This window comes from Podarcis melisellensis, assembly GCF_964234715.1.
Source record: "Podarcis melisellensis genome assembly, chromosome: Z".
Classification (NCBI taxonomy): domain Eukaryota; kingdom Metazoa; phylum Chordata; class Lepidosauria; order Squamata; family Lacertidae; genus Podarcis; species Podarcis melisellensis.
Window position 1 is genome coordinate 4,410,200 of NC_138547.1, and position 144,179 is coordinate 4,554,378.

The window sequence follows — 144,179 nt, forward strand, 5'->3', positions numbered from 1 at the left end:
TTCAATAAACATTTTCCAATCTTCTTTAAACAAATGTTCTTCTTGTTCTATAAGTTAGAGCTGCAAGCTGTGCATATTCCATCAGTTTAAGTTGCCATTCTTCTTTGGTTGGGACCTCACTTGTTTTCCATTTTGGGGCTAACAAAACAGGGGCCGCCGTAGTGGCATAGATAAATAACCTTTTTTTGACAACCGGGAATTTCCATCTCTGTTGCCTGACACACTCTAACACACATGCAACCTAGCAACAGGAAAAAAAAACCACACACTAAGATACATGTAAGGTGTGTGTATCTCTTTTTCTGGAAATTAAGCACTTTATTGCTACAGGACTAGAGAACAGAAGGGAAGCATATTCCTGTCTCTGTTACCAGCAAAGCAAGGTTGCACCCAGGGCCAGCCTTAGCATTAGGTAGAGCGAGAATGTAAGAAGAGTCCGTTGATGAAATGCAAATAAATGTATGCCCCACTATCCAAATTCTCTTTATACAAAAAAATCACTTAGCCAATCACAAATAATTAGTACCCAAACCTCACTATACACACTGCAGTTTCAGATATCCAAACAGCCAGACCGGCCTGTAGTAGTGTAACCATACAAGGCACTGTTTGTGTGGCAACACCTAGAAGGCAATAGGTTCCCCATTCCTGATCTAAGTCTTGGGAGTGGACATTTAACAGATTATTGTGCCCAGCCCCAGCCTTCAACAGTTCACCACTGCCTTTAAAACATTGCTGTGTTTTTATGTAACTTAATGAAGAATTTGTGCTAGAATTTGCTTGTTCTCTTGACTTGTTCCATCCCCATCTCCTATTCTTTTTTCAGCTGCAAAACATCCCTTGCTTGCTGGGGCTCATGGGAGTCGTACTTCAGCAACAACTGGTGGGCAGTGGCGTAGCGTGGGTTGTCAGCACCCGGGGCAAGGCAAGTAATTTGCGCCCCCTAACCCGTGGATTTGCGCCCCCTAACCCTAACCCCCAGATGTTGCGCCCGGTGCGGCCACCCCCCCCTACACCCCCCACGCTAGGCCACTGCTGGTGGGACAAGGGTTTTCCACACATGCAAAAGGAAGATGGAGAGTGATAAAACAAAATCAGCTTGCCCCCTGGCCTAAGAGTTAGGGCATCTAAAGATGAGCTGTTTACCGAGCATTCATCCTGATTTGCTTGCACAAAGCTTAAAAGGAGGTTATATGTTCTCCACTCTTCATTATTGCATATTTGCAGGGAGATTATACAATAATGAGCATTCTGCCTGATTTGCTTGCATCGGGTTATTCTATATAACTGTCAATTATTAGTTACAGATAGGTAGCCGTGTTGGTCTGCCATAGTCAAAACAAAAAAAATTCCTTCCAGTAGCACCTTAAAGACCAACTAAGTCAGTTCTTGGTATGAGCTTTCGTGTGCACGCACACTTCTTCAGATGATGTATGGTATCTGAAGAAGTGTGCATGCACACGAAAGCTCATACCAAGAACTAACTTAGTTGGTCTTTAAGGTGCTACTGGAAGGAATTTTTTTGTTTTGTCAATTATTAATTCATCCTACATTTTTCAGAGCATCCCCCCATCACTTTTTTAACCATAAAAGATTGTGGATTTGTTGTGCCAAAGTGAGAGACCGCCTTGATCCACTTTTCTTCTGCAGTACATACTAAAGTTCTGGTATGTGATTGAATCTCTCCCGCAAAATACTGACAGTCTGGAGCTTACCTTTAAGTATCTTTTGTAGTATTCATTTCCCTCACTGGAAAAAAAGGAATAATGTTTTCCAAGTTCTTAGTACAGTATGATACAAAGGTTAAACATCTCTCTTGTGATTATTACACTTTACTTCCTCTTTGGACTCCTGCTACACGTTTACAGCAACAGGCAGGGAATGCTAAAAGTTTTCTAGCATTATAAATCCTGCTGTTCTCACATATATTTATTTCTACAGCTTTCATCAGAAACATTTCCCCCCCAAGTGTTGGCTTTGTAATTACAGTAATTGGAAAACATGACTGATGTTAAAAATAAACAGGCTTGGGAAAATGCCTGGAGAATTGCTCAACATACTGCAATTTAACAAAGTTGAATTCCCATGGATGTGCATTTTCCCTGATAAAAGGCAGGCAAATAGAATGGGGATTAAAGAGCCTCACTGGGAATGTTTATTAGTGTGAAACCTCTTTCTGCTGGCTGACGCTCTGAATGAATCTGTGATAAATTAGCATTTTTAAAAGGGGTTTGGGGTAAGCATTACTTAATGTTTTTGTAGTGTTGCTTAGCCACCCTCCATTATTTTTGAGAAGGAGCATATTCATTAACTATGGAAAATGAGTTTCAAGTTTTGTGGATTGGGCTCAGATTTCCTTGCAAAGGTACACATGTCAGTCATAGCAATTAACATCCTCCAGTGATGGATGTTGGTGTCTATACATTAAAGCAGGTTGGATGCCCAAAGGTCACATTTCCTTCAGGGCAACCCTATGATGGCCAAGTACCCATGGTGGTGAGGGCCACAGACAAAAGTGGGAGGAGCAATGAATGTAAAAAATGTCCTTTCTAGTGTGGGCTAGTTTCTGCACATATGCTCTGGCCACCGTCCAGATAAGCAAGAGGCATTATCAGTGTTCAAAGGCACACTTCAGCCAGGAAAAACACTTTTGGGGTATGAAGTAGGACAAGTGAGGGTTTGACCTGGAAAGAGTTCTGGAAAGGCCTCTGGAGAGGTCTGGAGGCCACATTTTATGCCCACTCCTGCATTTAGAAAAAAGACCCTTCAAGGTATAAGGCTTTAGGTGTAGTAGTATTTGGGACATTGGAACGTGTGCCTGTTGGGTAAACAATGGAAAGCAATAACAAGACATGGACCAGCCTTATATTTAACAACTTGCCCAGTAGCCATAGGTGACCAGAAATTCCATGTAGGTGAGTGAGAAGGCGGGTGCAGGAGGGACATTGGAGCTGTGGGCAGAGTATGTGGGTGCTGTTGTAGCCATGACTGGGGAAGTGTCTTCCAATGGGCATATAGCTTCCTATACTCTAAGAGAGCAAGTGTTGAAACAGAGGAGAGAGATGCAAAGAGTGATCTATGAGTGATTGCAGCGGTATTTGTTAAGTTGTGGGTGAACATATCAGACGACACAGCGATTCTTCAAATAGCTCTTGTTTATTCTCAGGCCAGAACAGAACTGAACTGAAGGGTTGAGCCAACCTGCTTATATAGAGCTCAACTACAAAGCAACAGTAACAACATTCTGTAACTATCCAATCACTGAACATCACTTTCAATTCCCTATTTGCATATGCGGACTGAGTGAAAACTATCTACAGTATCCCCCTACTGGCCCAGGGTGAGAACTTCAGGACATAACAGTATTTACCCTCATTAATTTGTGGTGGAAGGAGGCAGCCCCACACAATTTTGTGGCACTGTCTCTTTGCTCTGCTCTTTTAGTCGTGGCAGCTATTTTGTATTATGCCATGTCTCCCTACTGCCATTTTGGGACTGGTGCCCATGGAACTTTCGCAACATTGAACCCACTAGCTCAAATGGGTCGATGAACGTGGCCAGTGCTTTTTTCCTTAAAAAAAAATATGTTTATGTTTATTTTCCTACTCATACTGAAATACCGCCCCTCAATTAGGCCAAACTTAGATTCACAAAATGTTTAGGGGTATGCATACCCCTGTGTGTCCCCCCAGAAAAAAAGCACTGAACATGGCCCACAGAATATATCAAGAGTAACATCTGAGTCAACATTCATAGGACTGCCCAGTCATTTCAAGAATCATTTAGGTTAAGATCAAATTTCAAGAACTGGGGAGATGGGCTACTGTCCTAACAAAAAGGAAAGATAAGAACCATTGTGAAATTCTCTTATTTATTTCCAGGACGTATTAATATGGGAAATGAATGCTAATCTCCCACCAAAGCAGTGGCTACTCACTGAAAATGAACACATCTGTGTATGCATCCTGTCAATGTTGCAAGGAACTATTTTTTTGTGTTATTGTGACCAGCAGGTGGTGGAAGGAGCAAGCACATTCTAGGGAGTGAGCCTACCCTGGTCTGCAGTACTGTACTAGTCATAGCGCTAACCTTTGTGTTGGATCTGTAGGATCTGTAATTACTAGCCAGAAATGTTAGGAGACGGAGGCTAGAGAAGATGAAATGGGCTTTAAAATGAAACTAAAAGTAGCATAGAAGGGCTTTCTCTTGAAAAATTAAAGTGATTTTTTTCTAAGGGAAACCTGGGGGATTTTACCCTACTGAAATATTAATTACAGCTTAAACCTTAAAAAAGGAGATACAGTTCATATTATTTGCTTAATTCAGCCATTTATATACTGCTTAACACTGCAGTTTCTAAGTGGTGTACAATAAGGATACAAAAGGTAAAATCCGTTTTAAATGAACCATAAAAAACTGAGACGACCCATTTTTATTTTAAATGGATATTAATGCTGTGGGTTTTATCTACTGCATTTTAAACATATTTTACTGCTTTATCATTTTAATATATCTTAGTGTGGTATTCTGATTTTTAAATTCTTGTTTAAGCCACCATGTTCCCAAAAAGGGTAGGTTTGGATTTTTTTAAATGTGTAAATAAATAAACCTACCTTAGGTATCTCTTTCTAAAAAGTGTTAGCGGAGGCAAAATTTTTGTTTTAAATTGAAATTGAAAGAAAATTAAAGGCTGAAGAAGAAATCCAAATAAAAAGAGAGACAGTTGTGGAGTGATGGTGGACTTTTAAAAAAGTTCCTGAATGATAATTTAAAATTTTAAACTGAAAATCTAAGAAAATACCAAGATAAGGGTTTTAAAATCCAAAAAATAAATAAAAATACCATACTTGGTGACCAGAAAAGCCAGTATTAAATTAAACGTCTATGCAACAATGTGAGTTGGGAATAAATATTTGTTTACACTTCAAGCTAAGTTGTTTTGAATGTAAAGATATCTTGCAAAATATTAGGTAGGTATGAAGTCTGTTTTAAGTAGGGTGAAAAAATAAAGAGAAAACAGGGAGGCTTTCTCCATAAAAAGGCAACTAGAAAAGTGAATGTAGTTGACATCCATCTGTCTCAAGAAACAGCATGTGCTTCCAGCTTCTAGGAACTACAGGTGAGAGCTGAGCACTGAAGGAGCACATGTCCCCCACCATATTTAATTAACAATGAATAATGAAGATAATGTAATATTTTATATAATAAAACATTTGTATGTAGTTTTGCCTAATATATTGCAAGAATGAATTTTCTGATGTTGCCTTTTATATGCATTTTAATCCATAAAAAAGGTAAAGGGACCCCTGACCATTAGGTCCAGTCGTGGCCGACTCTGGGGTTGCGGCGCTCATCTCGCTTTATTGGCCGAGGGAGCCGGCGTACAGCTTCCGGGTCATGTGGCCAGCATGACTAAGCCGCTTCTGGTTAACCAGAGCAGCGCACGGAAACACTGTTTACTTTCCTGCTGGAGTGGTACCTATTTATCTACTTGCACATTGACGTGCTTTTGAACTGCTAGGTTGGCAGGAGCAGGGACCGAGCAACGGGAGCTCACCCCGTCGCGGGGATTCGAACCGCTGACCTTCTGATCGGCAAGTCCTAGGCTCTGTGGTTTAACCCACAGCGCCACCCGTGTCAGGAAAGCCATCCTTCATGCAGTTTCGGCTGAGGACACAATTGGTTGAGACTAGATATTGGGGAGAAATGCCAGTCTTCACATATGAAAAAAAGGCACTGGTGGCTGGCACTTCTGGTCTCCAGGATGGGGTTGAAGTTCCTACCGTGGTCTTGCCTACTTGCTTCCAATGCAACTGCTACATGTTGAGTCTCTTCCTATCCCTGATGGTCAGAAAAACCATTCGGTCCCTTTTTCCTAAGCTAAAGGACTAGAAGGGGAGTTTTTCTCTTGGGTGCTGATTTTTGTGAAAATGTTTGTTCAGTGATCGATCATGCATCAGTGAGCTCTCTGCATCCCTAGGTACATGCACTACCCTTTGCAGCTGGCTGCTGTTGGGAAACTGCTCCCCTCTTGTAGCTGCAGATGTCCTGTTTATTGTTCATGCATGAGGATTTGTGCTCAAGATGGTGCCTGCAAATGTTTTGGAATGGACATACTGCTTTCCACTGCCCCCCATCACTGCATGTCCCACAACTTCTTGCTGAATTAGTCATAAGGTGGAATGAGGTGTGGAGGGTCCACAGTATAAATTCACCACTAATGCGCTGTTATTACATAAATGACACAATGCAGAATACACCAACAAAAAAGCCAAGTAATTTGGAGGGGCCCAGAATGTCATGAATTGTATTTCAAAAATATACTTTGCCCCACTGTCCCTAAAGCCTTTATATTCAGTTGCTCCAAGCGATTTTCTCCCTTCCAGGGAAGTTGGCCTGCCTATGTCATGCGCCATATTGGTGACCCTTTTCTCCCTGATCTGGAATGTAAGAAAGGGCCACCTACTGTATTTTTTGCTCTATAGGATGCACTTTTCCCCCTGCAAAAATTAAGGGGAAATGTGTGTGCGTCCTATGGAGCGAATGCAGACTCCTTGGCTTCAGCGATAGCAATGCGAAGCCTCCGAAGCGCAGAGGGAGCGCTCCTTCCGTGCTCCGGAGGCTTCGGGTTCCTTTTGCTGAAGCCAGGAGAGCAAGACTCTTCTGGCTTCAGCAGAGAGAGCGCTGTGCAGTGCCCATTCAGCGAAGCGGGAGGAGAAATGGAAGGGGCTCTGTTTCTCCTGCCGCTTCACTGAAGGGGCGCTGAACAGAGAGGGGGAGATTTTTTTCTTCTTGTTCTCCCCCTCTAAAACATGGTCCCATGGTTGGGTGCGTCCTATCGAGCGAAAAATACGGTAGTTTAAAGTATGTGATGGGTGGCTGGGTGAGTGGTTGCCCTCATCGGTTGAGGTTTAAGTGCTGTAGAAAGCTCTGCAAAACTGTGAAGTAATATATGCATATATGTATCCCCACTGGGGACACGGGTGGCACTGTGGTCTAAACCACAGAGCCTAGGGTTTACCAATCGGATGGTTGGCTGTTCTAATCCCCGCGATGGGGTGAGCTCCCGTTGCTTGGTCCCTGCTCCTGCCCACCTAGCAGTTTGAAAGCACGTCAAAGTGCAAATAGATAAATAGGTACCGCTCCGGCGGGAGGGTAAACGGCATTGCCATGCGCTGCTCTGGTTCGCCAGAAGCACATTAGCCACATGACCCGGAAGCTGTCTGCGGACAAACGCCGGTTCCCTCGGCTTATAGAATTAGATGAGCGCACAACCCCAGAGTCGTCCGCGACTGGACCTAATGGTCAGGGGTACCTTTACCTTTACCTATCCCCACTAGGAGGATTATTCTATGACAGTGACTGACTCTAAGCTTGTATTTTCTTAGCTTAAGTTGATAACAAACTATGTGCAACTCTTCAATTCTCTTGTATTTTTCATTAGTGAAATATACTCGGAGTCGTGTGTGAATTTCATGCTCTTTATTCAGATCATGGTAGCAATGAACGAAACTTTCACCAAAACGTCTATGGGCCCCACGTGATCTGGGCGGCTCCTGTAGGCCACTCAGGTTGTGGATTCACCTCCTCCAGAAGCCTGATTGGCTGCTCCTGCAGGCCAATCAGGTTGCTGATTCACTTCATCCAGGAGCCTGATTGGCTGCCTCTGCAGGCCAATGAGGTCGCTGATTCACTTCCAGCTGGAGCTGGATTGGGTGGTTCCTGCAGACCAATCAGACTGCTGCATTCTGGATCCTATTGATCTAGGATTCAGCTCAGTACAGTACATAACAATTAGCTTGTGGGACTTGCCATGAAATGTTGCAGTGCAGTGAGCTTACCAACCATGCCCTTTCCTAAGCTACTCCATTCCATTTCCCTACCCCCTGATTTTTCATTATTCAGCATTCTGTGGCCATTGAGCCTCTGTGGGCTGTTTCAAGCTGCCCTCCCTCTTGGGTATGAATACTGCTGCTTTATTTGCATAATAATCCACAGCTAGATAATTGAGTTTGCTGTCAATATACACAGGATGCAACTGAAAGGCCACATTAATTTATTGTATTAATTTATTATTCCCCTACCTGGGAATGAGTTCTATTTGATGTAGTAGGTTCTGAGTTCTGTGCTCTTACAAAATTGTCCATTTTACTCTGCTTGCTCTTCTGCTGTGGGCTCACTTGTGGAAAAGAGGCCGGTTGCTTCTTTTTCCTAGACATTTTCCCAGAGATAGAGCCGCTACTAATTTCTGCTGTAAATCAGGAAGCCTGGCGTTCTCCCACGATAGGGTGTTTAATCTCCACTCCTGCTGATAAGTAGTTGGTAGGTTTAGTTGAGCTGCAGCTAATTAAGGCTTTCTCCGAGACTTTCCAGGACTTTCTCTAAGACTTTTAACTCAAGCCCTTAACTCAAGCTTTGTGAATATAATAGCTGCCAAATGACATAGATAAAATACTGAGGCTGATAAAAGTAATAAAAGACTGATAAAAATAATATAAACCGCATTAACTGATGCGGAGCTCAAGTCGACGCTACCACTAACGACGCCGTATTTAGCAACAGTGTTTTCTGGGGAGTAACCATTAGGAACATATTACTCTGGTTTCACTCAACCCGTGTTGGCTCTCCATTAATTTCCAGACTCAATTCAAGGTGCCAATCATAAAACCCTAAATGGTTTGGGACCAGGGTATTTGCCAGGTGGCCTGTTCCCAAACAATGCTGGATTACCCAACAGGCAAACTAAGTATGTACTTAGGAGGGGTACCAATAGCTGTGGAAACAAGAGCCCAGAAATGGCTGGCGCCCAGTGCAACTCATAGGGTGCAGGTTAGGGTGGAGGCCAACAGTAGGTGGAGCCAGAGCCAGTGATGGGCAGAGCCAACTAATTCTAGCTTTGTCCTCCTCCTCCTCCCTGCTGAGCTGTACAAGGGCTGTACAAGGGCTGTACAGAGCCAGTGTGGTGTAGTGGTTCAGAGCGGTAGACTCCTAATCTGGGGAACCGGGTTCGCGTCTCCACTCCTCCACATGCAGCTGCTGGGTGACCTTGGGCCAGTCACACTTCTCTGAAGTCTCTCAGCCCCACTCACCTCACAGAGTGTTTGTTGTGGGGGAGGAAGGGAAAGGAGAATGTTAGCCGCTTTGAGACTCCTTAAAGGGAATGAAAGGCGGGATATCAAATCCAAACTCTTCTTCTTCTTCAATACTGAGACTAAGGAGGAGGCAGAAACTGATAGACAGTGCCACACTGGCAGGCAGGTGAGGACAGGCCTGAGGGGCAGACTGAAGTTAGCTGGGCTCTGCCCCTTTGTCCGAATGGATCAGCCTCCTCTGTAATAGCAAGGGCAAAACAAAAAAGCGTATTTTAGGCAATACAAACTTTGCGTCCACCTGGAGCAGCATGACACATCTGATGCCAGGGTCTTGCTATGTCCTCCTCACTCTGAACTCCTAGACCAGTCACCTTGCAGTCACAGCACCTGTACCAGCTGTGAAGTGTGTGGTCATGTGTCTGCATGTGTCAAGGGATGTGTATTTGTACCTTGTGGTGTGTTTATGAGAACTCTCTTGTCCCCCCCCCCCCCAGATTGAAGCAATAAACTCAGCACCTAATCTTTCCTCGCATGTAAGAGTCACAGTAAATTGGGGCAGCCAGTGTGGTGACCTACAAATGTGTTGAAATTCCAATTCCCATCAGCTGCGGCTAGCAAGGTCAACGTTCAGAATTTATGGGAGTCCAAAGCATATGGAGGTTTCCAATACCTGCTGGTAAAAGACTTCAATTTTGCCACGCTCTTGGCTTGATCAGATTTTCTCTATGATGTTTCACTATACAAAATATAACTGAAAACAATATAGTATGATGGCACAAACCCAGCCAGTTGTAAAATCTTTGCTCAGACTCACAGCACGTAGCTGTACCACTGCAGCTCTAGGCCTCTCCGTATGTCAGACTGCATATTTTATTTAGCAATATTGCTTACAGTTAAATAAGGTCCTCAAATTTAGCTAAGGTCTTTTGTTATTTATTCTACTTTGAAGGAACAGCTTTCAAAAATAAGACAATGGATGGATAGCACCACCATCAGGTCAGAAATGGAATTGGACAGAAATAGGACAAATAGTCTCACCAGATGAGACCACAGTGGTACCTCGAGTTACAGATGCTTCAGGTTACAGACTCTGTTAAGCCAGAAATAGTACCTTGGGTTAAGAACTTTGCTTCAGAATGAGAACAGAAATCGTGCTCTGGTGGCGCGGTGGGGCAGTGGGAGGCCCCATTAGCTAAAGTTGTGCTTCAGGTTAAGAATGGACCTCCAGAACGAATTAAGTTCTTAACCCGAGGTACCACTGTACTTTATTTGTCCATCCACCCCAAATTTTTCTACTACTGTACTTGTGTCTGGCAGCTACTTTCAGTGGCTAGCGTGGGGGGTGCAGGGGGGGCCGGCCGCACCGGGCGCAACATCTGGGGGTTAGGGTTAGGGGGCGCAAATCCACAGGTTAGGGGGCGCAAATTACTAGCCTTGCCCCGGGTGCTGACAACCCATGCTACGCCACTGGCTGCTTTTCCAGGTCTGAGGCAAACAAATGCCTTTCCTGTCATCTACTAAGTGGTGCTACCAGGGTGTTGCTGAATTCCAGTTACCATTATCCTTGAACATTGGCCAAGCTGGCTGGGGACGATGGGAGTCCCAGAACACCTGGAGGTCCTGACATGCCCCATCCCTGTTATATATGCAAAGGAAGTACTCTGCCACTGAGGTGTATATAGTCTGTCAAATGTGTCTGCTCCCTTCTTGGAGGTGACTGGCACTCCATTTACCTGGAAGGATGGAAGTCAGGCAACCCAAACAATAGGTGGAACCCATGACAGGCAGAGCCATTCTCTGTAGTTCCTGAGGCTGAATTGGTCAACAATTCGATCTGGACCTAAATACCCAGGTGAAATTGGGTTATATACTGATTGAGACAGCTGTCAACACTTTCTACCTAGCTTCTTCCTGTTGGGTTACCAGCTTCATGTAACCAGCATTCTTGAGTGGAATTAATGCATGAAGGGGTTAATGCAATGGATTAAGCCATCCTGTCAGGTTTAGCCCATGTTGCTCACCCTTACCTTGGGGGGAAATGGGCAAGCAAACCTTTTGTTATACTCAGCCTGCATGTGAATTCAGTGTGTGAGGAGGATTGAGCTAATTCCTTCAGCTCAGCAACATGGCTTTAAACAGCCTCTTTTGCTTCAGACAATAATGGAGTCTGTAACTAGCATTTTCCTACACCAGTTGTTAAGGAACTTGTACCATCTTGTAACTAAAGCAGCATTTTATTGTCTCTGCAAGTTTTTCTTACTGGTATGGAAAAGCTCATGAATTTTAAAGTTCTTTAAAGTTCTGCATGCAAAATGTTTACATAACTTACCAAATATGTGGTCTATTTGTGTCCTAGGGAGTAGGATTCGTGGGAAAGTTTACATTTTAAAGATTTAACATTACCACACTTTTCTTTGCTACCATTTTTTTTTTGCCATGTTATATCTCTGCTGGGGCTCTCACCAGAGTACTTGTCCTAAACTTGAGTCTTAGCTTCCAGGATTTCCAACACTTATTGCTAGCCATGAATAAAATTTGGAGTACTTTTCCTGTGAGAAAAAGCTAAAGCAGCCTTTTCTAATCTGATGACTCCCATATGTTTTTGAATAAAACTCCCATCAGCCTCAGGCAACAATGGCTAGGGATGATAGCTGCAGCCAAATGTTTGGTCTAACTGGTGTTACAATACTTTTGTTTTTCTAAACTAAAAAGCTCCAATCAGGCAAGGCAGTAGGAGTTACAAACTGTCAACACAGAATGCTCTTTCAAACAAAGGTGCTAGCCCACCTCTGACCGGGCTGCAGTAATTATTTTTATTGTTAATTATTGTTAGTTACTATGTTATGTGTTTTTATATGTAAACTGCCCTGGGATCCTTGGATTAAGGATGGTATAGAAAGTCAATAAATAAATAAATACGGTGGTACCTCAGTTTGCGAACTTCTCCGTTAACGAACATTTCGGTTTTTGAACGCTGTAAATTCGGAAGCAAATACTTCGGTTTTCGAACACTTTTCGGAAGTCGAACACGCCATGCAGCTTCTGCTGAGTGCAAGATCCTGAATGTTATCTGTCACCTATTGAGTTTTCAGTTTTCGAACGTTTCAGAACTTGAATGGTCTTCCGGAACGGTCTATGTTCAAAAACCGAGGTACCACTGTAAAAGAAACCTGACCAGCTTCTGTGACAGTTGATGACAAAAGCCTAACCTGGTCCAATGCATAACCATCAAAGCTATTTTATTTTACAGCTGCATGTACACACACATAGCTAACTATTCCAGTTGTGTTGCTATGCATGTCTAAGGAAGTAGCCAAAGAGCGAGCATTTTAAATGTAATGGCAGACATGGGGAGTATTGCTACGGCTAAGAGAAAATACTGCTCATTATGTACTCTGTTCTTCCCTCCACTCCTAGGGACAGATTTCTCAAAAGAGTTCTTCAGAAAATTTCCTTCTTGAAGAGTAGGGAGAAAGAATTGTTATTTATTTATTTATATATAGATAGGAAAAAACTCATTATTTATAGGATTTCTTTGCTTGCCTCAGAAGCTCAATGGAATAGACAAAATTTTACTGTACAGCATGGGGGTCAGTGTGCTGTGGACAGCTTATGCTGAAATATACCTCAAATCTGCATTTTTATGACAGCCAATTACTTTTGAAAATGAATTTGACTGACTCCTTGACAATTAAAATGTTTGATGTTTTCTTTTGTTGCCATTATATGACGAAGCTAATGCCTACCTAAAATTCATGAAAATGGTCTTTCTTAACACAATAAACGAAAACAAAAAAGTTTCTCTTTTATATAAAATCTATTTTCCCAATTTTGAAAGTCCAATGTTAAATTACGCATTTGTCACATATGCTCTATGCAGGCCACATCTAGAAACGGTGCACACATTTTAAAAAACAAAAAGCAAGAGCAGAAATAATCCAGAATAGGTTTTCAGCCAAAAAAAAAAAGAAAAGGCAGGCACTGAATCAGTTTGCAGACACTGTCAAATACAAAGAAATACCCTGCTCGTTCTCTTGATCAAGTCTGTGCCTGGAAGGCTTCACTTCATTGCATGATGCCATCTTGTCCATTTTATTTCACTGAATGATGCCATTTTGTCCGTTTTATTTCATTGATGCCATCTTGTCCATTTTATTTCATTGAATGATGCCATCTTGTCCGTTTTGGGCTGCTCTGCTGGGGCCTGAGGCCACCTAAGGAGCAGGAGCATTGCTCTGTAGAAACCGGCGGAAGTCCTTAATCATGGGGCGAAGGATCTGCACAAGAGCATTCAGAGCAGCCTGCATCCCTTCCATGGCCTGGGCTTGGCGCTCCTGTGCACATGCCTGTACTTCCTGAGAGCGGCGGATCATCTGCAGGAGGTCATTTTGCTGCTCGATGTTCTGGGCCATCTCTTTCATGTGGAGATTGGTCACTCGCTGCTCCTGCAGGAGCTTGGCTGAGTTCAGGGCAATGCGGCTCTTCAGTTCCTGAGGCTTCACAGAGACTTCTGCTTGTTGAGCCATCATCTCTAAGGGGGCCTCGGCAGTGACTGTGGTCGGAGCTTCTGTTGTGCAGTACTCCACAACACCATCCTCCAAACTATGGTATGTTGTCTCAGCTGGAACTAAGAAGAAGAGGAAGGAAATTTTATTTAAGCTACAATATTTATACGTTTAGATGATATTTTAATCTTTTTTCTATATAGAAAGTTACATTTGTTACTCAACAATTATATTCCAATTCAACAAAACTAGTGACTTTCCACTCAACAGAACCAAAGTTTATAACCCAAACTACATATACAGTGGTACCTCTGGTTACGCACTTAATTCGTTCCGGAGGTCCGTTCTTAACCTGAAACTGTTCTTAACATGAAGCACCACTTTAGCTAATGGGGCCTCCTGCTGCTGTCGCGCCGCCGCCACACAATTTTTGTTCTCATCCTGAAGTAAAGTTCTTAAATTTCTGTTCTCATCCTGAAGTAAAGTTCTTAACCCGAGGTACTATTTCTGGGTTAGTGGAGTCTGTAACCTGAAGTGTATGTAACCCGAGGTACCACTGTAATTGCGTTTTAAGGTTCCACCATCTAATTTCATCTCTCTCCAACATGTTTCTTAATATATTCTGCTGTTTTTTTACACTTCAAACTTCGCTGTGGTCTTCACATAGCAGTTTACATAGTAAAAACTGGAACAATTAAAGCATCCTAAAAAAAATCATGAAGTTTTCACAAGGATTTTATCTGCACTCTTTTGGAGGGATTGGAACAGAGAAGAACAAGGCAAGAGGGAAAGAAAACACAAAAGAACCAGTAACAATAGCACAAAAACAAAATGGTTTTGACAAGGCACTGTTGGTGATAACACAAAACAGCCTGGCAATGGTAAGAAAAACCATAATCTTGACTCAAACCACAAATGAGAAGATTGAGGGTTATAATCCAAAGTTAGTTCTACTTACAGTTGCAAACAAAATTATTCAGCCCCCATTGCAAAGCAGGCTTATCAAAACTTTCAGCAGTTTGCAATGAGAAAATCAAATGAAAGCAATTGAATTAGCTCAACCCAATGGATGCTTCAAGTGGAGGCTTATTATCCATTACAGTATTTTCATTATTAACCATCAAATTTCTATACTTCCCTTCATTTGAGGATCACAGGTCAGCGTACAATCTAAGAAATCGAATAACTTTATTTCACTCAATGTTTAAGTTAAGCATTGTGTATAACATGGGAAAGGAGGAAACAAGACACTCACTCTGAGTAAGGGTGACTGTTGTGGCTGCAGCAGTAATAGGTATCTCTGATCCATCTGAAGTGCAATCTCCAGCAGGCAGGCTAATAATGGTGGCTTCCCCCAGCAAGTTACAGATGCGCTGCTGCATGGGAGTTAGAATAACTGGAGCAGCTGTGACTCCTAATGGATCTTCAGCATCTTGGCCCTCAACACCTCCATCCTGGCCATCACCACCTCCTTCCATTGCAGCCCGGACCTGTGCCACCTTGCGCCGCACCTCCGTCTTGAGATCAGACCATTTTTTCTTGACTTCAGGCAGCTCCCGGCGGCAGGTAGCAACAGCATTAACACGGCGTAGTATGTTGTGCCAAGCAGCAGCCTTAGCAGCCAGTGGTACACCAGCATTGAAGTGGTTGATCAGTAGGTGCTTGCTCCGCTCAAGCTCCTCCACGATTATCTCCACTTCTCGCTCCGAGAAGTTCATTTTCCGCTTTTTAGCCGGCGGAGCCGGAGGGGATGCCATTGCCATGGAATGTTCAAGTCCCAAAGCAAACTGGGTGCTGTGGGCCTTGGTGAAGTCCAGAGACAAAACAGGATATCAGGATGTCTGGGAAAGGTTGAAATGCAGCTGCCAAGGACACAGATCTGGCTGCAGTAAACAACTAAACTCTAGAAAAAGTTGAGAAACAAGGTTATTCCTTGTGACCAAAGTGGTTAGTGTAATATAAACCTCTATAACCAGTTTACATGAAAGCAATAAAAAACATTGAATAAAATTTCCTAAAACCTTGATGTAATGAGATCAAAACAAAACACAACTCTTTAATGCGAATAAAACTTAGTACACACACACACACACACACAACCAGTCAAATGTACCAAGACAGCTGGGGTAACCCTGGAAATTACTGAGAAGCACTTAAAGGTCATTGATCATCTCTCCACAATTTTCTTGAGGGAGGGCATTCTAGAGGGTGGGTGCTGTCACCAAGTAGGTGTCCTTTTGCATTGTTACCAAATACAATCCAGCAGAGGACACCCAGCAGGGTCTCCCTGAAGGACTAAAGTTTGGCTTTTTCTGTTCCAGGAGGCAGCATTATCTTCAAGAGATGCACTTATAAATTATCAGTATGTTCAAAGCCATAAATTGCAAAGACTGGGCAGGAATATGTTACTACATCTTGGTCAATGGAAAGCAGTTGATTATTAGATTTATATGGCAACTTTTTGAAGATCAAAATGGTTTTTCTGGGTAGAGGGGTTTCTGGTCTAAAATACAGAAAGCAAGTGGGAACAATATGCATTATTGGTTTTGAAGAGCCGTGTCCTGTATGCATGATGATGGGGTAGTGGATTTACTATTTAAAAATGGCAGGAGGCAGATGAAAGGGATATGTGTGACTGTGTTACTAAGACTGTGATTTTATGCACACATATATGAGACTAACTTCTGAGTACGTAAGATTGGGATGGTGCAGTCCTGAAATTAAGGCTGCAGTTCAGTTCTAGACTCACCCTGCAGTAAGCCTCACTGAAATAAATAGGGCTTACCTCTGAGTAGACATGAATGGTATTGTACCATTTAAAAAATCAGTAATTTTTAGGGTCAGTGGTGCTAATCAAGATAATTACAAAAAAGGAGTTTCCTATCACAAGAGAAGTGAAAACTGAAATTTCATTACATCACACAGTATAATTTCAGTAAAAAAACCCTGAAATATAATGCATGCACGTAACTCACAACTTGCAAGTATTTAACTTACGCGTATTCGGCTGTACACACTTGGCAATCCCCCCCCCAGCTGTACACACTTGACAATTATTTTTTAAAAGGGTGGGAGTCCAGTAAAAGAACATTTGGCAATCCTACCTGCCATTGCACCCAATGTGTTTTGGCTATACACTATTTTGGCTTTACGTGCTATCCCTCTGGATTGTAACCTCCAGCATAAGCAGAGACCTGCCTGTATTCGTTTAATTTATGGGAGCAGAAGAGGAAGGGGGGGAAACAAATAACAGTTTCTGAGAAAGGAAAAAAAATCAAATCCAGAGGCTGTATCCAACTACGCCTTGCCTGTGCCCATTGATTTCAATGGGGCTACTCCACGCATGACCTATACTGGGCACCCAAGAGAGTATACTGGGCAGGAGGAACGAAAACATACTGCTTTAAAATGTGTGTGATTTCTTGAGGGAAGAAGAAAAAGAACTAGTTTTAAATTTAAGAGGGAGAAGAAGAAAAGGATGACTATGGGGGTGGGGGAGAGAAAAAGGAAGAGGGTAAATTAAACATGATTTCTTTGGAAGTTTGTGGTTTCCGAGGAGAGGGAGTGAGGAAGAATGATATGAAACTTCCAACCTTCAAGATATGTGCGGGCGGGTGTGAGCCACACTGCGATCTTTGGGTGAAGGGTTTAATAAATAATTTAACAAATAAATAATAATTTAATATTTCTAATGGAGAATGAGGGGGGGGGGAGAATCCCTTGATGGATGGCAATATGTCAGGGATGCTTTAGTCGAGATTCCTGTATCGCAGCGGGCTGGACTAGATGACCCCTGGGATCCCTCCCAACTCTACGATGCTATGATTCCGTGGACGGGAGTTTGCTGAGGTAAACCCAGCACAGGATAAAGGAGAAGATGGGCGTGAGGGGAAGGTTGAGGGAGGCGGCGGCAAAGAGCGCCAGAGGGCGCTGAGGGGAACCCAGGAAAGGCCCAACGCCTAGAAGGAGGGTGGGGACCCTGGATAACTGCCCCGCCGGCCTCAGGCGAGGCTGGAGCCCTAAGTGCCCTCAGGGGAGCCCCTTCCTCGCTCCCCATTTATATTTCCCAAAATAATAAATACTTTTTAAAAAAAACACACAAAAATAATAATACGCAAATTGCGTACCCCAACTACCGGTCGAATCCCACACCAAAGAGGGCCTCTAGTCTGCGGCAGTGGCGTAATGGCTTCCAGAATCAGCGTCTCTTGTCTCTCCACTTTTATTGGACTGTCCTCCTGCCTTTCACGACCCGGTGTCCACCCCCACCCGCAACGCTTCGCTACTATTGGCTCGCTTTGGATTTGCGCCAAAGACCGCTATCCCTCGTCTAGCTGTTTGCCCCGCCTTATTAGACGTAGGGCACCACTTACTGGTTGCGTATTGGGTAACAGTCATGTCCATCATATGCAAATTACACTTCTCCACACCGCTCCGCCACAGTCTTGCCTATCATATCTGAAGTTCCGCCTCCTGCCTTTTCTTTGCCTCGACGCCTACTAGCTGTCCGTATGCAGTTACATTGGCCAATAGGCCATCCCCCTCCTTACCCAAATCTCTTTGTCCAATCGCTGCACGCCATCTTGCCAATCCTTCATTTTCATTGGCTGAGAGGCTTTCGTGCCGTCCTGCCCTTCTCATCAGAAAGCGCACGAAATGTGTATATGTAGTACTTTACCGGTACTCGTGCCTGTCAAGAAAGCCAGCGAAACACAGGGTTGGGTGGGTGGAAAGAGGCGGATGGGGGGGGAAAGGACGCCCGAGTCACGTGTCGCCCGGCGACCTGTCTTTTTGCGTCCCCGCCTTCTTTGGCTTCAAAGGACCTTCCATGCCCCCTTTTGATTGGTTAATAGCGGGCGTCGCGAGCACCTTCCCTTCCCACCCCCTTTTTTTTTGCCGGCGGTTCGGGTGACGACACACTGATCTGACCAACCAGGTGACTCGGTTCCGTTACGTTGACGCAATCAGCCAATCAGCGAGCGGCGCGCGCAGGCCGGGTGGGTAAAAGAGAAAGAGGCCGGCTCCTTTGAAGCAGGCGCGGCGCCATTTCCCGGCGAGCCGCCGCAAGGGTGGGGGGGTGCGCGTGCGTGGCGGCTGAGGTAACTGGGCATGCCGGCTAGCGCGCGGCGCTCGCTGGCTTCCCCGGTGGTGAGCGGCGTCCTCTGCCAGTGCGGCGCCGCCGCCGCCACGGCGACCCCTTTGAGCGCGGCGGTGGCGGGGGGCCCCGCCATACCCGCCCTTGATGGAAGCGGCGGCTCGTCCCCTCCTGCTTCTTTCGCTTCGCCCCCGGAGCAGGAGCGGCGCCTGCGGAGCCTCTTCCTCCAGCTGGACGTGAACCGCGACGGCGCGCTCTGTGTCCACGACTTGTTAATCGGCCTGCAGCGCCTCGGGCTTCAGCGCTCCGAGAGGGATGTGTGGGTAAGCCCTTCCGCAGTTCCTCCGCCAGACCTGCTTCTTTCACCCACCGCTGAGTAGCACCTCTTCTCGAAGGGCCCGTGCCCCTCTTCTTCCCGCCCCTTGTTCTCGTGTTACGATGCAGCTTCTGTCGATGCTAAGTCATTTGGAGGGAAAGGCTAATTTGTTGCAAACCTTAATTTAAAATAATAATAATATTAATAATTTATTATTTGTACCCCGCCCATCTGGCTGGGTTTCCCCAGCCATTCTGGGCTGCTTCCACAAAGACCAAAAATACACTAAGATGTCACACATTAATAATAATAATAATAATTTTTTATTTATACCCGGCCCTCCCCAGCCAAGGCCGGGCTCAGAGCGGCTTACAAGCAATAATAAAAACAAGATGAATGATTACAACTTAAAAACAAAAATAAAATACAACATTAAAATAATGGAACATTAAAATATTAAAATGTAGCCTCATCGCAGGAGGAGAAGGAAAAGAAAGGGGGAAAAAAAAGAGAGGGAGGGAATCAAATTGGCTCTAAGCCAAAGGCCAGGCGGAACAACTCTGTCTTACAGGCCCTGCGGAAAGAAATCAGATCCTGCAGGACCCTGGTCTCATGAGGCAGAGCGTTCCACCAGGCCGGAGCCAGAGTTGAAAAGGCCCTGGCTCTGGTTGAAGCCAATCTAACTTCCTTAGGGCCTGGGACCACTAGGGTGTTGTTATTTATGGACCTTGAGGCTCTCCGTGGGGCATTAAAATACGGGACCGCCTCTCCTGGTATGCCTCTCGGAGTACCTTAAGGTCCACAAATGACAACACTTTGGAGGTCCCAGGTCGCAAGATGGTTAGATTGGTCTCAACTAGGGCCAGGGGCTTTTCAGTACTGGCCCCGACTTGGTGGAACACTCTCTCCCAAGAGACCAGGGCCCTGTGGGACTTGACATCTTTCCGCAGGGCCTGCAAGACAGAGCTGTTCCGCCTGGCCTTTGGCCAAGGCACAGTCTGACCCTTATGTTTCCCTCCCCTTATGGCTTTGATCTATGGGCTACTTTTAAAATGAGGCTACATTTGAAATTGCATTTTAACCTGTATTTTAAATTGGTTCCCCCCCATTATGTTTTTACTGTAATTTAACTGGTGTTAGCCGCCTTGATCTCAGTTGGCTTCTAGTACGTTTCCTAAACGGCCTCGACCCAATACAGTGGAACCTCATGTTACGGATGGGATCTGTTCCGGAGGCCCATCTGTAACACAGAACTGACACAAACCAAAGTGCCGTGTCTCCACGTGGCACGATTTAGTGCTGCTGCACATGTGTGATTTAGCATTTCTGCACATGCGCGAGTGGCTAAACCCGGAAGTAACCCGTTCCGGTACTTCCGTGTTGCCGCGGGATGCAACATGAAAACACGTATCCTGGAGCGGACACAACATGAGGTATGACTGTATACCTGAAGGAGCATCTCCACCCCCATTGTTCAGCCCAGATACTGAGGTCCTGCTCCGAAGGCCTTCTGGCAGTTCCCTAACAGCAAGTAGTTCCTTTACAGCGAGAAGCGAGGTTACAGGGAACCAGGCAGAGGGCCTTCTTGGTGGTGGCACCCGCCCTGTGGAATGGCCTCCCATCAGATAGATATCAAGGAAATAAGCAACCATCTGACTGAAATTGCAGTTTTTAATTAGTCTTTATCATGTTACGGTACAAGTGATACAAGAACAGTAAGATGAGCCTGCTGGATGAGACCAGAATCTAGTTCAGCATCTTGTTCTCACATTGACTGATGTGCTTGTAGGAAGCCTGCAAGATGTGCAAACAGCTCTCTGCCCACCTGCAATCCCCAGCAGCTGGCAACTGGTCCCAGCAACCACTGATAGTCTTGTACTCCATGAATTTGTCCAATCCTCTTTAAAAGCTGTTCAAATTGGCTGAGAGATGTATAAAACAAACACCGTTATACCAAGCTATATACAAGTACATAGCTTTATCTACTTGTTCTAGGTGTTAATTTATAATAACCTGATTCCCAGAGCAGCATGCGTATCATATCATTAGTGTAGAATCATAGTGGCATGGTTAGAGTTGAGTTATAATGCCTTCAGCTTTTAACTGAGTTAGTATTAAGAACGCTTGAAATATGCATATGAAGCCAGTGTTCACTGCTTTTTCTTCCCTTCATCCAGGTAGCTGCACATTTCTGAAGGTTGCTGTATTTATAATTCATAATTTGTAAATCTATCAGTTGCAGCTGATAGTGGATGGACTGCTGCCTGCCACTTCATATACAGATGCTCAATTTTAGTTGATAATATATGGTAGGACAATGATGTTTTCCTAGTACAGTATATCTTTAATGAAGCTATAGTAACTTTCTCAACTTTTTAAGTTGGCGGAATTCATTCTTTTGCAGCAGAATACAGCAGATGGAGACAATATTCCAACATCATGTAGTGGTGGTGGTAGGAACCTATGGCAGTGATGTGTAGAAGCATTATTAAGCATTTCCTTGTTTTCACTTCTGAAATGGTGGGAGGGGCTATGACTTTTTTGTTTTTGTTTTGTTTTTACTGGGGTGACTAAACCCTGGGTAACCAATACAATCATGCTATTATCATATTATGGTCATTGGTCATAGCAGTCATTTCTATAGTCAATTGCTTCCCTACAACATTTCATAGAAGATTGTTTACTTGTAGTGAGCAAATACTGTTTCAAGTTGCTGAAGGTTCTTCTTTGCCTGCTGAACCCAACATACCATACATTTACCCTCCTATAGCCTGTCCTGAGCTGGCTTCCAAAGCAGGCACATTCATAAACTTAATACAGCATGTGTGCGTTGTGAAATTTAACAGTTATGCTTACTCCCAGCACAGAAGAGAATTTGTGCTCTGGCATTTTACATCCATGTGCATGTATTTGCCATACATTCTTGTCTCATTCAAATTTCTAGGATTCTGGGAGAATCATTACCTGTGTGCATGATTTAACTTTTCTTTTCTCCTAAGCCACCTCAATTTACACTCCAACTTCAATCACAGCTTTGTAGTACACCCCTATGAACAGGTTAATGCTACAAACTGACATAAGAATGCTAGGAGCCATGTGGCTCTATGGACCTCGGTTGTGGGTGCTAAAACAAAATGTCTAGGCGCCCTTCTTTTTGTTCTCCTTAACTTCCTGTATTTAGTGTGTAACTAAAAACTGGCATGTTCTCATATGCAAAATAAGGGCGGGGCGGGCAGTGGAAATCTGGTTCCTTGGCTAAATTGTTAGTTTGTGCTCCAGCTAGTCTTGACCACTGCAACATGCTTTTTCCTGGCCATTCTTTGTCACATCTCTGCTGTCAACATCCTCCCCAGAATTCTGCTACCACCAAAATAATATCTCTTCAACACCTACTTGCTCTGCATCCTACATATTCAATATGAATTTATATGTAAAGCTCTGCATTTAGTCCCATCCTATTTTTCTTAGTTCTCACTTCCCAACTGACACAGAACCCAAGTACATGTATTTGCATTTGTGTATAATTCACTATTGCTTATTTTTTAAAATATAGATTGTAAGCACCTCAGGGCAGGGGACTGTATATTTGGTTTAGTTAGTTACTCTGTAAAGTGCCATGTACACTAATGGTGCTATATATCAAAATAATCGTACATCCCATTGGATGGCTGCAAGCTTTTCATGATTATCAATCATATGTATGTTTGGGCTAATACTATCTAAAATGGAAGCAGTCTGTTTCTCTTTCTGACAACACATATCTGAATTTACCGTATTTTTCGCACCATAGGGCGCACCGGACCATAGGGCGCACCCAGTTTTTTGGGGGGGAAATAAAGGGGAAAAAATTATTTTCCCCCCAGACGCGGGGCTGGGGCGGGGGAAGCTCGAGCTTCCCCCGACCCCAGCCCCCAAACAGGCAGCTCTCTGCAAGCCGTGGGAGCACTCCCGCTGCTTGCGGAGAGGTCCGCGAAGCCTGGACGCGCTGAGCTCAGCGCGCGCAGGCTTCAACATGCAGGCAAGTCTCCGCAAGCAGCGGGAGCGCGCCCGCTGTTTGCGGAGAGGTCCGCGAAGCCTGGGCGCGCTGAGCTCAGCGCGCCCAGGCTTCGGCATGCAGCGGGAGCGGTCCCGCTACTTGCGGAAAGGTCCGCGAAGCCTGGGCGCGCTGAGCTCAGCGCGCACAGGCTTCGGCATGCTGGCAACTCTCCGCAAGCAGCGGGAGCGCTCCCGTTGTTTGCGGAGAGGTCCGCGAAGCCTGGGCGCGCTGAGCTCAGCACGCGCAGGCTTCGGCATGCTGGCAACTCTCCGCAAGCAGCGGGAGCCCAACGCTGGGCTCCCGTTGCTTGCGGAGAGGTGTGCGAAGCCTGGAGAGTGTGAGGGGTCGGTGCGCACCGACCCCTCTCACTCTCCAGGCTTCAGCGAAAGCCTGCATGCGCACCATAGGACGCACACACGTTTCCCCTTCATTTTTGGAGGGGAAAAAGTGCGTCCTATGGTGCGAAAAATACGGTAGCAATGATGACTTACAGGTGAGGATGTTTCTCAGGCAGACTTGATGCAGCAAGTTACAGTTGTCACCATTTATGGCAGGTCTGAGAAACCTTCATCGCTTCAGATGCTGCTGGAGCTGATGGGAGCTGTAGTTCAGCAAGCATGGTCAGTGGTCTGGGATAATAGGAGCTGCGGTTCTGCAACACCTGAAGGGCCAAAGGTTCTCCACTGGGGGATAATTGCATGTGCAGCCTTCTTCCTACTCCATCATTTTTAGTTCCAGAAACTATTCTTTATGGAAGTATAGACTACTAGAGCATCACAAAGATTGATGCTGACTAGCTCCTTGGGAGCCTCTCCATGGAAAACGTGTTCACTTTTAGATCCATTATTTTTGTGGAGGCACAAGAGGGCAGTTAGTATCCTCGTTTCATATTTTTAAAGACAGGCATTCCAATCTCATGAGCCTTGTGGAAAAATAAGTGTCCGCATTGCTACTTAGAGCAATTTCAGCCATTCCAAGACAAAGAAACATTCTGTGCTTTACAGAAGATGGCATGGTTGGGAAAGCTGCACTTCGGAGTCATGGGGAAGCAACGTGGTGCTGTTCTGGAGGAGTTGCCAATAGAGATACCTGCAAGAGGCATGAGGTGCTGAGATAATCAGTGTTAGAAACTGAAATATAAAAGCTAGGAGCCAAATGGCTCCTGGAACCTGGAAAAAAACAGAATGGCTAGTTGCCATTCCCTTCCCACCCCATGTAGCAGCACTTTCTATTTTTATTTTTTATTTTTGAAATGCATGAACTTTCACACAAATCAGTGACAAATTGTTAATATCACATTTTAAATAGAAATTCTTAACTGGACACCACAAACATAAATGAGGCTCAGCCTCAGCAGTAGTGTATGGTGTGAGTGAGTGTAACAATTTCTACATAGAAATAGATTCTACTGAAGTCAAAAGGGCTTACACCCAGGCATATGCAAAAGGAGAGTCCCAATTCCAAAGTAACTTTTTTTTTTTTTTTGGTGGGACTTGTCTAAGCAGCTGGGCCTTCAAAGTCATGTTAGTCATGTTATAATTATATGAAAGGTTCTGGGTACCTGGGATGCCATATTTACTGTGGCAATTTATTATTATTAAAATTTGTATATTGCACTATGAAAAGGCAGCCAAATAAAAACAAGTGGAAATGAATCAATCAAGTAAAAATGAAAAGGTAGCCAAATAAAAACACTCCAAAAATCTTCACAAAACCAGGTATAATAACTAATGGACAGGGAGCCCAAGGCAAGAAAGATGGTAAGTAAGGTAGGAGAGGGGGAATTGAGGCATGAAAGGGTAAAAATGAGAAATTAAACCTCAGGAGGAATTTCACAGGGCTTAAGATGAATATAATGTTATGGAATTCAGATTGTAATACAATAAAATGCAATATATAAGAAACAAAAGAAGCAATTAGGGCACAATCTAGGGAAAAAGGTTGTTTTCAATCCTGATCTGAATCTGCCTGTTACTCAGAAGTAAATCACAACCAAGTTCAATGGGGCTTTTCTCCTTCCCCTCCCCTTTTTAAACCCATGTGTGATGTGCTTTTAATTTGAAATATACTTGCCAGTTATGATGGTTTAAATAGTGCATGTTAAAGTGTTATCTACCTCAGACTCTCACAGTGATGGCTTAAAATCAAAACAAATTTTGGAGTGGGTTCATTGAAGGACACTTAAGTCCTAGGTTTGCAAACTGGACACTCAAGGTAGTGTCTCTGCCATCAGTTGTATAGGGCTTTAATATGTATTAGTGCCAAAATGATAAAGTTATATGAAGGAAAGTGGCTTGTCTGCAGAGTGGAAGGAAAGGATGATCTTTTTCTGCCTCCCTACTTCCAGCCACTCTATGAAAAATGAAGAAGAGATCCTCTTAAGAATATTAGGGGGTCAGGCAGGGGAAACATGACTTTGTTTTTTGCAGTCTTCAGATGAGGACTAGGCCATGTGAAAAATGAACATAATATTTTTAGTTGGGTTCATTCATTTTCAGCTTCGTATTCTTGTTATTAAAAAGAGCACCTAGACATTCCATTGTTGCACCCATAACCTAGGTTTAAAGTGCCATTCATCTCCTAGGTTTCATATTTCAGTTTCTAACACTGGACGTTCCTTTTAATTTCCAGAATTTGAGAATCTCTTAAAACATTGAAGTATTAATGTAAGCACCACCCTCCCCTCCCTTGATGGGTGCCTTCTCTTTTAAGGGGCGTTTTCTTGTGCAAATACAGTCAATGGGACTCTAATATTAGGAGATTCATCAGAATAAAACAAGCAGATGTCAGATTTCTAAAGTGGGCTTACATATGCTAAGTCTTAAAATACTAAAATATTTCTCCTAAACAATGGGGGTTGGGGGAAGGAAGCAGGTTCCCAACCTCTCCAAAGCAGCTTTCCAGGGCCTCATTTGTCAAAACAACAAAGCAACCTCCCCACTCTTCCTTGATTCTCTCCCCTTCCTCTCCCAAAGCAAGGCTCATTTTACTTAAAAATACACCCATACAGCGCCTCTTCTCTTCTGAAATAAGGTGGGAAGGAAGCCACCCCTCTTCTGTCTAGGAACCGAAAGTGAGGTGCCTCCTTAACAGTGGAGCAAACAGAGAGGCAGAGGAAGAGATGGGTGTGGGTGGTCTGAACTGGAAATCTGAACCTGGTTGCTAGATGGTGCTCTGGAGCCGCAAAAAAAAAGGACTGGTGATGGGTTAATTTCGAACTGAGTAAGATAGCAACTGCACTCCTGAAAAATTATTGGATGATATGGCCAGCCAGTTTTTGTTAAGGACACAAGGTCAAGGAGCTATTATGATGGCACAAACCAGTCAAGAAGAAGCAACAGATGTGAGGCTTCTAGAGCTTTTTGTGGGGGAGGGAAAGGAGGACTGCTTTGCCACACTGGTGGGTGCTGTTACGGTAAAATCTGGGTGTGAGGCTGCTCTGCCACCCAGCTCGTCGGACTAAGTCTGCGGGTACCTGCGGAGGAAAATGAGCTCAGCCGGAGACAGGAACAAGCTGCAGAAGATCCAAGTTTATTGCGCAACAGGTTCAAGGCGAGATTGAACAGCGAGAAAGGGGTGACATGAACTTTTGAAACTTCCCTCCATGCCCCAGAATACAGTGCAAAACACATCCCAGTTACATCATGAATACATTAAGAAGAGGTTGGGTTACACAGATTACATCATGAATACATTAAGAAGAGGTTGGGTTACACAGGATTAACAGGGAGGGGGGAATATGCAGAGCTGGAGATATGCGCAGATAAGCACATCCTGAGTACTGGTGATGAGAAGACAATGGTCCATGTACTGGCATTGCCTGGAGGAAAGGCTTGGCAGAGTGATTTGACAGGATTAGGGTCTTGACACCTTGCTTGAGGGATTATGGAGGACAGGGGAGGTGTCATGGAGTCCTAGAGAAATTGAGCAAATTGGCACGTTGATTTTCTATGAATTTTATAGATTTTAGTCCCTTTTGACATTGACAATTCGAAATAAATGGATATATTGTAGCGAAGAAGAAGGTGAAGACGACATGCCCCCCCTTCCGTATCAGTGCGAAGGGTTTGAGTGAATACTTCATCCTGCAAGGGTATGCCAGCTAGTGGAACAGTTTCTGGTCGATAGATAGGGAGCAGGGAGTACTCGATTGAAGCCACTGAGTAAAAGTGCCATAGGAGCATAGAGCCATTATGATTAAATGAAATTTGTTCACGAGAACTACTGGATAGAAAGGGGGTTTTTTTGGGGGGGGGTTATCCTATACTGCTTAGAATATACTTAATTTTAAACGGTTGGACATTTTCCTGCCCCACATCATTCAGGAAGGATAAATGAAAAATTGTTTGATTGATATGAGATGTCAATGCTAGATTAAAAGAAAACATATTCCGACATAGGTAGCTTGCTTGTTTTTTAATTACTTTGACTGACACCTATCCTTTTTCAACTCAAATTAACAATAAATCTGAAATTGCATGTTGGAATAGCTAGACGTAGGAAGGGGTTAATTTCCTTCATGAATATAAATTGCCCCATGGGTGAGGTAATCTGCAAGGCACAATGAGCCTGTTGCTGGGGTAATGGCTGAGCCATGACCATGTGATTAATGTATGTCAGCTAGTTCCGTGTGTTGTGTCTTGGTTATTTGGTGCAACGGTAATTTCATTGTATACCGTATTTTTCGCTCTATAAGACGCACCAGACCACAAGACGCACCTAGTTTTTGGAGGAGGAAAACAAGAAAAAAAATATTCTGAATCTCAGAAGCCAGAACAGCAAGAGGGATCACTGCACAGTGAAAGCAGCAATCCCTCCTGCTGTTCTGGCTTCTGGGATAGCTGCGCAGCCTGCATTCGCTCCATAAGACGCGCACACATTTCCCCTTACTTTTTAGGAGGGAAAAAGTGAGTCTTATAGAGGAAAAAATACGGTATATCTCTCTGAAAATCCTGCTACAAGCTGGAACTCATTATTCTGTGTACAGTGGACGCTCGGGTTGCGAACGTGATCCGTGCGGTAGGCACGTTCGCAACCTGCAGCACTGCACATGCACAGGTCACGATTCGGCGCTTATGCTCATGCGCAAAGCACAATTTAGTGGTTCTGCGCTAGTGCCAAAACCCAGAAGTATCCCATTCCAGTACTGGGTAATGTAACTTTCGGGTTGCGAATGCGGCAAACCTGGAAGTGGGTTTGCCGCATGTGCAGAAGCGCCCTTGCGCGCCTCACACATGCACAGAAGCGCTCTACAGCGCCGCACACATGTGCAGAACAGGCACCTCCGGTTATGAAGATTTCGGGATATGGCTGGGCCTCTGGAATGGATCCCGTTTGTAACTGGATGTAGCACTGTACTGCTTTTAAGTTTTCTTTCACAGTGATCAAACAGTGATGCATGTAGTGTGGGAGAGGTTCAAAGGTAGCCTCAATACATGGAAATGCTCTTACATTTCTGCTATCTGTAAGCATGATGTGTGTCATAAACATTGTGACTGTACACTAAATTTGTACCAGTTCTTCTCACTTTCACCCTTTTATTGGTATGACCTCCCTTCATCTGTCCTTGTTCAGAATCCTCATCTCTACTTTCATCTCTTTTCTCACAGACTGTGGCAACTCCTCTCTCACTTGTCTTCTCATGTATCGACTGTCTAGATTCCTGCTTGTGACCTCTACTACTTGACATCTTCACATGTTCCAAGAGCCACTCATTTGCACCACAAGCTGCAGTGTCTGGTGTTTGTTTGGAGTTCCTGTTCAAAACTTTGCAACTGTGTTCAGAACTGTCTTCAGTTGATTACAAGTTATCTCTTATAACTATCACTCTCGGACAGATTAACTGCATATATTCAGCCTTCATTCTTAAATTTATGGATAAATGTTTCTCTTCTCACTGGGTCTTACTGTGACATTTGAGATGCCATATAACAGACTACTGTACTACATAAATGGGTTGAATTGGGTAGGTGGGTGTGACCCACATCCATGGAAAAAATAATGAACTGCCTGGGATTATTATGAGAGAGTTGGATACCTTTCCAGCTGATATTTTTGACCTGGATCATATCAGTAGAAATAGCCTCAGTTGTCCATATATTTTGTCTAGTTGTGGTAGTTAGATGTTATTTGTGATCACCAAGCCTGCCTCTTCCCCCAAATCCTTTGTCACCTGCACCTCCAGCAATACCACATGCAACTTGTAAAATTGTAAGTGATGGTCTGGAAATTTGTACTGTGAGAAAAATATCACTATATTCTGTTACTTATGTCAGTGACTTTAATGGGAAATCTCACCTAAATGTGATATGGCTGTTTTAATAGTCTTGTATAATTTTGACACTACTTATTCAACCTGATATTGCATGTCAGGCTTAATTTCCTGTTGAGCAGGAAGCAGAGACTGTAATCAGTATGGAACATAGGACTGCTTTTCTATTACCTGAACATATTCTCCAGAGTTCTTCTCTGATTAGCCTAGCTCTCAGATATTGTCAACCTGTGTCTGCTCTGCACGGCTTCATACTGCAGATCGAGGTTTGAGTACCCAAGGTAGTGTTAAATAACTTGGGAGTGGTCCTCAGTGTTATTTAATGGTGTTATTTATAGGAGGCATCACTTAAGTTGATGAATAGAAATGTAGTTAGGAAATGTAAGTGACCTGAAGTTCCACTGCAATATGCAAATCACCTTCTTGTGAACTGAGACCGGAAGCTCTTCTGCAGAATCACATGGCAGCTTATCTGCAGCCAGCAGCAGATCCTCTCCTTGGCACTTGAACTTGACACCCGATGAGTCATTGCAGAGTCACCTAGGGAGACAGGGCTGCTTTGGCTGCTGTTTCTCATATTGAATTACTTGAGAACAAATTGGAATTACCTAGTCAGCAGCCATTCTTTATCCTTTGCCGCTTGTTTTCTATGCTTCTAGCTTCTTCAGTTAAGACTGCTATCTTTTGAAAGTATGTTAAGGTTTTTTCATGACTCTGTACATTTAAACATTAAAATATTTTTTACAAAAAACTCCTGCCTGAATAATGTTACAGGAATTCTAAGGTCTCAAATATAGAATAAATGTTGATAATTGCACAAGGTAAGCACACATACATAAGTATAAAAACCACATGTCTAAAATAGTATAGGAGAGCAATCCAAAAGCCATCTTGGCTCTCCTGAAGACTCTAAATATTTCCCCTGCCTCCTGAATCCCCCTTGCCTGAGAACAGATAGCAATCAGGGGAACAGATAGCAATCAGGGGAAGTTCATGAAGGGATTCCTCTTCTATGAACCTCCTTTGTATCAATTGTCATATGCTCTGCATTGAGGGATGTCTGACTGGCATCCTGATTGTCTTATCAAATGCTATTGTTTTGTGTAAACTGTGTCTGAAACTATGTAAAACTTGCTAAATCCTCAGGAATATCACACCTTGGCCTTCCTGAGCCACAGTAATCCCACTTTATGTGGTATAATTTCTAACTGTTTGTAGAGGGGATGTCCCGCTTTTCTACACCAAAATGCAAATCCTTAAAAGAGATTTTCTTCTTGGTTCTGGGCCTCTCTTTCCTCCTTGTTAGGAGGGGAGGGAACTCTGTTGCAACAGAAAAATCTTGCTTTCACTGCATCCTGCCCCCATCCATTCATCTCTGACCGATCATGGACTTAGGGGGCTCAGTCCCTTGGGGAGTTGGGCAGCAAAAGCCAATCACCCCTATTTCCCCTATATCGATATCAACAGTGCTCCAAGCAATTCTGAAAACATGATAGTAGTGTGGGCCTTGGCAAGGAGTATAATCTCTGCCCTAGGCAGACAAGATGGATAGAAGAAAGGCCTGAGATTTGGAAGGCGTGTCTAGCGTTACAGTAAATGCTTCTTCCTGGAACTGTCAGTTGAAAAGGCTATGTAAGGCATTCAGTGAGTTTGTAGGCAGTGACTCCTTCAGTTTGGGGATGTTTCCAGCTTTGATACCCTGGCCCTCTAATAGCAAATCCTATGCATCTTTCATTAGAAGTAGGTCTCACTGAGTTGAGAAAATAGAGTTTGGTAGCTGGGCGGCACCCTCTCATGCTGGTCTCCCACCCATCCTTTATTTATCTCTCATGTCACTCCCCTGTATCACGTTGCTGTGGAAAGGGGAGCATCTGCCAAATGGATGATGAAGTGACTCCCTTGCCTTGGCATGACCCTCTACATAGGAGAAGTGTGTAGTGGGAGAGCTGAACACAGGGTTGTGTTTAGGTAATGGCTGTGTGCTCTCTTGTTCCATTCAAGTGGGAACACCATGGTAACTTCACCTGGAGGAATTAATTTTGCTAGGAGGTTGATTTAGATCAGTTTTTCCTCAAACTTGGGAAACAAGTCCTGTAATTGGACTACAACTCTCATCATCCCTAGCTAGCATGACCAGTGGTCAGGGACGATCAGAGTTATATTCCCACAACAGCTGGGGACACAAGATTGAGAAACATTGCTTTAGATAAAGGGTTGTTGAAATTGAAGTTTGGTATGCCTTCCTGGTATGCTTTTGAATTATGGTGCTCGAGGAGACTCTTGAGAGTCCCATGGACTGCAAGAAGATCAAACCTATCCATTCTGAAGGAAATCAGCCCTGAGTGCTCACTGGAAGGACAGATCCTGAAGCTGAGGCTCCAATACTTTGCCCACCTCATGAGAAAAGAAGACTCCCTGGAAAAGACCCTGATGCTGGGAAAGATGGAGGGCACAAGGAGAAGGGGATGACAGAGGACGAGATGGTGGGACAGTGTTCTCAAAGCTACCAGCATGAATTTGACCAAACTGCAGGAGGCAGTGGAAGACAGGAGTGCCTGGAGTGCTCTGGTCCAGGGGGTCACGAAGAGTCAGACATGACTAAACGACTAAACAACAAATGCCTTCCTGAATTCTTTGGGAAGCTGTACTAGTGAAAATTGCTTGATAACACTCTTGTTATCAAGTTGTTACCCCTTAAACAACCCCTGTTGCTAAGACATACAAAAATATAATGGGGCTTACTGTGTGGATGGTCTTAATGGTTTGGGAAACACTTGCTATTTCACCACGTGTCTGTACAGGAGTCAGGGTTTGTCTCCTTCTGAACTACCAGCACTTTCCTGTCCTTGAAAGGTAATGTATCTCTTCCCTAAAAATGGAATTTCCCCCTATGATGCTGAGGTGTATAATGTAACAAGCTATCATTCAAGCTAACAATATTCTTAGGATATCTGTGGCCTAAATTGCTGGCCAGCTTTTGTTAGCTGCACAAAAGTAATATTCTGTAAACCACCCTGAGACTCCCGGGTATAGGGCGGTATATAAATTCAGTAAATCGTCATCATCATCATCTACACTGCCACACATAGCTTCAAATATTTGAGCAAAGTCCTCTGTTTAATTCTGTGCTTTGGCTATATGATACAAATCTGGATATGACAAATCACTTCTTTCCTTGTAGACTTGTCTTTCATACAGTCCAGAGTACAGCTGTTTGACATTCACAGTGGGGTGAGCTGTGTAGTTCCTAGGCAAGGTAAGGTACCCCTGCCCGTACGGGCCAGCCTTGCCAGACTCTAGGGTTGTGCGCTCATCTCACTCTAGAGGCCGGGAGCCAGCGCTGTCCACAGACACTTCCGGGTCACATGGCCAGCGTGACAAGCTGCATCTGGCGAGCCAGTACAGCACACGGAACGCCGTTTACCTTCCCGCTGGTAAGCGGTCCCTATTTATCTACTTGCACCCGGGGGTGTTTTCGAACTGCTAGGTTGGCAGGCGCTGGGACCGAATGACGGGAGCTCACCCTGTCGCGGGGATTCGAACCGCCGACCATGGGATCGGCAAGTCCTAGGCGCTGAGGTTTTACCCACACCGCCACCCGCGTCCCTGTGTAGTCCCTACTGCTACTTAAATATATTTGGAGTTTTGCATTGCTCAATTTCAAAGGCTCAGTGCAAGTAAGTATGATGGGATTTAGTATGGAGCATCTTGCAGGCTTGCATGAGAAAACAAAATGAAGGGTTGTATCCATTCAAGAGTAGATGCATTAAAATGAATGAACATGACTAACTTGCTTCTATTGATTTTGGTGAGATTGCTCTCACCAAAGTTCGTTGAGTAAAACCTAGATATCACTCTAATATTTTTGTAAATAAGTGAACTTAGCAAGAAAAATAAATAGAAAGCTATAGCACCCCTCTCAGCAGGATTGTACACACTTTTTCATGCAAATAACTATACTGTCATGCAAATATTACTTTAACCCCATCCTTCTCCAAATAGCTCAAGGTGGCCAACATAGTTGCCACTCCCATTTTTATCCTTGCAACAATCCTGTGTAGTAGGTTAGGCTGAGAGGGACTTACCCAAAGTTACCCAGTAAGCTTGTGACTCAGCTGGAATTTGATTTTTGTACTACCTGGTCCAAGCTCTAATCCGTACATCACACTAGTTCTAGGTGTTCTGCAGCTATAGCTCTAAGAAAAAAGTAACTTCTCCACACATTATTTACATACTCTGCAAAAGTGCAGCAACTCTTAACCAAATCCTAAATGAAAAGCTGTGTTAGCAATTCTCGACTCCAAGGAACAAAACTGTTAAAATAGAGCCAGCTCCAGACTTTCAACTTGAAATATGTGAAATGTGTGGCAAGCATAATGAGGGCGGCATTGCCCAATTTAGATGTCGAAACAATGCAAAGAGGTCATGTTAGGCTTCTGTAATTAGGCATAGAAACTCTCAATCATGACTCAGTCTGGTTTCTGCTTCCCTAGTGCCAGGCTGGACATTATAGGAGGAAGTCCATGTTTTGCTTTGTTTTAAACATCACATATAAAATGGGGATATGATTTGTAGAGCAAAAAAGGCTCATTCATGGGTGAGGAGTATAGAATGCTTTTCTCCGCACCCTTAGCTCAGTTCCCTGCTGTCTTCGTCCTGAGCACTGTTTTTCCTTTTTTTTTTTTTTTTGCACTGTTCCACTTTTATTTTATTTTTATTTTTTTAAAAGATTTTTATTAAAGTTTCAAAAATTATATAAAAACAAAACAAAACAATAATACAAACAGATAAAAATGAAAAACAAGTATAATTTCAATCCCTTATTTTCTTATAACTTACTTCCCCGACTTCCTCATACCTCCCCTCTCTGTATTCCAATTTCTAATTTATTAATTCAGCAAATCCTTTCCCTTAATTTTCATTTAATTTTTCGCCTTTCTTTTCTTTTTACTTATCCATTACAGCTGGAAACCACGTAATTTCTAAACCAACGTCTTTCTAACATTCATTAATTTTGAAATATTTCTTAAGATAGTCCTTAAATTTCTTCCAGTCTTCTTCCGCTGTCTCTCTCCCCTGGTCTCGGATTCTGCCAGTCATTTCTGCCAGTCCCATGTAGTCTATCACCTTCATCTGCCATTCTTCCAAGGTGGGTAGATCTTGTGTCTTCCAATACTTTGCGATGAGTATTCTTGCTGAGCACTGTTTTTCCTAGCCAGGATCTGGTACTAGAAGTGAGTTTAACTGTAGAAAGATCATTTGTGGGATCAGATGGCAGAAAGTGAACTATGGGCAGAAGAAGCATTGAGCATCTCCTTTAGGTACCCATGTTGTTGCTACATAAATTTGTCTTTACATTGAATTCAGTGGCACCTCTGGTTGCGAACCGGATCTGTTCCGGAGCCCCGTTCGCAACCTGAAAGGAACGCAACCCGCGTCTGCGCATGCACGGGTCACGATTCGCTGCTTCTGCGCATGCGTGTGATGTCATTTTGCATGTCTGCGTGAGCGGCGAAACCCGGAAGTAACCCTTTCCAGTACTTCCGGGTCACCGCAAGACGCAACCTGAAAACGCGCAACCTGAAGCAAACGTAACATGAGGTATGACTGTATCTAGTTTGGCCCTTATCCCCTTGACAAATATTATCTATCTTTCTGGGGGTTTTTTTAATCGTTAGACTAAGGTAAGATATTGGGCATAAACATTGGGTGTAATCTGTCACAGTGTATTAATTAAACAGGTGGCAAAGTTGATATAATACGCCTTATGGGAGTTTCTAGCTTTTTGTTACATGAGGTCACCTTAGTTCCTACAAAGGCCCCTAAAGAACAATGATTTAGCTGACGTAGAATGTAGGCATGGTTTGAAAAGGACATGGAATTCCTTACTCTGTTTCCAAGATTCTTGTCTGGGTCATGACTCAGATGCTGGAACATCTTTTGAATGTGTTTTCTTGAGCTCTGCCTTTCCCTGTTTATAATGCTGCCCCCCTCAATTGTTAGCCAGGTCAAGCAACCTCATCTTTGAGGTTATAGTCAGCACTCTATGCAGAATTGTCTGCCTGTATGCAATAGACTGTCCAGTCACACGCTTCCCTGATTGGCTCAAGATTGCTGGTTTGAATAATGAACATGCTAGTGTTAGAAACGGTGATTGGCTGAGCACTGCTGCAGTGAGAATGCAGGCTGGATGCTCAGGGCTTCTGTTCCTTTGATGTGTATTGGATGAGCTGGAAGCACAGGTTAAATCGCTACAGCTGTCTAGAGTGAAAGGATCTGTTATCCAAGCTTTCTAAGAGCAGTGCCTTTGCATTCTTTTGTTCAGGCTTTCTGTAATGTCTAGCATCTTTGCTTCATGCTAGGAGACATGTGCTTTTCTCTTTCATTGTCTATTAGAGTAAACTGCTTGTGACGCCAGACACGACAGCAGTACAGCAATTTTGAAGGCAGGAAGCGGCTGCAACCCTTCTGGCGTTGCTGTATTTGAAGCACTGCCTCGATGCGGTTCCCTTAAGAGGATACTTGGTAGTGCATTCACTTTTTTAAATCACTGTCTGCAGTGACTTCTTTACCAGGGCTCTAGTTGAAGGATAAGTGATGCTGCAGTCCCTCTGGCAGGTTTTTTCTTGCCTTTTTTCGAGGGCTGCATGTCAAGGCCCTGCTGAAGGAAAGGAGAATGAGGCAAAGGAATCTCCAGCTCCCCGCCCTGGGGACCAGGGACCAAAGATGCTGGGGAAACCGCTCAACAAAGAGACCAATCCCACTGAAAGGAGACCAACTATTCTATTGGTAGTTGGACCCGCAGAGCATTTCACACAGGTATTGTTGCTTTTATTCACCAGCATCCTTCCCTGTGGGAATGGCTTTCACTAGCCTAGGCAGGTGTGTGTGAATGCGATGTGGCTGTAAAAGATAAAGGATGTGGGATGCTAAGACTTGGTTGCGCGGTTGGAGGAAAAGAGAAATAGTGAATACCAGTAGTTTCCCTCTTGAAATGTTTGTTTATGGAAGCGGCTTGATGGCAAAGCTATTATTAGGGACAAAGGTTGCATTAGCGCTGAAAGATTATATTACATAGGTGAATAATCTATATTATGGAGTGGCAGAAGTTATTTTGATAGAAACTGGGATGTTAAATTTGGTGCGTAATTTATTTTACTGTGCTTGTTTGTTTAAAACTAAACTGCTTAATATTTAAAATCTCCAGGCAGTGTTCAAACACATTTATGGTTGTGTTTTACAAAATAAATGGGATTTGAAGCTTCTGGCATTGTTGTATCTTTAGAGACACTCGTTACAATAATTGTGGAACAAATTACGAAGCTTTGAGAGGGCATGATACTGGCACTTTAGTTGAATTGTGTTTGGCTACAAAAACCTGATATTGTATTCAAGTTAAGAGTTGACTTCATTGTAGACTTTCAAATGTTCATCTGTACTGTAGAATGTTATTTGGCGAGAGAGGGTGTGTGTGTGTGATAATGTGAACCTTTTATTTCTTGATATGGGAACCTGCCTTTTAAAGGTGAGGGGTGCTAAATGTATTACACAAAAGCTGGAGGACCACATATAACTTTCCTCTATAGTCAATGCAATTTTAAAATTGTCACTTGCAGGGGGATAGAACTGAAGCAATCATATTTTTTAAAAAGCACCTTTAAAATTAATGTGAAATGATCTAAGCCCACAGCCAGTAATTTATTGCTTAGATTTGTTAGTTTACATGATAGGATAATTTATATATCAGCAGACTTATTGTGTTGAAAACTCTGGTTCAGGATCCAGCAAGGGCAGAAATTAGCAGTGTTGCTGGTCTCTAAACTTGGATGCTCCCTTGAAAAAATGCAAATTGAAAAAAATGTAAATTCTTTACATCCAGAGTTTATCATTCTGAAAGCTATTCCTGGCATCTTTTCTATTGAAATTATCTTTTCCTGTAGGGTAGAGCCTTCATTAATTTTTCAAGCAAACAAGCTGTTCCAGATTATTCTTTCTCCAACTATCATTAAGCACACTAGATCTTTGTTATGGGCTGGGGAAACAATTTTTGTGAGTGGCGCAAATGCTCTTGGTTACTATTGGACCTTCTTGAAGGTCGTTCTTTGACAATGTCAGGCTTGGAAAGTCACATTTTTGGCTGGAAAACAAAGTGCCTGCTTCCATATGAAATTCTGGAGGCTTTAGAAAGCAGGAGGATATTGCAAGCAGAGCCTCTTCTGTTGCAACACTCAGATTTCAGAATGCCCTCCTTAGCCAGCTCCATCAGCCTTCCTTGTTAAGTTTTAGGCACCAAGTAATAAAACCAGTTTGCACAAACTTTAGTATTTGTACTCTCTCCCCGCAACCCACTGTACATTACTGTTAAATTTCTTGTATAGTTTTAGTGTAGTAACTTTATTATTGGACATTCGATTTTATGAAAAGGCATAACATAAGTAAAAAAACATACACATAGTGTGTTAGAGAACATACGTGACAATAAACATGCTTTCTTTTATTCCACTTTCTGGATAAAATGAAATGAATGCTGCTAGTGTAATGTTAGACTGGAAAAAAGTCCCGCCTGTTGCTCTTGTTCCCCTGGATACGTTAGATGTTCCTTAGCTATGTTGGCGTCTCAGCTTGCAGTTAGAGAGGAACTGTGCGCTCTCTACAAGAAAACTTAACTAGGGAGGAGGGGGTTGAGAAAGGAGTCAAGCAAAGAAGCCATCGGTTAAAGGCTTCAAAGATTCGGGGACTACAGTGGTACCTCGGGTTACAAACACTTTGGGTTATAGACTCCGCTAACCCGGAAGTAGCACCTCAGGTTAAGAACTTTACCCCAGGATAAGAACAGAAATCGCGCACTGGCAGCAGCAGGAGGTCCCATTAGCTAAAGTGGTACCTCAGATTAAGAACGGACCTCCGGGACGAATTAAGTTCGTAACCAGAGGTACCACTTTATATTCTTGGCTTCCATTGCTCTTTCAGAGACAACATAAAAACACTACCCTCAAATAAGAGATATAGTAACATTTATTTGCTATAAAACTGTACATGGTTCACATCACCAAGTATGTTTAACATTTTGGGACCTTGATACCTGAAGGCGTACCTCTTCACACATCGTAGCTTCCCTTGCTTTGAAATCATTACAGGGGTACCTCAGGTAAAGTACTTAATTCGTTCTGGAGGTCTGTTCTTAACCTGAAACTATTCTTAACCTGAAGCACCACTTTAGCTAATGGGGCCTCCCGCTGCCACTTCAGCCTGAAGCAGAGTTCTTAACCCGAGGTACTATTTCTGGGTTAGCGGAGTCTGTAACCTGAAGCGTCTGTAACCTGAAGCGCATGCAACTCAAGGTACCACTCAATTGAGACTTCCTCAATACCATGATGGCAGGTGCCAGGCACATTTTGCACCTGGTTATCCACTTGCAACCAAGTGAAGATGCTTGGGTACCAGGATAGTGCCTGACATCTCCACCATCTGCTTGCCTGAGGACAGTGTTTGAAACTCAGATACATAGGTTAGGTGCCAAATAGCTCCTTAAACCATGGTTACATTGGATCTTGTTTTTACACACTAATACTGCATCCTGTAGAATTCTACCAGTTATATTTTATCTGCATAATCAGAATGAATTTCAGGAACCAAAATGCTTTTTCTGTGCAGCCTGAGCAGGAGCAGTAAAAAACATTACAGTTAATTGTTGTAGCTTGTCTTCACTTACCCCATCCCACTGCCCTGCTCACAACTGTGAAGAATATTCTCACGTTATGAATGGTCTGTGTCACCATTAAGAAAAAGAGGTAGGAATAGGCCAATATATATGTGGAATGTCCCTGGATCAAGTGACTTTTCTTTTCTCAGAGTTCTTAAGCTAGCTGAAGGTCGTCATCCGAACTAGCCAGAGTTTTAATTGATAACCAATCACAGTCAATGCATCATTTGAAAACAAGACTTTAGAGGTGTCTTGTCCAAAAATGGCAACTAGACATTCCATGTAGTTGACTGTAACCTTGGTTTAAGGAGCCATTTGGCACTTTGCTTATATATCTGATTTTCTAACATCGCTTCTGAATGCCATTGCCAAATTAGGTAGGGGAAGGTGTTTATGAGTGAAAGGGCCTTTTCAGCTCTGGCCCTTTAGTTATTAGTACTGTGTTGTGATTTAGCATTTTAGCTGTGTGGTTTTTAAAATTGCTTCCTCTTATAGCTTAGTGCTGCAGTATTTTACTTCCCTACTTTGTTTTAGCTTTGACTAAATTACAGTTGTGTTTCTATAGCATTATAATTGGTATTTTATATAATTGTGATTTTTTTAAGTTTGTCACTGTTACCTTGTACACCACCCGAAGAACTATTGTTATTAGTGGTTTGTAAGCAGAATGAAATAATAGGTATCTTACATTAGGAGTGAGGAAAACTGTACATAAAATTATAGAGTTGGAAGGGACCCAAAGGGTCATCTAGTCCAGCCCCTGCAATGCAGGAATCTCAGCTGAAGCATCCATGGCAGATGGCCATCCAATCTCTGCTTAAAAACCTCCAAGGAAGGAGAGTCCACCACCACCCGAGGGTGTCTGATCCACTGCCAAATAGCTCTTACTGTCATAAAAATCCTAGGCAGTATTATCTTGATTCCTCCTTCTTTTATAGCCCTGTTCATGTGTTACTTGCAGGTAGGACTTGGCCCCACTCCCACCACTGTCTGATAACAGCTTTTGCTCAGTCACTGACATTTTCCTTGCAGTCCTGTGGCAGAGATTTTAGTCACAAACTTTGTGATAGGAAACCTCCACTTGGTCGCAAGGGGGCGATCCTGAGTCACAAGAAGCAACTAGTGACTGGCTAATTTTGAACACTGAACCCAGGGGGTCCGTAGCATCATTCACATAACAAAAAACCCCATAAGAGATATCAAACTTTTCAAAAGTAGGAGATCCATGGCTTAAATTTGAAAAAAAAAGAGGTCCACAGTACTTAACTAATTGGATACCACTGCTTTAGAGCATGCTTTCCCAACCTGAGGTCCTCCATGTTGGCTGGGGATGATGGTAGTGATAGTTGTAGTAAAAATATATATAAGAGGGCATTTGGTTGGGCAAGGATTATTTGATGACCCAAGTACAAATAAACATTATGTAGTTAAATAAGGCCAGTTTCAAAGTCCAGCAAGGGATGGCTTTGTTTATCCTTACTGTTGGGCAAGTTTTGTGACAAAGATGACCTGTGGAATAGACTGTTCTTTCCTATGGGTGAAATTGTGATGAGCACATGATACATTGGCACATAATATATTGGCACAAAACCATCATGTCCAAATCCCCACCATTGTGCTGGCAGTTAAAAAAGGTCAGTTTTGGAGTCGAGTTGTTCCTTTCTCATGAAAATTTTTCTCTTTGTCAACCAATTTGAAGCTTTGATTTATGCAACTTTTTTGACTGAGGTGTCAAATAATGTATTTCTTTTTGTACTGTTTGTTCCTACAGTCCCTGATGTGGCAACTGTACCCTGTAACAGCGGTCAGGGGTGGGAGAGGTCTGCTTGACCCAGCATTGAATCCAGACAAGAGGCACAAGTGGCTTCGGCCAAAATTATTTAGGGGTTGGATCAGTTCCCTTGTAGAAACATGGGAAACTGTCTTATACTGTCAAACCATTGGTCGATCTACGTCAGTATTGTCTACACAGATTGGCAGCAGCTCTCCAATGTTTTGGACAGATGGCATTCACAGCTTTATCCTGGAGATTTCAGAGATTTAACTTGGGGCCCATCTGCATGCAAAGCAGATGCTCTACCACTGAGTTAGAGCCCAACATATGAAGCTGACTTACTCTGAGCCCAGGCCATTGGTTTTGTTGCTGAGTGTTGTGTGCACTGACAGGCAGCTGCTCTCCAGGATTTCTGACAGGGTGCTTTCCCAGCCCTACCCAGAGAAGCTAAGGATTGGTCTTGGGACCTAATGCGTACCAAGCAGGTTCTCTCTACCACTGGGCTTTCACCTATGTAGAAAGCATACAACATTTGGGGCTTTTTAGTTTAGAAAGAAGATGAGTAAGGACAATGAGAGAAGTGTATAGAATTCTGCATGCACACGGTTCAAAATTAGCCAGGTGGGTCCAACTGCAACCACATAGAGATCTGTGGATGCCAGGTAGACAACTAACATCTCCATCTGGCTGCCCCTCCAGCTTTCTTAAGTGGGTAAGCAGAAGAGCTTACAGTGGTGCCTCGCAAGACGAAATTAATTCGTTCCGCAAGTCTTTTCGTCTTGCGAGTTTTTCGTCATGCGAAGCACAGTTTCCCATAGGAATGCATTAAAAATCAATTAATGCGTTCCTATGGAAACTGCCTTCAGACCAGGTCCGGGGACAGTCTGTCCCCCGACCTCTTCTGAAGGCCGGCGGGGGGCGAAAGTCTTTGCTCCCCCCCCCGCCTGCCTTCAAAAGCCGTCCGGGATAGCAGGAAGCGCTTCCCTGCTATCCCGGACCGCTTTTAAAATGCTGGCGGTGGGGAGCAAAGCCTTTCGGCCCCCGCCGGCCTTCCTGGACCTCTTCTGAAGGCCGGAGGGGGGGGAAAGGCTTTGCTCCCCACCGCCAGCATTTAAAAGAGGTCCCCGGAGATTTCCCTATGGGCTTTCTTCTTGCGAAGCAAGCCCATAGGGAAAATCGTCTAGCGAAGCGACGCAAAAACCGAAAAACCCTTTCGTCTTGCGGGTTTTTCGTCTTGCGAGGCATTCGTCTTGCGGGGCACCACTGTACTTATTGCATTTATATCCTACCCTTTTCTCCAAAGAGTACATGATTCACCCCAGTCCTAAGTTAATCCCTAAAACAACCCTGTGAGGTAGGCTAAGAGGTTATAACTGGCCCATGGTCACCCAGTGAGCTTCATGATGGAGTGAAGGCTTAACCCAGATCTTCTAGGTCCTAGTCTGACACTCTCTAACTACTACACCACATAGGCTTCCTACAGTACTTCTGCTATGGGGCAGCTACATAAATTATGTAGGTATGTAAATATGGGGAAAGCAAAATGTCATACTGAATCCTTATGTTACCTCACTACAAAGTTTCTGACTGTGAGCCTGATAATCACACAAAGATGCATCTGAAATGGCCACACAAACATTTTCTGGGGTCTATTTTGTGAGCAGAATCCTAAATTGGCATCTTTATTCTCTGTAGGATTTCAGTCTCTGTGGCATAGCAAGTAGGAATGGCCAGTGCTCTCTGAATGTTGCCTTGCTCAGCCAGTCCAGCCCAACATGACCAGTGGAGGCCACCATATTTGCTGGCATGGAATTGCAACATTCCATTCCAGGGATGCCAAATGTTGATGGTCAGAATCAGGCTATTTTGGAGAAGGGAGGTATTGTAAAATGAAACAGGGATATAATTTAGTGGGACTGAGTCAAGAGTGGTACTGGCACCTGATGTGAGAAGAGCAGCTTGCGATAACTACGTGTGTCAATCCTGGTGCTGGTTGAGTGTTCATATGAGGGAACATCACCATGGGGGTGACGGTACAAAATGAAAGCATTTATAAATACAAAAACTCAAATCAGTGGAAAATATTTACAAAGTGAACAGCATACCAGTCATACAATTACCAGGGGTAATTGGAACTGCCATAGTTGCAGATTTCTCAAAAACAACAGAATCTAAGGCCTTTACAGCCCCAAGTCGAAACTGTCTATTGCACAAGATGTCTGAACCTTTTCAGATTTGGCACTCATTTTTTATTTTTTTACCATCTATTTGTGTGAAGCCATTGCTGGTGTGACTTGCTGTAGGTTGGGCTGTGACCTAGTTCGGGAGTTTTAACCCATCACTGCATAGTTTGATCTGTCACATTACTGGTACAGCCCATTAGTGCCACAGGAACAGTGAAAACGTTTTCCACGTTCCAACTATGGTTACCAGTTTCCAAGTAGAGGTAGATTACTTTGTAAAAAAAAATGTACGAAACTGTCATAAGCAACGTGCATGAGCTTCAGTTTGAACTAAAAAGTGACGTCTCTGGTCCCTGGGGTGCTGGGCTCATACCCAAGCTTTAGATTTCTAGCTACCACAACTGAAATATTTGTCTTGAGTTTAGCTCTGTTCACCTAGTTGGCAGACGTAACACCAGAAAGTGGCAGCACTTTGAGTTCACTTGGGTGAGAGCACTTAGACGTTGGTTGGCAGAAGTGAGGTGAAGTTCGGGTTGCTTTTCCCCCCTCTTGCGCAGCCTGCTGCTGATCTCTAAGAGGATCTGGCATTTTGAGACAAGATCCTGTTTGCTATGGAGAATAGACGTCAGAGGTGGAGGGGGGAGAGAAGGTTAATCCATGTTAGGTAACAGACATGAAAGGGCACAACTGTTGGAATGATAACTTAAAAGGGCTATGAACGGACAAATTGGTTGGAAATGCTTTTCCTGTTTTTCATCTATAATTAAACTGCTTACCAGTTGAACATACAAGTTGTGGAGACATAATTAAACTTTATTTTGTCAGAATTTATTACAGTGTAGTTTCCCCACAATGTAATGTTCCACCTTTATGGTATAATTTGCGTTCATGAAATAATTCTGCCAGACACATGGCAACTTTTGTTTAATTCTGCCTCTGAGGCTCTGTTCAGTTTAGTAGTACAGTTTTGTTACATCCTGCTTTCAGCCTTAAAAATGGGTTTAAGCAGAGGTTTGATGTCCATCTGTCATGGATGCTTTAGTTGAGATTCTTTCATTGCAAAGGGCTGGACTAGATGACCCTGAGGATCCCTTCTAACTAAACTTTATGTAACAAAAGTAGGATCCATTTCCCCCCAAGAAAAAGTCTTGGTTCCAGCTTGTGGTATGTTTGGAGAGAGATACGCCATCTACCTGACTTTGGACATAAAGGTAAAGCTAAAGGTACCCCTGACCATTAGGTCCAGTCATGTCCGACTCTGGGGTTGTGGCGCTCATCTCGCTTTATTGGCCAAGGGAGCCGGCGTACAGCTTCCGGGTGATGTGGCCAGCATGACTAAGCCACTAATGGCGAACCAGAGCAGCGCACGTAAAAGCCGTTTACCTTCCCGCCGGAGTGGTACCTATTTATCTACTTGCACTTTGACGTGCTTTTGAACTGCTAGGTTGGCAGGAGCAGGGACCGAGCAACAGGAGCTCACCCCTTTGTGGGGATTCGAACCCTGACCTTCTGATCGGCAAGTCCTAGGCTCTGTGGTTTAACCCACAGCATCACCGGCGTCCCTAACTTTGGACATAGGGCTAAGCCAAATCATGGCTTGGTTCTCAGCTGTGTGGTGGGGTGGGGGAGCAAAACAGGCACGATTTCAGTCCTGTGCACAAGCACACTGCACATGCATCTTTAAACCACAGTTCAGCTTAACTGTGCTTCAAAGTGACATGTAAACCAGGCCACTAATTCAAACTGCTTGTCTGTCAATCTCAGTATTATGTACATGCTGACATGCAGCAGCTTTCAAAGATCTCGGGCAGAAGAGTTTATTCCCTGGCACCTGAGTTGGCCTTTAGCTAGAGATGCCAAGGGTTGGACCTGGCACTTCTGCACGCAGCACATGGGCTATACTGCTCAGCTACTGTCCCATCCCACAGTCTTGTAAGGCCGCTCAAGGATCAGAGTTCAGCAATTGTAATTCCATAGCTAGCAGCTGGTTCCTGTCTGTGAATGCTATCTCCTTGCTCCCCCCACAGTTCAAAGTGAATGGCTGCAAAATGGGAAATTAACCATGTTCAGTACTATTTTTCTAGAAAAAGAGGAACTTACCTCTTTCTGTCTCATTCTCTTAGAATGGGAATAGCACCGACTGAGTTCCTGCTGGAAAAAAGTCCTGACTGTCAGTGAATTGAGCCTGACGCTAGAACTATGGTATGCAAACGTGTGTGTGTAATGTTAATTTGTGGGTGTAACATCCTAATTTTTCTGTGGTATTCACAACAGTGTGAGTAACAAATCACACCTCTTTTGCCTGATCCCCCTATTGAATATTAAATCAGAATATTGTTTATAAAATGAATTTTTTTGGTAGAACACTGGCCACTCCAAGGTACCCAGTGCTGCCTGAAGTATACTTCAATGCAAACATGTATAGCAGTTGAATGAGTTGCTCATTCTCACTTAGTGGTTCTTTTCCCTTCCTCTTTAAAAAGCTGAAACACACAGGCCACTTGTTTCATACAGCCATCACAGAAGGTGGCATAGCATATCCTGTTGAGCTCACCTTTCACACCTTACCACAGCAGAGAGGAGCTGGGGCTGGTACACAAGCCGGGTGCTGGGTTGTTTTTTTAGTGGTTTTCAGGGAAGCTTTTAATGTGTGACATTTTAATGTATTTTTAATCTTTGTTGGAAGCAGCCCAGAGTGGCTGGGGAAACCCAGCCAGATGGGCGGGGTACAAATAATAAATTATTATATAGTGGTGGCATCTGCTTATGTGGAACTCCTTCCCGCAGGAAACCCATCAGGCTTCATCCTTAGTGGGGTTCAGGTGGCAGTGTAAGGACATGGTTATTTCAGAGGGCATTGCCTGATGGCTTTGTTGTATTTTTATGTTGCTGCTGGTAGTGTCCCAAAGTGTTTTGTGTTTTGTCTTAAATCAGGATCAGATTTGCTTCAGTGAGGAATCATTGGGTCTCTTCTTCCTCCCTCCCTTTAAAACAATGTCCCCTATTAGCCTTTCCCATACAAATTGATGTTCAGATAACAGTTTGGGTTTCCTGAGTGTCTTTTGCATAGGGCTTTCACTCTTTTTCATACCAGTAAAGTAGAACTGTCACATAGCGCTGTCTAGAGCAGCACTGAAGCCTAGAAGAGGCTGCAGAGGGTTAATCTAGCCTGCCGGGGAAAGTGACGTTAGGGGAAAGCAGGGGTTGAGCAATCTGGAGCTGCCTCACACGCACTTGTCAGGAATCCAGGGTGGCTGGGAAGGGCTTGAGAGACACAAGCTTCCCTTTTAAGCAGAAGGGCAGGGCTCGGGCAGCCAATCACAGCACAGCAAGGACAGCTCATAGGCATGTGTCATGAGTCTTGCCGGCATTTCCTCTCAAGCACGAGAAACGAGAAAGGAGCGGAATTGGGTGGTTTACAAGAGAGCCTGAGCACAGCTGGGGGAAATGCTTTGCCTGTGCCTCTATGTGCCGACTTTCGGCGAGTCCCAGGCAGAGTTTGAGTACTTTGAATCGAAGGGGCTTCCTGAGAATCTGAAGCCCATCTTCAGACTGAGCCTTTTGATCCCTTCCCAGGAGTTCTCCACCTATCGTCAATGGAAGCAGGTATGAAAGAATGCATGTGAGCTGAATTGTTCTAATCTGTTCAGTATGACCTCCTCTATGCCTTCAAGGAGTTGAGGGTGGCACACAGAGTTGCCTTCCACTCCTTTTATCTGGACAACAGGCTGGCGAGGTAAAATTGGTTGGGAACTGGGTCAATGCCTCAAGTTTAGTCTGTGAACTTCAAGGATCAAGTGGGTATCTCCCTAGTTTAAGCCCAGTTCTGTTCTGGAGGCAGGTTCTAGCTTGGGATAGTTATTAGCTGCTGCTCTATAGCAGCTTTCAGCGTAAAGAGTCTTGGTGAGTCATCTTCCCTGCCCTTCCTCCACAAGTTCTCATTTTCCTTGCAATGTAAATACAGTATGGAAGATTGTGTGGAGATGTAATAGGTTTCCAAAACCCACCTGGTGCATTTCCAACATTCAGCCCTCATGCTGCCTTCTGCTTCATACTACCTATTTTCCACAGCAATTTTGGCCTGATCCTTGACTCTTCTGAAGGATGGAACTGGCTGTGCCTTTTGTTGCTACAACTGAGCTACATGCAAATAAAGAGGGTGGAGAGGGATGTACCAGGGACATTTAAGGTGAAGAGGAGGCATATCCGGGGCTGGGTGGCATTGTTGGTGGCAGGAAGAAGGCAGCATCAGTTAATCTCTTCATTTCCCACCTAACTTTCCTAACACAGGAAGTTTAGTTCAGACAGCCAATGTTCTGTTCAGAGTATGCCCATTGAAATTAATGGACATGGCTAACTTAAATTCATTCATTTCAATTGGTCTACTTTGACTAGAAATTAGTGGGATGCAACCCAGGGTTCATGTGAAAGTTCAGGAGACCATAAGTTTTTAAAAGCAAGCCTGCACAACTTGTAATCCAATACAGCCCAGCAGTGTCTGAATGAAGTATCTGAACAAGAGTTTGGCATAAATGGAGCTGTTAAGCACCTGTCAGGCAACAATGCACATCTGGTGGGCTGTTTTGAATTTGGTGGATCATGTGTTGTGCTGGTCTGGCTTAAAACATAAGTACATAAGGGGTGTCATATTTGTTTCCATAGGGAAGATGGGAAGCTCACACAGAGTCAGAGCAGTGGTTCATCTAGCTCAATGTTACTGATGCTGTTGTCAGCGGAGGAGACAGGGTATCTTTCCCAGCTCTAGCTAGAGTTGCCTGGGCAGCATATTGGGTAAAGTGTTTGATTAGGACCTGGGAGAAACTTCACGTAATCACAAAGCTCGCTGGGTGACCCTCGGCCAGCCCAACCTACCTCGCAGGGTTTGGTGTTTTTTTGGTAACATCTTTATTGAAAGTTCAAAAGCCACATAACTATATGTGCATCAAACATGGTGAGGTGCAAACAAAAAGAGAAAAAGAAAAAGAGAAACAGAACCTGTGCAGAAGGGAAAACAAAGGGGGGAGTGGGGGAAAACCCCAAACTGTATATTCAAACTCAGTGATATTTGGAATCCATTCTTACAAATAAGTTAAGATCTGATGAAGTACAGTAACAACCTTGTAAAATATACCTTGCAGGGTTACTGGGAGGATAAAATGGGGAGGGGGCGAACCATGTACTCCACCCTGAGCTCCTTGGAGGGAAGGGATAAAAATGCAATAATAAAAAAAATGAAATTGAACCTGGGGCCTTCTGTATGAAAACCAGGTGTGTTACCGCTGAGCTGCAGCCCTTTCCCTCTGGCAGTGTTACCAGTCATGGCTACATGCAGTAGTTGCTGCTATAAAGATAGTAAGTAATAGAAGGGTTCATGTGCACATGCAGAGAGGATTTTGTGGGTGATAAGTTGCCTACTTGATTATGAATCTTCCTCATTACATCATTGCAGTCCCAACAGGCTTCTGGTAAATTAGCCAGTTAGCTGGTTTTCATGAGGAATTTGGGTTTCTTCAGACCTCTCTTCCCTCCCCTCCCCAGTTATTTCCTTCATTCTCTTTCTAGTGTTTGAAAGCCAGCATCTTGCACCTCCCCAAACTGAGACAAACATATTATCAGATGTGCTTAAGATTTTTGTTAATGAGTTAATTACTCATTAATTTGCTTGTAAGCAAAGGCAAGCTCTTACCACTTATTCAACAGCCATGGTTGAAGGAGAGTGTATGATGGTATCAGGGCAATAAGATTGGCCATGCAACATCCAATATGACCCTTCCTTTCACATTGTTCTGTTGGACCTTCACACTAGCAGTGTGTCACAATGTCATGGCTATCAAGGCACTGATGAATGCTGACTAGGCTAGAATCCAACAGCCTTGCAATTTGTAGCACCATGCATTCAAATGTGGTTACCAGAAGTCTTTTGCTGACATGGAGACACTGGATGGGGTTGAGGACAATGACTGAGGGGATACATGGAAGCAGACTGATTTTTTAAATGTAAATATCAGAAATGTACCAACACCACACTGTTTAGTACAGTAACCTTAAAACCTGCATCAATTGGGGCCTTAGCAGTCTTGCTTTCTCTGTGCAAGAAGATTAATGTGCAGACTCAGTGCACATGTAGGAAAGAATTTCAGCACTGACCGTGATGTGAGCCCAGACTTACAATTTTAGAAATCGTTTGCATCACAGAGATGCGAGTTCAGTGGGGGCAGATTACTTGGCAGAAGCATTTGGGAGTGCTCATTGGCAGACATTTCCCCCTTTTGCCTTGTATCCGCTGCAGTATCCTTTACAGAAAGGGGTGCATTTTTGGCTTCTCCAGGACCAGCTTACAGGGACAGCAATGCTTCATTGCCTCTCCCAAAGGATCATGTGGTATTGGGAAACCCTGAATTGGCTCGTTAGCAGTTATCTGATGACATGCCAGAGATTGCCTTCTATCTTTAGCTTACAAATTATGACCCCTTCTATCTCTCTTCTTTTACAACTGTCACATGTCTGTCTGCAGATTAGATCCACCTTGGAAGTCTCAAAGGTCACCGCAGATGGTGACCGGCTGTCCTTATTAAGTTTAGGTTAGGAGGGGTATTAAATTATATGAAGGCCTAAGTTTAGTAATAAGGGGGACAGGGAAGGGGAGGAAGGAGCATTTCAAATTATGTCTAGCGTAATTCTCAGGGGAGTCGTTTCTTATACAATATGAAACGTTTATTACTTTAATACGGAACATATTTATCAGCAGCCTAATTATTAAAAATGCAGTATGCTAACTCATTCCTCTATTTTTTAAATAATTTTTCATGGTCTTGCAAGTGGTGCTAGGTATTGACAGGTTCTGTTTCTTGGCACTCTAGCCTAGTAGACTGGTGTTTAATGCAGGCATCAGCGACTCATAGCCTTGTGCTGTGTGGAGATCAGCAGGCAGCCCAGTTAGAGCCATTGTGAGGAGCCAGCTGGTCTTTGCTGGGTGCTTTTCGGCATATAATTATCTCACTTAACAAATTTCCTGCTCTCTATGCAAAACAGGTGATAGCAAAGCAGGTATTGACCCAGCCATTTAGTTGCTGTGTCTGGTTTGCTTACCTGCCTATATGGGCAAGGCTCAAGGTGCTGTTTCCTGCTAAAAGGAATGTTAAGGATGAAGTTTCCTTATTTATTAACAACATGACTTTGCCATCTCTTAATCTCTTCTGTAAATATACACTTTGCTTCTAAAATCCAGTTTCCCCCAGTATCTTGCACAAGTGCATAACTGCAGGGTGACCAAATCAGTTCATGCTTGCCTCAGAGCTGCTTTTTGACATTTCTTTTCAGCTTGTGTGTGTATTTGGTGGTCAGTCATTATTTCTAGTAGCTGGTGTGGTTTAACTTCCTTGCTTCCCTGTTCAGAGGCAAAGTATGATGACATCTCTGTGCCCAGTGCCTAGCAAGGAGCTTTTACAGAAGAACTAGCTCTCTCTCTCTCTCTCTCTCTCTCTCTCTCTCTCTCTCTCTCTCTCTCTCTCTCTCTCTCTTCTCACTTCTCTCAAGCCCATGACATTGATCTTGCATCTTAAGACAAGGTGTAGCCTAGCAGTGTTTGGGGAAAACACACACACTGTCTCTCAAAAAACCAGCACAACTGGTATCAAACATATTTGGTTAAATTTAAGAGCTCCTGGCAGTGGGGAGTGGACTGCTGTGCTCCAGTTCTGCTTTTAGGGTTTCCATAGGCATGTAGTGGGCCACTGTGAGAACAGGATGCATATGTGCCATTGGCCTGATGCAGTAGGGCTGTGGATTCTTAGTTTTTACAGTATGTGTGAGGCTGTTCAAAAACAGGTGTGCTATGTATTCTCCTAGCTCCTGTTCCCTAGCCACAGCTATATAAATAGGCTACAAAATGAAGTCTAAGCAGAGATCATTTTGTGCAGGTGTTCCGTTCCCAGCCCCCGTCTGCGTCGATTGGGCATGTATAAGTGCACCCTGCCCTGCTATGTCCCTTGTTCTGCCCTCTTCTGTGTCCAAAAGGATCCACAGGTCTACAATTGTGTGTCCATTGGGCGTGCCTAAAATGGTCACCGCCTGTAATGTTATTTTTATGTCTTTTCATACAGAAAATTGTTAAAGCTGGAGATAAGGACCTAGATGGGCAGCTGGACTTTGAGGAGTTCGTTCACTATCTTCAAGACCATGAAAAGAAACTGAGACTGGTTTTCAAGAGCTTAGACAAAAAGAATGATGGTATGCATATTTTGGTTTATTTATTGGGAGCGAAGGGATTCTGTTGCAGGTTGTCTGGCAGCTTTGTTTTGTTCATAAAGCTTAGAGCTTACTTGTCATCTTTACAGGCTGCATTGACGCCCAGGAGATCGTGCAGTCCCTTCGGGATCTGGGAGTCAAGATCTCTGAACAGCAGGCTGAGAGAATTCTCAAGAGGTAAGTGTTGCAGGTGGCTCTAGTGTTTTCACTCTGGCAACCATGGTGTAAGGTGTTAGCTTTGTCTCCCTTCTCTTCCTTTATATCTCCCCCCTTATAAAACCTCTGAAGCAACTCTGCAGCATTTCGTCCATAGCAAAGCATGCTAGAGCAGCAAATGGTGCTAGAATAGCAATCACAGGTGAAGATACACTGACATCTTTTGCTGGAGCAGTAGGGACAGATGGAGGCCAGAATGCATAAGAGCATGTGACATCAAAAGTAAGCAGAATGCTGATTCATGAGAGAGCAGCTTTCCGTCTTGGAAAGGATTCTTCATACTTGCCAGGAATTGATTTACGGTGCTCACATTCCGTCCTGTAAGATAGGCAAGTAGCATGTAGGCCAAGCGGGAACTTGCTTAATAGCTGCTAAGCAAGAGGAATGAATGATTTTGCCAGCATTCTGGAATTGCTGTCCTTGTAGTATATAATGCTTTTCTGCAGATTAGATAATCTTAAATTAAGGTATAAATTGAGGTATATGTTCCAGTGCTCGCTGCTTTAATACGTGCATGCAACTTAACATACTGAAATGCTTTCAGCTGCATGCATGTTGCACTAACTTTTAACATTTGTCCCTTTCTTGCTCTTTGTATTCTCCCCTCTGCTTCCTTGTCTGTCAGAATAAGAACGGGACACTTCTGGGGTCCTGTCACCTAGTAAGTACCAAAGTGTATATTCTTATCTGGCTCCTTTTCCTTTTTGTACTAGTTTTTCTTCCCACCCGCAATTAAGTTGGTAATGTGTAGCAGATTTTTAGTGAGCCTGGTGGTGATGGAGGGTGCGTCCACAGGCAGACACCAGTATATCTCATAAAAACATAAAAAAATCAGTATCAATATCAGCAAATTACACAGCTAATCAATACAAAGCACTCCTAAAACAGCAGAAAAATATGCAGAATAAGGGGTAACTATTAAAAGCACAGCACATATTTTTGTTTCCAGAAGGTAACTGCAAGCAAGCCAATAGGGCTAAGGTTGAATTGATGCTTAAGAGTATGTTAAAACCAGCACTTCTATTTCTCATGCTTGGGAATCCTTTCTCGATTAGTAAGACATTAATTGGTAAGGACGGAAAAACACTCAAGTTCACAACTTCTTCCTCCTGCTGCCCCAAGGTAGAATCTACTGACTCATTTGTCTTCCGTAGATGAAGCCACACTGTACAGACCATAACCAGGCAGCAAGGACACAAATTGCAGATGACTTAGGGGAGTACACACACAGTTACACATGCCACTCACTAGTTAATCCGACTCGTTTTATGACCACACATATTAACCAATCTAGACTCTTCCTGTGGAATATCTTATGTCCATCCTGCACAGTCTTACATATTTAATTTTGGAGGACCCAGTGAAAGGAAGAGGATGTGGGGAGAGGCAATGGAGAAGCCATCTTAGCCCCACATAGAACACAATTTGTTCCTCATGAGCTGTCCTGTGATCCCAGGAAACATTTTTGCCCTCATGACTGTTTGAAAATTACTCTTCCAAGTATTTTACACTATCTGATACATAAAGCTCTTAAAATTGTGCTTGCATGTTCTTTAGTCCTCTTCTACAAATATTTATGTTTTGTGTGGTTGGTGTGGAGCTAAAGAGTTGATATGCCAGACGTCCTCCTCTTGGCTCATTTTACCTTCCCAATTGATTCTTGCAGCATGGATAAAAATGGAACAATGACAATAGATTGGAATGAATGGCGTGACTATCACCTGTTGCACCCTGTGGAGAACATTCCTGAGATTATCCTGTACTGGAAGCACTCAACGGTAAGAAATTAAGATCCTTCATGCACAACGTATGTGAAACTCATGGTTGCATTTGTGAGGGTCCCGCTCCATGCTCTTGACTCCTATCAGCAGTCTCCATCAAAAGCTAGCTGCCTTCTCGCTCTAGTTGCTTTCTGCTTTTTTATGTGCCTTCTGGCCTTGTTCTTAAAATTTCTGGCACAGGTGAAAGTGAATGTTCTCGGGGAGTGGGAAAGCAGGTAAGCTGCTTGACTTGTACCCAAGGTACACAAACAACTGGGTCCTGCTAGTTTGCTACCTGCCAGCTCTGGAAAGTGATACGATGCTCTTTGATTAAATTTGGCTTTTATTGCTGCATAATGAGATCAAACTAGGCTGTGAACTCCAGAAGAACTCTAGATCTTTCCCCCTGTTCTGTTCCTCTTGGCCAGTCATTTTGAACACCAGCAGATTGCAAGGCTGGCAGGTGGCCCATTTTTGGAACTACAACTATGGTATATTTTCTGAAATACCCTCTAATGAATTTTATTAGCTGCAACATGCAGGGGAGAACAAAGCTGCGGCAGATGCAGATAAAGCAGGTGCGGGTGTTGAAATAGTAAACTAGTGCTAATTGCTCCCATGCTTAAATTGTTTAATCTAGGTGCATGATGAGCAGATCTCTGAGGAAGTCCTCATGCACACCTAGTACAGCTGAAGAAAATTGTTTTACTCATGCCATGCTTTATTGCTTTGCAGATTTTTGATGTAGGAGAGAACCTGACAGTACCAGATGAGTTCACGGTGGAAGAGAGGCAGACAGGAATGTGGTGGCGACACCTAGTTGCAGGTGGAGGGGCAGGGGCAGTGTCAAGAACATGCACTGCTCCCTTGGACCGCTTGAAAGTTCTCATGCAGGTAAGGGTGGAAGCTCGGCAGAAGGGTTTTTGTTGTCCTGGCTCCATCAACTTTTCCTCTTAGTTCAAGGATAAAGGTAGAATACAGTCTTGCAAGACAGACTTTTCCTCCAGAAACAAGAGAGCTGTGAGATATGGTGATGTCTGCTTGTATGTCATTCTGACACCCAGAGGGAAGCCACTCTCAGCAGTTTCTGTGAGCCCTGCTTTTCTACATATGACCTGTACTTCTGGTTCCAGGTCCAGAATTTATACTTGTAGTTTTTTGGAAGTTGGGCAGGTCAGGTCAACAACAGCACAGTCCTTGGACTGCGCAGCCTTGGCAGAACACGCAATCCCTTAAAACTAGTCCTGTCAGCTCTAGCTGGAAATGAGGTAACCTGTGACTTGCTGGCAGCTCTTCCTGTTCTGGGCTCAAAGGGCAGAGAAACACAGCTGTCATTGGAAATGGGGAATTTGGACTTTGCATAGGAGTCACCGGACTGACCCATGCCTCCCTTTCGTCATCAGTTCCATTTCCCACTGCTTCCCTTTTCACTTCTTGCTGTTCCATGAGCTACTAATTTTGATAATATTGGACTATAGATAACTGATGTTGAATGAAAGTGTCCCTTTTCCTGCTACACTTGTGAGGCAAGCTAGTTTAAAACTTGTATGTAGATAAGAAAATATTTTTTGCCCAAGCAGGAAAACTGAAAATGGGCCTGGATCCAACCAGAAATGTCTTTCTCCTTTTCAGGTCCATGCTTCTCGCAGTAACAACATGTGCATCGTTGGAGGCTTTACCCAGATGATCAGAGAGGGTGGCACAAGGTCCCTTTGGCGAGGGAATGGCATCAATGTTTTGAAAATTGCTCCAGAGTCTGCCATCAAGTTCATGGCCTATGAACAGGTAAAATAATCAGGACCCAAGGCAATGCAAATGAGATGGTGCTGCTGCTGTTCATCTAACATCCCAATGCTGAGGCTAACAAGGGAATAAGAAGCAGGTGTGACTGCGGTATCAAATGACACAATTCTTTTATATCTATAGATCAAGCGATTCATTGGCACTGACCAGGAGGTGCTGAGGATTCATGAGAGGCTGGTAGCAGGTTCATTGGCAGGAGCCATTGCACAGAGCAGCATCTACCCAATGGAGGTGAGTTCCTGAATTTAGCCTTTGGCAGCTGATGTTCTCCTTTTCTTTTGCGTAAAACAGACTGCTTTCAAATGTTTTAGATGCAACTCTTCCCACAGTGCTGACTTCATTGGTGACATGCCCATCAGAGATACTAAGACTTCACTAGCAATGTGGTCTATTGCAGTGTTCTCCAGCCATGGTTCCTCAGATGATGTTGGGACTGCAACATTGGCAAAACTGGCTGGGAATTATGGGAGCTGTAATTAAACAATGCCTGAGGACCCAAGGTTTAAGAACACATAATTTACTAGTTATCTTTCTTTGACTTGGTTCAGGAAAAGTTTGTATTTGCCTGCCTGTTCTATACAGGCTTTCCTGATGCACCTGTTTCTTCTCATGGGCTAGGTTCTGAAGACACGGATGGCCCTGCGCAAAACAGGGCAGTACTCAGGGATGCTGCACTGTGCCAAGAACATCCTCACCAAAGAAGGAATGGGTGCTTTCTACAAAGGCTACATACCCAATATGCTGGGGATCATTCCCTATGCAGGAATTGACCTGGCTGTATATGAGGTAAGAGGCTTGGCAGCTGCTTTGTGGGAGAAGAAGTTGCAGATGTCCTTAAGCAGCCTTTCTCAACCTGTGGGCCCCCAGATGTTGTTGAACTACAACTCCCATCACCCCTAGCTAGCAAGGCCAGAGCTCAGGGATGATGGGAGTTGTAGTTCAACAGCATCTGGAGACCCACAGGTTGAGAACTGCTGTCCTAAAGGAATGTGCTAAGGAAGGCTAGAGTCCTGACACCAGTCTGCTAAATTCCAGTGAAATTTCCCACCTGTGCTCTACTAGTCTAGGATTTGCAGCATGGATTTTCAAAGTTGTAGTATTGCTCTCTCCCTACTCCACCTCAAATCCAATACTATAGATTCGTAAGGGTCCTACCGATGCTTGCCTTGATTTGTGAACAATTTATTCTTTCCTCCTAGACATTGAAAAACAGCTGGCTGCAACATTATGCTGTGAACAGTGCCGATCCCGGGGTGTTCGTTCTGTTGGCCTGTGGTACCATCTCTAGCACCTGTGGACAACTGGCCAGTTATCCTCTTGCCCTAGTACGCACACGAATGCAAGCTCAGGGTAAGAGCATTTGAGAGGCCCTTGGATGTAACCCATGATGCAGAAAGTCTTGCTGCTCAGCACCTGGTTTTTTAGAAATATATACAATCTCTGAACCTGAAGGTTCTACTTAGCCACAATAACTAAGTAAACAATAGACATTATCCTCCGTGTTTTTGTCTAAGTCTCCCTTGAAAGCCACCTGAGAATTTTAAATGTTCAAAACATCTTTGAACAGTGAATCCCATAAACAAATTGTGTAGAGGTACTTAATTTTATTTGCCCTGAATCTAATCCCAATCTAAACTTGGTGATCCTAAGCTTCTAGTATATGTGTGTCTGGTGGTGGGGAATTTTTTTGTCTTCCTGCTCCCCGCCCCCAACTCAACAGTAGGTAAAGCTTTATAGGTTTATAATGTTGCTAGCATATCTAAGTGCAAACACCTTGTTTCTTTGCACTGGGCTGATCTTGGCATCTGTCTCAGGCTGGCACATAGCCAAGTAGTTACAGAGACATAATCGCAGGCTGTTAAACGCCGCACAGCAAGTTAAATGTGTGTCTGGTATGCAGTGCCCCTCAGGAATTGAGCTGTGACTAGTAGAGGTTTTCCCATTCACTTTTATTGAAATAAAGCTTTGGTACATTAGTCCCTCAAGGCACTGTAGACAATGCACAAGATAAGCCTCTCTTCTCCACAAGACAATACAAGCTTTGCTAATCCCCTCTTTTACTACCCTGACTGCCAAGCTGTGCTCTAGCTTTAGGAAAGTTGAACCGAATCTGTGCTTTTCCCTTTCCCAGCCCCAAATACTAGAGGGGCTGGATGAGGATCATTCTTCCAGGTGTTCTCTCCACCTTACCAGATGAATGAATGAATCTTTATTTGCATCAGCCATCGGCCATAGCAATAAAACAACAATATGATATACAAAGAATAGAAATAAAAAAGTCAGTTATATAAAATGCATTTTAGGGTTTTGAATCAATAGATAGTGGATCTTATTCTGATTGCCCCAGCTAAAAACCTTGCAACCTTTGCTGTCACCTGCTCATCTTGCCCTTGTTTGCCCTTCTGTTGCTTACATTTCCCACTATTTCTGGACCTAGGAGAATTTGGGGGGCGGGTAATGTCTCTCAGAATTATCCTTTTTCCTGCGGGGCACTCAACCACCATTCTGCCTTTTGAGTGTGTGGGAACTTATTGCACGTTCCTGCTCCCCTCCTTCCAGGAAGGGGTCAGCATGGGAGGTAGGGAAGCAGGACGAGCTTGCTGGTATGAGGACATAAGCAGGGGGAAATCAAGTGGTACTTGCCTGTCCCCCTCCCTGTCACTACCCTCTGATTCTTTCTCTCCCTCCCTGACATGCTGTATTGTGCAGTCCACAGTCCATGTGATCAGGCTCTTGATGATTGTCCAACGGCTTCTCTTTCAGCTTCCGTCGAAGGAGCGCCACAGGTAACAATGAGGAGTCTCTTCAAGCATATCCTGAAGACAGAGGGAGCCTTTGGCCTCTACAGGGGTTTGGCTCCCAACTTCATGAAGGTGATCCCAGCAGTGAGCATTAGCTACGTGGTCTATGAGAACCTGAAGATGACTCTGGGCGTGCAGTCGCGGTGACCAGGTGGTGCCTGGACCCTTGAACTTTTTAAACAAAATCTTGGGGCTCTGACCCCCAAGGTGTGCCACCATTTCATTCTGTGAATGTGTTGACTGACACTAAGCTGATCAAACTAAGCTGTGAAAATCCCAGATGGTGTGTGTTGGGGAATGATGAGGTATTGGGCCTTTCTACTGTGTTGCTATCAAAAGCTCTATATGTGTTTTAAACAATCGTTTGGCAGTTCTTCCCATGTTCAAGGGACCAACTGGGAATTGAAGGAAAGTTTCTTGAGCTGTCAGTGGTGGCCTGGCTTTTAGCCCTCTTTAGAGTCTTTTGCGCAAGCTCACAGCTGGAGAATGTATCATCTTCCAACTTGCTTGAAAGAGCTTTTTTCTGTTGAGTTGTAAACTCTTCTTAGCCATGGTTTTGATTCTGCAAACGACCTGCCTTGGGTAGGAATGGCTGCTGGGCCAAAATACTTCGCTGTTTACATGTTTTCTTTTGGATAGAAGCAATTCATTTTTCTACTTCAAAATTCTGACGCTGCAGTGTAAATTAAAACCAAGGCTGCAGGGTGCAAAGCCAGTCCCTGCTGAGTCTGAGTGTTACTTTCAGGTTAGCCAGACAGAGTTTAAAATATTTTATTTTTATTATAGTTTCTGTGTTCCTGTAAAACTGCTGGCAAAATGCACTTTATAACAAAAGCAGCAGCTGCAGTCTAGAGTCTGCATGTCTGTGTTTGCATGCTGGAGTAGCTGAGAGGACCTGGCACGTGCAGTTCTGCACATTTTGAATGGCCTGACCAAGGAACTGGGGAGCTGTGTTGCCACTGGTCCAGTCTCTGCATCTGAGCTCACTGCAGTATGGCAGGGGCTGCGGAGAGGCCACTTCCCAGTTAGCGTTTTGCATGGTGCTTCAAATACAGTTCTGCCAAGTGCTGTAGGTAGCAAATTATTCTTGAAACTTCAAGCCTTGGATTGCTTCATTCATCCATAGAACTTTATAGGTTGATGCTAGAGTTTGAATTAGGTTAGGGTGGGCTGGTGGACTTGAACTTTGGACAAGGAAGAAATTTTGCTATGGGGAACACACCAGGTTAACTGACAAAGGTGAAAATGGTAGCCTTCATTATGTTATTAGAAGGGAGTGGGGAGCTGCTTGCTTCCAACTTCCAACAGGTGCTTATCATAGGGAGAAGGGAAGGTGGTGGCTGCCATATCTCTGACTTCACTGTTTCAAGGGTTCATTGAGTTTGTCCACTAAGACTTATTGGAGCCCAGGGGATCCTTGACTTGGGGACCAGCATCACATTCCATTTTTGTTGTTGTTTTGCTGCTTTCAAAGCATATTTATTTTGTATTTATTTAAAGACAAAAGACGAAACTGTCACACTATTTTTGTAGACATGTTTAAATATAGTTACTTTGTCCTTGGTATTCTGTATTTTTGTACAGGTCTCATATTTATGTTCTTAAAAACGTTTTGCACATTTTCAGTATCGTCTAATAAAAGAATCATTGCAAATTGGACCCCCTCAGAGGTCCTTAGTGCTCCATTTCCTTTCCGTGTTGCCGGTCCTGCATCTGGGTTGACTGAGAGCCTCAGTCGAGAAAAAATCCTTTTGTGGGGAAAAGCCTTAGGAGAGTGGTGGGTGGTGGGGAATGAAAGGCCCTTGTTTGGGGGTCTGCCTTACTGTGGCATCGCCTCATCATTAGTGACTATTTTTATGGGTGTTGGACGAACCACAAACTAGATGTTGTTTTTTTAATGGTTAATAATGATGAAAGGGGCTGATTGGACTTGGGAGAGAGAAAAATAAATCTCAGGGAGAGAAAAATCACAAAATGCCCATTTTTCTGATGTGCGGAAGGAAGTTGATGCTTGGAGCTGAGCTGTTGCTGTTTTCTGTGCTGGCAGATCTGCCTGCCTGCTGCTCTTCCTCCTCCAGGGTCAGGAAAGTGCACTGTGAAGAAGCAGTTATCCCTGAAGGCTGCAGCGGCTTAGAGGGCCCTGCTGCTGCTGCTGCTGCTGCTCTGTACACAGAAAGCCTTGTGCAGTAGAGAGCAGCTTCCTCTCCCCCAGTTCTCTTTGGGTCTGTCCACTGCTGCTTTGGGGGAAACTGCCTGTCTGCCTTGAGTTCATAACTCAGTGGTGTGTTTTCCCCACCCCTTTTGTGAGTCACTCCACCCCTGGGAGACCTCCCCCTTACCTTTGGTGGCCTGAGGAGATTTCAGCACATACAAATCAATGCAATATGAACTGTCTTTGTAGCTGTAACCTTAATATATGAAGGGCAAAACTAACAAAACAAGAAGCCTGTGATGGTAGGGGACAGGCAAGGACCGCCTCTCGCCATATGAACCAACCCGCACACTGCAATCATTATCTGAGGCCCTACTTTGTGTGCCTCTTCCATGAAAGGTCGAGAGGGTGGCAACATAAGAATGGGCCTTTTCTGTGTTGGCTCCCCACTTGTGGAATGCTCTCCCCAGGGAGCCTTGTCTGGCGCCTTCATTATATATCTTTAGAAACCAGGCAAAAACGTTCCTGAATAACCAGGCCTTTGGCTGATGAACATTTTATGGCCTTTTAAATGTGTTTTTGGGGGGGTTGTTTTTGTTTTATTAAGTCTTTTGTGTTTTCTTTTTATGTTGTGAACCGCTCTGATCTTTGGACGAAGGGCGGTATACAAATTTAATAATTATTAATAACAATAATAAAGGTTTATCAAAGATGCTGGTGGCTTCCTTGTTTTGTGTTGAGTAGGGAGTCTGTGGGTTCAAGGTGTGTGCGCATGCATCCTTCACCCAAACAAATACATAAAGCAAGTTTGCATTTACCCGCACTTGATTACAATAAAAGCTTCAATCATGGATAAGTTGCACGTTGTGACTTGAATGCCCTTCAGTTGTCTTCTGTGGCTTTCTTAAGTGTCAGCCCTGGCTTGAGACCCATATTTCTGGCATAGAGCTGCACTTCTTAAGGGCACATGGAAGAAAGTTGCCTACAAAAATCATTTGGGCAAGGAAATGGACACATCACACTGCTCCTGTTCACTGGGTACAGTTGAATGAGGTTTGGGATTTGATTGTCATGGGTTGCCTAATTAGTTGCATATGGGAGAGAAAAATCAAAACTCATCTTGTTTCCCCTTTTACCAAAACAGACCTACAGGGAACTAAGCAGGAAGGGGTTGGTTGGCGCCATCCTAGCTGTTACCTCGTCTGCTCAGTCAGCCAGCAAGAGTGTGTGTGCTGATCGCCTGTGGTGGTCTGTTTGAGATGGTTCTCCAGAGGACAGTGTCATTTGTTGGGACAACCCCACCAGCAGTGGGAGAGGAAAAAGGTTTTAACATGACCCTCTTTCTTCCACTATTTCCTCATCAATCTTTATTATGGTCCAGAGACCCAACAAATCGTTACAAAGCAATGCACAATTCATACAGCCTATCTCTAGGTTAAACAAGCATTTTGTTCAGACTTAAAGATAGGGATCATTGGTTGGGATCATTGGTTCTTGCAACCACCGATAAAAACTGCCACTGCTAATGTTCTAGTGTTTGTCCTGTCTTCCATTAGGAACCTGACATAGTGAGCATCTGATTTTCCCAGGAAAGGTACCAACAAGGGTAATATCAGTTTAGCCCTGGCTTGCTCATATTTCGCACAGTGCAGCAAAATATGTTTTATAGAATCGATGTCTTGAGCACACGAGCAAAGTCTGTCCTGGTATTTCCTATTTGCTTAACTACTGGTTGTGGTGGAGATGCACCTTGCATTGTGTTTCTTGCAAACCACTCACTGCTTGGGGCAGTGAAGAGAAACAGACATTGTAAATTATAATTGGTGCAAAAGGGGATTAGAGAAGCTGGTGGGCACCCTAGTAGATCTCTCTGGGCCTGGAGGCCTGCGGGTACCACATTATTGAGGCATGGATAACTGGCCAGATCCTCTCTCCCACTTGGCTACTTGGCTCCCTGGTATACTCTAGATCTTGGGGCAAGGAAACAGGCTGGAAGATGGCTTGAACACAAGTGAAGGAAAGTTCTGGTCGAGTGCAATCAAACACTGGTGTGGGCAGCTCTTCAAGCCTACCTCATCTGACAGAGCTCTTTGGGTAGTGCAGACAGCCCCTTACAGTCTGGTCCAAAGGAGGTGGTGGAACCAACAGTAGCTCACTATGATTTGTTTGCAAAGCATTTTGAGGTTGAGAATGCTCGCACCCACAGAGATCGTGACGTGTCCCCGACCAGAGATACTACCCCTCCCCAATACCCCATACATCACTTCTCCAATTCCAGTACAGTCATACCTCGGGTTACAGATGCTTCGGATTGTTCACCGCTCCGAACCTGGAAGTACTGGAACGGGTTACTTCTGGGTTTTGGTGCTTGCACATGCGCAGAAGTGCCCAATTGCGACCTGCGCAGATGCGCGGTTCGCAAACACTGCAGGTTGCGAACGTTCTTCCTGCACAGATCATGTTCGCAGCCCAAGCATCCACTGTATCAACAAATGTGGCCAGCTACAAATCCACTTAACAGTTACCTCATGCAACCCACATTTTACCAGTTTTCTCACAAGAATATCGTATGCCACATCCACAGTATTGCCCTGACCCACCAAGTTTGTAACTCCATAAAAAAAGAGAAATTATTCATCTGGCATGACTTATTTTTGAGAAACCCATGATGCGTCTTAGTAATCACAGCATCCTTTTCTAAGTGCTCACAGGTTTTAGGACCTTTTCTGGTATCTGTCAAACCAGTCAGTAGTTACCTGGGTCTTCTCTCCCCCCCTCCCTTTTTTTGAAGATGCGGACATTTGCAAAACTACAATAACATAGGGGGAGTGTTTGGGTAATGGCACCCAGAAGCCGAAGAACGTGAGAACTCGGGCCAAAGTCCAGCATCCTGTTCTCACAGTGGCCAACCAGATGCCCGAAGCAGGACCTGAGCGCAACAGCTCTAGGAAACAGTAAACTAGAAGCTTGTATTCTGATTTGTCCCGCTGCACTCATAGACCAGCTGTATTGCTGCACACACACACACCCACACACACACACACACACACCCCGGTCGCTTTCCTGTCTAGCCATGACACCAACCAATTAGCCCCCAAATAGCAAGTCTCCAAGGTTGAGCACCAAAGTTATTGTAGGGCTGGAGCACCATCTGCTGTTCAACCCAGCATTTTGCTGATTTCCAAAAGAGCCTCTGCTGTTATACTGGCTGCAGCAAAATGACAGGCAGCTTAAAAGTTGAGACCGCTTCCAGGTCTGAAGTGAAAGCATATAGAATGGACAGGTCCTTGCCCACAAGGAGCTTATAACCTAAAACATTTAGGGAGTGATAAAGTCTTTTATGTTCTATACGAGCTACATTTCATTTTGGGCAGCCTTCTAAAGACCACTATCCATGGTGGGCAGGACCAGAGGTAAAAATGGGAAGAAACATAAATTTTACCTTTGCACAGTAGGCTAGTTCCTACCTGCACTCACATACAGCTCTCATCATCTGGATGAACAAGAGGCATATTCTAGCTGGGCAAATGCCCCCAGGGTGTGATGTGGTCCAGTGAGCAGATAGGTGAACATTTGGAGGGCCAGTCAGAAAGGCCTGGAGGGCCGCATTTGGTCCCATGTAGCACTGTTCTAATTTCTGGACCAGCCTTCACCAACTCAGTTCTCTCCAGATGACTACAGCCCTAGCCCGCACATTATAGCCCAAACAGCTAGAGGATGCCAGGTTGGTAAGGCTAGTCTGGGTGGCAAGAGGTAAACTTTGGGGTAACTAAACATGGCTGGAGGAGACTCTTGAGAGTCCCATGGACTGCAAGAAGATCAAACCTCTCCATTCTTAAGGAAATCAGCCCTGAGTGCTCGCTGGAAGGACAGATCCTGAAGCTGAGGCTCCAAGACTTTGGCCACCTCATGAGAAGAGAAGACTCCCTGGAAAAGACCCTGATGCTGGGAAAGATGGAGGGCACAAGGAGAAGAGGGCGACAGAGGATGAGATGGTTGGACAGTGTTCTCGAAGCTACTAAAATGAGTTTGACCAAACTGCGGGAGGCAGTGGAAGACAGGAGTGCCTGGCGTGCTCTGGTCCAGGGGGTCACGGAGAGTCGGACACGATGCCGCTGCATCGTGAGTGTTTGGAGTGTAAGGCCTCTCCCTCCTCAGGCCAATTCCATCTGGCCTAGGGGGCGGGACCCAGGCTCACCTTCGCCACGGCTTTAAGAGGCCTCATTGAGGCCAGGGACATCGCTGCTGCTGCATCCATAAAAGACTCCAAGGAGGCCTGGGACATTGCTGCTGCCGCTCTGCCGGTGAGTCTTGGGGAGGACCGCTCCCCCTGCAAGCCCATTCTCCATCTTGGGCCTGGGGGCGGGCCTCAGACTCCACCTCAGGAGGCCTCGGAACATTGCTGCTGCCGCTTTGCCGTGCGTTTGGGGGGAGGGCTCCTCCCCCTGCAGGCCCACTCTCCATCAGGCCAGGGGGCGGGGCCCACGCTCACCACTGCCGCAGCTTTTGAGGACACTAGTGCTGCTGCAGCGGTTGTTTGAAGTGTTTTTATATGTTTTAAACTGTTTTTATTTTTTGATTTGTTGTACCACCATAAGCTGTGGTTTTTATCTATGTATTTTTATTTTGTTTTGGTTTATTTTGGGTTGGGGTGGGGTGATTGTGGAGTGGGGTGGGGATTGGTTTGTTTCAGTGTAATTTTGTTTGTTTGTTTGTTTGCTTTTATATTCTGTAAATGGAGGCGAATATGAGGCTTGGGATTCCTACTGTGGAGGGGCGAGGGAGGTATGGCGGTGGGGGCAGATGTCATAGGCGAAGGGGATCGAGATACGGATATGCTCGTACCCCTTCCAATCTGCGCCCCATCCCGAGAGACGAGGGTAGGGTGAGCAAAGATTACTCACCTCCGTCACTGGTGTTGTGCAATGCCAGGTCTATAGGCAACAAAACCGCCACCCTGCGAGATTTCTTCATCTCGCAGGGGGTCGACCTGGCTTGTGTGACGGAGACCTGGGTGCGCGAAGGGGATACTGTTACTTTACGAGAGATGGCGCCCCCAGGTTTCTCCGTCCTCCATCAGTCGCGGACTGTGGGCTGGGGGGGAGGGGTGGCATTATTAATCCGGGAAGATTGTTCTTTCAGGGCTCTACCATCGCCATCGATCCCCGGCATTGAATGTGTTGGCCTAGTGTGGGGCTCCGAGGTGAGCTTGGCTGTCTGGCTGGTGTACCGGCCACCTAGCGCACCAGCAGCCACCCTGCCAGGCCTGCTGGAGGCGGTGGCCGGCTGGGCCTTGGAGTTCCCTAACCTATTGGTATTGGGGGACTTCAACATCCATGCTGATGCCACTCCCTCCTCACAGGCTCTGGACCTGGTGTCTTCCATGGCGACACTAGGGCTCTCCCAGTTTGTTTCGGGCTCCACGCATCAAGCAGGCCACACGCTGGATTTGATCTTTGGCGCTGGTATAGATGTGATCATGTTTCCTTCGATGAAGGTGCCATGGTCTGATCACTACGCTCTGAAAGCCAGGATTGACGTTCCACCCCCACCCTGCTTAGGTGGCGAGCTGATTTGGGCTTGCCCGCAGAGGCTGATGGATCCTGATAGATTCCGTCAAGCCTTGCGGGACCTTTCTCCCCCTGGCGACTCATTGACTGAGCTTGTTGAGGGCTGGAATACCCATCTCCTGGCAGCCATCAATGAGATCGCACCTAAGCGCCCTCTGCGACCCCGCAGAAACCGGGCTCCCTGGTTTACCGAGGAGCTCCGGAAAATGAAGCGAGACCTCAGACGGCTAGAGCGAGTATGGCGGCGTGCCCGTGACGGAGCTTCAAGAACATCTTATAGGGTTTTTATGAAAACCTACGAGATGGCTGTGAAGGCCACTAAGAAGTCCTACTTCTCGGCCTCCATTGCATCCGCTAGCTAGCTCTCGCCCGGCGCAATTATTTAGTATAATTCGGTCTTTAACGTCCCTCGAAGGACAGCCAAATTTAAATAACAAATTGACACACAGCTGTGAGGCATTTGCGAGCTTTTTTGCGGAGAAGGTCTTGTCGCTCCGCCATGACCTCCCTGCCAATTTGGATACAATAAAGGAACTGGAGGCCCCTCGATTGTCCTCGGGTCCAGTATTGGACCACTTCGACCGGATATCCCCGGCCGATGTGGACAGACTCCTCCGAGCTGGAAAGCCCACCACCTGTCCTCTTGACCCGTGCCCGTCTTGGCTGATTAGAGCGTGTCCAGACGAGGTGCGGGCCCTCCTGGGGGATATCATCAATTTGTCCCTTGGCACGGGGACATTCCCAGGGGAACTGAAGGAGGCAGTGGTGCGCCCGCTCTTAAATAAAACATCATTAGATCCTTTAGATCTATCCAATTACCGCCCGGTTTCGAATCTTCCGTTCCTGGGTAAGGTGATTGAGAGAGCGGTTGCTGAACAGCTTGGTGGGTTTCTGGATGAAACATCGGCTCTGGATCCATTCCAGTCCGGCTTCCGCGCTGGCCATGGGACCGAGACGGCTCTGGTTGCCCTAACAGATGATCTTCGTAGACAGCTGGATCGAGGCGGGTCGGGGCTGCTGATTCTTCTAGATTTGTCAGCAGCTTTTGACATGGTCGATCATGAACTTCTGGACCACCGCCTTGCCGACGTGGGGATCCAGGGCACAGTCCTTCAATGGCTGCGCTCGTTTCTCTCTGGTCGGGGACAGAGGGTGGCGCTTGGGGGGGAATTGTCATCGCGCCACTCCTTGGTGTGTGGAGTGCCTCAGGGTGCGATTCTCTCCCCGATGCTTTTTAACATCTTTATGCGCCCCCTCGCCCAGCTTGTCAGGAGTTTTGGGCTGGGCTGCCATCAGTATGCTGATGACACCCAACTCTATCTGTTGATGGATGGCCATCCTGACTCGGCCCCAGACACACTGATCAGATGCTTGGAAGCTGTGGCTGGATGGTTGCGTGGGAGCCGGTTGAAATTAAATCCTTCGAAGACAGAGGTCCTCTGGCTGGGACGGGATGATATGGGACTGAGGGGGCAGCTCCCATCTCTTGCGGGGGTCAATTAGTGCCAGCACCGTCCGTTAAGAGTTTGGGTGTAATCTTCGATACCTCCCTCTCCATGGAGGCGCAGATTGCAGCTATTACAAAGGCGGCATTTTTTCATCTCCGCCAAGCTAAGCAGTTGGCTCCTTACCTCTCTCGCCCTGACCTAGCTACTGTGATCCACGCGACGGTCACCTCCAGACTGGATTATTGTAACTCGCTCTACGTGGGGCTGCCCTTGAGACTGACCCAAAAACTCCAGCGGGTGCAGAATGCCGCAGCGAGACTCCTTACGGGGTCTTCGCTGCGAGATCACATTCATCCGGTGCTATACCAGCTGCACTGGCTCCCAGTGGAGTACAGGATCAGGTTTAAGGTGCTGGTTTTAACCTTCAAAGCCCTATATGGCCTAGGACCCTCGTACCTACGGGACCGCCTCTCCTGGTATGCCCCACAGAGGAACCTACGGTCTTCAAACAAAAACACCTTGAAGGTCCCAGGCCACAGAGAGGTTAGGCTGGCCTCAACTAGAGCCAGGGCCTTTTCGGCTGCGGCTCCAACCTGGTGGAATGCTCTGTCACAAGAGACAAGGGCCCTGCAGGACTTGACATCTTTCCGTAGGGCCTGCAAGACAGAGCTGTTCCGCCAGGCCTTTGGTTAGGGCGCAGCCTGACTCCCTCCTCTGGCAACCTTTACAAAACTTTATGGCTGCCATCAATCTTGATTTTAATTAATTTTTATAATGTTTTTATAATGTCGCACTATTTTGGTGTTGTTAGCCGCCCTGAGCCCGGCTTCGGCTGGGGAGGGCGGGATATAAATAAAATTTATTATTATTATTATTATTATTAAAAACAAACATGGCCAGTGGCCACCACAAATGACAGCTAAACTTGGTTCCCATTCAAAAGTGGCTGCACCACCTACCTTAAAAAGGTAAAGGGACCCCTGACCATTAGGTCCAGTCATGGCCGACTCTGGGATTGTGGTGCTCATCTCGCTTTACTGGCCGAGGGAGCTGGCGTTTGCCCCCAAACAGCTTCCGGGTCATGTGGCCAGCATGACTAAGCCGCTTCTGGAGAACCAGAGCAGCGCATGGAAAAGACGTTTACCTTCCTGCCAGAGCGGTACCTATTTATCTACTTGCACTTTGACGTGCTTTTGAACTGCTAGGTGGGCAGGAGCTGGGACTGAACAATGGGAGCTCACCCCGTCATGGGGATTCGAACCGCTGACCTTGTGATCGGCAAGTCCTAGGCTCTGTGGTTTAACCCACAGGGCCACCCGCGTCCCCACCACCTACCTTACCAGAGGGCATAATCTGAACCAATGGGATCCAATAACAAGAAGAAAGGGGCTTCTGACTTACCATTAGGAAGAAATTCTGTTTACCACCCCTGCCAAAAACAGAGGCCAAGGAGAAATTGTGAGAGCAAAAACTGTGGTCTCATACTGTCTGCCTCAAAAAAATCAACAATGCCACAATCCCAGAGTATTGAGTGTCCTTCAGTCTTGAGTTCCTCTATGTTGTTGGACTACAATCCCCATCTTGCCCAACTAGTTTAGTCAATGGTCAGGGATGATGGCAATTGTAGTTCTACGACATTGGCTGGCCCAAGGTTGGAGCACTGTCCTAGTGGGCTTTTTTGTTACTCAGACAGCATATGCACACATTGTACAGGAGAGGGAGCCCTTTACATAGACTTGTTCAGCTGTACTGATCCACTAGTCTGCCTCTGAATATACTGGAGGAGTGAGTGGGACAAGCAACAGAAAAGGGTTATGAGCCTCAAACCCAGCTTCTTGATGCCAGTGTGGGAAGGAGGATAATGGACTAAATGAATTTCCACTTGATCTAGTCTGGTTGCTCTTATAGTTAAAGGACCCCCTCCCCACAGTTTTAGATAAAATATTGTTTATTCCTGATTTGTTGATTCCCCCCTAACTTGTCATCATGCCTCTTTGCTTCAAGAACCCAAGCAAGCCCTGATTTCCTGAAGCAGCAATATTTTGCATACTACACAACTGTCAGAAACACAAAGCGTTTTCACTCCACTCTTCAACCAATAAAAGGCTTCCAGTGTGAGTTACGAAGCTAAGACAGATCATTATCCATAATAAAACCATAAATGTTTAAAGGTCAACTCTCTCTTTTCCACTCACCTCACCATTGTACAAAGTCAAGTAGAAACCTGAACATGGTTTCATGTTCATGTCGAGTCCTGTTCTGATTATACTTCCATGGTCTAGAAAGTGCATCAAAGGGAATGAGAAAATAGCATTTATTTAGGACCCAGGGATTCCTAACTCCTGGTGATGAAATAAGTAGTCCACCACAGCTCTAACTTAACTTGTTCACTAAAAATGCTGGAACATAGGAGCATCCCGGCTGGAAGTTGGACGTTGACAAGAAGCCAGGGTCCCTCAGTCCCAACAGATGGAGGTGGCTGAGCCTGGGTACCTGATAAAGTGCAGGTCTTGCTCAGTGTGACATTTGGTGCTGCCTTCAACCTGGGCAGGCTGGCCCTGCCTTCACTGGCCCTGCTTTGCACCTGAAGTGTTTTTGCCTGGCTGGAATGTGTCCTTGGACTCTGATGGTGCCTCTTGCTTGCCATGGCAGAGGATACAGAAGGATGACCAAGTGTGTGTAGAAAGTTGCCTACCTGTACAAAAACAAAATTGGCATTAGTTGCTCAACTACTTTTGCCTCTTGCCCCACTCACCATTTGCATGTGGCCTTTGAAGAAGAAGAAGAGTTTAGATTTGATATCCCGCTTTATCCCTTCCTCCCCTACAACAAACACTCTGTGAGGTGAGTGGGGCTGAGAGACTTCAGAGAAGTGTGACTAGCCCAGGGTCACCCAGCAGCTGCATGTGGAGGAGCGGGGAAGCAAACCTGGTTCACCAGATTACGAGTCCACCGCTCTTAACCACAACAACACACTAGCTTCTGAGAAGTTACTCAGAAGAAAATGTAGCCCTCAGGCTGAGACAGGTTCCTCTACATGTGGACAACTTAAGCAATGGACCATAGCTGAGTAGTAGAGCACATACTTTGCTTCCAGAAGGTCCCGTTCAATCCCGGACATCTCCAGGTAGAAAGAATACGTGGTAGCAGGTGCTGGGAGAAACCTATTTCTCTTTGAGATCTTGAGCAGCTGTCAGTCACAGTAACTGGGCTTGCTGGACAAATATTTGGTTAGATGGTTGGGCAGATTCTGATGGTCCTTAACTGAAGTAGAAAGGTTGTGGCCTCCCAAATAATAGTGGAGCTCCCAGCTTGAGTTTCATGGTTATTTTACCAGAGGAAAGCTTCCAGTATAAATGCAGAGGCAATTATGAAAATAACATTCAAAGGTGCATTATAGGAGGGGGAAAAGGCTTGCAAAGATGTGTATATTTGTCAAGACTTCATATAAAAACTCGCACTAAAATGCTGATGAATTTTTACAATGACACCCCCCCCCCATGAAATGTTACATGCATGTCAATAACTAAATTTAAGTTTGGAAGAAATGAAAAACTGAGAGAACCAGCCCCCACCCCCAAAATAAAGATTTGTCCTGGACTGTTTTTCTTAGCCCACTGTTAGTCCTGTTTAGTATACCTTTTCCCTTCTTTTGTTTTGTAATTACTTTTAGACTTTAATGTCTTTTTAAATTGTGCCATTTTTATAAGGAGCACCCTGAGAGCACAAAGTTGCCTGTGTAAATAGCATCATTACAGAAAATTGCCGTGATTCTCTGCCAATTCTTGAGCGTTAGAGATTAGCCAGGGTTTTCTTTTCCAAGCCTGTTAAATTCAATCAGTTAAAAATCTGGGCAGGAAGCCAAATGATGGGGCATTATTTCTGTTTTTGCACTGCAGTGAAGGTGATTATTTGGCCTGTTTTTGTTACATGTCAATAGTCAAATGGGATTTTCTCTCTAGAGCTCCCTTCTGTCCAAGTACATAGAAGGTCGCAGCTCCAATCCTTTTCACCTCTGAAACCCTGAAGAAGCGCTGCCAGTCAGGATGGACAATATTGACCGAGTTAGACCAAGGATCTGACTCAGTGGAAGGCAGCTTCCAAGGATCCTAAGATCTCAAAATCTGGTTGAAACCGGATTAGCATCAAGCACCAGTTTGTTCTGTTTCGTGCTGACACCCCTCCACTGGCAAGCACTCTGTAAGATGCTGCCTTGCAGGGTTGGTAAACATGTATAGCCTGTTACTCAGAAGCACAACTCTGGCCTCTATGCGCTTGTCAGACTCCACTGAGGTCTTTCTGTTGCCCTCTCGAGTCTCTTGGTGGGACTATCGTGCTTTGGCCAAAATTTCAGTGCCTACTGCCTCAGTTTGATATACACTGAAGCTCTTTCATAAGAAGTTCACCTGAGGGAAATCTATGCTCTTCAGAGCCAAATATTTGCACACAAGCTCCTCCATACTCCGCAAGGCTTGTAACCCATGAAACAAGCCATCTTCTGTGATTCTGGTAAGCACAGATTTACGATGAGTTTGGCGGCTGCCTGAAAATGTGGATCCCAAGGTTTTTGTTTTCAAAATAATAATCAAGTTCCTAGTCCTTGGCATTGCGGCACTGCACCATGAAGCCAGCAGCTGTAAACTGCTACTCAACCATCTAGGGGCGTAGGTGGCGCTGTGGTCTAAACCATTGAACCTCTTGGGTTTGCCGATCAGAAGGTTGGCAGTTCGAATCCACGTGACGGAGTGAGCTCCCGTTGCTCTGTTCCAGCTTCGCCAACCTAGCAGTTCAAAAGCATGCCAGTGGAAGTAGATAAATAGGTACTGCTGTGGCAGGAAGGTACATGGCATTTCTTTGTGCACTGGCTTGCTTCATGGTGTCCCGTTGCACCAGAAGCGGTTTAGTCCTGCTGGCCACATGACCTGGAAAGCTGTCTGTGGACAAACGCTGGCTCCCCCGGCCTGAAAGCGAGATGAGCGCCGCAACCCCATAGTCAGCTTTGACCGGATGTAACCATCCAGGGGTCCTTTACCTTTACCTGTACTCTACCACCACTTGAAATTCAAATGAGCAAAATATGGCCAGCTGTTGTACAAATACATTCATCCTTCCCATTTACATCTGGGGTGCCCCCTGTCTGTCAGCTTCCTCCTCCTTGGAGTAGGGGTGTTGCCCCTTGTAAAACTCAGCAGGGAGGAGGACGAGAAGGGCAACGACACAAAACTAGGATTAGCTGGATATGTCTGTCACTTGCTCTGGCTCCACCTAGGGCTGGTCTCCCTGCCTCCTGGCTTACCAGTCCCCATGGGGACTAGCTACTACTGTGTGAAAGAGAAAAAGTTATAGGCAGCTGCTGCAAACCCTGTTCATGCATTCCTTGTGTGTAAGGCATCTCTCTGTTGATGGTGGAGCAGTCACACGTTTTGCGCCTCCCCCTTCCTGCCAGCTGAGGCTAATGGGTGTCTCAAACATCTGGAGGGCACCAGGTTGGTGAAGGCTGCTTAAGGACATAGGACTTGCCCTCTGGATTAAGGACCAAAAGCTGCTTAGTCCCAACATGCTTTGCAAAAACCCCAGCAACCATTGGGGGTGAGGTGGTCAGCCAGGATTTGGCTAGTGGTTTACCACTAGATGAAAGCCTGACCTTTTGATAAGTGATTATTATGGGAAGATTTGCTCTGGGTTTCCCCACCCCCACCTTTCATCTAGTTTTTGTTCATAATCCCCAAATTATTCCTCCAGGGACCCAGCAGCATCTTCAGATGAATGTCAATCTGGGTTCTTTGCAAGCTTTAACCCCCCCTCCCTACCCATATACCCCAGACATTACTGGTGCCATGATGAAGACATTTCTATTTGCAAATAAAATAATCTAGTGACCTAATTTCCTTCCTAAGGATCATGATATTTATGCACTATGACGTATATCCCACCAGCACTAGAAAAGAAAAAAGGAACCTCGGGGGTCTGAATTGCTACTATTTTGAAAGATCCAGAGTTTCTTTTGAGGAGCTATTAATCATCTTGCATATGGTTTTAAAGCCACCCGTGTATTCAGATTCAAACATAAACAAACAGGTGGTTTCATGAACCAATTATATGAGGCCCAACTGAGTTGTCAGCAAGAAGGACGATCCATCATGCTTGCCTGCATGAGGTCCACATGGCAAGAATTTAGACAATGACTTCAAGTTCCATGAATGTCAGAGCTTTTTCCTGGCACCCAATGAGCACAGTGTATAGCAAGGAAGGGGGACCCATGGACTTCCAGAGATTCTGTGGCACTCCAACTCCCATGGGTCCCGGCCAGCACAGCCAGTGGTCAGGGATGATGGGAGTTTTAGTCCGATTACATCTGAGGTGTCACAACTTCCCCATCCATGCTGTGGATGGCAGAGGACATCCCGCACACAGATTCTTCCACCACTGCCAGCAGTTTCCAGAAGTAACATGTAAGTTTATTAGAATGCTTTGCATGCCATTTTTTAATGAGATCTGTATTTTTTCAATTACATCAAAGCTTCTATTCCTAATGAGAACAAGAGGCAACATCTTCTTCTGGACAAATGAGGCACACTTGCAAGTGTGGCATGTGACAGCCATGTTCCTGGCTTCAGAGTCCAAAAATACACAGGGCTCAAATGGTGATTTTCCCCCTATCCTCCTCACAGCCCATTCTTGCAGAAGGAGGCCAGACAAAACTGCCACCTGAGCCCTATGTACAGTGGTACCTCGGGTTAAGAACTTAATTCGTTCCAGAGGTCCGTTCTTAAATTGAAACTGTTCTTAACCTGAGGTACCACTTTAGCTAATGGGGCCTCCCACTGCTGCCGCGCCGCCTCATCCTGAGGTAAATTTATTAACCCGAGGTACTATTTCTGGGTTAGTGGAGTCTATAACCTGAGTTACCACTGTATATGGCAGATACTCCATAACTTGGGGGCTGCCATAGAAAAGGCTATTTCTTTCATAGCCAGCAAGCAAATCATCTTTACAGGAAGGTCTACAAGCAAGACATCTGAAGAAGGTCTCAAAGCCTGGGCCTATTCCAGTGGCGTAGCGTCGGGGTGCAGGGGGGGGCCGGGCGCACCGGGCGCAACATCTGGGGATTAGGGTTAGGGGGCACAAATCCGCTAGTTAGGGGGTGCAAATTACTTGCCTTGCCCCGGGTGCTGACAACCCACGCTACGCCACTGGCCTATTCGTATGGATGTACACAGGGAAAGCTAGTCACTAGGAGAAGGTGCAGCAAAGCCCCTATGATTATTCTTTCTGCACCCTAAACTCCAAAGCTAGAGCACAGCAGTCATGCGCCCCATAGAATCGTACTCATAATTTTCCTATCGTTCAGAGACTTTTCTGTCCATTTCGTTCAGTAACAGCAGAACTGGATGCCAGAATTGTACACCAGACGTGCCTTATGTTCTGGACAGAGGACAGACACAAAGAGCTTTTATGTGAATGTCACAATTGCTGATGTAGGTGCATTTCTTCCCATCAGTGAGGGGCACTGTGTGGTTCTCTCTCTCTTTTTCCGCTCTTTTTCAGACTTTGTACACATTTTATGTTATAAAGAGTGCAAGCTTGTACTTAGGTGTATGGTTGACAGCTAAGAACATAAATATTTTTAAAGGTAATTATACAATTTCTTCGAGAGAAATAAAGAAAAATTTAGAGATTTGGGGAAGGATGAAATTATCACTATGGGGAAGGATATCAGTAATAAAAATGAAATTTTTATTGATAAAAATTGCCAAGCATGTTATACCCATGATCAGCAGCACAGGGCACTTCAAAGAATGGCAAAAAGATATTTCTAGAGTAGTTGAAGAACAAGTCCTGGAAAACCCTAATGAAATAAAAAAGAACTTCCTTAAATTCTATGAGAACCTATATAAAAGAGAAGAAGAAGATTTAACGGGCATCGCAAAATACCTAGAAGAAAATAGCCCCAAAAGTATATCAGAAGAGGAAAGAACCGCCTTAAATAAACCCATAAAAATAGAGGAGATCCGGGAGGCAATCAAAAGGATGAAACTGGGGAAAGCCCCAGGCCCAGATGGGTTATCCGCCAAGTATTACAAGGTCCTAGAGGAATACATAACACCAGTACTACGTGACGTAATCAACGAGATACTAAGAGGAGGAAAAATGCCAGCATCCTGGAAAGAAGCCTACATCACGCTGATCCCGAAACCAGACTCAGACAAACTTAACATTAAGAATTACAGACCGATTTCATTATTGAATAATGACTACAAGATATTTGCAGATATAATGGCACACAGACTTAAAAAGTGTTTAACTAATCTCATTCATATTGATCAGGCCGGTTTCCTTCCCAATAGACAAATAAAAGATAACATTAGACATACGATAGACATTATCGAATATTTAGAATGTCATAATGAAATTCCCGCGGCTTTAATGTTCGTTGATGCCGAGAAGGCTTTCGACAATGTCTCCTGGGGTTTTCTGATAAAGTGCCTGGAAAGATCAGGGATAGATGGCACATTCCTGGAAGGAGTTAGAGCAATCTACACACAACAAAGAGCTAGATTAATTATCAACAATACCTTGACAGAACAGTTTGAAATAGCAAAAGGCACTCGACAGAGGTGCCCTCTGTCACCGTTGTTGTTTATCATGGTTTTAGAGATAATCACAAACAAGATAAGAAAAACCCCAGAGATCCGTGGCATAAAAATAGGGGCGAAAGAATATAAACTGAAAACATATGCAGACGATCTTATGCTGTCATTGGAAGAACCAAAAGAGAGCGTCGGCAAAGTGTTAAAGCTACTAGAGGAATTTGGAAAATTATCCGGATTTAAATTGAACAGAGCAAAAACCAAAATAATGACCAAAAATATGGAAGAAGAAACCAAAGACGATCTTGAAAGTCAAACTGGAATTAAAATAACTAAAAAAGTAAAATACCTTGGAATCTGGTTAACTATGAAAAATATAAATCTGATTGAAAATAACTATAAGAAAACATGGAAAGAAATAATGAAAGACTTGGATACATGGAACAGAATACATCTCTCGTGGTTGGGGAGAATGGCGGCGATTAAAATGAGCTTACTACCTAAATTACTCTTCCTATTTCAGAATATACCGATAATTAGAGGAACCTCAATATTCAAAGAATGGCAGAGATTACTTTCCAAATTCATTTGGCAGGGAAAGAGACCAAGAATTAGATTTAAACTGCTCACAGACCAAAGAGATAGGGGTGGTCTCGCGGTCCCAAATTTGAGGTTATATTATGAAGCTGCATGCCTCTGTTGGGTAAAAGACTGGATTGTCATCAAAAACAAAAATTTGTTAGATCTAGAGGGGTTTAATCTAAGATTCGGTTGGCATGCCTATTTATGGCGAGACAAAGGAAGGGTTCATAAAGGTTTTTCTAACCACATTTTCAGAGGGCCACTGCTGGAAGTGTGGGAAAGGAACAAAAAATTGTTGGAGCAGAAAACGCCCTGGTGGTTATCACCAATAGACATTTTAACAATTAAAAGATCAAACATTGAGGGGGAAAGATGGACATATGAAGATTTACTAACCAAAACAGAATCCGGGTGGAGGATTAGACCTTACGAAGAAATAAAAAGCAAGCTGACTGGCTGGATTCAATACCATCAAATTAATTCAATGTGGAGAGAAGATAATAAGATCGGAATAAATGACAAGAAATCTAGATTTCAGATTGAAATAATAGAAAGTAAAACAAAATTATTATCAAAAATGTACAACCAGTTGCTTGAGTGGGACACCAAGGACGAGGAAGTAAAGGATGTGATGGTGAAGTGGGCGGTAGACCTAGGGTACAACATAGAGTTTGACAAATGGAAGGCATTGTGGTGTAAAGATATGAATTTCTCAGCATGCACGACACTAAAGGAAAACATATATAAGATGATGTACAGATGGTACATAACGCCGGTAAAACTACATAAAATGTATAGAACAGGCGATAAATTGTGTTGGAAATGTAAGAGCAAGGAGGGCGATTTCATCCATACGTGGTGGACGTGCGAGATTCTCAAAAAATTTTGGGAATCCATCTATAATGAATTAAAAAAAATTCTCAAATATACGTTTGTTAAAAAACCCGAAGCCTTCCTGCTGGGGATAATTGGTAAGGATATCAAAGAAGAAGATAGAACCTTTTTTCAATATGCAATGGCGGCCGCCAGAACCCTCATAGCACAGTACTGGAAAACACCAAAAATCCCAACACTAAAGGAGTGGCAACTTAAATTATCCGATTATTTGGAGTTGGCTAAATTGACACAGAAAATAAGAAATCAAAGAAGTGCAAAATTTAATAATGAATGGGATAAATTTAGGATATATATGGAAATAGAGATAAAGGGAAAATCAAAATATTGATCAGAAACATATATGTACTTACAGAAATCACAGTAGGCATGAGATAACGCTTACTACGTAAAAAGTTTTATTAAGGAATAGACACAGCAGATAGCTTAAAATTATATTATGAGGTGTCCTGTCTCTGTTGGCTGCAGGAATAGGTAACATTGGAAAATTTAGATATTTTAGATTCGGAAGGGCATGATAATAGATTTGGTTGGCATGCATATTTATGGTATGAAAAAGCAAAAGTACATAAAGGTTTTCTGAACCATTTAGTAAGAAGATCATTTTTTTTTATGTTGTGGGAGAAATATAATAAATAAAAATATAAAAATATAATAAATAGAACAGAAAACACCATGGTGGCTCTCTCCATTAGAAGCAATATCCTTGAAAAAATAAAATATTTAATATTTAAAAATTAAATATGAGACGCAATTGGGTGACATATAGAGAACTGTTAACTGAAGTAGAACATCAGTTGAAATTGAAGGATTTATTAACTGATTGACTATAATTTCATCAATTAAACAATATTTTCAAGATAGACAAAAAGAGAGGTTTTAGTTATGAGACCTCAAGATTTGAAAAAGATTTGTTAGAAAATAATATAACATTATTGTCGAAAATGTATAAATTGTTTTTGAAATGGCATACAAAGATTGAACAGGTTAAATCTGGGAGAGGGATTTGGGACACAATATCCAACTTCCAGATTGCGAAAGGTTATGGAAAACTGATTTGAAATTCTTGGCGTGTTGTATGCTGAAAGAAAACTATATGAAAATGATGTACTGATGGTATTTGATTCCCAGTAAGTTAGCAAAAAATGTATAAGTCAGGTACAAATATCTGTTGGAAATGAAAAGAAAAAGAAGGCACCTTTTATCATATGTGGTGGTCTTATAAGGTAATAAAAGCTTTCTGGAAGATGATATATAATGAGATGAAAAAAATGTTCAAATTAACTTTTGTAAAAAAACACACCAGAGGCTTTTTTATTAGGAATTATAGGTGCTGATATTCCAAGGGAGTAGAAAATACTTTTAATGTATGCGACGACAGTCGCACAGATGCTATTAGCCCAGCAAAACTGACCGGAAAGCTCAGGAACCAAGAAGACCAAAACTTTAACAAAGAATGGGAAAAAAATTATAATTTATCTTGGAGACCACTGTAAGCAGATGAAAACGTTAGCAGGATTGCAATAACACTTGTTATGTAGCAAATACTATGGAGACAATAGAATAGAGTTATATAAAATATAGATTATTGGAAAAGATGCAGCAGAAAGGGTTTAATAATAGAACCCATGAGGAGAGGTGGAAAATCCAGAGATTCAGAGGAATCTGTAAATGTGTATGTGTATGGTTGTACTGTTAAAATTTTATGTTTGTAAAATCAAATAAAAATTATTTCAAAGAGAGAGAGAGTGCAAGCGAGAAGCACGTGAGCTACTGATTCAATACTGCCATCTCCACATGGAAATAACCGTTTTTCCAGTGGAATTTTTTTGAAATTGACCCTCAAGTAGAGCTGAAGGCAGTATATTTAATCTTGCGTACAGTAAGTGAAAGCAAGTCTGTATTTTGGAATTGTTAAATTTTGCAAATAGGGCGCCAACGTGTCAAAATGACTAGGTGGGAAAAAAATTATACAATGGACAAAATTTCCTTTTCGTGGCCAAATTATTCTGTCACTCAATATCGTATAGGAGCTGTCTAATTAAATTATTTGCTTTACCGAAGTCCAGTGTTAATAACGGTTGTGATGATAAGCCGAAAGTAAAGCTTTCGGTTGACAATTTTGGTCTAAGCGCTCTCATGACATTCTTGTGATACTAAGGGTAGTAGACCAGTGGGTTTTAAATTTAGCCGGAGCCAATAATTAAATGTCCTGCACCAAATCTGTAATTCAACAGTGGGGAGATGAGCCTTGCAAGCGCAATGAAGCATTTGGAACACAGGATGGAACAGGAAAAAATTGCCTTTGGAACTTAGATTGAACAGCTTCTGTAGATCCAAGGTGAGTGCCACTTGCATGTGGCCCCTGAAAGGTTGCTCACAATAGAATATGGCCCTCAGGCTGAAAAATGTTCCCCACCCCAGCTTTGCTGCCATTGTGTCCCTCTGCTTTCTGTGCTGTCTTGGCAAAGGAAGCTCATGAGACTGTGTGTTTGCTGAGATAATGTCTACATTGGGCCAGAGTGCAGGGCTAGATGGACGCTTGGTCTGACTTAGCAAGTTCTTATTTTAGAAACCCAGCACCAGGCTGCCTCTCTTGAACCTCCCTCCAAGGTCAACAGTGCTTGTGAGCTGGCATTGATGAGGCACAATTTCCTTTGCCCAAGCAAACCTGAAATGTTGCTCGAAGCGGAGCAACCAGGTTAACCCAAGCGTGTTTCTTTATTTCCTATAAAGGAGTTTCAACATCCTTGTCCCAAACAATCACTTTGCTGTGTCTTTGCTTCTTGGGAGATAGATCACATTGTACTCTGGCCACTTGCTTGCAAAGGGTGTCCAGTGAGAAGTCATCAGCATGCAACAACCTGAACAGACAAAGGCAAAATGAAGGCCCACTCCAGAGATATATCCTTGAAGAATCATAGAATGTAGAGTTACATTCCAACCCCCTCCAATCTCAACTAAAGCACCAAATGGCAGATAGCCATCCAACCTCTGCTTAAAAACCGACAAGGAAGCAGAGTCTACCACCTTCCAAGGGAGTCCATTCCACTGGCAACAGTTCTTACTGTAAGAAAGTTATTATCCCTGCGGGACTTGACATCTTTCCGCAGGGCCTGCAAGACAGAGCTGTTCCACCAGGCCTTTGGCCAAGGCACAGTCTGACCCCCTCCTTTGGTAATCCTCATAGAACTCTAGCCCAATGGTTGCCATTAATCTGATTTGAACTGATTTTATAATGAAATGATTTTAGAATGTTGTATCATTTTGCTGTTGCTAGCCACTCGGAGCCCGGTTTGGGCTGGGGAGGGCGGGGTATAAATAAATTGTTGTTGTTGTTATTATTATTATTATTTCTGATGTTTACCCGGAATCTCCTTTCGTAACTTGAATCCATGGGTTTGGGTCATGCCTTCTGGAGCAGGAGAAACCAAGCTTGCTCAATCATCCATGTGACAATCCTTTATTTGACTATTGCTATCCTATCTCTTCTCAGTCTCCTCTTTTCCACACTAAGCATATCCAGTTCCCTCAATTTTCTCTCATAAGGCTTAGCTTCCAGATCCTTGATTATCTTGGTTGCCTGCCTCTGCACGCGTTCTAGCTTGTCAATATCCTTCTTAAATTGTGGCACCCAGAACTGGACACAATACAATGGTACCTCTGGTTGCGAAAGACATCCGTTTCAGAGCCCCGTTTGCAACCTGAGCAGAACACAACCAGCATCTGTGCTTGCACGGGTCACGTTTCGCAGCTTCTGCGCATGTGCGTGACGTCATTTTGAGCATCTGCACATGCGCGGGCGGCGAAACCTGGAAGTAACCCTTTCCAGTACTTCCGGGTCGTCATGGGACACAACCTGAAAACGCTCAACCTGAAGCAAATGCAACACGAGGTATGACTGTATTCCAGGTGTGGTCTGACCAAGGCAGAATAGAGTGGGACTATTATTTCCCTTGATCTGGACACTATACATCTGTTGATGTAGCCTAGATTTGTGTATTGGGGCAGTTAAATGTGATTCTGCTTTCACTGCTTTTTGAGCTTGTGTAAGTTTCAGAGCAATAGGGACGCGGGTGGCGCTGTGGGTAAAACCTCAGCGCCTAGGACTTGCCGATCGCATGGTCAGCGGTTCGAATCCCCGTGGCGGGGTGCGCTCCCATCGTTCGGTCCCAGCGCCTGCCAACCTAGCAGTTCAAAAGCACCCCCAGGTGCAAGTAGATAAATAGGGACCACTTACCAGCGGGAAGGTAAACGGCGTTTCCGTGTGCTGCGCTGGCTCGCCAGATGCAGCTTGTCATACTGGCCACGTGACCCGGAAGTGTCTGCGGACAGTGCTGGCTCCTGGCCTATAGAGTGAGATGAGCGCACAACCCTAGAGTCTGTCAAGACTGGCCCGTACGGGCAGGGGCACCTTTACCTAAGTTTCAGAGCAGGCATAGCGGCTTCATATCTAGTCAGTGCACATCACACAGCTTCCTGCTAAAATCTTGTAACTTTTTATACCACAAACAGCCTGGAACAGGCACATTTTTGTTCTACTTTAGGTGTGCTGCAGTGTAGGAGTGCTCTTCCAGGTGGCAATAATGCAGTGACACTGGGGAAGCAGAATTATGTGTGGGCTGCTCAGTACAACTCCACCAGTAATGCACTATTATGGCATGTTGCAGAATACAGCTGCACAAAATCACCACCACCCATCTGGAGGGGCCTTTATTTTGCAGAGCTTAATGTGGGAAAAGCCACTATGAACAAACACTCTGTGTGTGTGTGTGTGTGTGTGTGTGTGTGTGTGAGAGAGAGAGAGAGAGAGAGAGAGAGAGAGGTTAGTTATCGGGGGCCAATAGTGTGTTTTCTCTCCCCTTTGAACTTCCCAGGTTTAGGAATTAATTTTGAGCCTCCCAGGTCTCCCCAGCCCTTGAAACCCTCCCCAGGCCTTGCGCACACCCTTCAATAGTCCTGCTTTGCCCCATCCTCAAGGGCTTTTGCCTGGCTGGAATGTGTCCTTCAGCTCTGAAAACTCTTCTTGCTTGGCTCAATGGGCAACAGAGAGGGCTGCATGTGTATGGAAACCAGCCTGCTATATTACAATTTTCATCCACTGCTCCACCTACTTTTGCCTCTGACATTGCCCACCATTGGTATGTGGCCTCTGTAAGGTTGCTCAGAAGAGAATGTGGCCCTTGGACTGGGAAAGGTTCCCCACCCCCACTTACCTAGTGTGTGTATGGGGGAAGTACGACTCAAACATTGAAATATTGTGTGTGCGTGTCTGTGTCTCCCCGCCCCCCGCCCCAGTTAAGGCCCAGTTCTCAATAGATGCATATAAAAGGCCAGCTGTTTTTTGTGTGTGAGCACAAGTATGTGTTGGTTGAGATAAGTCTTCCCCTTATCAACAATACTGTCCTGTTTCAGAGAGAGGAAAGTTTTCTGTATACACAAGTCAGGGATGTGAGTCAATCAAAACAGCCAGGGTTGGAGGGCCTTGAAAGGGCATTTTTGTGTGGTGGGGAAAAAACCCAACCCATTTGGAGCACCGCCCTCTCCCCCTTCTGTTTTGGGTGTGAACATTTCAACCTAACCACCCACTGATGCTATGTGGCAGCAGGAATCAATCCTCCTTTGAGTGAAGCTTGTCCACAAAACATGGATGTAAGAGGCCTCACAGAATCACACCAGTCTGCTAGATCTCACGGGCAAATGGCACCAAGCTGCTGCCACCTCATTTCCTCTGGGCCTCCTGAAAAGGCCACTCTGTTTGGGTGGCCAGGTGCCCTACTCCACAGAAGGCAGCCCTCTACGTGAAGGGCTGTCAGACGACAGGGCTGCCCTGCCAACCAGGGCTGCTGGAGCCAAACAGGAGTTTTGGTCTAAAGATGGGAGTTGGGAACTTTCGCAGCCCAAGCACTACATTCTCTTCTGTGCAACCTTCTGGGGGCCACTCATTGGTGGGTGGGGTCAGAGGCTAAAGTAGGCAGAGCAATGCACACATATTTTTACCCGTGTACAGAGGGGTAGTTTCTACAAACACTTGGGTGGCCTGCTGTATCCTCCACCCAGCAAGTGGAAGGCATTGTCAGATCAAGGAACACATTCCAAAGCACAAAGCAGGTCTAGTGAGGGGCGTGGCCTGGGAACAGTTGTTGTGAGGGCCAGATAGGCCTGGAGGGCCACATTCAGCCACTAGGCCTGATGTTTGCCCCACACCCAGAGCTCTGTTTACACATGGGAGAAGAATTTGGGCAAGCTGGGCAACGGTTTCCAAACAGATGGCCTGTGATGGCCTGAGACTCGGGCTTGGACTCGGAACCAGAGGAGTCTCAGTCTGCACTGGATCCTTTGTCTCAGGCATCATCTGAACCAAGTCTGGGGCCTGGTCCTGTAGAGTCCCAGTCTGCACAGGTTCCCCTGCAACAAACACAGCTGAGCCGAGTCAGGGGCCTGAGCCTGCCCTGGCTCCAGATGCAGGGATTACCTCGTTGCCTCCAGCTGGGCCATCACTTACAGCTGCTCCACTATCGGTTTGGTCAAGGGAGGGTGAGGCAGCCCCTGGGTCTAGTAACCTACCGACATCTCCCAAGCTGCGGAGACTAAGGTCTGAGAGAAGGAGAGACCTGAGTACTCGCAGGAGGAGTGCTCTCCTTCAGGCGAGACAGGGAGGTGAGTCACCGGGGGATCAGGACCGGCCGCTACCCCGACAAAGATAAAAGACCCCACCCCAGGTTGCGGGAGCAACATTGCTGTATGCTAGATCCTGCCTGAGATCCTGTATCTGTCCTAGCCTGGTTTCCTGCCTCGTGTCCTGCTTTGGCCCTGTCAAACTGACTCCTAGTGGAACCTTCGGATTCTGAACCGGTCCTGGACTGCGTTTCACGGGTTACCCCCGGGCCCAGCACACAGACCCTCAGAAAATCACCCAGTGCTCCTCAGCACAGAAGCTGAACAATGGAGAACAAGCTAGGATGAGCTGGCAAAGAACCAGTGTGACATAGTGGGCAGAAGGGGGTCAGACTATGGCCAAAGGGAGGCCCAGGTGCAATTCCTCAGCAGCCACAGAACTTCTTGGGTGACCTTGGTCTTGCCACTACTTTCCGCCCAGCCCACCTCAAGCGGTTGTTGTTAGTGCAGCAACACATCCTACTTCACCCCTGAGGCAAACTTCATTGTCTCTGCCAACAACAACAACAACATACGTCTTACTTCACAAAGGGCAGTCCTCCATTTGAAGAACTGTTCTGTCCGAGTCTAGTTTAAAGATGATAAACCACAAAGTGGGGAGCAGGAGGAGAAGGTAACAGTAAAGGTAAGAGTTTTTAAGGAGCCCATTGCTAGCCAGCACCTGGATAGCAGACTAAGGACACCTAGTCGTGGGCTTTCCCACTGTGGAAAGTTGTATTGTCTTTCTATTTAAATTGCAGCAATCATTTCTACACACAAGTATCAGTATATGCAAAGTAGTGTCCTCTTGGGTGGGGAGGCAACACACAAACTGCCCCCCCTAAATGAGAGCCACCTTTCAAGGTCACACACAGATTCTGTAGCAGACCCCCCCCCCCCCCAGGGAGCAGGACTAGGTTCAATGAGTGGGAACTGCAGGGAAGTGCATTTTTATTAAATATTAGGAGGTGTATTGTACCCTCAGGAGCCCAGTTACAGAAGATATAAGCTTCCCCCAAAGTGCTCACCAATGAGGGCAAGATAGCAGATGCAGCCTAGTCAAGACAAACCGCAAACAAGCACAAAGAGCCACTCCAGGTCCAAATGTGATCCAAGGACAAAGTCAGGCAACAGTCCAAGGTCCATATGGCAGAGTGTTCAGACAAGGCCCAATACCAGTTCCCATGAAAACTAGGAACCAGAAACCTGTATCGTTCCTGGAAACTAGAAGGTTCAAGAGGTAGGCTGGGGCCTTCTAAACTGCACACTAACCGCTGCTGCTAAAAGTGAAGGAGTAGCAGGGATAGATTAATCTTACCCAGGATAAATCAGCACAGTATATCTTTGGTCCAGACCAGAATTATTATTGAGGACTTGGGAAGCCACTCATCCTCAGGACTGGATTTGGGGGAGTGGCGGGGGGGGGGGGGGAAGAGAGCTGCCTGCCTGCTTCTGAAAGTCTTCAACCTCTGGGGAGTCTGACTTCTCCTCTGAGGACACCACATCTGGTATCAGGTCAGGAAATGTCCTAACAGCAATGTCTCTTTGCTCTCTTTCAGTGAAGGCATTTAAGCAGAGGCTCAGACAGTTATAGTTGTGTCCTGCATTGTACATCCTGCATTGAACACATGTATGTATGTATGTGTCCTTGTGTGTGTGTCCCAACTCTTTGATTCTGTAGTTCCCAGATACAATGCAATGTTAAAACAAAAACAAAAAGCCAAGCTTCAGATGGTTTGACCTTTCTAGATGAGGATCTGTTAGTAATGCATTCCATTTCCCTGTCTTCCTGCGTCCCTTTCCCTCATCCATGAATAGAGGACTTCATCTATCCAAAGGCAGAAAGACAACACCACCTCTCACATGCACCTTCACCAAAAGGCCCTCAGTAACATATTTTTCCCCTCCCTCCCTCTCTCTTTTTGTCGTTGTTGCTGTTTTGGGTGGTGGTGGAGGGAGTAAACATATGAATTTTCAAACGTTTTTCTGTGTGGAAAATCTGTTTGGATTTGAACAGGAAGCTGTGGAGAAAAGGCGTGTAGGTTGAAATATTAATGAAGGGTTTTTCTTTCTGTTATAAAGGACTCCATTGAAAGGATTTCAAAGGAAGCGGGGGGAGGGGGGAAATATATGACTCTTATGGGACGCAGAGTTTTTATCTGCCAAGCCCAAGGGCCTGGTATGAATTTTAAATATATATATTTAAAGGGTTGGTCCAAGAGGCAGAAGCTGATGTGGCAGAGAAAGTTTAGAATAAAACTCTTATGAAACGGGAAAACAAGGTGAATTTAGGCTTGCTTTATTTATTATTTATTTATTTATTTATTTATTTATTTATTTATTTAAACAGAGCAAGCTCAGAGGTGTTCATTTCTGTTGTAGTCTTGCACTAGGGGTGGAGAGCTACTGGTACTTAAGATGTTTGCTGTTGTTGTTTAGTCGTTTTGTCGTGTCCGACTCTTCGTGACCCCATGGACCAGAGCACGCCAGGCACCCCTGTCTTCCACTGCCTCCCGCAGTTTGGTCAAACTCATGTTGGTAGCTTCGAGAACACTGTCCAACCATCTCATCCTCTGTCGTTCCCTTCTCCCTGTGCCCTCAATCTTTCCCAACATCAGGGTCTTTTCCAGGGAGTCTTCTCTTCTTATGAGGTGGCCAAAGTATTGGAGCCTCAGCTTCAGGATCTGTCCCTCTAGTGAGCACTCAGGGCTGATTTCCTTAAGCATGGATCAGTTTGATCTTCTTGCAATCCTCTCAAGAGTCTCCTCCAGCACCATAATTCAAGATGTTGCTTGACTCCAACTCCTATCAACCCCAGCAAACATGATTGCTGGCGAGAGATGATGGGAGTTGAGGTTAAGTAACCTCTGGCAAACCACAAGTATCCCATCCATGATATTGGGAAGAGGCAGGGCGGGTAGAGTAAATAGGTGATGGAGAAACCATAGCCCATGTGTGGGCAACCTTTGACTCTCTCCAGATGTTGATGGACTACTACTCCTATCATTCCCTACCATTGGCCATGCTTGCTGGGGCTAATGAGAGTTGTGCTGATAGCTCTCGTCACATAGTGATAGTGGCTGTCATGGGTGTGTGTTGTTGGCATCTGTCTGTCTCAGAAGACAATGGAGGAGAGGCTGCAGTGAATGTGTGTATATGGCATAGCATAAAAGGATTGCTGAACCTGGAAGAGAGAGAGAGAGAGAGAAAGAGAGGTGACCACAAAATGGTGCAGCGATCTCCCCCATCATCACCCCCACCACATTGGGAGGGAAGTCACCTACGACAACCACCGCTGTCCCCTCTCACAGAGAGAAGCTCTGTTGAAAACAGAAGGGTGAATGTCCAATCCTGCCATCCACTACAATATGAGCACATGCCCAATGCAGGACATTCTGAGCAAGTGCAAACAATAACTGAGGAGAAAGAGGAAATGTCTCTCACGTATAGCAGTTTTTTTTTTACTGAGACCTTCTGTGGGTACCACAGAAGTATTGGTGGGCATACTGGTGTTCATGGATGCCATGTTGAGAACCCCTGGTGTAGATATTTCAAGTTCTGGTGCCAAAGCCTCCCAAGAAAGGCGGAGCTTTTAAGGACCATTTTATACCATAGTGAGTTTTCTACTACTAGTCTGAGGTCATCTGCTGGTTGCTGGATAATTTTAATGAGACTTTGCTGCTGTGTGGTTGTTGTCTGTTGATTGTTCTGCTTATTTAAGCATGGTTTATGAGCTGCATTTTGAGTGAGCTGGTCATGGAAAGGGAGGATTTAAGCCAGGGGCTTGGGGCTCTACACACACATACTTTGCTTACAGGTTGGCTTTCTCACTTACAGTCAGTCTAAATTTGTATTAGTAGATACAGTGGTACCTCAGGTTAAGTATTTAATTGGTTCCGGAGGTCTGTTCTTAACCTAAAACTGTTCGTAACCTGAAGCACCACTTTAGCTAATGGGGGCCTCCCACTGCTGCCGCGCCGCCGGAGCACAATTTCTGTTCTCATCCTGAAGCAAAGTTCTTAACCTGAAGCACTATTTATGGGTTAGCGGAGTCTGTAACCTGAAGTGTATGTAACCCGAGGTACCACTGTATATCTAATAAATAGGTGTCCATCTTGCATTATGTTAAAACTCATCTTCTGTTATGTTTTGCTCCTGTTTGGGTTTTTTAAGCTGTTTTCTTTTGTATCTTGTATTGCATCACCTTGGGACATATGTGGAAAGAGATTGATTAGTTAGAGTATACAAAATTTATGCAAATTTGTGTCATGGGGCTGTGTACTGATTCTTTGACCTCTCTCTCTCTCTCTGACGCGCGCGCGCGCACACACACACACACACACACACACACACTCTTCAGGCCAAATCATGGTTTGTGAAGCTTAACTATGGTTTAGTACAGGAATGGGGAACTTGTGACCCTCTAAAAATTATTGGATTACAATGTGTATCATCCCTGCCCAGTGACCTTCCTGACTGGCTGGGTCTGGTGCTCAGAAACATCTGGAAGTCCACAGGTTCCCTACCCCTGGCTAAATGCAATGTCTGAATTGAAAAGAAAGATGTGAAGCTATTTAGATATGCAGTAACAGCAGCCAGAATTTTGTTGGCCCAGAAATGGAAACAGGAAGAAATGCCAACGAGGGAAGAATGGAGAATGAAACTGATGGAATATGCAGAAATGCACAAATTAACAGGAAAAATTCAAAACCAACGCGATCAGAGATTCACCGAGGACTGGACTAAATTTACAGAGTATATGAAAACTGTGTGTGATCAGGAAATAACGCTTGTTGGATTCCAATAAGCTCTGTGAAAAAATAGACTGGAATGTCGCTTAAAAGAGAAGATAAAATAAGGATTGTTAAAGTGCAACATAAATTTAGGAAATGTGAGAAGTTGTGATAAATATGAAAAATGGCAGATAGGCTGATGGAAGTCTAAAAGAATGTATAAGTTAAATTGGATGTTTAATCATAAACGGAATGGTTATTGGAAATTTGAATAAAAATTAATTTAAAAAAAATGCAATGTCTGAATTGACAAATGATAACTTGTGATTGAGACAACACCCACTTCACTCATAATACAACCTTCTTCATATGCTCAGAGGAAGCATGCTTTCCACTTGCCCCAAATCCATTGTGGGAACTGAGGTTCATCTCAAATCAGGGTGGGGTTGGCACAGGGGAGTCCAGGCAGATGGAACCTCTGGGCAACATTGGAAAGCAGTGGCTCCATTACGCATCCTCTGCAGGACCCCCATCCCATTTTCCTGTGACCTATTGAGAGTGGGTGGGGGGAGGCTCAAATGGACAAGTTGACCTGGAAGGAAAGGCTTGGAGCAGGGAGATGTCAGTGAGCTCAGATCCCAACTGCTCCATGTATGCACTCCTTTGTCCACCTCCTCTCTGCTTGGGTGACCGGGCTGTGATAGCAGCTAAGGCTGCAACACATCCAGGTTGTCCTCTCCCCTGCCAGCCTCTTCTTTCCACCCCTTCTCCCTTGCCAGGAAGGAACCACCTGGGATTCACCTCCAGGGCTACTCACACGGAGTGAGATGTTCGCAGGGTGGCCCAATGCAGATCAGTGAAAGCAGAGCAGCTGCAGGGAACAGAGCCAAATGCCCCACCCATGGCAAGAGGCTAGCCTGCTACCCCAAGAATTAGAAGCCTTGGTTAAATTCTAACAGTTGCTGGATCCAGGGCTTAGAGGGGTCGGGCTGCTTTGAGATGCCAGCTTGAAATGGGCACCTTCTGCATTCAAGGCAGACACTGCAGTTCTCAAGTCCTCTTGGGGGCAGCCATGACAGCAAACCAGTTTCAGTTCAAACAAATATGTGTTTGCCTTTAGACAACTCCCACCAGGAATCTTGAGTCAGGAGGTGGCCTCCACACAGTGTTTTCTTTTCACTATATCCTTGTTCGTCAGGTAGGGGCAAAGATCTGACACCAAACTGCTGTTTGCTGAAGAAAAACAGCAAGAAGGGAAGCTCAATCTCAGTACTTCCTTTTTTTCATGCCTGACCAAGACTTGTGAGAAATGCAGGCTAAAAATACCCAGTAAGCAAACTAGTAAGAAGGCAGCTTGTTCAGATTTTCTTCTTCTTTCCTTTTAAAAGGAAACTTAAAGAGTTGACTTTGGGAACTGTTAAGGTGTTTTGTCACTCTCTTTCTTTTGCAGACCAAAGAAAAGTATATGAAAATGGCCACCCTTGTCAAGCAAGCCTCCCGCTTTTAGCTGACCCACCCAACGGGGGCAACTGCCTTGGCTCACTTAACAAATGCTTCTTAAAATGATGGGCAGTTTTTGACACCTTCCTGGAGTTATTCATCCTGGCTCCCCACTTTTTTTAAACGGAAAGGCCACCGAAGAGCCTGGCAAATATGTTCAGTGCTAGATTAATCAGAGGTTGAGGTCAGATGAGGACAAAGAGGCCGTGATGCTGTCACAGGTACAGTGACAAAAGTGGCTTTTCTTTCTGGGGGCCCAAATTTCCAGACAGAACAGGAAAGAGGTTTGGTCCCAGACCTCTGCCAAAAACCATTTTTTATTTAAATCTTTAGACCATTCATTAGGTGAGTGAGGTTGAGATGATTGGGATATACTCAAGTGCTGGTTCTACTCAGAGTAGATCCAATGAAATTAATAGACATGGCTTACTTAGATGGGTCTACTCTGAGTAGCATTTAGTTATAGAGAATCCTCTATCTCCTGATGGGGCACCTGTCAGCTAAGGCAACAAGAAAGCTGAGACAGGGGTTATCCAGCATTGATACTCTGTCCAGTGTGATATAGTGGTTAAGAGCGGTAGACTCGTAATCTGGTGAACCGGGTTCGCTTCCCCGCTCCTCCACATGCAGCTGCTGGGTGACCTTGGGCTAGTCACACTTCTCTGAAGTCTCTCAGCCCCACTCACCTCACAGAGTGTTTGTTGTGGGGGAGGAAGGGAAAGGAGAATGTTAGCCGCTTTGAGACTGCTTAGGGTAGTGATAAAGCGGGATTTCAATCCAAACTCTTCTTCTGGCCCAATGGGTCCAGTAGGGCAGGTGGCAGGGAGACCAACAGCAGCTCAATCCAATGACAGGCAGAGTCAATCATTCTGGTTTTGCCCCCAGCCTCCTCCCTGCTGAGTTAACTATAAGAGCAACACTGAGACTATGAAGCGGAAGCTGACAGGCAGGAATATTTGAAATATATATGAATTATTGTTAATGTTTTCATTGCTAGATTGCTTTGGAATATTTTATAGGATATGTGATTCATATATGGAAATGAATAGTGAAGCTTTGAATTCAGTGTTTTTGAAGACACCACACGACTCTAGAACACTTGTTTATTATTTATTTTATTTATTACATTTCCGTACTGCCTTTCACAGTGTGGTTTACAATATAGAAACACAAAAACGTATAGCTTAGTGTCCTGGACTGCCTGGATGCTGAGGAGTGAGGGGAGGTACCAGCTGGGGAACCCGAAAGGGAAGAAGGCTTGGAGCCCAGGGATTGGTGGTGGGATGACGCTGAGTGGTCGGAGGGAAAAGAGAGAGTGGGAGTGTCAGGAGATGAAGAGATCGCAGAGTTTAGTGAGCAGAGAGAGGTTGTGGCAGAGGGCAGTCTGGAATCAGAGGCAGAAACAGAGAGCGGTCAAGAGGCAGAGTGGAGGCAAGCTGCTGAAGAAGCCAGGGGTCTCTCCCACTTACTGCAACTAGCTGGTCTCCCAGAACACAGAGAAGTGAAGAGGGTGGAGCAAGGGAAAAGGCAAAGGACTGGGGGAAGACTAGTCTTAGGGAGCAGCGGGGAGGCAGGGACCTTCAGTCCTCACAACTGCCTCACCAGGGCAAGACTTACTGGGAATAATAATAATAATATAATAATTTATTATTTATACCCCACCCATCTGGCTGGGTTTCCCCAGCCATTCTGGGCGGCTTCCAACCAAGTATTAAAATACAGTGGTCTGTTAAACATTAAAAGCTTCCCTGAACAGGGCTGCCTTCAGATGTCTTCTAAAAGTCTGGTAGTTGTTTTTCTCTTTGACATCTGGTGGGAGGGCGTTCCACAAGGCGGGTGCCACTACTAAGAAGGCCAACTGCCTGGTTCCCTGTAACTTGGCTTCTCGCAGTAGGGGAACCGCCATAAGGCCCTCGGCGCTGGACCTCAGTGTCCAGGCTGGATGATGGGGGTAGAGATGCTCCTTCAGGTATACAGGGCCAAGGCTGTTTAGGGCTTTAAAGGTCAGCACCAACACTTGGAATTGTGCTCGGAAATGTACTGGGAGCCAATGTAGATCTTTCAAGACCAGTGTTATGTGGTCCCGGCGGCCGCTCCTAGTCACCAGTCTAGCTGCTGCATTCTGGATTAGTTGTAGTTTCTGGGTCACCTTCAAAGGTAGCCCCACGTAGAGCGCATTGCAGTAGTCCAAGCAGGAGATAACCAGAGCGTGCACCACTCAGGCGAGACAGTTCGCTGGCAGTTATGGTCTCAGCCTGTGTACCAGATGGAGCTGGTAGACAGCTGCCCTGGACACAAAATTGACCTGAGCCTCCTTGGACAGCTGTGAGTCCAAAATGACTCCCAGGCTGCGCACCTGGTCCTTCAGGGGCACAGTTACCCCATTCAGGACCAAGGAATCCCCCACACCCGCTCGCTCCCTGTCCCCCAAGAACAGTACTTCTGTCTTGTCGGGATTCAACCTCAGTTAAGGTTGCTGTGATCACTAGGCCTGAGCTGCTTTGGTTCCTTCGAATAAAGAGTTAACTACACTTACACCGGGTGTTTTATTGCTGACCTGTCCCTGACTGTAGCTCCTGACACATAGTGAGAAACAAAAACAATACCCCCCCCACCAGTTCAATTAGCCAAAGGCCTGGAGATGAGGAATGTTACATATCTTTAGGGGCCTGGTGAGCCTCCCTGGGGAGACCATTCCACAAATGGGAAACCACAGCAGAAAAGGCCAGTTCTTATGTTGCCACTCTCCAGGCCTGTAATGGAGGAGGGCCTCAGATGATGTTAAAAAGGTCTGGGTGGTTTCGTATGGGGAGAGGTGACCCTTGATGTATTGCAGCCCTGAGCCGTTTAAGGTCCCGACGTGGCAAGCAGGGATGGCTCTTTCTATCCCCCCTGTTATTTTAGAAGACACACACACACAGAGAGAATACTTCCAGGGGGTCGCAGAGCCAAGCTGGTCAGGGAGAACAGATACCGGTACATCGCTGTAGATTCCCTTAAGAAATAGTTTGCAGTTCAGACTGTGCCGTTAATGTGTTTCCCACCTTCCTTCACAGGCAGGGGTGCCAATTTGAATAAAATACTGTGGGGGCCCACGTAAGCCCCACCCTGCATAATCGATCACATGATGCAGTGCATTTGAATGGGAATGCCCATCAAAAAGGAGAAATTCACACTAAAATGCTGGTTATTTTTATGAGGAAATCTTAAATTACTGCAAAATGTGGAGTCAAACTGGGAGACTGAAAGAACCAAAACTGATATTCATGCATCCCGTACCACACCAACACCTCAACGGCAGTTATGAGAGAAATGGATGGTTGGAATTCCCATCTTTCCCTTAGAACATCTCATTCTTCTCTCGTGTTTTGGCTATTTCGCTCAGGGGTTGGGAATCTCAGTCTCAAAGACCAAAGTTGGCCCCATTCTGGCCCTTGGGAGTCTCTCCAGGCCATATCCCTCACCTGCTCCACACCTGCCTTGTGGAATTTTCCTGGCTGCAGTGTGTCCTTGAATAATGCCTCCTGGTTTCCTGGATTAGGGATGTGGGAGAAATGTATGTATTATTATTATAGTAGAAGAAAGTGCTTGTAGAAATATGTGCATTAGTCAAAACTGCATTAAAAATGTGTTTCTTATGAGAAAGGTACACTGAAACAACTGAAGAATTTTCATAAAAACTTTTAAAAAAGAAAATTCATGAATTTCTGCAGAAATGTGAACTAAATTTGGAAAAATTAGAAACGGAGAGAACCAAAATAGACAGAACTCAGACTGGATAAAGAGGTGTGTGGGTGTATGTAGAAACTAGATTACGAAAGATAAAATTGTTCTGCCAACTTCACCTCTAAGCCCACCCACCACTGCAATGTGCTCCCCAAAGAATGTCAGACTGGAATGCAGCCCTCAGTCTGAAAAAGGTTCCCCATTCCAGAGGTAGCTGTAACTAAACTACTCTGAAGAACAGCAAAGCCCCAGGCATGCAGCCACACAGAAGCCACATTTCCTTGATGGGTGAACCAAACCCTCGTGGCTACCTCATTTGTGCACATTCCCCAGCCACGCAGCATCACATCACCAAAAGGCAGTTCATAGGCCTCGCTTGGTGTCCTTTGCACTGTAGCCTGCCTCCACCTGGCTTATCCCAAAGATGGTTTTGGAGGGACTGATGTCCTCTGTTTATATGGCCCTTAATTCTCTGATGTTAAAGCAAAACACATACCTTCAAATTTATGAGTATAATTTAGAGAGCTCAGCAGAACTGTGATAGGGGTGGCTCATCATTCATATATATATATATATATTCCAGGAAGAATATAGGTTTGGGTATGGAGACTTAAATAACTAACTAAAAGCAGAGCTTTCAAAGTGCTCCAAAGTGCCCATTTATTATAAGAGTGTCAGTTGTGCTTCCAACAGCTGCTTTCCCCCTGCCTCTTGAACTTTGGCCAAAAACCTGCTGCATTGGAGGAAGAAATTGTTTTAGAAGAGTATGTTGCTGGCATACAAATGTGCTCAAACAAAGCTACTTCTTTGAAAACCAGATGTTGGCCTCGTTCATACCGAGGTGGTTAAGCTGCATCTTTGGGCTGTACCACTTTGGACTGCAAGTGGGGAGATGTCAGTGCTTGGTGGTGGGCAGCCATCTGGTCAGGCTAGGAGCCACCGGAGATGGAAAGTGCTACTATATTCATTTGGACTGGCACCCACAGATTGGCAAATCTGTCCATTTCGGATTCTCTAAGTTTCTCTTTTTTTCAAGTCTTCAACTCTCCACATTTCAACCTCAGTGTTCTTTTTTTTTATTTAAAAAAAAGCCCTCATGAACATTCCTCAGCATTTGTGTTTATTTCTCCTAAAATTTACATTTTCATATGCAATTTTACAAAATACACACAATTTCACAAAGCAGTTTCACCTAATGTGATATACTCCCCCCTGTTATCTTCACTGATGTATGCATATTTATGCACACTTTGCTTTGGTGTGTGCATTCCGCACTCATTACTTGACTGGAGAACTGCATTGCATTAGAATGTATAGCTGAAGACCAGTCACGAAAGGGAGGCACGAGAAGAGAAGCAAATAACATTGCAAACAAGATGCAAGAGTTAGAATTTGTTTTTATCTTGAATTATTGGGATGAGATTTGAAAACTTTTCATAAGGTAAGCCAAGTTCTACAGAACGAGGATGTGAACTTAAAGACATGTGCAGATCTGTATGGATCATTAACTGACCAACTGTGCACCTCATGAGATGAATCTGAAATATATAAAGTAGCTACCAGAACCGTCTTAAGCGTATCCGGCGCCGTGGTGCAAAGATCCCCCCTGCGCCCCCCCTGTTTCCCAGAGTTGTCGACCTTTTTTAAAGGGGGGGACCCCAAAGTTGATCTTTTCTGCAACAGGGTCTTGTCCGGGCAGGGACAGGCGAAGCGAACTGGGCCCCATCCATGTCACCACAGCAGAGAAGTGCACTCAATCAGCTGCAATCTTGCTGTCCTTGCTTGGGGATGAACGGGGGGGCGGGGAGGAGAGAGCGTGACTGGGAGGGGATTGGGCAGGGGAAGGAAACGCAGTTTGTGTGAAGGAGTCGTGAGGGCAGCAGGAGGGGCCAGGCTCCGTGCAAGGCAGTGGAGAAGCAGGGGAAGTGTTATGTACTGAAGTTCTCACCCTGGGCCAGCAGGGGGATACTGTAGATAGTTATGCAAATGAAGGATCGAAAGTGACATTCAGTGATTGGATATTTTGTATGCAAATGAAGGATCGAAAGTGACGTTCAGTGATTGGATAGTTTTAGAAAGTTGCAACAGTTGCGATTGTTCTGGAGCTCTATATAAGCAGGCTGACTGAGCTCCTCAGTTCAGTTCTGTTCCAGCTAACAAATAGAGAGCTGCTTTATAAGAATCGCTGTGTCGTCTGATATGTCCGCCAACAACTTAACAGGAAGGAGGGAGGGGCGCTGGGAGCAGCAGCTGCAGTGTGTAGCCTCGAGCATGGGAATCTTTCGAGGTAGAGTGGATGGGGGGGGAACAGTGGTAGAGCCACGTTTATTATGCGCAGAGCTTGGGATGCAAGCACACACTATGCAGCTGAGGAGGTGGTGTGTCACGGAGCCAGCAGAGAGAGCTCTGGACTGCGGGAAAGCATCCGGAGCCTTCCCGCTTCCAACAGGCGCTGGAGGTGCGCAGACACCAAGTCCCAGCTCCACTTCACTTATCTCCCCACTCTCCCCTCCCTGTCCACCTGGCACCCTCCACTGCTTGGCGCCCTGGCTCGCCGCGCCACTACGTCCAATGGTAAAGATGTCCCTGGTAGCTACAAAGGGTATGCAACCAACTGTTGAATACAAGGCAGCTCAAACTCGTAAATGTATCAGAAAGAAAGTACTCAAAGATGGAGATGCACCACAAGCACACTTGAATGCCAGAGATAAATTTTGTATCACCACCTTTTGCACAGTTGTTGGCAAACTTGAAACTGAGATGAGAGGAGATATACAAAGAAATAGAAGAGGGATTTTCTTTTCTGATGTGCCACATAATGTCACTTCATCTTCATCATCTACTGAAATTGAAAGCTATTCTCAGTGTTGTCAAAAGCTGATTTGATGCCATCCCAGAGGACCTGAGCACTAATTTCTCTTTTGAGCCTCAGGGGCTTCACTCATGTGCATCATAAGTTCAGTGCAAGAAAAAATATAAAAGCAACTCAGTCATACTAAACTTTATGAAATAATTGTAGAAGACAATATTGGGTATGCCTTTCCAAATGTAGACATTTGTTTCACATATTTTTACATTAATGGTTACAAATTGCTCAGCTGAGTGTTCATTTTCTGAGTTGTATATTTAAAGAATCTCAACAAAACAACTATGCAGCAAAGCAGGCTGGATACCTTATCTCCACTAAGTATACAGTAGAAGCACAGTTGTTATGTAATACAGTGGTACCTCGGGTTACGAACTTAATTCGTTCTGGAGATCTGTTCTTAACCCGAAACTGTTCTTAACCTTAAGTGCGATTTCACTAATGGGGCCTCCTGCTGCCACCGTGCAATTTCTATTCTCATCCTGGGGCAAAGTTCTCAACCTGAGGTACTACTTCCAGGTTAGCAGAGTTTGTAACCCGAAGTGTTTGTAACCTGAAGTGTTTGTAACCTGAAGTGTTTGTAACCTGAGATACCACTGTACTTTGTTTTGAGGATCTGATCAAAGACCTTGCAATCAGAAAAAAGAGAAAAAGATTCAAGTATAAATGAAGTAGAAGTATAGAAAAATAAACATTATTTTCCATCTTACTGTAGGGTTTTTTTGGAAAACAAAATTTTATTTTATGGTTTATAATTGTTTATATTTTGAATAATATATATGTGGGGGCAGCAAAATCTTTTAAGTGCTGAGGGCCTGTAAAGGTCTTAATCTGGCCCTGAGAATGCTCACACCCGGTATCTGGGATAGCTCAGTTGGTAGAACATGAGACTAGAATCGCAAGGTTGTGGGTTTGAGCCGCATGTTAGGCAAAAGATCCTGCATTGCTGGAGCTTGGACCAGCTGACCACAAAGGACCTTCTACCTCTACAGTTCTATGATTCTGATTCACTATTCTGAACATAAGGAATTAGTTCCCAAACCTCACTATACACACCACAGATTCAGATATCTGAATGGCTGGAATTCGTCCACTTCCTTACTTCTTTGTTCTTTTCTGGTGGAAACAATTTTTGTGCAGAAACCATAGTAGTAGTAGTAGTAGTAGTAGTAGTAGTAGTAATAATAATAATAATAATAATAATAATAATAATAATAATAATAATAATTTATTATTTCTACCCCGCACAGCTGGCTGGGTTTCCCCAGCCACTCTGGGGACTGATGATACATTTGTTGTTTAGTTGTTTAGTCGTGTCCGACTCTTTGTGACCCCATGGACCAGAGCACGCCAGACACTTCTGTCTTCCATCAGTCATTATACATTATCATCAGTCATTAGAAACTTCCCTAAACAGGGCTGCCTTCAGACGTCTTCTAAATGTCAGATAAACCACGCAGGGAAGAAGAGAAAGATAGAGAGCAATCACACTGATCAATGAGCAAGGAAGGACCAAACAGTTTTTCCTTTGTCTCTCTTTTGCTGGTGGGCTGCAGCCATTTCAGGAAGAAACCATGGCAGGAGGAGAGGAGAGAGAAACTGTCAGCTTGTTATGCAACTGTGCGCCTAATGAACAATTTCATGGAAACACATTGTGTTCAGAAAGCGGGACCTGCGCATAAACCTCTGCACATAGAACACTAGTGCAAGGGGAAGAGGGCTCTAACCACTGCCTTTTTTAAAATAGAAGAGGAGCTTGTACTCAACGGTGACTCCTGTACCTGCCTTGCCACAACCACCATGAGTGCTGCCAGCAAGGCGACCAGGGCACACACGGCCAGCAGCAGAGCACAGTGCATGATAGTGGAAGATTCTGCAGCACCACCATAAGTCAATGTTCTGGAGTAGATAGACCGAAAGGTCTGTCTTCCTACATGGTAGCCTCATAGGAGTTCAGGAATGATTCGCTGGAAACATGTTTCTTTCAACCTACTATCTATGAAGAGCGTGTGACGCTTTGTATCCACTCTTGATCAGCTTTCCCCCTTGGGTCTTTCAGAAGCGCATCACAGATGGAAAGCACAGGAACTGAGCTCCTTCAGTGCCTCCTGCCCCCCCCCCACTGCATTCATCCTTTTGTGTGCACAAAACATTTCATGGTAGTTAGACAATGGGTCATATCCAGCATTAGTCCTACTCAGAGCAGAGCCATTGCGTTCGATGGACTTGACTAAGGTAGATTAATTTCAACAGGTCTACTCTGAGAAAAACCTAATTGGCCTGTGCCTGGCCTTTATTGAGCATTTGTTCCAGTTTATAAGGCAATGAGCATCCCTTCTGATTTGCTTGCTGCGTGTTTACGTGCCTTTCCATCAGTTACTCTCCCACCCTTTTAAGTGTGTTTCCCTACCACTTTTCAAACTCTAAAAAGTCCCAATTCTTTTTTAGAGTGAATTTGTTGCGCTAAGGGTGACAGAGCACTTTAATCCACCTTAATTGCACAAACCCAAAGTTCCAGTAAGCGCTTGAGTCCCTTCTGCAAAATACTGACCATCTGGAGTCACCCTTAGCTTTTAAAAACAGTGAGATTTGGAATCCAGAGCCATTTGGGAATACAGGCCGAAAGCCTCCCTTCTAATGAAATTCTGTTTGAGACTGTTAAGATCCCACTCACCCTGGTGGCAGGAGGCCAAGTCAAACTTCTGGGTCCAGGCTGGTTCATTCTCACTGCAGCATATTTAAAGAGCCTTTCTTTCTTTTTCTTCCTCCCCCTCCTGCGCCTTTTCCTCTTAGGCTCTCTTTTAGTTTAATGTGCTAATTTGGCACATAAGAGCCAATGCCCATGATATCCTGTTCCTTAGGAAAAGACGCCAGGATAGCACACTGTAGACTTACTGTTCCAGCCTTGGTCCGGCTTGCTTTAATTAAAAAGCTCACTTGTTGAGCCCTCCAATTAATTGGGTGAAGCTGCAGCTATTGAAAAAGAGTGGGGGGACCTTCTATGATAGAGGAAATGCTGGGGTGAGGGGAATGGGGAGAGGAAGGCTAAAAGATGAAAGATAATACATACGGTACTTCTGGTACAGTATCAATGCTGGGGCTCGTAGGTGCTTGTCTGTTTAAAAATTTGACCTGTGTGCGTTTGCTTCTGAATCAGAAACTTGTGAGTCAACATTTTACTGGTGCATAAGAGGTTGCCTTATACCAATTATCCATCCATCCCGCTCAGTGTTTACAGTGAATGGCAGTGGTTCTCCAGGGATTCAGGTGGGGGCCTTTCTCTGCCCTGCCTGGAGATGCCAGCGGTTGAACCAGGAACCTTTTGTGTGCAAAGTCTACCACTAAGCTATGGCTTGTGGGAGCTATAGGAACCCAGGAAATTGACTTATACTGAGTGTGGCAGTCGGCCCATCCAGCAGTGCCAGCCCACCCATGAGGCAAGGTGAGGTGACTGCCGTGGGCAGCAGGATCCATAGGGGTAGCAGATGATCTAGCCTCCAAGGAATGCATTGCCCACTGACCCCACAGGCTCCTTGGAGGACGGCTCTGACTCCTCATTCGTGCCAGCAACTTCCCCCATGCCAGCTCCACAGCAGTCTCTCAACGAATAGGAGGTGCTGAAGGTCTCTTCCTGCCCCTAGGGAGGAAATGGTGGGGCTGCCTTCTCAGGTCTCCTGGGCTCTGCACTCGCCTAGTAAAATATACTCAGAATCCTGTAGTGATTTCATGTTCTTTATAGCAGCTTGTAAAACAGTGATTGAGTTGCCCCCCCAAACCTCAGGCTTTTATATACATTATTTACACAATGAGTCCCGTCTGATTGGCTGGTTCTGCTTCCCTCCTGGAGCCTGATTGGTCTTTTCCTGCAGGCCAATCAGTTGTTACATTCTAGAATCCTACCAGCCTAATAGGCTGATTAACTTCCTCCTGGAGCCTGATTGGTCTATTCCTGCAAGCCAATCAGTTGTTGCATTCTAGGATCCTACTTGCCTATTGTTCTACGATCCAAGCTTAGTACATAACACCTGGTGTGATTCAGAGTGCCCCCCCCCCCTGCAGCAGACTTTGATTCCCACCTCAACAGTCAGTAGAGTATGAGACTCTTTATCTCAGGGCTGTGGGTTTAAGTCTCATGTTGGGGAAAAGATTCCAGCATTGCAGGGGGCTGGACTAGATGACCCTCTAGTCCCTTCCAACTCTGCAATATGATTCCATGACTGGGTAAGATTGATTTGATTCCTCCCCTTGTTCCTGATGTTGATCTTCATCTCCCCTCTTGCTCCTAATGTAGATTTTCACTCACCCCTCCTGTCCTGGTGGGGGATGCCATTTTGTGGTTCGCCTCAGGTGCCAAAATGTGTGTGACTGACCTTACCATCTAGCTCAGTATTGTCTGCATGGGTTGGCAATACCATTCCAGGGTTTCAGACCAGAGTCCCTCACGGTGCTGCCTGGAGACTGGTCAATACAAGAAACAGATGCAATACTATTGAACCACAGCCTTTGCCCAATACAGAATAATTCAGAACTGGTATATGAAAGGATGCTCCAGACTTTTTTATATTGTTGTATGATTTTTCAGCTCATCGATCCTTTATTTCTCTCTCCCGTCCCCGTTTTTCCACTTTCTGTCTTTTCCATTTTTCTCTGTTATGTTTTCTTTTTTAGTTAACAATTACAGTAAATAGCTGGAATACTAAGGTATTGTTTCTATATCATATAGACTGAGGATGTATAAGTGTTCTATATTATATAGATTGAGGATGTTTTAGTGTTATGCATTGTTAAATTGTTATGGTGTTAAAAGTGCAGCAGGCTAGGAGTTAAGGATTGCCATGTTTCAGTTCCCCAAATCTGGGTGGCGCCAGCATCGAGCTAATTATGCTGATTTTGCTCTCTTCAGGTTTTTTGTTCAGTTTTTAAAAAGCACAACTCATCTGCATTCAAATCCATGGAGCACAAGTCTTAAATTCCCCCTGGAAAGAGAGGGGAATCTGGAGTGGGAACTGTTATGTACTGAAGTTCTCACCCTGGGCCAGTAGGGGGATACTGTAGATAGTTCAGGTCCACATATGCAAATAAGGGATTGAAAGTGACGTTCAGTGATTGGATAGTTACAGAAAGTGGTTACTGTTGCCTTGTAGTGGAGCTCTATATAAGCAGGCTGGCTGAACCCTTCAGTTCAGTTCTGTTCTGGCCTGTGAATAAACAAGAGCTGTTTGAAGAATCGCTGTGTCGTCTGGTATGTTCATCCACAACTTAACAGGAACTGAACCTACAACGCTTCTGGATGGCAGACTGTTGCCTGGAAATTCAAACCAGTCACCACCCTGCCTCTAACTTGCAATAGTAGACTATCTACCAATTTTTATCTCAGCCACAGTTCACTTTCAACTAGCAATACAGTGGTACCTCTAGTTGCGCTGTGCTCTTGATACAGACTTTCAGCTTACTAATGCAGCAAACCTGCAAGTGTTTACTTCCTGGTTCGCTACGCATGCATGCACAGAAGTGATCTGCGTGCTTCGTGCATTTGCAGAAGCATATGCGCGCATGCACAGCTCGATCGCGCCGTGCACATGCACGGAAGAGGCGCTCTAGTTGCGGACTTTTCGGGGTGCAAATGGCACCCCAAAATTGATTAAGTCCGCAACTAGAGGTACCATTGTATAAGGAATGATCGACCACATTTGCTTCAGCAGGGCAACTGTAGTTTGGTCTGCACATTTCTTCGAGAAGTGTAAATCTCTCCCCTATTCCTAGCCTATCCAGAGGCCAACAAGCACAGCAGGTGGTCAGGAGCTATGGAGCCTGTGAACACCACCATTAAGGTGTCTGGAGTCTTCTCCCTCTGACTGTCTCCACATCAGGGATCCACATACCAGCTGCCCCATCAAAGCAGGCAGTGCACCTGAAGGTGGGGGGATGTAGCAGAAAGGAGTGCTACTGCTAGGCTGTAAACTAGAGTCCTTCCCCTTTAAGGTCCACCATTCCTCAAGGAAGAGGCGGAGCCTGGGAGGAGCAATCTGGTCCTGAAAGTATAAAAACTTCCAGTCCACAGCCCACACTGTGACTTTCTTGGAAGTGTTGCTCATGTTTTGAGATATCCCAGGTCTACTCCAAGTGACATATTCATTGAGCATTCATCCTGGTGTGCTTGCACAAAGTTTATGAGAAGGTTAGGTCATTTTTAAAATTTGTTTATTAAATTTGTTAGCCACTTTCTCTTGCTCCAGGCAACTAATCTGGTGTTTATCCTGATTTTCTAGTGAGGTTCTAGCATGCCTCCCATTAATCCCAGCCTTTTCAATGCATATCCACGTCACTTTCCTAGCAGCAAAAAAGTCACTATATATATATGGGGGGATTTAGATGTGTGGAATTAAAGTAGCTTAAACCATTTTGTCACCAAAATCATGCCACCTGCTGATATGTGGGAGATGTCGGCAGGCCTGAGGTAACTGGGAAAGTTAAGGGCCACTAGCATTAAGGACTGCCTTATTCATTATATTATTATTACATTTAATGCCACTTGCATGTTGAAATGGCTTTTAAGCACTTTCCAAATATAAAATATATGCTAAAATCTATACATTGCTCAAATGGGAGTGTCTTCAAAAGCTGGTGGAATGCCAATGTTGATTGGGGCCACTCATATTTCAGCAGGGAGGACATTACACAACACTAGTGAAAAACTCACCTCCACATCACCACAAGCAGTTATATCCCTTCCCAATCACTGCAATCTTTGGGGGAAGTTCTGTTAGTGTATGTGTCCCGTCCCCTGGCTTTGAAGCAGAGCTCATATTCACCATCAGCCATGCATTCAGTGTTGTGGATTTGACACTGTGGAACCCCATTTCGGCTGAGATCAGAGGGGACACCTCTTTGTCTCCTCCAGCATTGGATGACCTTTCCATTCCACCAGGCATTTTTTAAAAAAAGTAAATTGTTGTTGTTGTCTTAGTCGTGTTCGACTCTCCGTGACCCCATGAACCAGAGCATGCCTTGGAAACTTTCACTTTCTTCTCAAAGCTTCTCCTTTTTTTATGTCTAAAAGTTTTCTTGGCAAAATACTGGAGTGGTTTGCCAGTTCCTTCTCCAGGTGGATCACATTTAGTCTAAACTCTCGGCTATGACCTGTCCATCTTGGGTAGCCCTGCACAGCATAGCTCATAGCTTCTCTGAGTTATTCAAGCCCCTTTGCCACGGCAAGGCAGTGATCCGTGAAGAGGAAAGTAAATTGTACTCTGCCTATTTATGTATGTTTCTGCTTTGAAGAATGTATTATTTTTACTGAAGGGTTGTTTTAATGATTGTTGTGTAGATCACTTTCTAGCTACCTATGGTAAAGAGTCACCTCTAAATACTGGAAATAAATAAACAAGCAAACCCAAAGGTTGCAGAAGGACTAAAAATCTTGATGGTGGCGATGGGAGGGACCTCAAGAAAAACCTAAAAGCATCTCCATGGGGACTGGGCGCGCTCAGTGCCCATGGGATACTAACTGGCTGCAAAATTCAGTTTGTTTCAGTTTCTCATTTTTTCAATTGTATGTTCAGTTATCCACATTTCCACACGAGTTTGCGATTTTATTTTTTTAAGTCCTCGTGTAAATTTGTTTGCATTTTAGTTCTCCTTTCTCCTTACGCACATTTGTATGCAAGTTTTCCTACCATACAAAACAATTTCCTCTAATATGTATCTCCATAAGTTGTTTTCACTAAAGTATGCATATTCATGCAAACTTCAGTTTACTCTATGCATATTTATTTTTACATGCTACATTACGATGCAAATTTCAGTGCAAATTTCAAAGGATTCAGTGTTTCAGTCCGTGTATCGTTTTGGTACGAGGAAATTTCATGGGTCTGCCTTTAAATGCAAGCTGAATCAAATTTATTTCCCCGTTCCTAATAACAGTTGGAGGGGGATAATAGAAACTGGGGGACTGGGGAGAATGGAATGGGGGTGGGGGTGGAGAAATCACTTCACGCTGAAGCATTTTGTTCAGAGCCTGCTTGTCTTATTATATTGCAAGTCTAGCAGAGCTGAAGCATGCAGGGGTTTCTGTACATCTGGCTTTTGTGGTGACCTGAGTTGGCAAATGTTGGCTGTTGAGAGCTGAACTAGGTTTTGTGTTTTCATGAAAGCATCTTTCATCCTGTGTTTGGGCCTGGCATGGGCCACTGGTTGGCACCCGAGGCTTGGAAGCCAAAAATGATCTGAGGATAGGTTAGCTCACCTGAGGTCACTTTTAGCACATGTAATTGTCTGTCTTGTGCCAAGAAAGCCCACCATAAGGTTGTTTATGGATTCTACTTGGGGGAATAAAATTAAGGATGCTAGCTTTCATTTGCCTCCCTGCCCCCAAAGTTTGTATGCTTTAAGAAATGGTGCTTCTCCCTTCTCTCTTAATTGTTATTTACATTTATTCATTCCCCCCACCAAAGACGTCTTTGAGCGATTTAGAGTTCTTAAAATACACATAGCACAACATGCATTAAAACCAGGTACATAAAAACTGACAATAAAACTAAGCGCCTCCAAAGCACATCACCTTGACACATTCTAGTATGAATTAAGTAAATTTGTGATAATAACAAAACAGAGAAAAAGGGGTAGTCATAATGATGAAAAGAGAAGACAAGGAGCAATTTCCCTATAAATGAACGTTAAATAGTTTGGAGGAAATTAGTCTAGTCAAGTTGCATGGGATCAATTCCAATCTGTTACCTCTGAGGATGTGGACAGGCTGCTTGGACAAGTGAAACCAACCACCTTTGTCCTTGATCCTAGCCCATCCTGGCTTATAAAAGCTTGCCAGGAAGGGTTGGGTGATGGGCTTCACGGGGTGGTGAATGCTTCTCTCTGTGAGGGAGCCTTCCCAAACCCACTGAAAGAGGTGATTATCAAACCGCTTCTCAAAAAACCATCTTTAGATGTGGTCAATGTAGCCAACTATCGCCCAGTCTTAAATCTTCCATTCTTGGGCAAGTTGATTGAGCAAGTGGTTGCTGAACAACTCCAGGCACACCTGGAAGAAGCGGATCCCTTCCAGTTGGGATTCAGGCCTCATCATGGGACTGAAGCTGCCTTGGTCGCACTGGTCGATGATCTCTGGCGGGCTAGGGACAAAGGTGAGAGCTGATTCCTAGTTCTGCTGGATCTCTCAGCGGCGTTTGATACCATCGACCATAACATCCTTCTGGACTGTCTAGAGGGGCTGGGAGCTGGGGGCACTGTCATACAGTGGTTCCGCTCCTTCCTCCTGGGCCGGGTTCAGAAAGTGGTGGTGGGCGTTGAGTGTTCAGACCCCTGGGCTCTCACTTGTGTGGTGCCTCAGGATTCTGTCCTCTCCCCCATGCTTTTCAACATCTACATGCAGCTGCTGGGAGAGATCATCAGGAGGTTTGGGCTGGGTGTTCATCAGTATGCGGATGATACCCAGCTCTACCTCTCTTTCAAATCAGAACCAGTGATTTGAAGGCGGTGAAGGTCCTGTGTGAGTGTCTGGAGGCAGTTGTAGGATGGATGGCGGCTAACAGATTGAGGTTGAATCCTGACAAGAGAGAAGTACTGTTTATGGGGGACAGGAGATGGGCAGGTGTAGAGGACTCCCTGGTCCTGATTGAGGTAACTGTGCCCCTGAAGGACCAGGGGCACAGCCTGGGAATCATTTTGGACTCACAGCTGTCCATGGAGGCGCAGGTCAATTCTGTGTTCAGGGTAGCTGTTTACCAGCTCCATCTGGTACGCAGGCTGAGACCCTACCTGCCCATGGACTGTCTTGCCAGAGTGGTGCATGCTCTAGTTATCTCTCGCTTGGACTACCACAATGCATTCTATGTGGGGCTACATTTGAAGGTGACCCAGAAACTACAACTAATCCAGAATGTGGCAGCTAGACTGGTGACTGGGAGCGGCTGCCGAGACCACATAACACCGGTCTTGAAAGACCTACATTGGCTCCCAGTACGTTTCCGAGCACAATTCAAAGTGTTGGTGCTGACCTTTAAAGCCCTAAACGGCCTCAGTCCAGTATACCTGAAGGAGCATCTCCACCCCCATCGTTCTACATGGACACTGAGTGTCAGGGAACTGCCATCGGAAAGAGAGTTGGTGCCGGGGCTCCAGCAGACTCGGAGAGATTCTGCAGCGGAGGAGGGAACCAGCAGGGGGAGAGCAGAAGCTCCGGCAGAAGGGGAGTCGGAGGAGGGAGGGCTCTGGGATACTTCTAGTGAGAATAGTGCAGAGGTAACAAGACCCCCGTTGGCAATTCCCACCCTTCGCCGGAAGCTGTCACGTAGAGAGTCACGAAGGCGCATGTCCGTGAAACAACTTTTATGTTGGAGTAAATTTCGTAGACGCCCACTGTCAGATTCTACCAGCGACTAACGGAGTCACGCTTTGGGAGGCTCCGTTAGTGCCTCGGTTTGGATGACCAGCCAAACACCAGAGGGATCAAGCTTTTACGCACAAGCAGCTCATTATCCCATCACAGCAATCTGACAGTCTTTGTAAGCTGCTTGTGCAAGCAGAGGGCATCATGAGCGACCCAGCCGGAACCGCAGGAGCTGGAGCTGGCGCAAGTCCTAGCCTGGAGGAAAGGTACAGGGCGATGGAGGTGCAGCTCGCACTGCAAACGGCGAGGCTGGAGGAGAGGAGGGCTCAAGATGCGGATAAGGGGAAAACCGCCCCACTTGCCAGAAAGGTGCCTGGATTGGTGCAGCGATTTGGGGGGGATCCCAGGAACTATCAAGCCTTTAGAACGGAGATGCAATATGCTCTCAATATACTGTTTGATGACTTCACCGATGAGAACTCTAGAGTGGCGTACGTGATTAGCCATCTAGAGGGAGGGGCGAGGGACTGGGTTCGACCTCTGATGGCAGCCAATAATGATATCTTAAAGGACACGAGGAAGTTTTTTCGCGCCATGGACTTGATGTTTTCCAGCGAGATTGAGCTGGGGGTGGTGCGGAGGCAGTTGATGGGGTGCAAACAGGGGAGCCGATCTGTACGTGAGTACTGGACTGAGTTCACTATGCTTATTCATAGACTGGGGTGGGATCTAGCCAGTGAACCAATTCAAATGTTATTTGAAGAAGGGCTCTCCCCAACTGTGAAAGATGAACTTTCCCGGGCGCCCAGGGCGGAGTCTATGGACCAGCTGACTAAATCTGCACTGTCCATAGGAGCGCGCCTAGAAGCAAGAGCGTTGGAAAGGCGGGAAGGAAAGGGGGAACGTTGGAAGGACTTCCGCATTCCAGAGATTCCGGTGCAGTCTTTCCCGCCCGCCGAGCCGATGGAGCTGGGAACAGCGCGCGCGCGCGCAGTTTCAAACACCAGTGAAGGGCGGAAGAAGGAGGGAAAGAGCGCCAAGAGATGTTATCTCTGCCAACAGCCAGGGCACTTTGCCAGAGTTTGTCCGCAAAGGAAGGAATGGCAGGGCATGGCGGGAACTGTTGGGGGAAAGGAGGAAGGTGAAATAGAGGAGCCAGTAAAAGCCAACGCCTGGTTGCCAACATCAGGGCACAGCAGCCAGGCCAGGGAGTAATGAATGTGCCCACGCCGGAACCTCCAAGACCAGCGCTTGTGATAGAGGTGTTGCTGGAACTGTCAAACGGACACCCACTAAAGATAAAAGCGCTATTGGATTCAGGCAGCTCCTGTAATTTCATGAGTAAGGAGTTTGCTGCGGAACACCAGATACAAACTCTCCCATTAAGTAAGCCTTTGCAAGTAACCACGATTGATGGGAGGGAACTGTTGGGGGGAGAAGTGAGCCAACAGACTGTACCAATGATTATGAGGGTGGCTAGACACACAGAACTGATAGCGTTTAATGTAGCCACCTTGGGAGGAGCGCCCATCATTCTGGGAATGAGCTGGCTGGCACTACACGATCCGCTAGTAGGCTGGCATCAGAGGGTTGTTTCCTTTGGTTCAGCACATTGCCTAGAACACTGCAAGGAGGGAGAGGGTCAGGCAGGGGCCAGAGCCACTCTAGCAGGGATGGAAGTGACTGACAAGGGGAAGGTGCCACCACAATACGCTGATTTGATTGACGTCTTCAGTGAAAAGGAAGCTGATAAACTGCCCCCGCACAGACCCTTTGACTGTCAAATCACCTTACTCCCAGGAGCACAATTGCCAGTGGGCAAGCTGTATGCCATGTCAGACCGTGAGATGCAGGAGTTAAGGGAGTTCATTGACAAGAACCTCAAGCGAGGTTTCATCAGAGAGTCACGAGCGGTGGGGGGCAGCCCAGTGTTCTTTGTGGACAAAAAAAACACGGGCAAACCCAGGCTTGTGTGTGATTTCAGGGCCCTAAATGCTGTGTCAGAACCAGTGACTTTCCCTATGCCCAGAATTGATGACATTCTGACACGGGTGAGAAAAGGGAAGATTTTTACTAAGCTGGACCTTAGGGGGGCATATAACTTGATACGTGTGAGGAAGGGGGATGAGTGGAAAACCACTATGTTCACCCCCTTGGGGGCGTTTGAGTACCTCGTTATGCCTTTTGGATTACAAGCGGGCTCCGCCTGCTTTCAATCATTCATGAATCACGTCCTGAGGCTATTGCTTTACAAGAACTGCGTGGCGTTCTTAGATGACGTCCTGGTGTACTCAGAGAATGAGGAGCAGCATGTGCGAGATGTTAGAGAAGTACTGAGCAAACTGCGAGAAAATCGGCTGTGGGTGAAACTGGAGAAATGCCAGTTTCATAGCAGGGAGGTGGAATTCCTGGGGTACCGGTTGTCTGACAAGGGGTTGGCTATGGATCCCAGCAAGGTTCAAGCGGTACTGGAATGGAAAACACCAAAGACCAAGAAGGACGTGCAAAGGTTCCTGGGCTTCGGAAACTTCTATAGGAAGTTCATCAAGAATTTTGCCCATTTAACAGCGCCCATCACGGATTGTCTTAGCAGCAAGAAAAAATTTGCTTGGACGGAAGAAGCGCAAGAGGCATTCGAACGCTTAAAGGCAGCGTTTGCGTCGGAGGAGCAACTTTTGCACGTGGATCTACGGCAACCAATGCGAGTGGAGACGGACGCGTCAGACCGAGCGGTAGGGGCCGTGCTTCTCCAGCCGGGGAAAGATGCGTCTGAATGGAGACCGTGTGCATTCTTCTCGCGGAAGTTGAACAAATCCGAGAGGAACTACACAGTATATGACCGAGAACTGCTCGCCATTCATGAAGCATTCCGGAGATGGCGGCACTTGCTGATGGGGCGCAGCACAAGGTTCAAGTCCGGACTGACCACAAAAATCTGGAGTACTGGAGAACAGCCCGAGTGCTGAACCAGAGACAAGTGAGATGGGCCCAGGAGTTCTCCAAATTCAATTTTGAGATTCGTTACGTGCCAGGGTCCGAGAACGTAAGGGCGGACGCTCTTTCCAGAAAGCCTGAGTACTTAGAGGGGGAGGGCGCGCCGGAAGCAAGGCACGTAATCCCTGAAGACCGCTGGGTGTGTGGGGCGGCTTTGGTGGGGCAGAAAGAACTGTTAGAGGGCACGGAGAACGACGAATACGCCCAAGAGAAACTCAGAGAACTCAGGAGGACAGCGGAGAACACAGGGGGGTTTGAAGAAAAGAGTGGGGCGTTGTATTACAAAGGGGCACTGTACATACCCGATGGGGAACTGAGGGGCAGAGTACTCAAGCAGTTGCATGATAGCCCCACAGCGGGGCATTTTGGACAGCACAAAACCATGTGGTTGGTTACCAGGGATTTTTGGTGGCCCAAGGTGAGGGAGGATGTACGGGAATATGTCAGGGGTTGCGACAGGTGCCAGCGAGCGAAAGGGGAGAGGGTGGCGCCAGCGGGGCTCTTACAACCCTTACCCACACCAGAAAGGCCATGGGAGGCAGTCTCCATAGATTTTATGACGGACCTGCCAAAATCCAAGGGCAAAACGGCGGTCATGGTAGTGGTAGATCTATTAACTAAGATGTGTCATTTTATAGCCTGTTCACATGCGGTCACAGCGGAGGAAACCGCCAAGTTGTTCGTAGAGCATATTTTCCGGTTGCATGGCGCCCCCTTGAGGGTGGTCAGCGACAGAGGGAAACAGTTTACTTCCAGGTTCTGGAGGAAACTTATGAGCTTACTGCACGTGGAAATCAATTTCTCCACTGCCCGGCACCCGGAAACAAATGGGCAAGCGGAAAGGGCAAACGGGATTTTACAACAATACCTGAGGTGTTATGTAAAGGACCGAGAAAATGATTGGGTAGATAAGTTACCTCTGGCAGAGTTTGCCTACAACAACGCTGAGAACGTGTCCACAGGGCTGAGTCCCTTTCTGGCAAATTATGGGTGTCATCCCAGGGCATTTCCAGGAGAAGGAGGGGAGAGGTGGAGTGTGCCGGCGGCGGAACATTTTGTTGAAGAGATGGAAGCCATCCACCGTCAGCTACAACTTAACTTAGAGAGAGCCAAGGAAGAATATAAAAAGCAAGCAGACAAAAATAGGAGGGAAGGTGAAACTATAAGGGTGGGAGACCGGGTGTGGCTATCCACCCAGGGACTACCTTTCAAGGGGGGTTGTAAGAAACTGAAACCCAAAAGATTGGGACCCTTTGAGGTCATACAGCAGGTGAACCCAGTAGCATTCAAACTCAGACTGCCCAATCACATGAAATTGCACCCAGTATTTCACAGGTCATTACTGTCGCCGTACCGAGAGGGACGTGAATGGGGGGGGGGAGCGTGAGAGAGAGGTCTCCCGAACGCCCGTGATAGAAGAGAGAGAACGCGACATGAACGTGGCAGGAATCATTGATTCCAGGTGGAAGGGGGATCAGGTGGAATATCTGGTAGAATGGGAGGGGGAAGTAGAGTCGGAAAACACTTGGGTACCCGCTGAGGTAGTCAATGACGAGGTTTTAATAGAAACATTTCATAGGCGTTTCCCAAAGAAACCGCAACCCGTGGCACGATTTAGAAGGGAACACTTTGGGACCACTGATGAGGAAGGAGAGTTTGGAGGGTTCCCAGAGTCAGGGGTGGGTGAGGAAGCCGACTCCGACGAAGAAGAGGAAGACGGGGAGAGAGACGGTACGCCATGGTTAGAAGTGTTTGAATCCTCGGACGACGAGGAGAGTTCCTTTAGGGGCTTTCCGCCCTCACCACCAGTGGGAGAGGACGCGCGGGGTGAAGGGGGCCCTGAGGGGGAGGTGGATGTCAGGGAACTGCCATCGGAAAGAGAGTTGGTGCCGGGGCTCCAGCAGACTCGGAGAGATTCTGCAGCGGAGGAGGGAACCAGCAGGGGGAGAGCAGAAGCTCCGGCAGAAGGGGAGTCGGAGGAGGGAGGGCTCTGGGATACTTCTAGTGAGAATAGTGCAGAGGTAACAAGACCCCCGTTGGCAATTCCCACCCTTCGCCGGAAGCTGTCACGTAGAGAGTCACGAAGGCGCATGTCCGTGAAACAACTTTTATGTTGGAGTAAATTTCGTAGACGCCCACTGTCAGATTCTACCAGCGACTAACGGAGTCACGCTTTGGGAGGCTCCGTTAGTGCCTCGGTTTGGATGACCAGCCAAACACCAGAGGGATCAAGCTTTTACGCACAAGCAGCTCATTATCCCATCACACTGAGGTCCAGTGCCGAGAGCCTTCTGGCGGTTCCCTCGCTGCGAGAAGCCAAGGGAACCAGGCAGAGGGCCTTCTCAGTAGTGACACCCACCCTGTGGAACGCCCTCCCATCAGATGTCAAAGAGAAAAACAACTACCAGACCTTTAGAAGACATCTGAAGGCAGCCCTGTTTAGGGAAGCTTTTAATGTTTAACAGACTATTGTATTTTAATATTTTGTTGGAGGCAAATTGATGCACATGGGCTTTTCTCTGATCTGTTGATGCTGATAGTGTTTTGTATACATTTCAATACTTATTCAATTTTTGAAAGCTGACTTAGTTCTGTGAATTTTTGAATAATTTTTTATATAATTGATACCCTGTGTTTCCACTCCAAGGTCTTCAGGATAGCTTGGAATTCAAAAGTAGAGTGATGCCAAATAAAATCCACAAAAATTCAAGTGAATGGTCTAAAATTAGGCGCAGGACAATAACAAATTCAATGGCAGCAAAACAAGCAGACAAGAAACGGCCAAGCAAGAGCTGCTTTATACCAAATCAGAGGGTTGCCCCATCTGGTTCAGTATTGTGGACACTGTGGAGGCAGCATCTCTCCAGGGTTTTGGACAAGGATTTCCCCCAGCCCTTCCTGGTCTAGGGAAGTGAGAGAATGCCAGTGAGAATGGAAAAGAAAGTGGACATTGCTGCAGTTTATGTGTTCATCTGTGGTCAGGAGTAGCAAGCGTCAACCGCATTGCAGGGGGCTGGACTAGATGACCCTTGGAGTGCCTTCCAACCCTACCATTCTGTGATTCTATGAATGTGATCAACATTTATTTACATTGTCAATGCTTTTCTGATGTCTGCAAATGTAATGGAATACTTTTTTTTTACATTGCTTTGATGTTTCCTTTGCATTGAAATGCATGTAAGGAACGTAGGTTATGTAAATAGTTGTGTACACTATGGACTATAATGTAGTATTTGGCAGAAACAAATGGCAGCAAAATGGAAACGGCATTGATTGTGATGAATACAGAACAGGGCAGAAATTGCTGCCTTCCCACATGTCTAACCTGGAGACTGAATCTCGATTTAACTATGACTAAACCAATGATTGGCTCTGAACCACTGATTGAACTGAACCTGGAACCTTCTGAGTGCAAAGCAGATGCTCTACCACTGAGCTATGACCCTCGTGGAGGCAAAGGAAATTATCTTCCATTGCATCAGACCACTGGCCCATCTAACAGAATTTTATACATTGACTGCAATGGTTCTCCAGGCTTTCAGGCGGCAGGGTGTGTGTGTGGGGGGGGATGGTCTTTCCCAGTTATAGCTGGAGATACTGTGGATTGAACCAGGAATTTGGTGATACACCAAAAGCTCAAGAGAATAAGAATGGTTTTAACTTGATGCTTAATGAGCATAAGGGTAGGTGCTAGCTAAGTGTCTTCAAGCAGGGTGTGCCATCGAGGTACCACAGGGCAGGTCCTATCTCTGATGGCCACCCTGAGCAGATCCTCAGGTGAAAATCTGAGGTATCTAGATACAGAGTTGGAAGGAACCTCAGATGTCATCTAGTGCAACTCCCTGCCAGTGCAGGAAATCGTCTTCTTCAGCACCCCAGATAAGTTGCCACCCACCCTTTGTATCAAGTAAAGCAGAGTCTGCCACCTTTCAATGCTATCTGCTCCACTGCTGCCCAACAGCTCATCCTACCAGTTAGTTCTTCCTGATCTCTGCCTTGTTCAGCAGTCAGTGTGGGCAAAGGCAATCAGCAGTCAGTTGGAGACCCAAGAAAATGTAGACTAGTTTAAGCCAAATGTTAAAGCACACCTATGGGGTCTACGGGACATGGGTGGCGCTGTGGTCTAAACCACAGAGCCTAGGGCTTGCTGATCAGAAGGTTGGCGGTTCGAATCCTCCCGATAGGGTTAGCTCCTGTTGTTCGGTCCCAGTTCCTGCCCACCTAGCAGTTCGAAAGCACATCAAAGTGCAAGTAGATAAATAGGTACCGCTCTGGCGGGAAGGTAAACGGCGTTTCCATGCGCTGCTCTGGTTTGCCAGAAGCAGCTTAGTCATGCTGGTCACATGACCTGGAAGCTGTATGCCGGCTCCCTCAGCCTATAGTCATCTGTGACTGGTACCTAATGGTCAGGGGTACCTTTACCTTTATGGGGTCTATTTTGTTTTAACCAGAGGTTCCACCAGCTGGACTTGGGAAGGTCTTAGTGATTAACTGTGGAGCTGGTGCCTGCACTACACTGTGATAGCCAGTGATTTGGATGGCTGTAAAAGGGGGCTAGATAAATCCGTGGATGGTAAGGAGGCTATCGATGGCTACTTCTTGATGACTATATTGTCATAGACTACAACAAGAAATGTTGTATGAATGTCAGAATCTAGCTAGTATTTGTGGTATGAATGAAAAACTCAAGCTGCAGAACTGTACCAGACAAGGAATACCAGGGCTCCCTTATGCAATCCAGCCTGACCAGGCTAGTTAAGAGCAAAGCCATTAACAGACAAAGGTGCTGAGCGCTGGTCATTTGCACATCAAAGGAAAGGTCTCAGGTCTGTGGAAGGCAGGGGTTGCCAAGGTGATGGAGCAGGCTGTGCTCACAGGGAAAAAAATATGCCTCTAAAAAACTAGGCCTGTGATAGGAGATGGATGGGGAGAAGTTGCTTGGATGAAGGTGTAGGCTGAGAAGAAGACACAGAAATACACCTGACAATCTTGGCTGTCTGGCTGAAGGCTGTCTGGAAGAGATGCCTTGGATTCCAGGGCTGCACTGCTGTGGGGAACAAGCCCCTCTTTAGATGACCAGGCTATAAAACTCCCTCCATCTAAATTCAGGTGTAATGGGCCCGAAAAGGAACCAATATGGAAGCCTATTGGCCAAAATATTGGGAATTGCTAGAAAAAGACGGAGACAATTGGAAATTGCAGAGTATGGAGAAAATGAAGGATAAAGTGCGAGACTGGTTACACTACGCTCAGATCAAGGAAGTTTTTAAAAGTGACAAAAAGTTAGGATTCCAGGTGGAGAAATCGAAGTTGGAAACAGAGCTGCTAGAACCTAAGACTAAGGTACTTTCAAGAATGTATAACTTGCTGTTGAAATGGAATACACAAGACGAAATGGTTAAGTCGGCTATGATAAAATGGGCACAGGACATTGGGCATAACATTATGTTTGAGGACTGGGAAAGGTTGTGGACCACTGGGTTGAATTTTACTGCATGTAATGCTTTGAAAGAAAATGTAATGAAAATGATATACAGATGGTACATGACCCCAGTTAAACTTGCCAAAATATACCATTCGTCAGATAACAAATGCTGGAAATGTAAGGAAAATGAAGGAACATTTTACCACCTCTGGTGGACCTGCCCTAAGGTGAAGGCCTTCTGGGAAATGATATATAATGAGCTGAAAAAGGTATTTAAGTATACCTTCACTAAGAAACCAGAGGCCTTCCTCCTGGGCATTGTCGACCAGAAGGTGTTAAAGAAAGACAGAACATTTTTCATGTATGCGACAACAGCAGCAAGGATATTACTTGCCAAGAACTGGAAAACTCAAGATCTACCCACACTGGAAGAATGGCAGATGCAACTGATGGACTATATGCAGCTGGCGGAGATGACCGGCAGAATCCGAGACCTGGGAGAAGAAAGGATGGAAGAGGACTGGAAGAAATTTAAGACTTATTTACAAAAATATTGTGATTTAATGGAATGTTAAGAAAGATGCTTGGTTATAAACAATTGGCCATCACTAAAATAGATCAGGAAATGATGACAAGAGAGATTAAGAGAAACAAAGTTGAAGGACAATTATTTTAATGTATTTTATTGGTATACAAGTTGGAAATAAGATGATAATTTGCTTGACAAAAATTTATTAATGACGTAAATGGGAGCGGGAGGCGTGAGGAAGTTCAAAGATGACAGGAAACTTTGTTAAAGCAAAATAATACTGTTTATTATTAATGTACTTTTTTCTTTTTTCTTTAAAAATCTTAATAAATATTTATAATAAAAAATAAATAAATAAATAAATTCAGGTGTAATGAAATCGTATTTTTAAAAACTACAACAGCCACTGCAGTATCTTGATTCTCAATGGAACACAGACCCTGGGTGAGCACCAGGACCCCCCCTCCCAAGAATCTTGCCATAGCTCAGCAGAGTTTGGAGATAGCGTCCAACCTTCATAACAATATCCTACCACCGGGATTATAGGTCATGTGGCTTTGAATGCCAGCTGCTGGGGATCACAAGTGGAAGAAGAGGAGTTTGGATTTGATATCCCACTTTATCACTACCCTAAGGAGTCTCAAAGCGGCTAACATTCTCCTTTCTCTTCCTCCCCCACAGCAAACACTGTGTGAGGTGAGTGAGGCTGAGAGACTTCAGAGAAGTGTGACTGGCCCAAGTTCACCCAGCAGCTGCATGTGGAGGAGCGGGGAAGCGAATCCGGTTCACCAGATTACAAGGCCACTGCTTTTAACCAATACACTACACTGGCTAGTTTCCTGCTTGTGAGTCTGAGACTGAGGTTGGTGGGGCATTGGGCTGTTCACAGTAATAGAGCAGCCTTCTCCAGGTACAGGAACACGCCAGAGTTTGCTCATATTGCTCAAGCAAGGCTTAGCTGGAACAGAGAGCACTCTTGTTCTCCTTCATGTGCGGGAGGATCTCATGCACAGCTCACAGAGAAGGTGCAACCTGCAATTCAGTGTTTCATACAGATCTAGCAGCTCCTGACAGTTGGGCCATTTCAGGCTGCTTGTGGGAGAATCGTATGACTGAATGTTCTTCTACCCACCCACCTGGCCACCTGGAAAACTAGAAAACCCCTACACCTAGAAAACTAGCATGTCAGGAAGGGAGGCTCTAACCAAAACATCTTGCTTACACGCCAGGAGAAATATTTTCTTTTGCATGGAGGACCATTCAGTTATGTTGACTGCCACATGCCATCTGAAGAGGTATAGCCCAGTTACAGGTGCACTACATTAGCTGAGGGCTATGCCTAAGAGAGAGAGAGAGAAATAAATAAATAAATACTGTAACTCATCCTACTATTTTGCTCCCAGGTGAATTTGGTTTCTCTCCCCCCCCCCACTGACCCAGAGAACAAAAAAGAATTTGGGCTTTGCTGGCAGTGACAGCCAGTGTTTTGACAACAAAGCGTCTCTCACTCTCTTACTCTGACTTCTGTCCTAGAAATAGCATACTGTGATTAATCTATTCCTGGCTTTGTTCTCATCACAACAAGGGGACTTTGTCTATGGAGCTGTTTGTTTCCTGCCTTGGAAGAGGTTCCTGCAGCCTGCAAAACAAAAGTCACACAAATAGCTCTGATTGTGGAGACAGAGAGAGAAAGAGCCTTGCCCAGACTGGATGCAAATGGCGGTCAGCTCTGACAAGGGTTGCTAACATCTCTTGCCTGTCCTGGAGCATTCATGCTAAGCTGCATTACCGGTTGGTCATGGGCTTGCTTCATTTAGCCAAAGAAGAAAGATCTGGTGCAACATAGAGATCACAAGCTTCTGCCATTCCTTGGCCCTCCCTTGACCGCCTCTGTTTACATGATAAAATAGGATTAATCCCAGCTGATTGCACATGGTGCTGTTGGCCACATAGCTCCCTTGGCTATGCTTGGCCGGCAAAGATCATCAGCAAGGCAGTAGATGAAAGGCAGGCCAATCTTCCCCAGCCCAATGCCTTCCAGATGTTGTTGGACTTTACCTCCCTTCAGCCCTGACAATTGGTTGTGCTGGCAGGGGCTGATGGGGGTCCAGCAACATCTGGAGGGCCACAGGTGTCCTGCAATCCCTGGCATGCTTTTGGAAGTCAAGCAGTGGAGTGACATTCTATGGCTTACTAAAGACAAGTAGACCTCCCCATATCAGAAGCTTCGTTCAATCCCTGGTATCTCCAGGCATCTCCAGGTGAGGTTGGAGGCAGCCCTGTATAGGGAAGTTTTTAATGTTTAATGTTTATTATGTTTTTGTATATTCTGGAAGCTGCCCAGAGTGGTTGGGTGGGGTGGGGTACAAATAATAAAGTTGTTGTTGTTAGAAATGCTATTGGGTGACAGGGGAAAGGCGGAACTACTCAACACCTACTTTGCCTCTGTCTTCACCCAAAAGGAAAGTGATGCCCAGTCTGGTGATAACAGAATAGATGACGTAAGGAGGGAGCTGCAGCCCAAGACAGGAAAAGAGGTAGTAAGGGAACACCTAGATACTTTAAATGCATTCCAATCTCCAGGGCCTGATGAGCTGCATCCAAAGGAACTAAAGGAGCTTGCAGATGTAATTTCAGAGTTTTTGTTTATGATCTTTGAGGAATCTTGGAGGACAGGTGAGGTCCCTATAGACTGGAGGCAGGCAAATGTTGTCCCCATCTTCAAAAAGGGGGGAAAGGAAGACTCAAGTACCTACCGACCAGTGAGCTTGACTTCAATACCAGGGAAGGTCCTGGAACAGATAATTCAACAGTTGGTCTGTGAGCACTTAGAAAAGGATGCTGCAGTTACTAAGACCCAACATGGGTTTCTCATAAATAATGAACCTCATTTCTTTTTTTTGGATGGAATTGCAAATTTGGTGGATCAGAGAAATGCTGCAGACATAGTGTATCTTGATTTCAGTAAGGCTTTTGACCAGGTCCCCCTTGATATTCTTGCTGGGTCATGGGATTATTTGGAGTATTGAAGGGAAGATTGTAGACCAATGGAAAAATACAGACTAAGCTTTCTTTCCAAACCTGGGTCTCACCTGGGATAGAGGCATTAACATGACAAAAGGTGTTGATGACCCATCTAAGAGAAATCTTGGGCCTGGGCAGACAGGTTGCTGGGCTAACGGGGTGGGAAGTGACAGGAAAAGAGGGTCTTTCGCAAGGTGTGCTGGGAAGAAGAGGGGAGAGAACAGACAGAGAGCCATCTTGGGCAGGCTGGCTGAAGACATGTATTGCACGCCAGTGCTGCAATGCTGTAGGGAACAAGACCCTCTCGAAAGGACCATGCTGGAACATCTGTACCCCACCCCCAATTCAGACTGAAGTGAAAACAGGCAAATAAACCATATTTCTTAAAGCTACAACACTCTCAGTCTCAGTCTTCAATTCTCCAAAGAAGCACAAACCCTGGGTGAGTGCATGGAACCTCTTGGAATCTTACTACTGACTTTTGTAAGAATATGAAGGCCCATGTCTAGTCCTGTTGGCATCCTGTTCTCGCAGTGGCCAACCAGACGCCTGCAAACAGGACCTGAGCACAACAGCAATTTTCTCCCCACTTGCAATTCCCAGAAGCTGGTATCCACAGACACACTGCCTCCAACACCAGAGAGAGATTATGGCTATAGTGACTGGTACTGGGTGGCACTGTGGGTTAAACCACAGAGCCAAAGGACTTGCTGATCAGAAGGTCGGTGGTTCGAATCCCCGTGATGGGGTGAGCTCCCGATGCCCAGTCCCTGCTCCTGCCAACCTAGCAGGTCAAAAGCATGTCAAAGAGCAAGTAGATAAATAGGCACCGCTCCGGCGGGAAGGTAAACGGCATTTCCATGCGCAGCTTTGGTTCGCCAGAAGTGGCTTAGTCATGCTGGCCACATGACCTGGAAGCTGTACGCCGGCTCCCTCGGCCAATAAAATGAGATGAGCACTGCAACCCCAGAGTCGGCTACGACTGGACCTAATGGCCAGGGGTCCCTTTACCTTTTTACCCATTGAGAGCATTCTCTACTAATTTGCCTAATCCCTTTTTTGAAAAGCCATCCAAGCTGGCAGCCATCATTGCATCTTCTTCCAAAGCTGAACTATGTGATGTATGAGTAAGTATTTCACATGGGAAGTCGCTCCATTCTGGTTGCCCTTTTTGGTACCTGTTCCAACTCTACAATATCCTTCATGAACTAGGGGAAACCAGAACTCTACACAGCATTCCCAGTGTGGTCTTCAGCAGAGAACTGTGTAACAAGATTGTGGTACTGGTAGTTTTATTTTCAATTACTTTCCTAATCATCCCTAAAATGGAATTTGCCTTTTTTTCACAGCTGTCGCCACTGGGTCAACATCAATCCATCCATTACAACCCCCAAGGTTTCATTCCTGGTCAGTCACCACCAGCTCAAATTAGGATTGTTTGCCCAATGGGCATCACTTGATGCTGTTACACAGAACTGCATTTGCCACTTTACTGTTCACCAAGTTCAGAGAGATCCTTTTAGAGCTTCTTGCAACTCTTTTTGGTTTAACCATCCTGAATAATTTAGTGCCATTAGCAAATGTGGCCACCCCACTGCTCACTCCTAACTGCAGATTATTTATGAACGAGTTAAAAAGCACAGGCTCCTATACCAGTTCTTGGGGTACTCCACTTTCTATAATCCCTCCATTGCCAGAGTGCCTGGTGCCCAAGTGAGGCCAACAATAGATAGAGAGAACTATTGAAAGGCAGAGGCAATTAATTCCACTTTTGTTCCCATCTTCCTCCCTCTTGAGTTCTACAAGGGACAACACTTAGATCAAAGAGGAGGAAGGGCCACCCCCACCCCTCCGGACTGGTTACAAGGCAGGCTGGTGGGGTGTATTTTGGTAGATAGATATTGGTGGGGCAGTGCTTGCTTTGCCCAAATGGAATGTTCTCCCCTGTTCCCCTGGGGAACAGGTCAGTTTATTCCAATTCAGTGACCCACACATCAAAAATATGTGGCAGGCAAGTGTCTGCTGAAAGTGTAAGCAATGCCTGTAAGCATACCATAATGCAAGGGTGGGACGATTTTGGGGGGAGAAAGCAAACACCAGATTGAGGGGAGGGAGATCTTCATTTAGATCAACAGGTTGAGGTAGTAAACAAAGGGGGGGATTTACCCAGAAAGCATATTCTTTTTGCTTCTTCCCACCTTCCAAATCAACTTAGAAGATGCTTAGTACAAAAGCGGGACGCGGATGGCGCTGTGGGTTAAAGCACAGAGCCTAGGACTTGCCGATCAGAACGTCAATGGTTCGAATCCCCGTGAAGGGGTGAGCTCCCATTGCTCGGTTCCAGCTCCTGCCAACCTAGCAGTTCGAAAGCACGTCAAAGTGCAAGTAGATAAATAGGTACCACTCCAGTGGGAAGATAAACGGCGTTTCCGTGCGCTGCTCTGGTTCGCCAGAAGCGGCTTAGTCATGCTGGCCACATGACCCGGAAGCTGTATGCCGGCTCCCTCGGCCAATAAAGCGAGATGAGCGCCACAACCCCAGAGTCGGCCACGACTGAACCTAATGGTCAGGGGTCCTTTACCTGGTACAAAAGCGCCTAGACCTACTTGTCTGCAATTTGGCGGGGTTCCTACTCAGAGGCACCAGTTTCATTGCAGTAAAATACTATGGCATGCTCTAGTAGCACCCTGCATTGAAGATCCTACATGGAGCACTAGGTTGGACTAGATGCGCTCCAGGAATCTTTCCAACCCTAAAATTCTATGATCCTACTGTCTGAATTGAGCTACATTTGACTGAGATCATGGAGGCTCTGTGCAAGTAGGTGGGGCTGTTCAGGTAAAAACCCATGTCAATAAAAGCAGCATTTAAAAACCAGGCCTGAGAAGAGATGGCCACTTGTGTCCTCGATGTGCAGGCTGGGCGGAGCTTCCTGCCCTGGTATTTTAATGAGCAGCTCCCAGTTCTGGTTTGTTTAATGTTGGCTTTTCTGCTACCTTTACTTTGCATGGTTATTTCTGGCAAAGGGGAGACTAAACCTTCAGTGGGCGTTCGGCATGTCAATAGCTATAATTAGGTTTCCATGTGGTTCCGCATCAGCTTGGACGATCTGTAATTTTCTAGAGGGTGGTCTTTGTTGGGTTGAAAAAACAGAGCAAACACAAAGCGACGCATAAAGGTGAGCTCAAAGAAAGTTGATTGATGCACCAGTAACAGGCTGGAGGGAACTTGGTGCTTGCGGGCATCAGCGCCTGGCAAACTTTGCTGAAAACGCCTGCAGCACTTTCTTTGCCACCACCTCCCCACAACTTTCCATTATTAAAAAAGTCAGGATGAGGAGGGATAAGGGTGAGGTGAGAGAGCAGTGTGGACAAACTATTTATTATTTCACCTATTTGCCTTCTACAGAAGTAGAGCGTGTGGGATGGGCAAGGTGATGTTTGCATTCCACATGGTGGAGATTTTTAAATACACACAGCAACCCACCCACTTCTAATTCCCCGGAAATTTACAGAAAAACAGTGGATTTTTAAAAGTGCAGCTAGGAATTTGCAGACAGCTCTGGGAAGCTTAATCTGAGGCCTGTTTTACTTCTCTTCACCCCATAAATTGGTCATAAAGAAGCAAGTGTCATTAAGCATGTGCAGAGTTTGTTTCCCTTGCCATCCAGTAACTGCTAAGTGAGGGACGTGATTAACTCTTCATTCACTGCCAATGTTTGCATCATTCACACACAACTCAAAGCTGTGAGAAATTTGGATCATGCCCCCCCCTCCTGTGGCATAGCAAGATCAGATGGTACCTGGTGCAGAAAACCTCTTGTCACCTCACCCCCCCACACACATTGAAATTATTAAAAGAAGAAAAAATAAGATACTTATAATTGCAAGTGTTATTTTTTTGATTTATTTACTTAACATTGTGAGCATAAGCACTTAAAACCTTTTTTTCATGATGGAAATTTCTTATGAATGATTTTTTTTTTACTTAATTTCGCTATTTTTCAGGCTACTGTTGATGTGGAGTCCAGGAAGCTGAGGTGCTGTGTGAGTACCACAGCAGAAAACAAGCACCAGTGTGGATATGCCCCCACTCTTAAAGAGCTTACCTAGAATACAAGAAGAGCCAGTGGTGGAGGAAGCGGGGTACGGGCCGCCCTGAGTGTCATCACTGAGGGGGGTAACAAAATGACAGAAATATGAGCGGTTTTTGTTTTTTTTTAAAAAAATTGAGCTCACAAAACTTTTTAGTTCAGTCAACAAACGTAACAAAACGCAGCTGGCACTGGGCACCACACCACGGGGGTCAGCACCTACCACGGGGTCTGCAACGTGCCCGAGCCATGCATCTCTCCTGGGAGTGACATGGTGGTTTGGGGGTCTGCAGGCTCCACGCTGCCTAAAACGGCACTGTGGGACTTGAGTCTGGCCTCCGCCTCTCCCTCCGCCGCCCTACAGCTGAGGAGGAGGCAGCGGAGAGGCTCTACGCAGCACGACTTGCCTCCCTTTGTGGCTTGCCCCAACCCCGGCTGCAGGATGCGCGCACCACACCAGGCACTCAAGTGGCTAGCTACACCGCTGAGAAGAGCTCTGCTGAATCCCATCTAGTATCCAAACAAACCCCTGTCTTGCCAAGAGAACGTCAACAATGTCTAGGCAACACGATGACCATATACATAGGTAATAGACAATCTTTATAGAATTCCTTCAAATCATAAAAAGTTCAAAATGAAATCTTTAGTCTCAAAGTCTCTGAAAACTTTTAAATGAAGTGAGGTGCCAAACTCTGTACAATGGAAGACAAGCTGTGAAGCTTTGTGTATTCAACAATGATGTCCAACACTGAACAGTAATTCTGGATATTGACTACTGTTTCGTAGAATTCTTCATCAGCGTGGTGGGTGGATATATATACCAGTAGCTAGTTTAGAGAGGAGGGTGGAAACTTTTCGCGAACAAAATGTGCAGACTGTAAGTAGCATTCCTTTGCTTTCTCTTGGTCTCCTGGGGGCGGGGTGTGAGTCCTGGGGTCCCCTGCACAACCTTAGCTCTTTGGAAATCGACCTGGCCAGTCTTCTCCAGAGAGCTCAGCTCCTCCACACTCTTTCCCTGCCTTCCCCTTTTCTCTCCCCTCTCATCATTTACATTCACTAGGACATTCCTAGCCCACTTTCCTCCCAGGAGCTCAAGGTGGCCTTCATGGTTCTCCCTGCCACCAGTTGTTATCTTCACAGCAGCCCTGCAAAGTTGGCTAGGCTGGCTCAAGGTCCACCAGGGAGCTGCATAGCTGAGTGGGGATTCAAATTTATTGTATGCATTGTATCTTTATTGTGTATTTCATATTCACATGTATTAATGTGGCCCACACTTTGGGGGGCTTTGGGTGGTGTATAAATAAAAAAAACCCCATGCCATATCATGCCATGTATGTTGCTGTGTGCATAGGATGTGTTGCTGTATGTTGCTGTGCATGTTAGCATGGGGTGCTGCTGTGATGGCTTCTGCACACGTTTGTGTTCATGTGTGTCAGAGAGATGGAAAGGGAAGGAGGAGCTACCAAGACTCCAGATGATCAGCCTCTCTCTGGTTTGACTGGTGCCAGTTCCCACCTCATGGAATCCTGAGAATTGCAGTTTGTTAAGGATGCTTGGAATTGTAGCTCTGCGAGGGGGAAACTTCAGTTCTCAGGATCCTTTGGGGGAAAGTAATGTGCTTTAATTGTTATTTGTGTTTTAAATTAAGGTTACCAGACGTCCCCGTTTCCTGGGGACAGTCCCCAGATTTACAAATCTATAGACTATAGTGAATGTTTTCTGCTTACAGTGCAAAAGTTAAGCCAGGCACCTGGAGTTTTACAATCCCCATGCTTTTTATTGCATGCATAAATATATGCCATAACTCTTCACTTAAACATAAGGTTTCAACGTTCCTAGAATAACTGATTCCTAATAGAGAATGTTATCTAAGCTTCAGTCTCTCTTTTTTTTGTATAATGATTTATAGTCTACCGTCAAGTCTGAGAAGTGGAAATAAAGGATGAAAAGCCATGTCTGTCTGCTGATTCCGAATCAGATAGTAATAAATCACAGTAACATGTCACAGGGGTTCTGTGACCTTGAAAACACGGGTTGTGACACCATATTCACTTGTCTCTGTGCTGTATGTTATGAGATACGAGGTCATAAAACTGGCACTGTATTTGTAGTTCCAGTTTACTCTGCCAAAGGTTATCCCTTCAGAAGGGATTTTAACAGAAACCCAACGTACAACATATTTGCTGCAACTGGCTGTGTGACTACAAGCCTTACTGGTCTGAAAAGAATTCCCACAACTAAAACTGTACCTTCCCCTTTTGCTCTATGGAGATGCCTGCACATAACATGATATAATAATAATAATAATAATAATAATAATAATAATAATAATTATTTATACCCCGCCCTCCCCGGCCAGAGCTGGGCTCAGGGCGGCTGACACCAATAAAATCACAGTAAAAATATAAGGGGGGGGGGGAGAAACCAGGTTAAAATACAGGTTAAAATGCAATTTTAAATGCAGCCTCATTTTAAAAGTAGCCGATAGATCAAGACCACAGGGGGAGGGAAACATAAGGGTCAGACTGTGCCTTGGCCAAAGGCCAGGTGGAACAGCTCTGTCTTGCAGACCCTGCGGAAAGATGTCAAGTCCCGCAGGGTTCTAGTCTCTTGTGACAGAGCATTCCACCAAGTCGGGGCCAGTACTGAAAAGGCCCTGGCCCTAGTTGAGACCAATCTAACCTCCTTGCAGCTCGGGACCTCCAAAGTGTTGTCATTTGTGGACCTTAAGATCCTCTGTGGGGCATACCAGGAGAGGGGGTCACGTAGGTACGTGGGTCCTAGGCCATCATTAGAATGCCGTCATCCGTCCCCCCCAAGCCTCAGGTTGGTAGAAGCCCCAAATTTGTGCTGGGTTTTGTGATGTCTAGCCCCGCTTCAACTTGGATGTATTGAGGATCAACCAGCACAATTGTAAATAAATCACAGAATCATAGAGTTGGAAGGGAGCTTCAGGATCATCTAGTCCAGCCCCTGCAATGCAGAAATATGCAGCTGTCCCATGCAGTGGCAGAGGGAGCCTCTCGGGCACCTGGGGAGGCACGAACCGCCCATAGGGAGGGACGGGCCGTGGCACGCGGCACCCACAGGGACAGGCCGGGGCATGCAGCACCCATTCCTGCCCACCTCCATTGTTTGCTCGCCTGCCTCCTTCCCATCCCTCCTTCTCCCCTGCCTGCCTCCTCCAGCGTGGGGTAATGGCGCACTGCTCCCGCAACTCCCGACCCAGGAGGCGGGGCAATGCGGCTGGGGGGGTGCCCCACCACGGTGGCGCACGATCCAGCATGGCGGCCCAGTTGGGGAGCACGATCTGGCGCGGCCACAATCATTCAGCGTGGCGGCCCAGTTGGGGAGCACGATCTGGCGCGCCGGGGATTTTGTCACACCCCCCTCAGGGATGGCACCCGGGGCGGACCACACCCACCACACCCCCTTGCTCTGCCTCTGCCCCGCCCCAAGAACCCAACCTCTAGCTGTAGAACTTTGGTCATCACAGCTATTTGATGCAGAGCCTCCTGCTGAAAAACCTGGGGTTTTTTTGAATAAAATATTTTGCATATTGTCATATCTTTGCATTGCAATAGGAGGGGGCCCTGATCTGAAGAATGTTGGATTTTGGCTCGCAGATCTCTCAGCTGTGTCTCCCTGGGAAGTGCCCCACAGCTCAGCAGAAGTATTTCTGGTTTGGGTACCTCCGAGACATCCTTTTTATTGTGCACTGGGGTGGAAGGGTCTTTCAATCTTGGTGCGCTCAGTTTCTCATTTTTACAATCTTAAAAGCAGTTCTCAACATTTTGCACACCTTTTTAATAACAGCAAAAATCCTCACGGAAATTCACCAGCATTTTGGTGCAAATTTCTCCAAATAAACACTTTTGCATGCGGTTTTGGATAACGTGCACACATTTGCAAGCCATTTCCCCACAGTACAATGCATTCTCATATTTTCACAAACGTGCTTTTTTGTGCACACTCAAATGACAAATTCCATGTGAATTTTGAAGGATAGCTGCATTTTGGTTTTCACACTTTTTTGGAAACTGTAGATTCGATAGTTTCATGATGACATATACAATCCTCCTTTCAGTACTGTTTGAGCCTGTCAAAGGTTTGGGCCGTTTGGTTTCCAATTGGTGCATTTTCTGTTAGGCTATAATTTAGGAGGGAACACCACAAAAAACTAATAAAGTGGGCTGTTGGGCAGGGTGTGCGACAGACTCCTTCAGTGAAGATGGGAGCAGGGAAACACAACTGAGGCTGATGTGAGACATATATTGGCTTCAAATCAGCTAGCTTTTTTCCTTCCCTGCCCCCTCTTTTTCCTTGACATCTAGCACAGGGTTTGTCAATGCCACCCCAAACTCCAGTTCTCCCCTAAGAAGCCTCTGAGCCTTTCTTACTGCTCGCTTTGTAATGAGGTGATGAGGGAGGTTACTTCTTCCTCCCTTGAAAAGTAGATATTTGTTTGTTTGTTTTATTGCATTTATATTCTAAAAAATATATGGGACGCGGGTGGCACTGTGGGTAAAACCACAGTGCCTAGGACTTGCCGATCGCATGGTCGACGGTTCAAATCCCCGCGGCGGGGTGAGCTCCCATCCTTCGGTCCCAGCTCCTGCCCACCTAGCAGTTCGAAAGCACCCTTAAAATGCAAATAGATAAATAGGGACCGCTTTATAGCGGGAAGGTAAACGGCATTTCCGTGTGCTGCGCTGGTGCAGGCTCGCCAGAGAAGCGATGTCACACTGGCCACGTGACCTGGAAGTGTCTGCGGAGGGCGCAGGCTCCCGGCCTCTAGAGTGAGATGAGCGCACAACCTTAGAGTCTGACAAGACTGGCCCGTACGGGCAGGGGTACCTTTACCTTTACCTTATTCTAAAAAAAAATTCTAAGAAGCTCAAGGTTGGCATATTTGGTTCTCCCCGCATTCCTCATTTAATCCCCACAACATCCCTGTTAGGCAGGCTAGACTGAGAGATAGCAACTGGCCTGAGGTCACCCAATGAGCTTCATGGCCAAGTGGCGATTTGAACTCTGGTCTCTCATTACAGATAGGTAGCCGTGTTGGTCTGCCATGGTCAAAACAAAAAAATTTCCTTCCAGTAGCACCTTAAAGACCAACTAAGTTCTTGGTATGAGCTTTCGTGTGCATGCACACTTCTTCAGATACACTGAAACAGAAGTTTCCAGACCCTTCTATATAGTGAGAAGGTGGGGAGGGGTATTACTCAGAAGGGTGGTGGGAATGGGTGATTTCTGAAATTCCTTTGTAGTAAAACAGCTACTCTCAAAGTAGCTGTTTTACTACAAAGGAATTTCAGAAATAGACTGGAAAGAGAAGCTGCTGAATTGCAACTTATCACCAAACTTAAAACCATGGAGAAACCTGGTCTGAACAAAGACCTTGGATTCTTATCTCATTATACACGACAAAGCCATTTTTCACCTTTTCACCCCTTGCTTTTTCCTGTAAGACCTATTGCAGTCGTTAAGAGTCGTCAACAGGCTCATCACAGCTATCTGCCAATCACCCATTCCCACCACCCTTCTGAGTAATACCCCTCCCCACCTTCTCACTATATAGAAGGGTCTGGTGACTTCCGTTTCAGTGTATCTGAAGAAGTGTGCATGCACACGAAAGCTCATACCAATAACTGACTTAGTTGGTCTTTAAGGTGCTACTGGAAGGAATTTTTTTTGTTTTGACTCTGGTCTCTCATGTCCTAGTCCAGCAACCTAACTGCTACACCACACTGACTGAAGGAGGAAGTTGTTAGAGGGACAATCTTTTCCACTTCCTCTTTCAGCTTATTAAGGCCTAGGATAATTGTTTGGAATCTGATCTTATACAGATCCCTTGGTAGTGTGTGTGTATGTGTGTGTGTGTGTGTGTGTGTGTGTGTGTGTGAGAGAGAGAGAGAGAGAGAGAGAGAGAACCTGAGGTTGAATCCTGACAAGACAGAAGTACTGTTTTGGGGACAGGGGGCAGATGGGTGTGGGGGATTCCCTGGTCCTGAATGGGGTAACTGTGCCCCTGAAGGACCAGGTGCGTAGCCTGGGAGTCATTTTGGACTCACAGCTGTCAATGGAGGCGCAGGTCAATTCTGTGTCCAGGGCAGCTGTCTACCAGCTCCATCTGGTACGCAGGCTGAGACCCTACCTGCCCGCAGAATGTCTCGTCAGAGCGGTGCATGCTCTGGTTATCTCCTGCTTGGACTACTGCAATGCGCTCTGTGTGGGGCTACCTTTGAAGGTGACCCGGAAACTGCATTTAATCCAGAATGCAGCAGCTAGACTGGATTACATAACACCTGAGAGATCTGCATTGGCTCCCAGTATGTTTCCAGGCACAATTCAAAGTGTTGGTGCTGACCTTTAAAGCCTTAAATGGCCTCGGTCCAGTATACCTGAAGGAGCATCTTCATCCCCATCATTTAGCCCGGACACTGAGGACCAGCTCCGAGGGCCTTCTGGCGCTTCCCTCATTGCAAGAAGTGAGGTTATAGGGAACCAGACAGAGGGTCTTTTCGGTAGTGGCGCCTGCCCTGTGGAACACCCTCCCTTCAGATGTCAAGGAAATAAGCAGCTATCTTATCTTTAAAAGACATCTGAAGGCAGCCCTGTTTAGGGACGTTTTTAATATTTAATGCTGTATTGTTTTTAACACTTGATTGGGAGCCGCCCAGAGTGGCTGGGCGGGGTATAAATAAATTATTATTATTATTATTATTATTATTATTATTATTACATCTGGGTTGTGCTTATGGCTGATCTGGAATAGGTGGAGAGAAATGACCGGGGGGGGGGGCACTTGGTCAAGTATCCATGGATCTAAAAACCCCTACAGAGTTATCTATGATTATCACAAAATCATGATCCCTGTTTTGTGAAATTTCGGTTGGCCTAATAGTCAGATGGTCCTTTATGCAAAAAAGAGGACAAAACAGGAGATAGATTTGCAAAATAATAATAATAATAATAATAACAATAAATGCTAATTTATATGTATAAATTCAAATGCATAATTAACAACTATCACTGAATTAGAAATACAGTGGTACCTCGGGTTACATACGCTTCAGGTTACATACGCTTCAGGTTACAGACTCTGCTAACCCGGAAATAGTACCTCGGGTTAAGAACTTTGCTTCAGGATGAGAACAGAAATCGTGCTCTGGCGGCGCGGCAGCAGCAGGAGGCCCCATTAGCTAAAGTGGTGCTTCAGGTTAAGAACAGTTTCAGGTTAAGAATGGACCTCCGGAACGAATTAAGTACGTAACCAGAGGTACCACTGTACATCTCAGCCACAGCTGTGTAAACACATGTTAACTTTAAATCTCATCAAAAACCCTTAATTCCCTTAAAGAATTCTGGGCACTGCAGTTTGTTAAGGGCTGCTGGGAATTGTAGCTCTGTGAAGGGTAAGCTACAGTGCCCAGAACTTTTGGAGAGAAAGAATGTACTTCGATTGTGTGTGTATCCACCCCTACTGGGGAAGATTGTGTGATTTTGTGACCATCTGTGAGCCTGCTCAGTTTGCTGCCCAGTTGCTCATTGTGGGTGGGCAATTTCAAGGCCCCTCTCTGCTCTTCCTTCTTAGGGGACTATATCTCCAAAATGAACCTTGACTGGGCAGACTCCCAAACAGAGGACTGTCCTCTGGCCATCCTTCAAATAGAAGAGGATACTTGGCTACCCTGCCTAATGAAACAGGGTTGGGGAATTTGTTGTCCTCCTGATGTTGGCTCCTGGTCTCTGCCTATTATTGTGGAATTGCTGTTCTAAAAATTCCAATGAGCAGTGGGATGAGGGAAACCACACATCCTTTAGCTCAAGCAAGCAAACAAACAATATGGAAGTAAAATTATATGTCTCTGCAAATAACAATATGGATGAAACAACAGAACGGGACAAAACAACATTTCCAGTTGCATTTCAAACCACAGTTGACAGAACTCTACCCCTGTTCACCAGCACTTTTGTCTATAGCAAATAGGTAAAGGTAAAGGGACCCCTGACTATTAGGTCCAGTCATGGCCAACTCTGGGGTTGCGGCGCTCATCTCACTTTATTGGCTGAGGGAGCCGGTGTACAGCTTCCAGGTCATGTGGCCAGCATGACTAAGCTGCTTCTGGCGAACCAGAGCAGCACACAGAAACATCGTTTAACTTCCCGCCAGAGCGGTACCTATTTATCTACTTGCACTTTGACATGCTTTCGAACTGCTGGGTTGGCAGGAGCAGGGACCGAGCAACGGGAGCTCACCCCGTTGCGGGGATTCGAACCGCCAACCTTCTGATTGGCAAGTCCTAGGCTCTGTGGTTTAACCCACAGCACCACCTGCGTCCCATACATCACCCCATTTTCCCCTGCTTGGGTGACTCTTTGAAATGTCTACACAGTCTTGTGGCACCTCAAAGGCTAACAGATTCGTTTGGGCATGATCACTTGCGGTTGGATATATTTTCAAAATGAGAGCAAGATCATCAAGTGATATTAAGGAGAATCTTAGTTGTGATCCAGAATCACCATTTGAACAGAGCGCAGGAGCAGACTCGTTTAGTTTGACGCCAGTAGTAAGTCCAAGCAAAACTCCCATAAAGAAGGTTTGTTGACAATATGTGGATAGCTATTGTGAGTCTTGGTTTCACATGTTCATATTATAAAGTAGTTGTTTCTTTTCCAATGAATTTCTTATCAATAAAAAATTCAGTGTGGCACGAGGATATTTTTATTCTGAAAGTGTGGCCCAGAGAAAATAGTCTGAGAACCACCTCTTGCCATCATGTATATTCCAGTCTTGCCATGACTGCTTCTTTCTGTTCAGCCAGCCCAGTGAAACCTTTTTGTCTCACCAAAGACTAATAAACGCTTGTTCATTCAGGGCAGCCCTGGCTGTGAGCTCACTTCCCTGCCACTACCGTCATGCTATCTGAGTATGTTTAAAGGTATACATTATATATAGATAATTTAATGCCTATTTCAGTTCTCAATCAATTATTTTTTTTATTTCAACTGTACTCCAGGAAGGAAAGGTTTGCTATGCTGTTGGGAATCTAAATATTGACAATACTTTTCCATCAAAGGGCAGAAAGACAAATCCAGTCTCTTATTCCTAATCTAAACACCAATAAAACATGCTGCCCCCACCCCAATTCCCTTTATGTCATTTACCCCAGTTCAAACAGGCTTGCAATAACACTCCTCACTTCCCTGAGCCAGTGTGGGAGACCAGGGTTCAAATCCTCACCCAGTCATGAAACTTGTTATGTACTGAGTTGAACAGGATCCAAAATGCAGCAGTCTGATTGGTCCTAGAACAATAGGATTCAGAATGCAGCAGTCTGATTGGTCCTAGAACAATAGGATTCAAAATGCAGCAGTCTGATTGGTTCTAGAACAATGCAGCAGTATGATTGGTCTGCAGGAGCCACCCAATCCAGCTCCAGGTGGAAGTGAATCCACAACCTGATTGTCCTACAGGAGAATCCCGTAATTAGCCAATCAAGTGCAGCCCATTCTGTAAATAATGTATATAAAGCAGATACTTTGGGGGAACTTCCATTCCTCCTCACCACAATGAGCAGAATAAAGAGCATGAAATCCACTCTCGACTCTGAGTATATTTCAAAACTCATTGGCTGACCTGGGGCCAGTCACTGCTTCTAGGCCCACGCTACCTCACAGACTTGCTGTTGAGGTTAAATTGGGGGTGGGGGGGATTTGTGTGAGAGCGCAAGACCAAAAAAGGGACATGCCAGGATCCAATCAGCAGCTGGGATGGCGTCTGTAATTTTGGGATGTCTTGCTTAAATTGGGATGGTTGAGGGATAGAGAGGCAAGACTCGAGTTCAAAGACACGACTCAGGCAGCCACAGAGAAGTGTGTGTGTGTGGGGGGGTGCATTCAGTTGCCAGAGCACACATTCCTTACCCTGCTGTAGTGAAATGCTGGCTTTATTTACAAATAATCAAGCAGAGCATCCTGGAAGGATATAAAGAGAGATACAAAGATTATTCTCAAGTATACTTTTTGTCAAAACTGAAACATTAATGTAAGTAAAATAAAAACAGACCCAGGGAAGAAGAGAGGAAAAAGGAAAAAGAAAGATAAAGCGAGATAGCTAGAATTTAAACAAAGATAGAGAAAATAAAGTTAAGAAACTAAGGAACCTCCACTTCTTTGTCTTTCATCTGTATACATAATTCGACTCATCCATTCCAATACAACCCACAGCAGGACTACTTTCTGTAAACAAACATTGTCTTCAAACCCAATGTCTTCAAACCTTCAAACCCAATGTCATTATTTCTTTTCCTTTTTTTACAACCCCCTTGACTCTACTCTAATAATTCTTGGTAGATGCAGGTAGGTAGCCAGGTTGGTCTGACGCAGTTGAAAAAAATTAAAAAATTGTGCAGTAGCACCTTAAAGACCAACTAAGTTTGTACATGCACACTTCTTCAGATACACTGAAACAGAAGTCACCAGACCCTTATATATTGTGGGAGGGTGGGGTGCGGTTTTTCTGAGAAGGGTAGTAGGAGATGGGTGATTGGCTCAATTGGTATGATAAACCTGTTGATGAGTGTTAACAACTGCAATTAGTCCCACAGGAAAAGCAAGGTGACCAAAAATAGCTTTGCAGATGACCAAAAATAGTTTTAGCACAGGGGCCAGCAAATTTTTTCAGCAGGGGGCTGGTCCACTGTCCCTCAGACCTTGTGGGGGGCTGGACTATATTTTGGAAAAAAAATTATGAATGAATTAATATGCCCCTCAAATAACCCAGAGATGCATTTTAAATAAAAGCACACATTCTACTCATGTAAAAACACGCTGATTCCCAGACCGTCCGTGGGTCAGATTTAGAAGGCGATTGGGCCGGATCTGGCCCCCAGGCCTTAGTTTGCCTACCCATGCTTAGCATATGAGATCCTGGGATTTGAGATCCTGCTTTGAAATCACTGGACCCAACAACATCAAACGTACCATCTCAGGCCTATTTAATTGCTCATCTTCTAACATTGTGTATGCCATCAAATTCCAGCAGTTCCCTTTAGCTCTCTATATTGGACAAACAGGCTATGTCATAAATGGGCCAGACATAAATCTGACATCAGGAATCACAAGACAGAGAAGCCAGTAGGAGAACACTTCATTCTTCCATTCAATACAGGATCTCAAAGCAGCTGTCTTATTACAAAATTTATATCTATTCCAGACTCATTTATATACATTTATATCTATTCCAGACTCAATATAGTACATCTAACAAAATGATTTTTAAAGTCTGCATCCACTTTGACTGTGTCATACCAAAGATGTCCATGCCATCCAAACCTTAAATCATGACCTTCCAAAATTCTCTTATTTCTCAAGGCCACCCATTCCTTCATCCACACTAAGCAACAGACTGCAAAGTACAATTTCAAATCAGGGAGTCCCAATCCTCCCCTTTCCTTTGCATCTTGTAGTACTTTTATTTTAAATTATGTTTTTTTTACCTTGCCATAAAACTTAGATCTTTTAAGATATTAGTCACAATAGGTAATTTTTGAAATATAAACATCATTCTGAGCAAGAGATTCATCTTTATCACAGAGATTTTACCTAACAATGACAATTGTTTTAACATAATTATTTTGAAATAATATATATGTTATTCATATTTGTCATAGTAATACCCAAGTATTTAACTTCCCCCCTGATTTGAAACCCTCTTTTCTCCATCAAAACTTCTGGACTTCTCTTGTCATATTATTCTTTGTGAATATTTTCATTTTCTGATAGTTAATCTTAAAACCTGCAAATGTACCAAACTTATTTAATTTGTCCATAAAGTTCCTACTCCCTGCAATTATTTTACTTAGGTCAAAGACTCAGTTTGACACACACACACCTAGGGTTGCCATATTTCAAAAAGTAAAAGTCAGGACATCACCAAACTTGATGAGCTTTCTTTTTCTTTTTGACTTGCCTAAGATTCAGGATGTATGGCAGCCCTAACAACTGGGAGGGGTAGCTAATGCAGCGGAAAACAGAATCAAATTTCAAAATGACCTTAATTGGGCACAAGCTAACAAAATGAATTTCAATAGGGACTAATGTAAGGTTCTGCACTTAGGCAAGAAGAACCAGATGCACCAATATAGGATGGGGGACACCTGGCTTACTAGCAGTAAATGTGAAAAGGATCTAGGGGTCTTTGTGGAACACAAGGTTAACATGAGTCAACATTGTGATGCATCAGGGGAGAAAAGTTAGGCTGAATCAACAGAAGTCTATAGTGTTCATATCAAGGGAAGTTATAGTACCACTCTATTCTGCCTTGGTCAGACCACACCTGGAACACTCTGTCCATTTCTGGACACCACAATCTAAGAAGGATGTTGACAAGCTAGAACCTGTACAGAGGATGGCAACCAGAATGATCAAGGATCTAGAATCCAAGCCTTAGGAGGAATGATTGAAGGACCTGGGTATGTTTAGCCTGGAAAACGGGATACTCATAGGATATATGATAGCCATCTTCAAATATCTAAAGGGCTGTCCCATGGAAGATGAAGCAAGCTTGTTTTCTTCTGCTCTGGAAGGTAGGACTTGAACCAATGGCTTCAAGTTACAAGAAAGGAGATTCTGACTAAACATACGGAAAACCTTTCTAACAGTAAAAGTTGTGGAACTGTCTCCCTCAGGAGGTTGTGGACTCTCCTTCCTTGAGGGTTTTAAAGCAGAGTTTGGACGGCTATCTGTCATGGATGCTTTAGCTGAGATTCCTGCATTGCAGGGGGGTCAGAGTCAGTTGAAGTTCTGAGCACTCTTCAAAGGCATTGTCATGTAGAGGGCTTTACAGTAATCCAACTAAGCTGTAACCATAGTGGGTGTTTTAGTGAACAAATCAGAAATCTGTAAACGCGGAGGAAGTTGCCTTCCGCCAGCTCAGAGCATTGCTCCATCTAGCTCAGCATCATCTACTGTGTGGTAGAGCATCTTCTTGACACGCAAAAAATCCCTGGTTCAGTCCCTTGTGTCTCTACCACGTAGGTCTGGGAATATCCTTGGCCTGAAATCCAGGACACTGCATCACTGCAGACAATTTTGAGCTAAATGGTCCAAAGACCTGACTTGATATAAAGCAGCTTATTGTGTTCTTTTGTGCACTGACTGGCAGTAGCTTTCTGGGGTTTTAGACATGGGACATTTTCAGCCTTACCTGGAGATGCTAGGCATTGAATCTGGGACCTTCTGCATGCAAATCAGGCACTCTGCCACTGAGCTATGAACCCCCTCCCCAAATAATAACCAAAGAAACAGAAAGGGAAGGAAGGAAGGAAAAAATACAATGTGCAGCACTTTGGACTTAGCTCAGTAGCTAATGGGCAGCCAGTGAAATTATTTCAGCAGCATGGTGACAGCAGTTTGCCTTGGTGATCAGGGGAGTCACTACAGTTTGCACTAACGCAGCTTCTGTGCCAACCTCAAGGGCAGCTCCACAAGGGCCTTGCAGTAGTACCCCATGGACAGCAACAACAGAAGAAGAAGAGTTTGGATTTGATATCCCGCTTTATCACTACCCTAGGGAGTCTCAAAGCGGCTAACAATCTCCTTTCCCTTCCTCCCCCACAACAAACACTCTGTGAGGAGAGTGAGGCTGAGAGACTTCAGAGAAGTGTGACTGGCCCAAGGTCACCCAGCAGCTGCATGTGGAGGAGCGGGGAAGCAAACCCGGTTCACCAGATTATGAGTCTACTGCTCTTAACCACTACACCACAGCTGTCCTACTAGGTGGAGCTGGAAAAGGGTACTCCTAGCCACTGGGTGTCTAGTGCCAGAGGTGGATCCAGGTGGAACCCCAGACTATGAACCTGCTCCTTCAGAGGGAGCACAACTCCAGCCAAATCAGGCAACTGAACAGCTTTTTATTATTTATTGTTTATTATGGAAATGAACTATCAAACTAAAGGGTAGGTGCATTATCATGAGCTGTTCTAGATTCTTCAAGCAAACAGCACTGCTGTGAGGGAAGCACCCTTAGGAGGAATCCTAAAGCACCTCTGCTTTTACTCTGCACGGTGGCTTCTGGCAAATGTGGTCAAGGAACAATGGTCATGAGTGTTCTGGGAAAGAATGTAAAACATCTGACTTCAAACGGTGGCAGGAGTTTAAACATGTCACCGCTGGCAAAGCACAAAATGGCCTGTATAATTTGTCAAAAGCCTGTTGAAAGCTTCAGGGCTGGTGGGGAGGAGGGAGAGGGGAGGGAAAAGCTAGCCGCTCTCTGATCTTTAGCCTCCTACCCCAAATTTCTTGCCACTCTACAATATGGATTGTATGGCTGGGAAGAGATGTCAACTCTGTGGAACGTGGGACCATTCCAGTTTCAAAGAGGGCACCGAGCGGGAACTAGACGTTGACTTTTTTATTGAATTATCTATAAAAAATAAGTCTGTTGCCTTTCATGCCTGCAAAGGCATCTCTGGCAATTTGACAGCTCAGGTATTGGGGGTAGGGGAAGAGAAATAACACCCCTCCCTTTAAAAAAAGAAAGAATAGCCCTTCATTATACTGAAGTCGCTCCAACCCTTTGATCATTGTTTTGGTTTGCCTATTTCCCCAGCTCTGCAATAAACATTTTCAAAAGCGGTGTGCGTGGATTATTTATGTTTACTTATCCCCAATGCATTTTATAGATGCTATGAAGACAAGGCAGCTTGACCAACCTGGGCTGGGTTGAAGGTCATGAAAGGCTCCTTTTACCAGAGCATCTCACCACCTTCTGTGGTCTAAACGGATCACCCTAAACGCCTTTCTTGAATGAATGAATGAATGAATGAATGAGTGAGTGAATGAATGAAAAAATAAATAAATGCAACAATAATACAGATTTCAAGATGGCATATTTTGCTTCTACTGTATCTGAAAAATCTGAAACTGGGTCAGTGTCACATTTTTTTGTGAGGGTTTAGGGAACTGCAGATTTCAGGACATCTTCTAGAGTGCCTTCTTGAGATGACTGGCAATTGTGTTTTTCCATGATGGCACCCTGATGGCGCAGCTGCAGATTCTGAAATGCAGGACATCATCATGATGGCCACACCCTCCAATGACTGTTCAAAAATGCAGGCAGCTGTTTTGATCGATTATTACATCCATACTCTGAAAGAGCAGCAGTTTACAGCACAGTGGGAGCTAGTCCATTGGAGTGGAGGTGGTCCCAGCAACCTCAGTGAACCCTCAACCAGCCACAGCCTGCCTTTGTGCCTTCTTACTTAAAATCAGTCAGGGCGGGGGCCTCCGCCTGTCCTTGGCCCTAGGGTTGCCATATTTTGAAGAGCAAAAAAGAAAAGAAAACACATTTGCTGACTTCTAAGTTTAACTATGGATCGCTATGACGACTCTACCCATGAAAAAGAGGACTTGTCCTGGAAAAAGAGGGCATATGGCAAGCCTACACTAGCTTCATCTACTCTTGGTCTCTTTGCTTTCCACCCTTCTAGTCCTAATGAGCAACAGCGACCACTGTCATAGCATAATATCCATTTAATTGTGATCAGCAATGACCGCAACCCTATGCATACTTAGTCTTGGAGCTGGTTTCTTTGAACTCAGTGGTGTTGACGTTTGACAGCAGAGGTTCAGTTTATAAAACACATTGAGCTTTGGCAAAAGACCTTCAGCTAGCTGAAATGCAAACTTTTAAGAGTTAAGATTTTAATTAGAAATGCTAACAAAATGTTACCATTTATATTGCTAACCACTCTGAAGAAGCGCCCCCCTCCCGTGCACAAAGAAAAAAGAAGTATCTGGTCTCTAATTCACAATGTCCTTAATTCTCTCACTTCCTATCCCAACCTGCAGACCTCTGGATGTTTTGAGCTACATTCCCCATCTTCCTTGAAGATCCCATCCCAATGAGCCATGCTAGCTGAGACTGAGGGCAGCTGTGGTCCAAAATGTCTGGAGAACACCAGATTGGGAAAGGCTGTGTTATGCTAATCTGTCACAAACAAATTTGAAAGCCTCATTCTCAGCTCATTCACTTGCCAGAGGAAGGTTGTTGGCGTCCATCTGTTTCAAGAGACAGTGGAAGAGCATGCCATTGAGGCTAAAGTCAAACCATTGGAGAGTTAGTATCTGCTGTGGCTGTAGAGACCAATACGGGAGAAACATGTTTTTATTGCAGGTGAGGCAGGTGAAGTCATCTGGTTGTGTGCAGATGCACCATGGCATCTCTCCTTTCTGTGCTCCTCCCAGCAGACATTTCTCCTCTGCTCACTGCTGCAGATGCACAACCTGACTGTCTGTCCACAGGCACTGCCATCATCTGCAAGCGATTTCCATATGGCAGGGTTGATGTTTCCAGCCTTCATGTCAAGTTTGCTGATGTCATTGTAACATAGAGTTGGTCTGCCAGTGGGTCTGGGATCAGGTCCTTGGGGATCCTGCCATCTTCCATTCTCTGAACATGACCAAGCCAGCATAGATATTGCTGAGACCAGACTGTGAAAATGCTGGGAATGTGGTCTTGGGGGGAGAGCACATCTTTGTTTGGAATTCTGTCCTGCCATGTGATGCCTACAATCTTCCTGACGCAGTGCATATGGAAGCCAGAGAAAGGACAACCTGCCAGTTACCTTGGTGCTCTGGCAGGTGGTATCACCCGCTTCCCCAAAATTCACCACTGTTCATGTCCAATCCAGGCCAGGGTTAGCTCAAGTTAGTGTTTGCCTTGAAACAGAGACACTTGCCCATGAACAGTGAACAGAAGAAACCTTCCAATCCCTGCTGCCACAATTCCTTTTATTGCCATTATAGTAGTCGTGGGAGATTTCAGCTTCCCCGATATCTGTTGGAACTCAAATTCTGCCACGAATGAAAGGTCCAACAAATCCCTCTGTTGCCTCACTGATAATTTCATTTCCCAGAAGGTGGAAGAAGCAACAATGAGATCATCAATCTTGGACCTGGTCTTCACCAACAGGGAGGAACTGATCAATGAAGTGGAAGTACTCAGATACTTGGGGGGAAGTGATCATAATCTCCTGGGTTTTGTGCAATAGAGGCAAGCGAAAGCTGAGTGTAGACAGACATGCACCCTGGATTTTAAGAAGGTCAGTTTCAAAAAGCTTAAGGAGCTACTGGATGAGATCCCATGGTCAGAAATACTCAACATCATGCCAGACGTACCTCATTTCTTTTTTTTGATGGAGTTACAAGCTTGGTGGATCAGAGTGTATTTTGACTTCAGTAAGGCTTTAGACAAAGTTCCCAATGATATTCTTGTGAGGAAGCTGGTAAAATGTGGATTGGACAAGGTAACTGTTAGGTGGATTTGTAGCTGGTTGACTGACTGAACCCAAAATGACCTGAACAGATTGGAGAACTGGTTTCAAGTTAACAAATGAGTTTCAATAGGGACAAATGTAAGGTTCTGCACTTAGGCAGGAAGAACCAGATGCACCAATATAAGATAGGGGACACCTGGCTTACTAGCAGTACATGTGAAAAGTATCTAGGGGTCTTAGTAGACTACAAGTTTAACATAGTCAACAGTGCAATGCAGCAGCAAAAAAAAAGCTAATCCTATTCCACACTGCATCAACAGAAGTATAATGTCCAGATCAAGGGAAGTAATAGTACCACTCTATTCTGCCTTGGTCAGACCACACCTGGAACACTGTGTCCAGTTCAGGGTGCCACAATTTAAGAAGAATGTTGACAAGCTGGAACGTGTGCAGAGGAGGGCAATAAAGATGATCAAGGGTCTAGAAGCCAAGTCTTATGAGGAACGGTTGAAGTAGTTAGCCTTGAAAAGAGGGGACTAGGATAGCTATCTTCAAATATCTAAAGGGCTGTCACATGAAGTTTGTTTACTTGCTCTGGAGGGTAGGACTAGAACCAATGGCTTCAAGTTACAATAAAGGAGATTCCAACTAAACACCAGAAAGAATTTGCTGACAGCAAGTGCTGTTCAGTAGTGTAAAGGTCTCCCTCAGGATGTTGAGCTCTTCTTCCTTGGAGGTTTTTAAGCAGTGGCTGGATGACCATCTATCATGGATGCTTTAGCTGAAATTCCTGCATTGCATCATTCTAGCATCATTGCTAGCTCACTTCCAGGAGAGCTAGACCCAGAGCAGGTAAGTTCCTTAGTAAGATGTATCTAGCTTACCAAATGCAAGAGGCCAAGTATCACATTTGATCAGTGGTGAGGAACCCTTTCTCAGCATGAGGGTTGCATTCACCTTCCAATATAAGCTCTGTGTGACAAAGCGTCTGTGCATGTAAACTATCACTCACAAATTTCATGTGGCTCAGTATCATCTCTTTCAGTCCTGCACAAATCAGAACCAGTGATTTGAAGGCGGTGAAGGTCCTGTGTGAGGGTCTGGAGGCGGATGGAGGATGGATGGCGGCTAACAGATTGAGGTTGAATCTTGACAAGACAGAAGTACTGTTTTTGGGGGACAGGAGATGGGCGGGTGTGGAGGCCAGGAGTCATTCTGGACTCACAGCTGTCCATGGAGGTGCAGGTCAATTCTGTGTCCAGGACAGCTGTCTACCAGCTCTACACGGGTTGAGACCCTATCTGTCCGTGGCCTGTCTCGCCAGAGTGGTGCATGCTCTGGTTATCTCTTGCTTAGACTACTGCAATGCGCTCTTCGTGTTGGTGCTGACCTTTAAAGCCCTAAACGGCCTCGGTCCAGTATCCCTGAAGGAGTGTCTCCACCCCCATGGTTCTGCCCGGTCACTAAGGTCCAGTGCCAAGGGCCTTCTGGCGGTTCCCTCGCTGCGAGAAGCCAAGCTACAGGGAACCAGGCAGAGGGCCTTCTCGGTGGTGGCACCCGCCCTGTGGAGCGCCCTCCTACCAGATGTTAAAGAGAACAACAACTACCAGACTTTTTGAAGACATCTGAAGGCAGCCCTGTTTAGGGAAGCTTTTAATGTTTGATGTATTACGATATTTTAACATTTTTTTGGAAGCCGCCCAGAGTTGTTTATTATTATTATTATTATTATTATTATTATTATTATTATTATTATGAATTGGAGGTGGACCACTGAATTAAAAAGGAAGCCACTGCCCTGCTCTTCCCAGGCGAAGCATGTGTGACAAGTGCAGGGCGCAGCAAGTGGCAAACTCCTCACCCTCCCCTGGATTTGCCACCCTGCCCAGCTGTCTCCAGCCTGCCACTTGAGGTGGCTGCCTCACCAAGCTTCATGGTGGGGGCCAAGCTGGGCCTGTTTGTGGAGGATTTCCATTTAAACGTGGTTGCTCCTGTGCTGAGAGAGTTTCTGCAGGGGAAGACAGAAAGGCTGCAGCGTCAGAGAGGTTAGATGTGGTTTGAAGTTGAAGTGGGGAGGTGGGTGGTGGGGAGGGGGTGCAAAAACCCCCTCCTTGAAAATCTGCTTCAAGCTGTAGAATTCCAGAACCCTTCCCAAGAAAGCTGAGGGGGGTCTGGTATCTTCAGGAAGCCGGGATCCAGCACCAGAGCAAAGACACAATGTGGTCTGTGTGCCACTTCTAGAAGAGCAATAAAAATGACCAGGAATGCTGAACAATTTCTGTGCAAGGCAAAGCTGCAAGGAGCAAGGCCCTTTGACTTACAAAAGAGGCAGCTGGGTGGTGTTTCCGTGCAAGAATATAAAAAGCATGAGCTGATTTTGGCATTTTTTAAAATGACGACGAAAATCCCTGCCTGCCCTGTTAGCCTCTTGCAGCCTGAAAGAACAGAGCTTTTTTTTGGAAGTTTGCTTACCTTAATACTTCCCCCACCCTACTAATCAAAGGAAGAAAAATATGTAGCTGCTTACAATCCTCTTCATAAGACACGGCTGGGGAGCTGGATCTGGACACATTACATCCCACCCCCCCACTTCCATGGACAGTGTTTGACAGGTGGAGAAGGCATCCACCTGTTAATCGCCTGACATCATCATGATGTCAGTTGACCCGTTTTCACACCTTTGCTTTGCAAGTCCTGGCAATCAACTGCAATTACTCCTCTTTGAGCAAGCAGTATTTTTACTTGCCCTGCACCTGCATCAGGTGATCTCAGCCACAATGGAGACCTGGCAGGTGTAATTAGAGCCCTGGACTGTAGGCTCCTCACCACTATTATAAGGTTTAGAGGCTGCCACAAAGAAGGCCCTCTCCTGGGTGACAGAAGAGGGGCCTTATGTGGAAATTAAGTCCTAAGAATATTGTTAGGGATAGAGCCTTGGGCCTCAGGTATTTGGGGGCTGAGTCATATAGGGCTTTAAAGACCAATGTGAGCACCTTGAATTGGGCCCAGACATAAACTGGCAAGCTATGCCAGTTACAGCTTGTAAAATCCCTGGGATGGGCCCGTTGCTGCTTTTACCTTTGGGGCATGCCTGGGACCCATCCAGATTGCTTATTTCAGCACTCCCGGGAGGGCTGAAATATACATCCCTATTGATAGAAGCTCCTATCAATAGAATAGACTGATGCCAAGAGGAGGTCCCCATAGTCACCATTTGCTTTGGAGAGGACATTTTTTCTTCAAGATCATGGCAGGAATGGGGAAGGTTGTACTTCCTCTCTCTGCCTGCTGTGATCCTGATCTAGATAAAGTGCCCTGCTCTTGGTTTACCGTATTTTTTGCTCTATAAGACTCACTTTTTCCCTGCTAAAAAGTAAGGGGAAATCTGCGTGCGTCTTATGGAGTGAATGCAGGCTGCACAGCTATCCCAGAAGCCAGAACAGCAAGAGGGATTGCTGCTTTCACTGCGCAGTGATTCTTCTTGCTGCTCTGGCTTCTGAGATTCAGAATATTTTTTTCCTTGTTTTCCTCCTCCAAAAACTAGGTGCGTTTTGTGGTCTGGTGCGTCTTATAGAGCGAAAAATGCGGTAATTAAAAAACAACAACAACAATTCGAAAACAACATTTTGATTGGCACATTTAAAGTATACTTAGGGATGCGGGTGGCGCTGTGGTCTAAACCACTGAGCCTCTTGGGCTTGCCGATTGGGAGGTCAGCAGTTTGAATCCCCGCGACAGGTGAGCTCCCGTTGCTTGGTCCCAGCTCCTGCCAACCTAGCAGTTCAAAAGCACGTCAAAGTGCAAGTAGATAAATAGGTACCGCTCCAGTGGGAAGGTAAATGGTGTTTCCGTGCGCTGCTCTGGTTCCCTAGAAGTAGCTTAGTCATGCTGGCCACATGAACCGGAAGCTGTACGCCGGCTCCCTTGGCCAGTAAAGCAAGATGAGTGCCGCAACCCCAG

The 144,179-nt window shown here is 45.2% G+C and overlaps 2 protein-coding genes and 2 long non-coding RNA genes across 14 annotated transcripts; 2 read left to right on the forward strand and 2 right to left on the reverse strand.

The window, feature by feature from the left end:
* Positions 1–12,890: 12,890 nt before the first annotated feature.
* On the reverse strand, positions 12,891–18,402 carry NAIF1 (nuclear apoptosis inducing factor 1). Of its 6 annotated transcripts, none has more exons than XM_081896613.1 (3): positions 18,148–18,402; positions 14,853–15,500; positions 12,891–13,719 (listed from the first exon to the last, which is right to left on the reverse strand). In XM_081896613.1, exons 2-3 carry the CDS (start codon positions 15,358–15,360, stop codon positions 13,307–13,309), a joined length of 921 nt encoding a protein of 306 aa, XP_081752739.1. In that variant the 5' UTR covers positions 15,361–15,500; positions 18,148–18,402; the 3' UTR covers positions 12,891–13,306. The 6 variants fall into 6 exon arrangements, with proteins under 6 accessions (XP_081752739.1, XP_081752742.1, XP_081752738.1 ...); XM_081896616.1 differs by lacking the exon at positions 18,148–18,402 and adding an exon at positions 17,971–18,064; XM_081896612.1 differs by lacking the exon at positions 18,148–18,402 and adding an exon at positions 17,725–17,903.
* A 276-nt stretch (positions 18,403–18,678) lies between these two features.
* SLC25A25 (solute carrier family 25 member 25) lies at positions 18,679–60,668 on the forward strand. Of its 6 annotated transcripts, none has more exons than XM_081896490.1 (11): positions 18,679–19,015; positions 51,078–51,204; positions 51,312–51,399; positions 52,064–52,099; positions 53,105–53,216; positions 53,934–54,092; positions 54,831–54,983; positions 55,125–55,232; positions 55,620–55,787; positions 56,201–56,351; positions 57,765–60,668. In XM_081896490.1, the coding sequence occupies exons 1-11, from the start codon at positions 18,707–18,709 to the stop codon at positions 57,947–57,949; spliced, it is 1,596 nt and encodes a 531-aa protein (XP_081752616.1). In that variant the 5' UTR covers positions 18,679–18,706; the 3' UTR covers positions 57,950–60,668. The 6 variants fall into 6 exon arrangements, with proteins under 6 accessions (XP_081752616.1, XP_081752617.1, XP_081752618.1 ...); XM_081896492.1 differs by lacking the exon at positions 18,679–19,015 and adding an exon at positions 35,794–36,134; XM_081896494.1 differs by lacking the exon at positions 18,679–19,015 and adding an exon at positions 46,330–46,581.
* LOC309361567 lies at positions 29,629–35,407 on the reverse strand. Its single transcript, XR_014164511.1, has 2 exons — positions 35,205–35,407; positions 29,629–29,855 (listed from the first exon to the last, which is right to left on the reverse strand). It is a non-coding gene; the product is annotated as an uncharacterized lncRNA (long non-coding RNA).
* A 13,566-nt stretch (positions 60,669–74,234) lies between the features above and the next one.
* Positions 74,235–80,293, forward strand: LOC309361627. The gene is made up of 3 exons (XR_014164566.1): positions 74,235–74,429; positions 79,277–79,380; positions 79,837–80,293. It is a non-coding gene; the product is annotated as an uncharacterized lncRNA (long non-coding RNA).
* The last annotated feature ends 63,886 nt before the right edge of the window (positions 80,294–144,179 follow it).

Bases quoted from the DNA above. Each gene is read 5' to 3' on its own strand.
- NAIF1 (XM_081896613.1), bottom strand. From the start codon at position 15,360: ATGGCAATGGCATCCCCTCCGGCTCCGCCGGCTAAAAAGCGGAAAATG. The intron at 13,720-14,852 runs GTGAGTGTCTTG...TCTTCTTCTTAG, and splicing joins AACAGTCACCCTTACTCAGA to TTCCAGCTGAGACAACATAC.
- SLC25A25 (XM_081896490.1), top strand. From the start codon at position 18,707: ATGCCGGCTAGCGCGCGGCGCTCGCTGGCTTCCCCGGTGGTGAGCGGC. The intron at 54,093-54,830 runs GTAAGGGTGGAA...TCTCCTTTTCAG, and splicing joins GCTTGAAAGTTCTCATGCAG to GTCCATGCTTCTCGCAGTAA. The intron at 55,233-55,619 runs GTGAGTTCCTGA...CTCATGGGCTAG, and splicing joins GCAGCATCTACCCAATGGAG to GTTCTGAAGACACGGATGGC.